Here is a 144,179-nt window from a genome sequence, read left to right as displayed (position 1 = left end):
AGAATGAAGAATTACCGATGGGACCAGAGAAGCAGGTTGCAGCACTCCCTAGAGGACTAAAAATTAGATGTTACCCCTGGGACCAGAGAAGCAGCTGCAGCATTGTCTACAGGACTAAGAGTGAGGAATTACCAATGGGACCTGAGAAGCAGCTAGCAGCCCTGTCTAGAGGACTTAGAATGAGGAATTACCACTGGGACTAGAGAAGCAGATAGCACCACTGTCTAGAGGACTTATAATGAAGAATTACTGATGGGTTCAGAGAAGCAGCTTGCAGCATTGTTTAGAGGACTTAGAATGAGGAATTATTGACAGGACAAGGGAAGCAGTTGGCAGCACTTCCTAGAGGATCAAGAATGAGGAATTACCACTGGGACCAGAGAAGCAGCTGCAGCACTGTGTTGAGGGCTTAGAATGAGGAATTGCCACTGGGACCAGAGAAGCAGCTGCAGCATTGTCCACAGGACTAAGAATGAGGAATTACCACTTGGACCAGAAAAGCAGCTAGCAGCACTGCCTAGAGGAGTTAAAATGTGCAATTACTGACGGGTTCAGAGAAGCAGCTTGCAGCATTGTCTAGTGGAGTTTAAATGAATAATTACCGCCCGGACCAGGGAAGCAGCTTGCAGCACTACCTAGAGGACAAAGAATGAGGAGTTACCACTGGGACCAGAGAAGCAGCTGCAGCATTGTCTAGAGGATTTAGAATAAGGAATTACTGAAGGGACCAGAGAAACAGCTAGCACCACTTCTTACAGGACTAAGAATGAGTAATTACCACTGGCACCAGAGAAGGTGCTAGCAACATTGTCTAGAGGATGTAGAAAGAGGAATTGCCACTGGGACCAAGGAAGCAGCTAGCAGCAGTGCCTAGAGGACTTAACATTTGTAATTACCAATGGGTCCAGAGGAGCAGCTTGTAGTATTGTCTAGAGTACTTAGAATTGGGAATTACCAACAGGACCATAGAAGCAGCTTGCAGCACTTACTAGGTGACAAACATTGAGGAATCACCACTGGGACCAGAGAAGCAGCTGCAGCACTGTCTAGAGCAGTGCTTCCCAACCTGTGGTCTGGGAGCCTCTGGAGATCTGCAAAGCCTCCTCAGGGAGCCCACAACTGCTTAGAAAACTAAATAATATTAACAGATTAGGTTCCCAGCTTTAAGTAATGACACAGTAGGGGGTCCCCAGATTCCAATAATCAGTCAGTGGGGGTCCCGGATTCCAATAATGATAGAGTGGGGGTCCACAGAAGTCAAAAGATTGCATACCACTGGTCTAGAGGACTAAGAATGAGAAATTACCACTGGGACCAGAAAAGTAGACGCAGCACTGTCTAGCAGACTTAGATTGAGGAATTACCACTGGGATCAGTGAAGCAGCATTGTCCATCAATAAGTCAATCAATCAGTGTTTATTAAGCACAGCTACTCACTCGCAAGGGTCTCAAGGCACTGAGGGGGAGGGAGGGAATGGAGCTTCCATCAGTGTGGAGGTTCTTCAAATATCCATGTCTTCAGCTCCTTCGTGAAGTTGAGGAGGGGTGTATTCTGTCTGAGGTGGAGCGGTAGGGCGTTCCAGGCTGTGGAGCAGAGATAGGAGAAAGAAAGTCCCCCTGTGCTTGTTTTCCTGATGCGGGGTACTTCAGTGAGATAGAGCTGGGCTGAGAGTAGGGTCCTGTGTGCTACATGGAAATTGAGTAGCCTGTTCAGGTAGGCTGGTCCGGTGTCGTGGAGGACTTTGTGTGCGTTGGTGAGGATCTTGAAGTTCTTTTCTCTATGGGAAAGCCAGTGTAGTGTGTGCAGGTGCTGAGAGATGTGACAGTCCACAGGACTAGGAATGAGGAATTACCACTGGGACCAGAGGAGCAGATAGCAGCACTATCTAATGTACTTAGAATGAGGATTTACCACTGGGACCAGTGAAGAAGCTAGCAGCACTGCCTAGAGAACTTAGAAAGAGAAATTACCAATGGGACCAGAGAAGCAGCTTGCAGCATTGTCTAGAGGACTTAGTATGAGGAATTACCAACTAGACCAGAGAAGCAGGTTGCAGCACTCCCTAGAGGACCAAAAATGAGGAGTTACCCCTGGAACCAGAGAAGCAGCTGCAGCATTGTTTACAGGACTAAGAATGAGGAATTACCAAAGGGATCAGAGAAGCAGCTAGCAGCACTGTCTAGAGGACTTAGAATGAGGAATTACTGACGGGATCAGAGAAGCAGCTTGCAGCATTGTTTAGAGGACTTCGAATGAGGAATTATTGATGGGACAAGAGATGCAGCTGGCAGCACTTCCTAGAGGATCAAGAATGAGGAATTACCACTGGGACCAGAGAAGTAGCTGCAGCACTGTGTTGAGGGCTTTAATGAGGAATTGCCACTGGGACCAGAGAAGCAGCTGCAGCATTGTCCACAGGACTAAGAATGAGGAATTACCACTTGGACAAGAAAGCAGCTAGCAGCACTGCCTAGAGGACTTAGGATGTGGAAATACCACTGAGACCAAGAAAGCAGATAGCAGCACTGCCTTGAGGACTCAGAATGAATAATTACCGATGGGTCCAGAGAAGCGGCGTGCAGCACTGTCTAGTGGATTTAGGATAGGGAATTACAGACAGGACTAGAGAAGGAGCTTGCAGCACTGCCTATAGGATTAAAAATTAGGATTTACCACTGGACCAGAAAATCAGATAGCGGCATTGTCTAGGCAACATAGAATGAGGAATTACCATTGGGATTTGAGAAGCAGCTAGCAGGACTGCCTAGAGGACTTAGAATGAGGAATTACTACCCAGACCGGAGAAGCAGCTTGCAGCATTGTCTAGAGGACTTAGAATGAGGAATTACCAACAGGACCAGAGAAGCAGCTAGCAGCACGTTCTACAGGACTAAGAATGAGGAATTACCACTGGGACCAAAGAAGCAGCTCCAGTACAGTCTAGAGGACTTAGAAAGTGGAATTACCAGTGGGACCAGAGAAGCAGCTAGCAGCACTGCCTAGAGGATTTAGAATGAGGAATTACCGACCGGATGAGAGAAGCATCTTACAGCATCTCTAGAGGTCTTAAAGTGAGGAATTACCAACAGGACCAAAGAAGCAGCTAGCAGCACTTCCTTCAGGGCTAAGAATGAGAAATTACCACTTGGACCAGAAAAGCAGGTGCAGCACTGTCTAAAGGACTAAGAATGATGAATTACCATTGGGACTAGCGAAGCAGCTATCAGCACTGTCTAGAGGGCTTAGAATGAGGAATTACGACTGGGACCAGAGAAGCAGCTAGCTGCACTGCCCTGAGGATTTAGAATGAGGAATTGCCGACAGGACCAGAGAAGCAGCTGCAGAATTGTCTACAGGACAAAGAATGAGGAATTACCACTGGGACCAGATAAGCAGCTGCAGCATTGTCCACAGGACTAAAAATGAGGAATTACCACTGGGACCAGAGAAGCAGCTAGCAGCACTGCCTATAGGACTAAGAATGAGGATTTACCACTGGGACCAGAGAAGCAGCTGCAGCACGCGTTTAGAGGATTTTAGAATAAGGAAGTCTGAAAGTGGATGAGCAGTGGAGAGAAAAGTGGCTTGGAAAACATCAATTAAGTGTACCCGAGGAGAGGCACAAGAACAAATGAAACCTGAAACCTTCAGTGCCTTTCTAAACACTGTATTTTTGGAGAACCAAAAGAACACTAAGGCTGCAATGTGCAGAAAGGAGGAGGGAGGAGGGGCCATCACACGCTGTAACAGGAGGAAGCGTGAATGTTGTGTGATGTTAAACCAAAATGTTCTCTTAATGAAATAGCCTGGGGGGGAACTAAGCACACTAAGGAGGGACATTTAGAAAAATTCTCCAAGAAAAGTAAGCATTTAAGACAAGTACAACAAAGAATGAATGGCAATATTGGGCATGGTTAAAGCCCATAGACTGAATACAGCATGTCTTGCAGACATCTCATGTGCGCTGACTAAGCTCGACCTAAAAAAATCCTGCCTTAAAATCTGATCACTTATTTTCTGAGCATGATTTATTTCCAGTTTCTTTTTTGCATATATTCACTTTTGTATAGTTTGATACATCAATAACCACTACAGTAATAGGTCTAACCAAGATGTATTAAACTAGCCTCTTTTGAACTTTTTTCAAAGCTTTTTGTGTTGCTGCTCTAAGTATATAAATGATTTTAAATTCCATAAATCTATATATGTCTTCAGACGTTATTTTAATTAGAGCACATGGTAGCTGGTATGACCCCCTCACCTGGCTATGTTGGATGTAGCAGGTTTTTGTAGCCGGGGCCCAATTATTTTTATCTGCGCACCCAGAAGAGGTGCCCACGATCCTCTGGATAAAATGCTTCAAGTGCTATGCAAGCAGAGCTCTTCACTTCTCACTGATTGTAAGATGTAAGTGTATCTTGTGTGTGTGGGAGCCTTGTGTTGCATGCATGGTACCTTCCAGGAGGACACAGTTACTGTAGTACATAAGGAACGTTCGCTAGAGAAGGCCAAAGGCTGTTGACTTTTTTTGTCCTTAGAGCACCAGTTACATTACACAAGGACACATTCGTTTTTTCTTTTAGGCACAGGAAGATTAATTAATTTTCCCAGAATCACAGGATGTTGAGCCAATGCTGCCAGCTCTGCCCTTAAAGCCACATTCTCAAAATTAACTTACTTGTGATAAAGATGGGTCACAAAGGTTATGTGTAAGCACTGCTTTAGGCAAACAAGTGCTGCCTGCAAACTGGGAAGAATGTCTGTGTCACCCCTTCCTGTTATTTTTGGAATTCTTATTTTAAGATTGGGGAGGGCATCCTGAGTCTCATACCAAGGGCAACTGCTGCACTAACACTTTGCACTCATGCATTGCCACCCTCAACAATAGTGTGGGATGGAGACGAACTGACCAAGAAGCATCTGTTAGGTATTTTCCCTAAAGCATGAACAGCTGGTGCCTCTTTAGATGTCATTGTCATTGCTTGAACGGACAATTTGCGCTAGTATACCAACTGCTCCTTTTCTCCATGTCATGACTAATCTATTGCTTCCTGAACTGTAGATCCATATCAGACTGTTTATAGTTCTCTTTACACTAAAAGACCACAGTAAAGAGAACTCCTGCCACGAGGGCATTGTCTAATTCCTGTTTTTTTCCACATCTTCGCCTGCTATTGCTTCTCCCTTTCTTTCTTCCAGCATTCATCCTCCCACTTTACTGTGTGCTTCCTTTGTCACTCACACATCTGTTCTCACCTTTTAAAACATAAAAAGAAAGACCCTGCCATAGCTCATTTTTAGCATACTTTTAGCCATGTTACATCTTACCATTACTACTGTGTAATGTAGCTAAAACACAGTTAAAGACCACAGCTAAGCAGATAAACATCTAATGCTTTTGATAATGTTTTTTGTCTTGTTCCGTAAAGCTCATTCTGTCAAATTTAACAATTGATTAACTCGGAAACAAAATGATCTCTACATAGAGGTTCAACTAACACGTTAGTGCGCTGTGACGCCAGCCTAATGCTTTATTCACAATGGAACTTACCCTATAGACTCCTATCCTAATTTATATATATTTAAAAACACATGCAACCGTTATTTTGCTTCATCCCTGACTTCCCTTTTTCGTGTTCTACCTTGCCCTTTACCTCTTGTTAAAGCTCCATTACTCCTCAACAAGCTCAGATAAATAAATTTTGGCACCATGTCACTTTTAGCGCTACGACATATAAACTAGCAGAACAGCAATAGTTTCAAAATGCAGTGTAATTCCTTCAAGTAGGCAATTGCTATATTTGTTTATTACCAGAAGGCTGGAAGTTCCTAGTGTTGCTTTTGCAAATTATTTTATTGTTTCCTCTTTCCAAATCAACTCATTTTTTCTCTGGCATCAGCTCATTGGCTGATATTTTTCCTTGTGCCATTTTTATATTTAATACTATATGCTTGCTTCAGTTTGATTTTTAAAAATAAATACATGGGGTGCTTTTTTGTCACTGAAACCTCAATCAATCAACGCTTAGACACAAAGGCATCAAAAGTGAAACAACCAACGTCTACACACAGTGGCATCAAAAGTGAAACAAGCATTTGCACTGCAATAGGTCTCACATTTTCTTGAGTTAGAGCTATTGGCATTGTAAATTTATTACTGGGCTTTTCTTGCCACATAAATTGGCCAACCCTGACTCAAAATTTCGGCTTCTGCTGCCATATAATTCCAGTGGCCCTGCAGAGTAAACATGGAGAGGGCATGTGCCTAGTAACGGTGTCATGGGACCTGAAGTAACAAAGGTAAGTGGTTGACAGGAATTTTGGTAGGAAAACGGAGCAGTAATTAGAGTTGAGTGAGGTCCGTAGGTCTCGGGGCCACGGTGGCACTGCACCTGTTGCTCTGTTGATAACTAGGCGTCAGGAGAGAAAGCAGATGGGGCAGAAAAAGAGAAGCAAATGGAATACAACAGACAAAAGGAAGACAGAGAAGGGGTCACAAAGAAATAAAAGAAAGAAGGGAAAGAAAGAACGAGAAAAAGAAAGCACAACTAGGAGAATAGAGCAAACGTGTGAGACAAAAGAAAAAAGAGAAGGAAGCTAGCAAATGAAAGATAAAGAAGTGTGAAAAGAAAGAGAAAAATTAACATTAGGGAATAAAAGAGAGATGGTGAGAGAAACAAGCAGCGAAAGAACCAACCCAAGTATTTACTGACACATTTCCCAGAGACACATAATGGGAAAACCACTTTGATACTTCCTGACAAGTAACTTGTGGCTTCCACATACAGACAGGAAAAAGAGGGATTTATATTAAAACGTGAATTGACAGATAGAGATAATAAAAACACCAGAGAGAGGAAGGAAGAAAGATCTAAAAAAAGTGAAAGGATGCGCAGCAAGTCAAAAGAAACAGAAAATTAAAAAGACAAGGAAAGGAAGAATGCGAAGGGGAAGAAGATTGTGAAAGAATGAACGCCTGATGAAGAAAGAAGAGAGGAACGAAACAAGGAAGGAAATAACCAAATTTTTGCGAGATTGAAAGAGGAGGTAGGAAGAACAAGAAGAGGAAAATAAATTAAAGGGAGAAGAGTAGAAATAAACAGTTGAAAGAAAGAGCAAAACTGTTAACATGTTGATTTTAAGAGCTGGAAAGAGAAAAGTGGGGGAGAAAGAAAATATTGAGAGTAAACAGAGTAAAGGAAAGACCGGGGAGAGATAGGTGAAACAGACCATCCCATTTTGAAGATGGCAACTAAGAATAGATTTAATTTGCTCTCCACGTCCTCAAACAGAAGTCAGAGTGTGAAACAGCACTGCAGAACAGCAGGAGGTGCAATAGCAGAGTTGTATGTGAACCCCAAAATAGCAATATTGGGGCCCTTCAGAGTAGGATTAGAGCTTTAGACAGAGTTGTGCTGAAATAGCAGAAAGGTAGCGGGTGAGGAATGAGAAATGGAGCACTGTGTAATTCCTTGTATTGGAATAATGGGGCACTGCAGATTAGGTTTGGGGTGCACTGACACAAGTTGTATGTGGGCTGCAGTACTGGAATAGTGATGGGCACACAAGGTCAGAAGTGAGGTATGTTAATGGAGCTATGGGTGGAACCTTTTTTGGCATGCCAGTGTTGCCGAGTGTTAGCCTGGAGGTGCCCTGGTGAACCTGCGAGTGGGGCCCAGCATGGGAGTGGAATTGTCTCTAAACCATAGGAGCGAGGAGTCCTGAAGGGCATGTATGTGAGCCTTAGTACTGAGAAAAAATGTGCACTGAATGTTAGAATTGATAGATTCTGGCAGAGCTGTGGTGGTTCCCATCACCAGTAGCGTTGGATGTTAAACTTGAGGTGCACTGGCTGAGCTGTGTTTTGCTCTTTTGGGTCCAGTATTGGCTTGGCAGTGGGACTGAATATTAGAACTGAGCTACTGTAATGGAAATGTATGTGAGCGGTGTCCCAGTATAGGAAAGGAAGTGACTTAGCTGGGGAAGAATTGAGGTGCACTGTTGGAGCTGCACCCGAGGTCCCAGTTCTGGAGCAGCAGAGTGTACTGACTGGAAGAACTAAGGTGTTCTGCCAGACAGCGTGTGTGGTTCCTGGCACTGGCACGGCTGAGGGTCTGGAGTGTGTGAACTGAGGTGCACTGATGGAGCTGCTCCCGAGGTCCCAGTACTGGGGCAGCAGAGTGTACTGACTGGAAGAACTGAGGTGCTCTGGCAGACAGCGTGTGTAGGGTTCCTGCCATTGGCACGGTTGAGGGTTTGGTGTATGTGAACTGAGGTGAACTGATGGAGCTGCGCAGGAGGTCCCACTACTGGAGCAGCAGAGTGTACTGACTGGCAGAATTGAGGTGCTCTGGCGGACAGTGTGTGTGGAGTTCCTGACACTGGCACAACTCATGGCGTGGAGTGCATGAGCTGAGGTGCACTGATAGAGCTGCGCCCGAGGTCCCAGTACTGGGGCAGCAGAGGCTAATGATTGGAAGAAATTAGGTGCTCTGGCAGACAGCGTGTGTGGGGTTCTGGAACTGGTACAGCTAAGGGCTTGGGGTGAGTGAACTGAGGTGCACTGATGGAGCTGCGAGTGGGATCCCAGTATGGAGCAGAAGTGGACACTGTCTCTAAGGTTTTCATAGCTCTGGTAGAGTTGGTAAAGAAACTCCACGCCAAGGAAGGGTGGGATGCAGGCAGCTGAGACACTGTGCAGAGAGCCCACAAAGACCAAATGTGACAAAGATGGCAGTCTGATTTATAGCCTTGTTTACAGCTAAGCTCAGAGCAAGAATGCTCTGCAAATGAAAAGGGAAGCTTCCCTGGACAGGAGCAGGAAACAAAGTAAAAAAAAGTCCCCTACAGACTAGATAAACAGGACAAAGCAGAATTATACCGTAGTTAGTGCCTGCTCCCACACAGAAGAAGGAGGGACAAAGGGGCATGACTGACCACTAGCAAGCAAGGATTTTTAAATGACACTGAAACGAACAAATGAAATAGCTGGAAGCCCACGGAAGAAGTATACTTAAAAGTATACAAGAGGTCGTACGCTTACGCTCAATCTAAAAAGACCCCAGTTGGGAATACTGCAAGCCTATTGTAAAGCAAAATCTATGTAAAAGAAGTGCATTTACTTTTAATTTAGCATGGCTATGCAAATACCAACAACAACTGAAACAAATAGCAGACTATGCACAAAGAAGTGGTAATTACTGGTAGCCTGAACATTTCTTAAATCTACAAATGGGTGCCACTAATGTTCAACTTAGTCCTTTAGTCTTTTGTCATGAAATGTTGGTATAGTTAGTTTGGCCTGTCATTGCGGTATAGCTGATAATGTAGTCTGAGCATTGTTTTTTCGGGGTGGGTGCTACAAGCCAAAGGCTGATCAATGAAGGAGGCTAAGACTGCAGTGGTTGTTACTAGTAGTTGCAAAAAAAATGCTTGCACTGTCAATGACTGCTGGCAGCGCTTTGATTTTGTGGGAATAGCTGCAGTGTCAGCCTATACACTGCTTCGAGAGGGCTGTGCAATCACACACTTGTGGAGCTCCATCTTGATCACCTTCTGGGTGATGCTCTTCTGGATCCTTTTGCAGAAACTGGCATTCCCTGCAGCACAACAGCAACGTCCTTGTCCTTCCTCCTGCAGTCAGCAAAATTGCCCCACTCTGAGACCAGGGAGGGTGGGGTGGATGGGGACCCGCCACAACCATCCCTGTTTCTCTGTTGCCATCCTTAGACAAAGTAAGAGAAAATTAATAGTACATTTTCTCTACAGTAAATAAAATTACATTTTATGTGCACTATTCCATTTATACAGACCCATGACATCTAGATAAAATCCACTCTGTGCCACTCTGCTCTAAGGCACTCCATATTACTCCACTCTATGGCACTCCACTCTCTGCCGCTCCATTATATGCCATGACACTTTATGCCACTCCATTGTATGCAACTCCACTCTATGCCAAGCTACTCCAGTCTACACTTCTGCATTCCACTCTTTGCCACTCTACACCACTCCACTCTATGCCACTCTACGCCACACCCACTCTACCCCACACAACGCTACACTGTGGCTCTCTACTATATGCCACTCTCGTCTACACCTCTCCACATTCTCTATGCCACTACACCACTTTAAGCCACTCCAATCTACAGCATGCCACCCTATGCCACTCTGCCACCTTATACCACTCAATTCCACTCTACATTACTCTACGCCATTCTATGTCACTCCACTATGTACCACTGTAATCTATGCCACTCCACCTCATACTAATTTAATATATGCCACTCTGTGTTAGTCAGCTCTGTGCCACTCCATGCTACTCCATTCTATGCCTCACCACTATATGCCATGCTACGTTATGCCACTCCATTCTGTGCCACTCCACTCTATGCTAAGCTACTCCAGTCTACACCACTGCACTCCACTCTTTGTCACTCTACTCTACACACTCCATTCCACTCTATGCCACTCTACACCACACCCACTCTACCCCAAACAACTCTACACTCACACCATTCCACTCTACACCAGTCAACTCCACTCTATGCGACACCACTCTCTTCTACACCATTCCACTCTATGCCACTCTGCACAATGCCACTATACATCACTGTACACCATGCTACTCTTTCCCACTCTGTGTCACAGCACTCCTCTCTAACCCACTCTGTGCCAATCCACACCCCTCCACACTACACAATGCCACTCTAGGGCATTCTTCACCAATCTACTATACGCCACTCTGCACCACTCTACTGACCACCCCTCTACGCCATACCACTCTATTGCACTATGCACTATGCCACACTACTCTATATCAATCTACTCTATGCCGCTCCACTCTACACCACACCACTGCAGTCAATCCCATGTCACTCTTTACCTCTCACTGTATGCCACACAACTCTACACCACTTAATTTCACTCTACATCTCTGTATGCCATTCCTTTGAATGACACTTCACTCTACACCACTCTACCCTACACCACTCTACTCTAAGACACTGCACTCTACTATACTCTTCTTTATGCCATGCCACTAACCTTTAGCCTTGTTGAACAGTAGCCACGCTGCTGTACAACATGGCTAAAAGACTTTGGCAAGGCCAATAGCTCTCACACAGGTGAGAGCTATTGTCTTTGCCAGTTCTTGTTATTTGATTGTTGTAGTGCCTCCCAAGCCTTAATGTTATTGCTGCCATGAAGTACACATGGGGGAGGGGACGGTCGTTCCCACCTTCCCTAGGATGGTATTAACAGGTCATCGCTCCCTGCACCTTGTGGGGCACTTGGCCTGTCACTGATTTTGTCAAGGGTTTTGCAGGCACAAGTCAATACAGGCTGCCACATTCTATTTTGTCTTTGGGCTTGGGTGGGGCAGGCCAATATTTGTTTTTTTAAAAGGCTTGTCATTGGTAGCGTATCGGCGCTACAACAGATTAACGGCCCTCATCACACAAACACGCAACCTGATCTGAAGTGAGGAAGCAAAGCAATGCTTCTTCCTTCAGTGCGCCAAGCGCGAACAAAACGCATGCGCACAGTACATGGTACGGTGATTGTCTGCCACGCAACATGCCAATGTGTGTATTTGAAAACCGCATTCTTCATTAGGAATGCATTTTTCCTTAAATATAACAGAAAACCATTGGGGGTAGCTGGGGAATTGTTAATTCTGCATGAGCGTACAATGGGAGATAAAATATATCATGTACGGTAAAGTTTAAGTGAGGGTGTGAGTTTAGGCATGTGTTTTTCAGTATGTTGTTTCAACTGTGTGTGGTAGAGGTAGTACTATAAAGCAGAACAGACCGGCACACAAGATAAAAATCTCTGTGGCCATCTTGAATATTTTGGCTACAAAAGACAGACCCAACCAGCTATCCCCTTGATAGGCTATTGTGCTTGAACACTCAGGACACTGTTTGTCCACTCAACACACTCAGGGCCATTATGCCACCGTCGCATCATGTTTATTTTAACACAGCGATGGCACTAGCAGTGCTTTACACTGCTCCAGATTTACAAACTAACTCATTGGGCCTAATGTGTCAGATTGTACCTGCGCCAGGTATAATGTATGCAGGGTAGGAATTCCCATGGGGAAGCCACTCAGAACTGACGCAGTGAAATTTACAACATGTCACTGCGTCATTCTGTGACTTCACTGCGTCAGAATTTTACAGCCTACTCAGAGCATGTGTAAAGTGGACACAGGCTTTTCCCTATGGGGGTCTCCCCACATTGCTGGAGTAGCGTCATTTGTTTTTTAACCTAGTCCAGCAATGCATGAGTTTAGGGCCAACTGATGCATCAGAATTTCTGACTCATCTTTGAAAACATGCTCCATGGAGCTCTGTTTTGTAAATACAGCCCATCCAACACGTTGTTAGGGGATCCTAGGGCAGTGGGAGAAATCTGACGCATCAGGGTCGATGCATCAGTTTCTTGTAAATGAGTCCCTCATTGTCCTGAAAGAAGCAATTACCTTTTCATCTCCAGGCTTCTCTGTGCCTCACTGCATTTGTGAGTCTCATTTCTGGGCCGTATCAAGGAGCAAGAAAAGGAAGGCATGGAAAAGAAGCTTTGGATCACTGGGAGTCTGAAAAGAAGTGTGCATGATAGCTGTAGGGTGTTAGAACTGCTACATAGAAATACGTTATCTCCTTGAATAAGCTTGAAAATAGGGCCTGTTAAGCAACAGACTTAGGGGTATTCGTCACTGTTGTAACCTCTCCACTGAACTCTAAATCAGGCCTCAAGGGTCTGATTAAGATTTCGTCGGAGGGGTAACACCATCACAATAGTGACGGATAGCCCATCAGTGGAAATATCAACCCCATTGTTTCCTACGGGCTTGTATTTCGGCGAAGGGGCTATCCATCACCGTTGTGGCGGAGTAGCCCACTCGCCGAAATTTAAATCAGGCCTTAAGTTATTTTCAACTGCTGAATTTTACCGACCACCTTGTACTTTGACATAACTGTCAGGCCTAGTGTCCTATCCACAGTCAGAGAGTGGATTTCTTTGACAAATTAACAGGCGAGAAAATGATGGAAACAGCATAGCTGACAAAAATTATGAGGTATTTACTAAATGAACATGGTGGAGGGGGGTTTACATGTGCAAATACAGAACCTGAACATTCGCATCAAGAAGATACTGAGCACTGTAGGACAACTGTCTTAACCCCTGGTCCACGTCCCCTCGTGGAGCCACAGCACCTGCTCATGGTGTCGATAACTGTTTAGACTACTAAGCAATATTAACAGAATAATAAAGTTCATATAAAAGAAAAAGTAAAATTGAAACATGCAAAACATTCTGTACATGCCAGGAATTTGAAATTGGAGGCTAAAAATTAGGTTGGTATCCTTTGTTTGCTTTGGAAGAGGGGTGCAAGTACAGCAAATGAAACAGAGAATGCACGATGGATGGCCTCAGTTGAAGGTCAGACAGAGCACATGGATGCATTAGGAGCCTAGCAATAAAGTGATATGTTAGAGCTTGGCCAATCACTTCATCCTTTAGAATTCAAAGCTCCAACCTTCCCATTAAGATTTTGAAATTTCTATATTGATTTATGAAATAAATAAAATATTTAATCATGTGTGTAGAAACTGCATAGTTTGGGGTACCAGGCTTCTAGTACCTATTCAGTGCACAAAAGTGAAAAGGTTAAGAACTTCTGCTGTAGTTCATTTACGACGTGGAGGCCTTGACAGCAACCTCAAAGTACCAGTGTCTCATTCCTCTTTTCATTTCCCCTGTGAATGCTCTGTGCAGAAAACGCCCGCATCCATTTTTGAATAGTACATTTTAGGGGCTGAGGTGGACCAGCATTACTTGCGCTGGACCAGCTCTTAGAATCAATTAGTAACAATTTTTACTCCTGATAATCAAATGTACAAATAGTTCAACATTTATTTTCTTCCAACATGACTGGATTTTAGAAATATTTCTCTGAATTCCAAACTGCCCTGCAGTAGTTAATCAGAACACTAAAGCCCTGATTTAGGAGAAGTGGCACTGCATACAGTGCAGCACCACTTTTCTTGCGCCCCTTAGCACCCCTCTAACGCCACCATGTGTGTGCCGTATGTAAGATTCGGCGCACCATGGCGGTAGTTAGGGGAACTTGCGTCAAACTTTTTGACACTAGTTCAGAGCTTTGCAGGATTAGCGTAAAAAATGTGGATGCTAATCCTGCAAAGCCCATTGAGACCCCTTGAAAACAATGGCATGCCTCCTTTTAACGCCTGCTCTGAGCAGGCGTTAAAGGTGCAGAAAAAAATGATGCAAAAACATTGTTTCAGCCTCCCTAACTGGGGAACTCCCTCTTTGCATACATTATGCCTGACTCAGGCATAATGTAGTGCAAAGGGTAACAAAGTGGTGTAATGCATGCATTGCATCACTTTGTAAATTTGGCGTGGCTATTTTGGCCTTGCTGGGCCACATTAGCGTAAAAGAAAAAATAGGCTGGGGGTGCTAGGGGCTCTTAAATCAGCCCCTAAATTCTCCAAAATGAAATACGAATCCAATCAAGGCCCTGGCAGCAGCAACATTATAGCATGATACAGTGAAATAAAGAAAGTGTCATTCCCAGGACCACTGGAATCATGCAGCAATAGATGAATACATTATGCAGCAAGATGACAAAATTATGCAGCATAATGAAGTATAATCCGTGACAGCATTTTGTGATCGTAACATCTTTATTATATTACTACTGTATGGGGAAAGTTGCGCCTCAGTACAACTTTAACACCTGGCTGCAGCAATCAGCAACTGAAATATCATCAATGAATCTTTGCAAAGTATCTCCTATTGCCCGGATCTGCAATTTGGTGCTTTATAAAGTAACTTTGGACCTGTTTGACCTAGAAACTACTTTTTTGGTGAAATCTGCAAATTCTGCAACAGAAGGTGAAATTTGGGGCAAATATAACAAATCCATATTTATGTGGGAAACACTGCGGACATAGAATCACATAAGCCTTTGAAATTCCCAATAATCCAAGATGGCTGCCATCAACAGAACAAAATGTGAAAGTCCTGGAAAAAATAATTTCATTGTTGGACGCTGTCATGTGCATTCCCACAGGCATGAAGTCTGCAACCTAAGGCATTGCAGGCCTTAACTTATTTTAAATAATTGTGATGCAATGGGGATTGGAGTGTCACATCCTGGTGCCTACTGAGCTCTGATGAGTAAACCAAGCATTGTGACAATAGCATACTGTTGTTCTTGGCCCTTTCTGCAGAGTCATCTCTAAGCTTTTTGCCTCCACCCTCCCGTTTTCAGAACCCGTTTCTGTTGCCTCCTAGGACCCCGTGCACTTTATCACCGCTAAAGCCGTAAAATGTTTGTGCTCGCTCCTTGAAACATGGTGAAATTGGCTAGCATCCAATTGGCACATTTGATTTAGTTGTAAGTCCCTAGTAAAGTGGGACTGGTCATACCCAGGTCCTATAGATTAAATGCTATGAGTGGGCCTGCAGCACTGATTGTGCCTCACTCTTTAGTAGCCTTTTAAGAATGTCTCAGGCCTGCCATTGCAGCCTGTATGTTCAGTTTTACACTGCCATTTTGGCCTGGCAAAATAAATCTTTGCCAGGCCTAAACTTTCCTTGTTAAAGCATATAAGTCACCCCATGGTAGGACCGAAATAGCCAATAGGGCAGGCTGCAGTGTATTTAAAATGTTAGACTTGTACTTCTAAGTTTTACATGTCCCGGCAGTGAAAATCTCTTAAATTCATGTTTCATCACTGCAAGGCGTACCTTTCCCATATGATACATTTTATAAGTGCTAACTATCAAATGGATGTAAGTAGGGATGTTGAGTTTGGAGTTTGAATAATTGTAATTTAAAACCCTCTTCCATGGTAATGTCGGAGTTTAAGTCACACTTCTAAAAATTAAATTTTTAGAAATTTGGCATTTTCTTATCCTAAGTTTTTGGTGCCTGCAGTCTGTATGCTGGGTCACATGACTAGGAGTAGCCAGTGGTTGATCTTTGTGTATTTCTCCCAGACAGTAAGACAAAGGGAGAATCAGTGTTGGCAGGATGTGCTGTCTCTGACTTGATGAGGTGGAGAAGGTGTCAGCTGCCACAGTTGCACATCACAAAAGGCACTGCCTGAGCACACTCAGAAAGGGCCTGACACTAGTCTTTTGTGCCCCCAGACAAGCTGGGGCCAGGCCAAGGAGGCAGGAAAATTCCAAACACGTCTGGGGTGGAAACCTCCAGAACCTTCTCCTACTTCAAAGCTGGCACCAGGTATAAATGTTGGCCCCTCAGACTCAACTCTTCAGTACATCGCTGGCCCTGTGGAAAACTCAGAAAGACTGCTGTGCTGCTGTGCTGCTGTGCTGCTAGAAGGACTGCTACTCTGTGATGCCGCGAAGACCGGCGGCACCTCACTTACGGGCTGCTTTCAGATCGCCGATCCGCATCTCCGACGGTCATTTCTTCTGCGGTCTGCTTTTTGGCTAAACTTTCCCCTTTAGCCGCCCTCGCTCTTTACCCTCTTAAGTTGCTTCCCTATTCTTGCTCTTTTCTTCTTTTTCTTCCTTTTTTTCTTTTCCTTGAGTCTGTGTTCCTTTCCCTGAATGCTTTTCTCTCTACCTTTCTATGATGTGGCTATTTTTCCATTCACCTGAATGCTGTCTATCCCAATCCAAGGTGGTGTCATCAATACTTCCTGCATGTCACTTCCTGCATGTCACTTCCTGTTTGTCAGTATATAAGCACAGTTGGTCTTCTGTTCCTTGCGTTGCAAACACTTCCTTCGTGGTTATGCTCCTCGCTCCCGTATCTTGTGATTTTGGATTTCTCCTGTTCTTTTTCCGCCTGCAGCGTGTTCCAGTTCTTTTTTGTGCTTTTGTTCTTCTTTTTTTCAGGAGTCCTGCTTCTGAAGTTTTTCCCATGTTGGGTTTTTTCCTCTGGGACTCCTTCTGGAAGTTAAGGCCTGCTTGGTGTTTTATTATCAGTAGAACCGTGGCTACTGGAAAGGGTCGCCCCCTACTGTGGATCCAGAACAAGCAAGAAACCAGGTTTCTGGTGCCCAGAGACTGGCTGATTATAGCAGTAAGAAGCACTCAAGTTGTGACATACTCTGCTACCTGAGTGAAAAGGACTGGACCTGCATCTTAAACCCCGGAACGTCTTCTGTTCCTTGCGTTGCAAACACTTCCTTCGTGGTTATGCTCCTCGCTCCCGTATCTTGTGATTTTGGATTTCTCCTGTTCTTTTTCCGCCTGCAGCGTGTTCCAGTTCTTTTTTGTGCTTTTGTTCTTCTTTTTTTCAGGAGTCCTGCTTCTGAAGTTTTTCCCATGTTGGGTTTTTTCCTCTGGGACTCCTTCTGGAAGTTAAGGCCTGCTTGGTGTTTTATTATCAGTAGAACCGTGGCTACTGGAAAGGGTCGCCCCCTACTGTGGATCCAGAACAAGCAAGAAACCAGGTTTCTGGTGCCCAGAGACTGGCTGATTATAGCAGTAAGAAGCACTCAAGTTGTGACATACTCTGCTACCTGAGTGAAAAGGACTGGACCTGCATCTTAAACCCCGGAACATCAAGGGCTAGTTGCCTGGCCTCCTGCTCAGCCTCAGGGACAGAAAAGGCTCTCCAACTACCTTGAACCCAGTGTTTGAAGTCTGTCTGCTGTGAGTCTTGCCCATTAAGGTGTGCCACCCCAGTCCTGGACCCTTGGAGGGGGGCCGGAACGTGCTCTGACAGCCCAGCTGTGGTATTTGGGCAGAACTGATGCAGCACAACGCATCTCCTCGAAGCTCCACATTGGATCCACCCCGTGCGATGTATCCTGACGCAGACCTTCACATTGCAGCTCCTAGAACTCCACATCGCAGCCGCTCAGAACAGCCACTGCGGGACACATCCTCGAAACAGGATCTCACAACTCTCCACAACCAGGATTTAAGGTACTTTGATGCAGGTCTAACTTGTTCCTTGTATCTGGCCTATGCTCCCTCGCGGATAGCCTGAACTTGTGACTTTGTCCCCGGTCCAGTGCGACCAGATGACCACTGTTGCCACTTTGTGCTTTTAGGCACTATTTTTACTTAAATCTTTAAATTTGCCTGCCTCCAGTTTTACTGATTGGATGTTTGTTGTTTTGGTGTCAAATAATGTATTCCATATTATTCTGTTTTTGTAAATTGGTGTGGGAGTTTTCTTGTGTTGCATTTGCAGTTTATTACTGTTTGCCTCTAGGTTAAGCCTGACTGATTTGTACTAAGCAACGAGTGGGTTAAGTACAGGTTAATTTGGGGTTGCTTAAAACATCACTCACTTCACCCACACAGATGGCTATGTCATCAATTCTTGAAACAACAGTACAATAAGAGGTAGTACAGAAAGAGAGAGTGGGCTGGGGGTCTGCCCCCTTCAGTCTTTGGCATTTATATTTTTCATGGCTTGCCAATGCACAAATGAACTGTCCATCAGGGCCTTGGCATTCAGTAAATTGTTACATTGTCCCATGATGAAGATCAAAAAGTTATTTTGTTAAGCTGCAGATGCAACATGATGTGTTGCTTGTAATTCAGAGCCATGTGTGGTATTTGAATTACTTAACTTTCTGACAGAATTATATTTTACTTTTTGGCTTACTGTTATTTAAATGCCTTAGCCAGTTGTAATTCAGAGCCATGTGTGGTATTGAATTACTTAACTTTCTGACAGAATTATATTTTAATTTTTGACTTACTGTTATTTAAATGCCCTAGCCGGTTGTTGGAAATGGGGTTTCTGGTTGGTTAGGGTATACGCTTAAGCTAGGCAGAACCTATCAGTCCAGGCAAGTAAGTTACACACCAAAGATAACCTGTGCTCACCTCCTGGTAGCTTAGCACAGAGCTGTCAGGTTATACCCCAGAGGCAATGTGTAAAGCTTTAGGTCCCCTCTAGACCGGTACTAAATAACCCAAGTACATAGTATCTGAAAGTACGCACGAGGTAGTGCGCAAAGTCAACACTTCTAGTTCTGTCCGAAGTCCATTCATGCAGCTTTGTGCGCTTTACACTCTAGCCAAAATGAATGAGCACAGTGGTGGGTCCGATACCATAATTGCACTCTCCTTCCTTAAAACACCCACACCAGAGCATACAACATTATGAATGCCAACTCCTTTGTGCACGCGAACACCAACAGAGAATGTTTACAGCTCTTCATGACCTGGAACTTCAAGGCAGCACTTGTGGGCACAAGAGTACCTGGGGTCGGAAGTGGTCCTCGGGGCTCCTCCGGGCCGGTCTGCACATGCATTGGTGGGCCTCGGGAGCAGGCCTTCGTCATTAACCAGACACTTCCTGAGGCAGGGTGGTCCTCGTCAAACTATCCCCGTACACAGCAAGGATTGTAGGAAGAAAAGTGGCACTAGGATGGCTGGTGGCTCATAGACTCAGCAAGCCTGACCTGGGCAGCGTGAGTCATGGGTGGCGTCCAGATGTTTCGCTTCAGACACCAGTCCTCAACAAATCACTCTAGGGCCAGGGGCCCTGAAGGGAATCATGTTTTGGAGCTGTCGTGTCAGGATGACCACTTAAGCTGCTCTGGCCTGATTGCTGGGCCCCAATGCTGCAGGCAGACGAGGCGCACTGCTCCTCGGTCAGACAGAGCTCTTCATTGGTAGCCACATCAAGTGTGGGCCAGCTGAATACTGGTTATTCATGGACTCGGAGTCCCACTGCAATTAGGAAGTTACAGAGTCCTTGTCAGCCCTGAGACTGGTAGAACAAGGGCAAGCCAACACACCCTTGGCAAACACTTGGGGTCACAAAGGGCAGGCAGGCCAGCACATACAGGCAAAGGATGACAGTTCCTCCTGGCCATCCAGCAGTGCACAGTGAAACCAAAATCAGGGAGCAGCTGGCAGCTGGGCAACAAGCAGAAAAGCAATCCAATGATCCTTTATGCTACCCAGCAAGTAGGAGGCAGCAGGGCAACAGCAGAAGAACAGTCCAGGTGAATCCTTTGTGCAGCGCAGCGGTCCTTCTGACAGAGTTTCAGTCCCAGTTCCAAATGTGCTCTAAAACATGGGGTCAATGCCCCTGTACTTATACTCCAAAAAGTATTTTATCAAGGGGTAGCTTCAAAGGAACCCTTTCAAGTATAACACAGCCCCTTTTAACCCACCCCTGGCTTCAGACCTCCGCAGGGGGTAGGTCAGCCCTTTGAGTGAGGGCAGGACACAGCCTATTGACATGTAAGGTGTGAGCGATCTCCCCCTCTCCCAGCCTAGGATGCAGATGCCTCTTTTGTCACACCCAGCCCCTCCTGTGTTGTGGCTGTCTGGAAAGTATGCACAAAGTGTAGCTGTCACTCTGCCCTGGACATGGATTGGAGTCAGGCTGAAAAGCACATAGTTATAAGCACAGATACATTTTCACTTTCTAAAAGTGACATTTCTAAAACAGTAACGTAAACTCCAACTATACCAGTAAGCAGGATTTCTCACTACCATTCCCAACATACCAAACATGGCAATACTCCTCCCTTCAGATCAGAAATTACCACTTAAAATATATAAGGGAATTCCAAATGCTAACCTATGAGAAGAGCAGCTCTCACAGTAGAGAAAACCAAAATAAGCTGTTTGTCACTAAAAGGACATGTAAAACATAAAAGTACATGTCCTACCTTTTATATACACAGCACCCTGTCCATAGAACTACCTAAGGCCTATCTTTGGGGTGACGTAGGTGTACTAAAAGGGGTTTAAGCCTTGCCAAGTAGCTTGAAATGGCAAGTCAATGGGGCAGTAAATTGTGCATACAAGCCCTGCAGTGGCAGGCCTGAGACAGGTTTGAAAGGCTACTTCTTTGGGTGGCGCAATCTGCGCTTCACACCCACTGATAGCATTTAATTTACTGGCCCTGGGTATATGGTATACCACTTTTCAAGAGACTTACAGGTAAATTAAGTATGCCAAACAGGTGTAAGCCAAACATACCATGTTTTAGGGAAGAGAGCATATGCACTTTAGCACTGTTTAACAGTGGTAAAGTGCCCAGGGTCCTAAAGCCAACAAAAATAAGGTCAGAAAAATAGAAGAAAGAAGGCAAAATGTTTGAGTATAAGCCTGCAGAAAGGGCTATTTTCAACATCAGTCAAATATACAGTGTTATTCACAGATCACCTTTGCACCTTGATTTCTCTTGCTTTACTGTAATCGGGCGTGTTGTTGGAATTACTACTTTTTTGTTTTTATGTATGTATGTATGCATACTCTATTTCTATAGCACACACCAACCAATTGACGGTGAATCACTGTAGAGGGTCCAAGACCAGCATAAAATCAACAAATGATAGGAGACGTAGCAGGGTCCTGAACTGTGAATGTATTGTGATACAATGCTTTTTAAATAGGTGAGGTTTCAGCTCTTTTCTGAGTTGGAGCTGTGTAGGATATAGGGATATTGTTCCAGATCCTGAATGCATAGAATGAAAGTCCTGCTGCCTTGTTTTTTTCTTTTTTCACACTACTTAGTTTGAAATCTGATAGTATCCTGGCTGCAGGTGTGCCAAGACCCCCGAGAGGTGGTGAACTTGTCTGCAAGATAAGCAGGGAAGAGAGTGGTGATGGCTCTGAAAATGATGCAACTGGTTATGAGATGGTTAAAGAAGAAAAGATTGGGTGGTGCACCACTTTAAGTTGTAGACATATTTTTATATACTACTTGTAGAAGAGTCCCAGATAATTCAACAGGTGATGATACACGGTTTCTTTTTCTTCCAAAAATTCTTTTTATTTGATCAAGAATACTTTTTATAACAGTAAGTTGATGAAAGCAAGCAGCCAACGCGTTTCGCCCTATACACTTGGGCTTCTTCAGGGCTGCAAGAGTAACATATAACCATAAAAAAGTTGAATGATAGTGGTATTCCTGATATCATTCAATATGTAAGACTAAACAAGAAAAGTTTTTTACATAAATTTTATAGTGCAAGGCACAAAACAATATCTATATACAATTGTGATTTATGTCCCAATGGAAAGAAACGATTTTTTATATTTGCCATAATTCCGTGTAAAAGTCAAACTCGAGTTATAAGTATAGAAAAGAACCGACAAGGACCATAAGAACTGTGGTAAGTAGAATAATTCAGTGAACCCTAAACGAAAAAGTACCAGCATTACCATACCAGTGTGTTTAGAAAATATCATTATGCATGCAATAATGAAAAGAGAGCTGAAAAGTAAGATATTTTAAGTTAAACTAAAGTGAGACAGAAGTAGGATAAATGAAAAAATATATAAATTGGTATAACCAACAAACCACCTACCAAATGGTAAGTTCCAAACTGTATTGAAAAGTTGTTTGCAAAATATGACTGAGCACAACCAAGTTTCAGAGTGCTAAAAATAAATAAGAGAAGACAAAAAGAAAAACGATTCATATATCCAAGAAGATGTCACCGATATTGGATAAAAGCGGACTGGGGGGCTTTTGTAAAGGCTCAAGGCGGCATGAAGCCATTACAAAATACATTTAATAAAATGAGGTAAATGATATCCAAATTTAATTAAATACATGGGCCAAGTCGTAATTACGAGTTAAAGGGCCGTATATCAGCCTTACCTGAAAAGGTATGAATATATGCCGTTTGTCGATAGATAGGTGTAGCAGGCCGGTCAGCAGCAAACCGAAAGAGCAGAAAGACGGGCCCTGCCGTGTTGCCACCCGTCAAGTTAAACAAAGTGAATAACGCGTGTTGCGGTAGAAGAGAATACTACGAAAAATGCCGGAAATTTATAAAAGACGCCGTACGCGGAAGGGGAATGTAAACATAGTCGACGGACTATGTCTAACGGGCCGCATTGCCCAAATGAAATAAATAGCGGCCATATTAGAAAAGGCAAAAGTGAGCAGTAATCAATTTGTGGAAATGTTAAATGAAAAAATATGGAGGATACTTAACAAAAATAAATAGTGAAACAGAAAAAACTGGAATATGTACATATATATATACAGTATGTGTGAACAGGGGGGAAAGAAGGAAAGCACAAGAAAAGGAGAAAGGAAAGAGAGCAAACCGTCCATAGTGGAAAGCCAATTAGGGAGAGAATAACAAAACCCCAATGTGAAAGGAGAAAGTATATACACTCAAGATTGATATTACAATGATAGTTATACTAATGGTCAGACCAATAGTCCCTATATTTATACAATCTCCGTTGTAATAAACAGGTAATCCATTAGCATAAAACAAACATTTGTTACAATAGTAATATCATAACAGCAAGGTAATTACCACCTGGTAGTCATGTAACCATAAACAAAATATTGTCAAAAAATAATAAGTCATATATTGCAAAGTGTAGAACAATCTCAATCATTGTATACAAAGTTGTAACATTTTTTTAGTAAGATACTCAAAAGAAAATAACTATATACTGAAAGGGAATATTAATATATACAACAAGCCCATTACAGGAAATAATGAAACCCATGGTCAGTATTATGTCCCAACTCGACTGAACGTAAACAACAGATCCAGGCTGCTTCTCTCTGACGTAATTGCAATTCTCTATTACCCCCCCTGGGATTTGGTGGGATATGGTCAATCCCGTGAATTGAGATTACATCATCATGTTTGTGCATCAATGCCATATGCAATGAAAGCGGATATTGGTTATCATTGTTCTTAATGGCACGTATATGCTACTGTATTCGGTGTTTGAGCAATCTAATGGTACTACCCACATAAATTTTATTACATGTGCATTTGAGAATATAGATCACAAATTTAGTGTTACAGTTGATAAAACTTTTGATGGTAAAGACCCCTGTATTGTTATAACAGAAAGTGCTAGTTTTATCCAGACCAAAAGCACAGACATTGCATTCACGGCATGTATAAAAGCCCAAAGGCTTGGCTGGGAGCCAAGTGGATACATTAGGTACAGATACATAACTCGGACAGAGAAAATTTCTCAATGTTTTGCCTCTTCGATAGGTAATTCGAGGTGTTTCAGAAAGAGACCCTTTAAGTCCCTGTAAGTCAGTGAGTAGATGCCAATGACGTTTGAGGATTTTGTAAATGCCCTGACTATGGGCTGTATATCTAGTTACGAAGGACAAGCGTGCATTGTGTGAAATCCTTTTATTTTTAGGTTTTAATAACAACGTGTTTTGTCTAGATGTGTTCATAATACGCTGTTCTGCAGTTCGAAGAATCTGGTGGTTATAACATCTGTTGATAAATCTTTGTTTAACAAGTCTAATTTGTTCACAAAATTGATCTTCAGTACTGCAATTTCTTCGCACACGTACCATTTCACCAAAAGGGATGTTATTAATGGTAGAAGGCGGATGTGCGCTAGTTGCATGTAGAAGGCTATTGCAAGACGTGGATTTCCTATAGAGGACACTCTGTATAGAATTATTATAAATGAAAAATCTTATATCCAAAAACTCAATGCTTTCTCGACTGTAATGCAGGCTGAGTTTCACATTATAAGGATTGTCATTAAGAAATGTGTGGTAAAGGGTGAGTTGTTCAATAGATCCATTCCAAATCAGGATGATATCATCAATGTACCTGCCCCAGAATACAATAAATTCAGTCCTGGGCGAGGCATTTCTACCCCATGCATGTATTTTTTCAAACCAGCCCATAAAGAGGCAGGCGTATGATGGAGCAAATTTGGAACCCATAGCTGTCCCTTGTATTTGTTGAAACCATCTGGTGTTATGTAGAAAATAATTTTTTGATAAAATGATATCGATCATTTCTAAGAGCATTTGGTTATGCTCGTAATGATCGGCAGAACGAGTATTAAGATATGAAGTAACTGCCAACAGGCCAAAGGGTTTTTGAATACAAGTATACAAGCTATTAACATCCATTGTGACAAATAAAAGGTCATTAGACCATGAGAAATCTTCAAATTTGTTCAAGATGTCCTTACTGTCCTGTATAAAGGAGGGTAGATTACAAACAAACTTTTGTAAAAAAAGGTCCACAAATTCTGATATTCTTTCAGTAGGGGAATCAATCCCAGATATGATCGGTCTGCCTGGAGGAAAGGTACCCTCCTTATGGATTTTTGGGAGAATATAGATACACGGATACCTGGGATATTTGACAAGTAAATATTTAAACTCACTATCAGATAGTAAGCCCTGTTCGTGCCACCCCATAGCTTGTTATTAATATATTCAGTCAGTTCATAAATGGGGTTACTGGTAAGACTTTTGTAGCATGTTGTGTCTGCTAACTGCCTATCAATTTCCTGCATATAATCACTTGTATTCATAATAACTACATTCCCACCTTTGTCCGCCTCACGAATAACAATTGATCGATCAGTCATGAGACTGGTGAGAGCCTTCGGTTCTCCAATGGACAGATTGTCAATTCTCCGCCTGTTAGTATTGGAAACACCTAAGAATTTGAATAGATCCGAAGATACCTTGTTAGCAAATAAATCAATATTGCTATGTACAGTAGTAGGGATAAATTTGGACCGTGATCTGAGACCACTAGTCGTATTTAGGTCCTCCTTAATTCCTAAATCTATCCTAATGTCTTCAATGTCAATCTCACCATCGTTTTGTAAGGACATCAACAGTTGAATATCATGCAGATCCGATATTGATTCAGTCACTGTATGTGTTCCTTCAGTAGTGGTATCAATAGTCATAGAAATGGGAGTTTCACAATTAGGGGTCCCCCCAGTATGTAAGGAGAAATAATTCTTCAGTTTTAATAGACGAGTAAATTTAAATAGGTCAACAAAAATTTCTACCTGATCATTAGTTTGTGTTGGACAAAATCCTAAGCCTTTACTGAGTAGGTTACACTCCGAAACATCTAAATGGCGATTGGATAGATTAACAATAGTCAAGTTACCTCCATGTTCATTACTATTGGGGGCGATGGATGCTAGTCTTTCTTTGAGCGAGTTCGAACCCCCTGTTTTTCTAGACTTTTTTCTCCATTGTTTCCCACCCCTTCTGGTCTTATTTCTCTTCGATTTGTTTTTGTTCCAAGGCGTAGTCGTTCCATTTCGACTAAAAAACTGTTAGCAGAGCTGTGGGAAGCTTGCTTTGAAGGCTCACTCATCTTTGAGGTGCTACTATCTATATAAGACATAGAGCCACCACTGGAAAGATCAGTGTCACTTGTAAATGTGTCCCTATTGGTACCTAGTCCAGAGACCTTAACATTATCATACTTGCGGGCAAAGGTATAAATTCTGCCAAGTTTGTAATCGAGGTCGTCACGCTTGACCTTACGTAGTTTTTCATCGCGAAGATAAATTTGATAGTCCTCAACTATCTTGTGAAGAATCTCATAGTTCTTTTTTATTAAGTCCCTTTGAGGGACTTCGTCAATTTCCTTTTCTAATATTTCAATATCACCCTGCAGTTTAGCGACCTTTTTATCAGTGTGTTTAATTAAAATACGCATCATATTAAATGATGCATTTTGCAAGTTGTCCTCCCAGTCCTTAAGTGCTTCATCATCTAGGTCTTCGTAGGTGGGGAATATCAAAATTCTAAGACCTCTGGGTATCTTGTTATTATCTAAATATTTTTGTAATGTGATCCCATCCCACCATCTTGCTAGTTCTTGTTTTTTTAATTTTTCTAATTTTTGAAATTTAACTTTTAAACTATCAGTCTGTCGTGAAGATGTATTAGTTGTGACTGAACAAGTTGAATATGGCCGCTATTTATTTCATTTGGGCAATGCGGGCCGTTAGACATAGTCCGTTCGGCTATGTTTACATTCCCCTTCCGCGTATGGCGTCTTTTATAAATTTCCGGCATTTTTCGTAGTATTCTCTTCTACCGCAACACGCGTTATTCACTTTGTTTAACTTGACGGGTGGCAACACGGCCGGGCCCGTCTTTCTGCTCTTTCGGTTTGCTGCTGACCGGCCTGCTACACCTATCTATCGACAAACGGCATATATTCATACCTTTTCAGGTAAGGCTGATATACGGCCCTTTAACTCGTAATTACGACTTGGCCCATGTATTTAATTAAATTTGGATATCATTTACCTCATTTTATTAAATGTATTTTGTTATGGCTTCATGCCGCCTTGAGCCTTTACAAAAGCCCCCCAGTCCACTTTTATCCAATATCGGTGACATCGTCTTGGATATATAAATCGTTTTTCTTTTTGTCTTCTCTTATTTATTTTTAGCACTCTGAAACTTGGTTGTGCTCAGTCATATTTTGCAAACAACTTTTCAATACAGTTTAGAACTTACCATTTGGTAGGTGGTTTGTTGGTTATACCAATTTATATATTTTTTCATTTATCCTACTTCTGTCTCACTTTAGTTTCACTTAAAATATCTTACTTTTCAGCTCTCTTTTAGGGCTTTTCATTATTGCATGCATAATGATATTTTCTAAACACACTGGTATGGTAATGCTGGCACTTTTTCGTTTAGGGTTCACTGAATTATTCTACTTACCACAGTTCTTATGGTCCTTGTCGGTTCTTTTCTATACTTATAACTCGAGTTTGACTTTTACACGGAATTATGGCAAATATAAAAAAACGTTTCTTTCCATTGGGACTTAATAACAATTGTATATAAATATTGTTTTGTGCCTTGCACTATAAAATTTATGTAAAAAACTTTTCTTGTTTAGTCTTACATATTGAATGATATCAGGAATACCACTATCATTCAACTTTTTTATGGTTATATGTTACTCTTGCAGCCCTGAAGAAGCCCAAGTGTATAGGGCGAAACGCGTTGGCTGCTTGCTTTCATCAACTTACTGTTATAAAAAGTATTCTTGATCAAATAAAAATAATTTTTGGAAGAAAAAGAACAGAAACCGTGTATCATCACCTGTTTAATTATCTGGGACTCTTCTACAAGTAGTATATAAAAATATGTCTACAACTTAAAGTGGTGCACCACCCAATCTTTTCTTCTTTAACAATTGGGGTGTTGTTTTCACCCCTGTGGTTCCTTAGTGCAGCAGGAATTTTTGTGGAGGTGCACACTACATTCTACTTTTCAATATTATTTGTGTTTATTGTGATTACTTGGAAACTATTAGGGATTGATGCGTCTCTTTATGAGCTTGCTGCACTCTGTTTAATTAAGGTTATGATATGGTGTAGATGGCAAAATGGCGCCAATGGGATTAAATCAGGTTAGAAGTGGTATTATATTTTCTCAGACTTTGGATGAGACTTTTGCAGCATGTACAATAGCTTTAAAGGGTGGTAGTGTGGAGTCTGGAGGCCATGGAGCAGGGTGTTTCCACCATCCAAATGCAAGAATTCAAGGCTTGAACAGTAGTTTTGATGTGGGTTTTCTGGAGGGAAATTGGTTCAGCCTTTTTTTAAAGAAAGAGCTGGTAGCAAGAGTTTGTTTGGCATTGCTTTCTTTGTTGGTGGGGATGGGGTCCAGGTTGGAACCAAAAAACCTGACATTTGGTGAAAGGTGAGGTTCGAACCTGTCAAGGTTGATGTCACTGAACCAGGCTTGTTGTTCTTGACAAATAACAGAAATTCGGTCTTAGTTGGGTTCAGCTTTAAATAGGCACTGAACATGCAGGTCTGGATGATAGGCAGGCAGTGCTAGAGGTCTGGCGCAGAGGAGACTTTCAGGTAGAGTTGTGTATCAACAGCGTATTGGTGTAATGCAAGTATTAATCACCTCCTAACAAGTAGGTACATAGACATTATCTTTAACACTAGATTACAAGGGTAGTAGCAATGTCAGGCCTGTGCTGTATGCAGGGCATCTGTCCTATAACATGTTCGGTTGGCCTATATTTTGAGCTTATAAACACTTTTAAGCTGTATGTCCACAGCAGCCTGGCCCTTGGTGATAAACAGAAATGTTATTGGCTTGTCCTTGAATGGAGGTCTCGGGCTAAAGAAATGCATTTTGAGCTGTTTACATATGCTGAGATGAGTCTCTGCATCAACAGAGTGGGAAGCATAGTGTAAAAGCCTAGTGTGACCACCTCACTTCTTGTAATTTTGGACAATATTTATATTCCTAGGTTTTTGACCTGAAACGTGTTGTTATCAAGTCTTCTACAACACCCAGAATGCAGTATGCTGTCACATGAAAGGCCAGGACTGGAAGCTGGGTCAATTGTAAGATGGATTGAGGTGGTCGCCCAAATACCGACTGAGGACTTTCTGAACTGAAACATTTAATGAAGCAAGTTTTTCTCAAGTTTTAGATTTTAAATAGAACGTAAAGGGCATTCATTCCACCCGGGGCATTTGTGAATTTGTACCATTTATTTGTCCGTTAGTGACCAACATAGCCTTAAATTAATTTCCTTTAAGTACCTATTGTGAGAATTTCAAGAATAGGCCATTGTCAAAAACCTGTGATCCTCACAGTTATCGGTACACCTGTTATATAAAGGTGGAGTTGCTTTGTAAAAAAAGTGTGCAAATATTGTGTAAAAATTATTTTTGAAACTTAAGTAACAAACTTGTGAGCTGCTATACAGTCACACTAGGAGAATTCGAGAGGTGATGCAAACAGTTAAAAAGAAAATGGAGAACTTCACAAGAGCTCGCTTCCTCAAAGGCCTACAAAACCTCACTCAAGAGTTACCACCAGGAACTGAAAGAGACCAAGAAAAAGTTCTGAACCAGAGGACTGAAGCCAGCAGCAACAAATAAAAAATAACTCTTCACATTGTTAAGCCACCTCCAACTCCATCATCTTGTCACAAGGACTTTGCAACCAGATATTTAAAATATACAGGAACTTTGACCTTCAACCACACCCTACCTCACCTCTTACTTCCACCACTAAGGTCATCCACCTCACAGAGTGGACTCCAATGACCAACCAAGACACTGTGGCTATATTGGCATATATCCACTCGGGGGACTCCCACAGACGCATGTCCCCACCCTTTCTGCAACCTAGGGAGACCAACAATAAGTACGGCACTTACAACTATCATCAACACCTCCGTTGCTAAGGCTACTTCCTCAGATGCCTGGAAACACACATAGAAGTCATGCCTTTCCTCAAAAACCCATTTGAGGACCCCAAAGTCCTCAGCAGCTACCAACCCACCTCCCTGCTACCCTACACACATAAAGTCATAGAAAAGGCCATCACCCATCAGCTCTCCCACTATCTTCAACACCACAAACTCCTGGACAGCTCACAATTAGGTTTCCACTGCAACCACAGCATCGAGAGGGCCCTCATTGCAGCTTCAGAGAACATTCACTCCATACTTGATCAAGGTCACACTGCTTCACTCATCATCCTGGACCTCTCCACTGCCTTCAACACAGTCTCCCACAAGACAGTCATCTCGAGACTCCACAAAACCGGAATCCAAGAACCAGCTCTCAAGTGAATAGCTTCCTTCCTGACTGGTGGATCGCAACGAGTCAAGCTCCCTCCATTCACCTCAGAACCCAAGGACCTCATCTGAACATATGCATCTTCACTCAGGTCCACTATCTTCAGCATATAAGTGACTCATCTAACAAGCATCATTTGGACCCATGGACTCAACATCATCTCTTACCCCGATGACATCTGTAGGAAACTGGTTTCTGGTTGCAGAAGCCCCTCACTTTTTGCCTTGCTTCTGATGCAACTTTGACTGAAGTGCACTGGGTTCCTTCTAACCAAGTCCCCAATGCCAGTGTTCCTGCCCCAAAACAACAAGACCACTGGTAATTGATCACCAAGTGACCAGGGCTATAGCATCTTTTGTAAGTCCCTAGTAAATTATACCTCTGGAACCTAGGGCGTAGGTACTAAATAGGGTCCCTAAGAGCTGCAGCATAACTTGTGCCACTCTAAGTGACCCAGCACCAAACTCATACAGACTGCCACTGCAGGCTATGTGACAAGGTGCCTCAAAAAGTGAAAACACAAAATGGCACACAGCCTGTGTGCCATGTCCCCTAACATTGCATGCAATATATGTAAGTCACCTCCACAGTAGGCCTTACAACCTAAGGCAACGTGCATTATATTACATGTGACGATATATCTGCAAGAGCGAATATGCCCCAGATATGTTTGTCGATTCTTAGACATAGTGAGTAAACAGGGATACCATTTAAATACATGTGCTGGACATTGGTCAGTACGAGTTCCCCAGCTACATGACTACTTCACTGGAAATGAGGATATTTGGTATCAAACATCTCATATTAATAAACCCTCCCTGGTGCCAGTGATGGATTTATTAGTACATGCACCCTGAGGGCACTTTAGAGGTGCCCCCTGAAACCTACCCTTTACCCGTGTGCTGGCTGAATAGTTTTAACTAGCCTACCACCAACAGATACGTTTCTGACCCCCAAGGGTGAGAGCCTTTGCTCTCAGGCAGACGGAAACAAAGCCTGCTCTGGCAAGGGTGTTAACCCACCTCTCCCAACAGGATGACCTGCAAATCTGCATTCCAAGGCAGGTGCTTCAAAGAAGCCCACCGCCCTTGGCATGTTGATCTGACTTACCTAAGAAGGGAGATGAGATACCGATCCTTCTACCACAGGACCCATGTGGCATCTGGACGGTCAGGAAATTTAGTATTCAGAGGTGTGTTTATCTCCTCAGGTCAGTCCCACCCCTAAGGTGAGCTGCCTGATGTGGACACAAAATTTAGAAATCCGTTTTCTTGGTGTTGGCAGAATTAGGAACTCTTTGACACGATTAGGCCCAGCTCCCACAGGAAGTGGTCATATTGGGGGTCAGTAGTGACCCCAGGGGTAAGTAGCCTATTGGCTACTATCCTACAGTCCCCTAAACACCTCTCAAATTAAATATTTAGGGGAGCTATATTTTGCTTTCTGTATATCGTAGTGTGAGCCTGCTGCAGGAATTGAAACATGCATTTTGGTGTGTAGTAAATCAAAGCATATCTGAAGTATTCAACTCGTTTATATTTTGCTTCCTGAACATCGTAGTGTGATGCATTTTGGTATACAGTTAATCAAAGCTTATATCTGTCAATGAACTCTTTTGCTCATAAATATGCATAGATGCTCTTCGTAATGTACTCATATATAAATAGATGCTTTTCATTGCTATTCTTATTCTACTATTGTTGATGTGCTAAATACATATATTCACCTGAAATTCTAGTAAAGCTAAATTTTATTAATAATTGGCGTGTGGTTCTTCATTGAGCATCCCTATTGACTTATACTGAACAGGTGTCAACCAGTCACCTGGATAAGACAACATCTCATATCCGAAAACTACACTGGCTCCCCATTCAGAAACATTGCCAGTTCAAGATGCTGACCCATACCTGCATGGCCCCTCAAAACAATGGTCCCACCTACCTCAACCAGCCTCTACACTCGCACGAACCAATGTCTGCTCCGCACCACTTGTGCTCGCCCACACCACCCATGTCCGATGAAGCAAGACAGGAGATAGGGATTTCTCTTACCTGGCAACCAAATCCTGGAATGACCTGCCTGAGCACATCAGGACAGCTGCGTCACTTATGGATCCCTGCACAAAACTGAAGACCTTGCTCATCACTGATCCTACTTGCCGAACTTGCACCTACTTAGTGCCTAGATACCGTCATGGGTGACAAGCTTCGCACTCTTCAAATCCATATTACAATGCATTACTTTAATGGTTTAATGATGTGTGGAGTCATAACCGATGTTTTAATGATTTTGCACTTGAAACAAGGTTGCTGTTTGGAGATATGATTAATACTGTGAAGTAGTTATGACACGTTGTCATGTTAGACACCATTTCTTTTAAGATGCATGCAGTTCTTGGTATTCTCTCATCTTGCTCCGCTATTGCTCTTGCTCTTGGTCTTGTTCTTGCTATTTCCCCCTCCCAGTCAGACACTGGAAGGCAAGACATTTTTCCTCTTTTCCACAGAGCACGAAGTGAATGATGTCAAAGATGTACAATTATGTTAGGAAACCTGTATTGTAAATGACGCTTCTACCATGTACCTAAAGTATAATTTTCTAGGACTTCTGCTGAAAGTTCTGTTTCAGGTTTGTTAGGTCTATGAGCCATTGTTTAAGAAATGTTTCATTTGTGTGGTACATCCTCGGAGTGTAGTTGCAGAGGGAGCAGATGAAAGCTTTCTCATACTTTAGGAAATGGGTTAGTAATAAAGATTTTAAAAATCACATTGCTATTTCTGATTTGCCAATGCTACCCTAACTATGATCATGCCATGCTCAATTTACAGAATCTTTTAATAACTTGTGTGAATTGTATATAACATCTCTTGGGTTTTAGAATTGCAAGGGTCATTTTGTTAGTGTTGCATCAGCTGCTAGTAGGGTGACTTCATTCTGTTTGACTGAGTCTAACTGCATTTTGTCTTAGCTTTTTCTTATGGGATGCTGCCAGTACTCTTTATGAGTTTGACTCTCTGGGTTTTGCTTAGACTTGAATAATTAGGGCTAAGTTTTATGACTCTGTATTTCTGTAGCTGATCCTTTATAGCGATTCATGTATTTACTCTCTGTACTGTATTTATTACAAATTCTGTAATAAATCTATTTTTGGTTAGAATTCAGTTATTAATGCGTCCATATTGTATTCTGTTTTACTCTGCCAAATTATGTATTTCTTAGATGAGGAGAGTGGTAGATCATCTGGAGATTTTGGAGCTGAATTGATTAGATACAAATTGGGGTGTTCAAATTATTGGGGTTCAGGTAATTATTGTGGTTGTGCTCCCACAAAGGCAAATTTATGTTGATTGCTTAGAGATGGTACAATACCAAATGATGGGTGAGTCTGTGTAAATACATTTTTATGCATCACATTTTGTTACATCACTAGAAATACTTGATGTTGTCTTAGCAGCCCAGATTGATCACTGAGAGCAGGCATAAAGTTTGAAGTACGAAAATAAATATAATTGAATACTGTTCTGCAATCTCTGTATTTGGAAATTAGTGTGATAGCCAAAGGTTTGTTTGTTTTTCATTCCTCAAGTAATTAACTTTGCTCTTGCAGGTACTGACCCACGAGGGGCAATTAAGTAATGTAGGGGCACATGTGGATGACTGAAAAACAATTATAGCCACTTGAAATACACCAAGCTACTAACCTGGGTGAAAGAAAAACCCAGTATGATTTAAAGAACGGTTTATAGCAAGATTTTAGGCCCCCTCCCAGGAATAATTCAGGGATTTGTAGAAATGGCGTACTGTAAAGCTCATTGTGGCCCATATTTATACTTTTTGACGCAAAACTGCGCCAATGCAGTTTTGCGTCAAAAAAATTAGCGCCGGCTAACGCCATTCTGAAGCACCATGCGGGCGCCGTATTTATTGAATGACGTTAGCCGGCGTTAGCCGCCGGCGCTGCCTGGTGTGCGTTAAAAAAAATGACGTACACCAGGCAGCGTCGGCGTAGGGGGATATGGGGCTTGGGCGTCAAGAAATGGGGCAAGTCAGGTTGAGGCAATTTTTTCGCCTCAACCCGATTTGCGCCATTTTTTACGACTCCCAACCCCCATAGAAATGACTCCTGTCTTAGCAAAGACAGGAGTCATGACCCCTTCCCAATGGCCATGCCCAGGGGACTTATGTCCCCTGGACATGGTCATTGGGCATAGTGGCATATAGGGGGGGCACAAATCAGGCCCCCCTATGCCACAAAAAAATAAAATAAAAATACTTACCTGAACTTACCTTAATGTCCCTGGGATGGGTCCCTCCAGCCTTGGGTGTCCTCCTGGGGTGGGCAAGGGTGACAGGGGGTGTCCCTGGGGGCATGGGAGGGCACCTCTGGGCTCCTTCAGAGCCCACAGGTCCCTTAACGCCTGCCTTTTGCAGGCGCTAAAAAACAGCGCAAAAGCGGCCGTACGTCATTTTTTTTGACCCGCCCACTCCCGGGCGTGAATTTTGCCCGGGAGTATAAATCCGACGCACATGCCTCGGAGTCGATTTTTTAGACGGGAACGCCTACCTTGCATATAATTAACGCAAAGTAGGTGTCCACGCTAAAAAATGACGCTAACTCCATGGACTTTGGCGCTAGACGCGTCTAACGCCAAAGTATAAATATGGAGTTAGTTTTGCGTTGAAATTGCGTAAAAAAAAACGACGCAATTCCGGCGCAAACGGAGTATGAATATGCCCCTAAGTTTTTCTTCGCCATGCTTTAAGCATACATGAAGTATTCAGGTAGAAAACATAGCCTATAAAAGACATTTTCTAATGAACTTTAAGCACACATCGGGCCCAAGATCCCTATACTCCCTGCAGAGTGCACTAGCAGCCCAGAACAAGTGCAGTAAACCCTGTTTAAGCAATTTCTGTATATACAGTCTCCCCCTAGCATGTGGCCCACTCACGTCATACTGGTTATCGTCTTGACAAAGTCTCAAGACTATGGGGCACATTACGACATTAGCAGTAAGTGCTGCCTACCGCTGCAGCGATGGCCGCCAAAAGACTGTCGCCGCAGCTAACATCCGTCTGCCAAATTATGACCACAGCCGGATTCCCACCACAAGAAGGGCCGAAATCCGGCTTGGTCATACTGGAGGATGGTGTTAAGGTTGGTGCTGCTGCCACCAGCAGTGCCATGTCAATAGAACACCGCCAGCCGTATTATGAAAAATAATATGGCCTGGCGGTGTTCTGCTGGTGGGCGCTGCTGGCTGTAGCAGCGCCCCATCCAGTCCCCTGCCGGAAGACCCCTGGATGCAGGTAAGTTGGGGTACTGACAGGGGAAGGGGGTGGGGGATGTTGTGTGTGTGGGGGTGTGTGCATGAATGTGTGAGTGTGTGCGTGAATGCAAATGTGTGTGTAGTGTTGTTTGTGTGTGTGTGTATGCGTGTGTGAGAATGTGTGTATGAATGGAAATGTGAATGCGTGTCTGCGTGTCAGTGTGAATGTGGTACGGCTGTGTGCGTGAATGAATGGATGCATGCGTGTTTGCCTGTGTGAGTGAGTGTGTGTATGCGAGTTGCGTGTCTGCGTGTGTGCATGTATGGGGGTGGGGGACTGGAAGGGGGGAGCGTGGATGGAGAGGGAGTGGGGGGCGTCTGTGGAGTGTTAGGGAGGGAGGGTGATTTTTCCTCCTATCAGTGACAGGGAAGGAATTCCCTGTCACTGGTAGGGCATACCGCCATGGTGGTAGGCAGGATCAAAATTCAGCCGGCGGTACATTAGCGGCCGCGGGGCTGGAGATTCTTATCTCCGGCGTGGCAGCTGCTACCGCCATGACGGTTGGTATGTATATTGGCGGGTTGGCTGCAGCCAACCAGCCAATGTCATAATGTGATGGTATGTACCGCAAGCCTGTTGGCGGTACTACCGCCACATTATCACCAACTGACGGGGTCATAATGACCCCCTATGTCATTGGGATGCTAGTGAGGACCAAACTGCATGTCAAAGGAAATCTTGCCTGCACCTTTTTGCATCAGGAGGTTTGGCAGACTATCAACAAACATATTTTTCATTTTCCATGCACCTCTCCAAGCTGTACACAACACCCAGACAAAAGAATCCATACCGTAGAGTCTCCAGAGAATACTACTCCCTATCCAAAACACTACCCACCAACACTGTACGCTCTGTGTAGATGTGATTGCACAGGAAAGCAAGGAATTGTCCTGAAATTTAATGTGTTCTGCCTCACTGACAGAACACGCATGTGAGAAAGTAGCCTCTTTCTGCCTTGTTACCCCCACTTTTGGCCTGTTTGTGAATATATGTCAGGGTGTTTTCACTGTCTCACTGGGATCCTGCTAGCCAGGACCCAGTGCTCATAGTGAAAACCCTATGTTGTCAGTATGTTTGTTATGGGTCACTGGGACCCTGCTAGCCAGGACCCCAGTGCTCATACGTTTGTGGCCTATATGTGTTCCCTGCTAACCAGATCCTCAGTGGTTATGCTCTCTCTTTACTTTAAAATGTGTCACTAACAGGCTAGTGACTACATTTACCAATTCACATTGGCATACTGGTACACCCATATAATTCCCTAGTATATGGTACTGTGGTACCCAGGGTATTGGGGTTCCAGGAGATCCCTATGGGCTGCAGCATTTCTTTTGCCACCCATAGGGAGCTCTGACAATTCTTACACAGGCCTGCCAGTGCAGCCTGCGTGAAATAATGTCCACGTTATTTCACAGCCATTTACCACTGCACTTAAATAACTTATAAGTCACCTATATGTCTAACCTTCACCTGGTGAAGGTTGGGTGCAAAGTTACTTAGTGTGTGGGCACCCTGGCACTAGCCAAGGTGCCCCCACATCGTTCAGGGCAAATTCCCCAGACTTTGTGAGTGAGGGGACACCATTACACGCGTGCACTATACATAACTACCTGTGTATAGCGTCACAATGGTAACTCCGAACATGGCCATGTAACATGTCTAAGATCATGGAATTGTCACCCCCAATATCCATTGTGGTATTGGGGTATTGGGGGTGACAATTCCATGATCCCCGGGTCTCTAGCACAGAACCCGGGTACTGCCAAACTGCCTTTCCAGGGTCTCCACTTCAGCTGCCGCTGCTGCCAACCCCTCAGACAGGTTTCTGCCTTCCTGGGGTCCCGGCAGCCCTGGCCCAGGAAGGCAGAACAAAGGATTTCCTCTGAGAGAGGGTGTTACACCCTCTCCCTTTGGAAATAGGTGTGAAGGCTGGGGAGAAGTAGCCTCCCCCAGCCTCTGGAAATGCTTTGATGGGCACAGATGGTGCCCATCTCTGCATAAGCCAGTCTACACCGGTTCAGGGATCCCCCAGCCCTGCTCTGGCGCAAACCTGGACAAAGGAAAGGGGAGTGACCACTCCCCAGACCTGCACCTCCCAGGGGAGGTGCCCAGAGCTCCTCCAGTGTGTCCCAGACCTCTGTCAACTTGGAAACAGAGGTGTTGGGGGCACACTGGACTGCTCTGAGTGGCCAGTGCCAGCAGGTGACTTCAGAGGCTCCTTCTGATAGGCTCTTACCTCTCTTGGTAGCCAATCCTCCTTCCTAGGTAGTCAAACCTCCTTTTCTGGCTATTTAGGGTCTCTGCCTTGGGGAATTCTTTAGATAATGAATGCAAGAGCTCATCAGAGGACGCCTGCAAACCGCAAAAAAGTAGCAAGACGACTACAAGCGACCTTGTATCGCCTCATCCTGCCGGCTTTCTCGACTGTTTCCAGGTGGTGGATGCTCTGGGAGTAGCCTGCCTTCACCCTGCACCAGAAGCTCCTAAGAAATCTCCTGTGGGTCAATGGAATCTTCCCCCTGCTAATGCAGGCACCAAAAGACTGCAACACTGGTCCTCTGGGTACCCTCTCATCCTGACGAGCGTGGTCCCTGGAACTCTGTCCAAGTGACTCCCACAGTCCAGTGACTCTTCAGTCCAAGTTTGGTGGAGGTAAGTCCATGCCTCCCTACGCTAGACTGCATTGCTGGGTACTGCTTGATTTGCAGCTGCTCCGGCTCCTGTGCTCTCTTTCAGGATTTCCTTCATGCACAACCAAGCCTGGGTCCCCGACTCTTCTTCCTGCAGTGCACAACCTTCTGAGTTGTCCTCCGGCGTCGTGGGACTCCCTTTTGTGACTTCGCATGGACTCCGGTTCACTTTCCTTCCAAGTGCCTGTTCAGGTACTTCTGCGGGTGCTGCCTGCTTCTGTGAGGGCTCCCTGAGTTGCTGGGCACCCTTTCTGTCTCCTCCTCCAAGTGGCGACATCCTGGTCACTCCTGGGCTACAGCAGCACCCAAAAACCTCTACGCAACACTTGCAGCTAGCAAGGCTTGTTTGCGGTCCTTCTGCATGGGAACACCTCTGCAAGCTTCATCACGACGTGGGACATCCGTCTTCCAAAGGAAAAATCCCTAGCTCTCTTCTTTCTTGCAGAACTCCAAGCTTCTTCCATCCAGTGGCAGCTTCCTTGCACCCTCAGCTGGCCTTTCCTGGGCTCCTACCCACTCTCGACACTGTCGCGACTATTGGACTTGGTCCCCTTGTCTTACAGGTACTCAGGTCCGGAAATCCACTGTTGTTGCATTGCTGGTGTTTGTTCTTCCTGCAGAATCTCCCTATCACGACTTCTGTGCTCTCTGGGGGTAGTAGGTGCACTTTACACCTACTTTTCAGGGTAATGGGGTGGGCTATTTTTCTAACCCTCACTGTTTTCTTACAGTCCCAGCGACCCTCTACAAGCTCACATAGGTTTGGGGTCCATTCGTGGTTCGCATTCCACTTTTGGAGTATATGGGGCCTGATTACAACTTTGGAGGAAGGTGTTAATCCGTCCCAAATGTGACGGATATACCACCAGCCGTATTACAAGTCCATTATATCCTATGGAACTCGTAATACGGCTGGTGGTATATCCGTCACATTTGGGACGGATTAACGCCTCCTCCAAAGTTGTAATCAGGCCCAAGGTTTGTGTTGCCCCTATACCTATGTGCTCCTATTGCAATCTATTGTAATTCTACACTGTTTGCATTACTTTTCTTGCTATTACTTACCTAATTTTGGTTTGTGTACATATATCTTGTGTATATAACTTATCCTCATACTGAGGGTACTCACTGATATACTTTTGGCATATTGTCATAAAAATAAAGTACCTTTATTTTTAGTAATTCTGTGTATTGTGTTTTCTTATGATATTGTGCATATGACACAGTGGTATAGTAGGAGCTTTACATGTCTCCTAGTTCAGCCTAAGCTGCTTTGCCATAGCTACCTTCTATTAGCCTAAGCTGCTAGAAACACCTCTTCTACACTAATAAGGGATAACTGGACCTGGCAAAAGGTGTAAGTACCTCTGGTACCCACTACAAGCCAGGCCAGCCTCCTACAACGCATGATCTCAGTTTCTTCCTTTTCCTCAGAACTATTCAAATCCAGAGCTGACGTACTCCAATGTAAGAAAATCGCTGCTTGGCCACTATCTGATTTCATCTCAAATGATAATGACACATACATCATCCTGAAATGCAAAAACCTATGTAATCAGGACTACTATACCATCAAGCACTGCCAATAAGAAATTAACCACTTGATGGTAGGCAACCGCTTCAAGATAAATACCTCAAAAACTGAGATGCTAACTTGCAAATGGAGCACCGGGCCTCAGGAACAAAGGTGGTCATTACAACCCTGGCGGTCGGTGTTAAAGCGGCAGTAAGACCGCCAACCGGCCGGCGGTCAACATTTTGCAATTACGGCCATGGCGGAAACCGCCAACATAGACATCCACTTTAACACTCCGACCGCTATGGCGGTACAAACAAACAGCTTGGCGGTCACCGCCAACAGACAGGCGGAGGACAAAGTACCGCCCACAGTATCACAACAGGCCAATCCGCCACCTTTTCCGGGGCGGACTCACCGCGGATAAAAACACGTCAGAAACAGGATTCTGAAGGGAAAACGCTCACCTCTACACACCTCACGAAGAACTAGGACACCATGGAGCCTGAACTCCAAATTCTCCCTGCGATAGTCTTCCTGCTCCTCTACCAGGAGCACGAATGCCAGCGGCGAAGACCACGGTAAGTACTGCACCTACGACACAGGGGAGGGGGAAGGGAAAAAACAGGGACACACACACGCAACACCCCCACCCCCACCCTCACCTACCACAACACACACACTAATCCATATTGATACATCACAGTTACACCCTTCCAAACCCCCCGGAAGAATACAAAGACAAAAGAAAATGAGTGTAACCATTGTAATCTATTAAAATCAAGTAGACAAAAATCTATATATACACAATTAACAAAATATACACCAAGCATAGTAGTCCAGGTAGTGCTCCAATTAGGTCCTTGGAACACTGGGCACACACGGTATGGGCGAGGCCCACACAAGATCCCCGATCATGACGGAGAGAACACTGCAGGGGGCATCAGATAGCAAGAAAACAGGCACCTCAGTGGGAGGGAAAGGGGGGGCACCTCAGCCGGTTGAGTGCACCACGCCAAATCCACGAGGGGGCCACATGCCCACTGTTCAATCCTGGGGAGTGCAAAGCCACAGTCTCTCAAGTCTCTACAGTGGGTGGGTTGCCCACTGTTCAATCCTGGGGAGTGTAAAGCCACAGTCTCTCAAGTCTATACAGTGGGTGGGTTGCCCACCGTTCCATCCTGGGGAGTGTAAAGCCACAGTCTCTCAAGTCTATACAGTGGGTGGGTTGCCCACCGTTCAATCCTGGGGAGTGCAAAGCCACAGTCTCTCAAGTCTACTATACAGTGGGTGGGTTGCCCACTGTTCCATCCTGGGGAGTGCAAAGCCACAGTCTCTCAAGTCTATACAGTGGGTGGGTTGCCCACTGTTCCATTCTGGGGAGTGCAAAGCCACAGTCTCTTTAGCCTATACAGTGGATGGGTTGCCCACTGTTCCATCCTGGGGAGTGCAAAGCCACAGTCTCTCAAGTCTATACAGTGGGTGGGTTGCCCACCGTTCAATCCTGGGGAGTGCAAAGCCACAGTCTCTCAAGTCTATACAGTGGGTGGGTTGCCCACCGTTCCATCCATGGGAGTGCAAAGCCACAGTCTCTCAAGTCTATACAGTGGGTGGGTTGCCCACCGTTCCATCCTGGGGAGTGCAAAGCCACAGTCTCTCAAGTCTATACAGTGGGTGGGTTGCCCACCGTTCCATCATGGGGAGTGCAAAGCCACAGTCTCTCAAGTCTATACAGTGGGTGGGTTGCCCACCGTTCCATCCTGGGGAGTGCAAAGCCACAGTCTCTCAAGTCTATACAGTGGGTGGGTTGCCCACCGTTCCATCCTGGGGAGTGCAACGCCACAGTCTCTCAAGTCTATACAGTGGGTGGGTTGCCCACCGTTCAATCCTGGGGAGTGCAAAGCCACAGTCTCTCAAGTCTATACAGTGGGTTGGTTGCCCACCGTTCCATCCTGGGGAGTGCAAAGCCACAGTCTCTCAAGTCTATACAGTGGGTGGGTTGCCCACCGTTCAATCCTGCGGAGTGCAAAGCCACAGTCTCTCAAGTCTATACAGTGGGTTGGTTGCCCACTGTTCCATTCTGGGGAGTGCAAAGCCACAGTCTCTCAAGTCTCTACAGTGGGTGGGTTGCCCACTGTTCAATCATGGGGAGTGCAAAGCCACAGTCTCTCAAGTCTATACAGTGGGTGGGTTGCCCACTGTTCCATCCTGGGGAGTGCAAAGCCACAGTCTCTCAAGTCTATACAGTGGGTGGGTTGCCCACTGTTCAATCCTGGAGAGTGCAAAGCCACAGTCTCTCAAGTCTCTACAGTGGGTGGGTTGCCCACTGCTATATCCTGGGGAGTGCAAAGCCACAGTCTCTCAAGTGGATGACAGTCTCCACTGGTTCTGGAGGGGGCATGGTGCCCAGAGTGCTTCATCCTGCTAAGGACAGAGGTAGTGGATGGATCTCTCCACTGGTTCTGGAGGGGGCATGGTGCCCAGAGTGCTTCATCCTGCTAAGGACAGAGGTAGTGGATGGATCTCTCCACTGGTTCTGGAGGGGGTATGGTGCCCAGAGTGCTTCATTCTGCCCGTGATGGACTCAGTATCGTCAGTGCCCTTGGCGCTCATGGCCCAGCATTGCTTGAGACGGCGGTGCCCTGTTCAGTGGTGCTTGAGACGGCGGTGCCCTGTTCAGCGGTGCTTGAGCCGGCAGTGCCCTATTCAGCGGTGCTGGAGACGGGGGTGCCCTGTTCAGCGTTGCTTGAGATGGCGGTGCCCTGTTCAGCGGTGCTTGAGACGGCGATGCCCTGTTCAGCGGTGCTTGAGACGGCGGTCTCCTTTGCAGTGACTCAGCTGCTGGCGGTCCTTCATGGCCCAGCAGGGCTTGTGCTGGCGGCCCTCTGTAGCCCAGCGGGGCTTGTGCTGGCGGTCCTTCATGGCCCAGCGGGGCTTGTCCTGGCGGTCCTTTCTAGCCTAGCGGCGCTTGTGCTGGCGGTCCTTCATTGCCCAGCGGGGCTTGTGCTGGCGGTCCTCTCTAGCCCAGCGGGGCTTGTGCTGGCGGTCCTCTCTGTCCCAGCGGGGATGACAGCTGTGGCCTCCTGGGCAGCAGGGCTGGTGCTGGCCTCCTGGGCAGCTGGGCTGGTGCTGGCCGTGGCCTCCTGGGCAGCTGGGCTGGTGCTGGCCGTGGCCTCCTGGGCAGCAGGGCTGGTGCTGGCAGTGGGCTCCTGGGCAGCAGGGCTGGTGGCGGTGGCCTCCTGGGCACCGGGGATGATGGCGGTGGCCTCCTGGGCAGCTGGGCTGGTGCTGGCAGTGGCCTCCTGGGCAGTGGGGATGATGGCGGTCTTCTCCGCCATGCTGCTCTTCCCAGACTTGCTGAGTTTTTTGTGCCCCTTCCCCACCTCGGAAGGTGTCACAGCTGACTCCACACTCCCACCTGTACCCTGGGAGCGGCTTTGGTGGCTGGAGTCTTCCCCCTCTCCCACCGGCACTGGCCAGCTTCTGATGCTTCACAGGTGGGGGACTGTCTGTGCTGTGGCTCTGTGCCACACTGGCTGCCCTGGTGGCCGGTGCACTCCAGATTCCGGTGACTACAGGCACCACTGGTCCCGGAGATGTTGTGGCTGAGGTGCTACTTCGTGACCTAGGAGACGGACGGGGTATGGAGGTGTGGAAAAGAGGTCAAGGTTGGACAGGAAAAGTTTCTTGGAGACACTGGGACGGGTAGCCGGAGGGGGTTTGGGAGTGGAGGAAGAGGTTGTGGTTGTTGGAGGTGTTCGTTTGCTGACTTTGGGTGAAGGTGCATGCGCTGGAGGCTGTTGTGAGGTGGATGGCTGTTGGGTGGGTGTGTGCCTGCGTTTGTGTATCTTGGGAGGGGGCGTCACAGACACACTGGGAGAGGACACAGGGGACGTGTGAATGGTAGTGGGGGTGGTGACTGCACGTGAGCGGGGTGTGGTGGAGGGTGTGCTGGTGATGGTAGTATTGGCTGTAGAGGTAGTGCATGCAGGTGTGAGTGTAGATGAGACTGGGAGGGAGGAGGGAGATGAGGAGGAGGGGGACACAGTGGAGGCAGTGGATGTTGGTGTGTCTGCATGTGTGTGATGCTTGCGTGAGTGCCTGTGGGATGTGTGGTGCTTATGTTTGCCTGAGCTTCCCTTGTGTGTTGACGTTTGTGCATGCTGGTCTAGAGGTGTGCTTGGGATAGGCTGGGGTACAGGGGATTGGGTCTGGGTGGAGGAAGTTGGAGGGGGGAGGCTAGAGACAGGGACAATGGCTGCCATCAGTGCTGAGGCCAGAGTCTGAAAAGCTCGCTGAACGGCCGCCTGACCAGAATGAATGCCCTCCAGGAATGCATTTGTTTGTTGCAACTGCCTTTCTACACCCTGGATTGCATTCAAAATGGTAGACTGCCCAACAGTGAGGGACCTGAGGAGGTCAATGGCCTCCTCACTGGGGCAGCTAGGGTGACTGGGGCAGGGACTGAGGTGCCTGGGGTGAAGGTGATGCCCACCCTCCCGGGTGAGCGGGCACAGGGCAAAGGCTGAGGGGCTGCTGGGAGGGCGGTGCTGGAAGGGTGGGTGGCAGCTGTACCTGTAGATGGGAGGGGCACAGATGTTGCCGCCACCACAAGGGAGCTCCCATCAGAGGACGAGTCCGTGTCACTGGTCTCAGCTCCTGTCCCCGCCGTGGTGCTCCCCTCGCCCCCGTCCCACTGGTGAAGTCCGATTCCATGGTGTGGCCCTCCATGGCCATGTGGGATGCAGCCCCCTCGTGCTTCGGTGCCACTGCTCCTCCGCCTGATGATGCTAATGCCACAAGAACAGGGAGACCACAAAAAGGGGGGGGAACGACAGAAGAAAGACATGTTGAGTGCATGCATTACCGCTACTGTTTGCGGACACGACAGACACAGAAGCCCCCTGCACTACGCCGCGCTCTTGGGCTCCACTGTTCAATTCCTGGGAAATGGCCTACTAGGCTATGGACGACATCTGCACACATCAATGACACAGGGGCATGACTAGGTGTAGTTGGCACGCTACAGAGGTGCAGTAGGGTGCCGCATGGCCTGCCTTATGGAGGGACCTTGCCTACGGAACTCGCCCTGGCCTAAGGAAACCCACAGCCCACCTCCCCCACCCAGACCTCTCCACTGCGCACAAAATCAGCAGAATGAGAGTGTACTCACCCCCTTGTGGCTGCTGTGATGCCCTCAAGCGTGTTCTGGGGGAGGACCCCATCCACGAGTTTCTCCAACTCCTCTGATGTGAAGGCAGGGGCCCTTTCCCCAGACACTCGAGCCATTGTCTCTTCCAGACCGAGGTCACAGCAGCACTTGCAGTGTAGGTCCTCTCCTGTCGAAGATCAGGTATCAAGTGATTGAACAGATAGAAAATGGCGGTCACGTCCGCAGCGGTGTGTACCGTCACCGCCGGCGTACATCGTCATTGGCTCCTGGGACCCATAGGGTCCAATGTTAACCAATACGGCATTGCGCCGCGGTCTTCGACCACCTACTGCAACGGTGTACAACGCCAGCACAGTTACCTCACATCCCATTGTCCCACTTTACAGGTCAGGCAGCCGCCATTTCAGGGGCCCACATGGCTTCATTTTCAACTGCGTCACACATACCTAGGCCTAGACTCAACACACATACAGGCCACTTTTTAGATTATGATTGGTGTTCTATGCAAGCTGGGGGTACGTACCTCTGAGTAGTTTGACTCTGTGCTCGATGTTGTCCTTCATAGGTATCGTCCGCTGGGACATGTGAGGAGATGGTGGCATCCTCTGGTGTACCGACCATTGGTGGACCTGTCGACAATGGAGGAAAGACATGTGATCATCACATAGAGGCTTGACCGTGCCACAATCCAGGAACTGTGTACCCAGTTGGAGCCAGACCTGATGTCAGCTATCCGCCATCCCATAGGAATACCCCCTCAAGTGCAGGTGCTGTCAGTGCTCCATTTCCTTGCAAGTGGGTCATTTCAAACAACAGTGGCCATAGCATCAGGGATGTCCCAGTCTATGTTTTCCAACGTGTTGTCCAGAGTGTTGTCTGCCCTGCTGAAACACATGCAGAGCTACATCGTTTTCCTTCAGGTGGAGGATTTGCCTACAGTAAAAGGTGATTTCTATGCCCTGGGATGTATCCCCAACATCATAGGTGCCATTGATGGGACACATGTGGCTTTGGTCCCCCCCCCCACAGGAGTGAACAGGTGTACAGAAACCGGAAGAGTTATCATTCGATGAATGTACAGATGGTATGTTTGGCCCGGCCAGTACATCTCCCATGTGAATGCCAAGTTCCCTGGCTCAGTGCATGATGCCTACATCCTGTGGAATAGCAGCATCCCTTATGTGATGGGTCAACTCCAGAGGCACCGTGTGTGTCTATTAGGTGAGCACCTGGAAGCTAGTCAGTGGGCATGGTTGTCTGGGTCTGGGGATATCCCTCCAGGTTAGTGTGTGTCTAACAGTTGTCCCTCACCATTTGCAGGTGACTCTGGTTACCCCAACCTGTCATGGCTACTGACCCCAGCGAGGAATCCCAGGACAAGGGCAGAGGAATGCTACAATGAGGCCCATGGGTGAACTCGGCGGATTATAGAACGGACCTTCGGCCTCCTGAAGGCCAGGTTCAGGTGCCTCCATATGACAGGTGGATCCCTATCCTACTCACCAAAGAAGGTGTGCCAGATCATCGTGGCCTGCTGTATGCTGCACAACTTGGCTTTGCGACAACAGGTGCCTTTTCTGCAGGAGGATGGTCCAGATGGCAGTGTTGTTGCAGCTGTGGGGCCTGTGGACAGTGAAGACGAGGAAGCAGAAGAAGAAGACATGGACAACAGGGACTCAGTGATCCAGCAATATTTCCAGTGAAACACAGGTAAGAATACTAACCGGCCTACTACATGTACTTAAACACTACTACCTCTCTACTGTCTGTCATTTTCACCCAGTGTATGTTCACTGAGTTGTCACTTTCCCTTACGATTTCACAGATGTGGGTCCCACTGTGTGACATCTGCTTTGATTCCTCATGGACTAGAGGTCTAGAGCTGTGTGACATAGGTATGTTGACATTACAATTGAAAGAGCATTTTGCCACAGTAATTGCTAATACAGTATTCCGAAATCACAGACTGACTCCAGATTGTTTTGTGCTTTAAGGGTGTTTATTTTAGCGCTCAAAATTGGAGGGGGTAGCAAAATGGTGAGGGGTGATGGCGGAGGAATGTCCATGGCAGAGTCCAGTCTATTAGTCTCACAGGTGCATTGCCCAAATGGGCATTGGAAGTGGAGCTGGGGCAGTTTAAGGATGGACAGGGTGACAAAGTGGGACAGTAGGATGACAATCAGGGTGGTATCATTCTTGGCGGGGGTCTTGGCATCGTTCTCTGTCTTTTTCCTGGATCTCAGGGACCGCTTGTGGGGTGGTTTTCCCTCTGCAGGGGGTGGGGTGCTGGTGTGGTGGTCCTGTGGCGGTGCCTCCAGTCCACTAGCGCCGGCAGAGGTGGTGGGCAGTTCATCGTCCAGACTAGTGTCAGGGGCCCCTTGTAGTACTGCAGTGTCCCTCCTGGTGTTGAGTACTTCCTTCAGCACCCCTACGATGGTGCCCAGGGTGGAATTGATGGATCTGAGTTCCTCCCTGAAGCCCAAATACTGTTCCTCCTGCAGGCGCAGGGTCTCCTGAAACTTGGCCAGTACCGTTGCCATCATCTCCTGGGAGTGGTGGTATGCTCCCATGATGATGGAGAGGGCCTCGTGGAGAGTGGGTTCCCTGGGCCTGTCCTCCCCCTGTCGCACAGCAGCCCTCCCAGTTACCCTGTGTTCCTGGCCCTCCTCCCCTGGACCGTGTGCCCACTTCCACTGCCACCAGGTCCCTGTTGTTGTTGGGGTGGTGGGTTAGCCTGGGTTCCCTGTAGTGGTGGACACACAGCTGATTGACATGTCCTGGGGACGGAGGTATGGGCCCGCTGGGTGGGTGCTGTGCTGGTGTTTCCAGAGGGGGGAAGCTCTGTGGTGGCCTGTGACTGGGTGAGGGGAACAGACTGTCCCGAGGTCCCTGATGGGCCGGGTTGGTCATCTAGATCCAGTTGGACAGAGCTGCTGTGGGCCTCTTCTGTTGGTGGTGTGGACATGTGTGGACCCTCCTGTCTGGTGACGTTGGGTAGGGGTCCTGCAGGGGTATAAAAGGATGTTTATTACATCTGTGTGTGCCATGGTGTGCAATGGGTGGGTGACCGTGTACCCCAGTGCTTGCATTCCTGTGTGGGACCTTGTGTGATGATGGTTTAGCGGGGTGTATGGGTATGTGCAGTGGCCATGCTTTAGTGATGGGTGTCCATGTTTTGTTATTGCATGCAGGGCTTGGGGTTGGGATGTGTGGTTTGTGATATTGGGACATTTGTGGGGAGTTAGAGTGATGGGGTGAGGGTGAGTGTGGGGGTATGTGCTGGCATGCAGGTAGGGTGGGGAATGTAATAGTTAAGATTTGACTTACCAGAATCCATTCCTCCACCTACTCCTGCGAGGCCCTCAGGATGCAGAATCGCCAAGACCTGCTCCTCCCATGTTGTTAGTTGTGGGGGAGGAGGTGGGAGTCCGCCGGCAGTCCGCTGAACTGCAAGGTGGTGTCTTGAGACCACGGAACGCACCTTCCCCGTAGGTCATTCCATCTCTTCCTGATGTCATCCCTATTTCTTGGGTGCTGTCCCACTGTGTTGACCCTGTCCACTATTCTTCGCCATAGATCCATCTTGCTTGCAATTGAGGTGTGCTGCACCTGTGATCCGAATAGCTGTGGCTCTACCCGGACGATTTCCTCCACCATGACCCTGAGCATCTCCTCCGAGAACCTGGGGTGTCTTTGCCGTGCCATGAGGTGGTGTAGGTGATGTGTGGGGTGGTGTGTGGGGTGATAAGTGTGCTGATATGTAGTGGTGTGAAGTGTGAGGTGCGTGGAAGTTATGTGGGTGATGGTGTTGTGTGCCTGTGGATGCTGGTACTGTTGATGGTGGTCTCTCTCTGTCCTTCGTTCGTGATTTTTGGTCGTAGGGGTTGGTGGGTGATGTGGGTGTGTGTTTTATATTGTATTGGGTGTGTGGGAGTGGTGTGTGTATGTGTATCAGGTGTGTGTATTTCGATTTGTCCAATGTGGTAGTGTTTTGTATATGTGTGTGTATTTTGAGAATGGCAGTGTGTACTGCCAATTGAATACCGTGGTTGAAAGACCGCTGCGTGGATTCATGTGTCGTGATAGTGTGCGCGTATTTCAGTTGGCGTGACGGTGGAGGTTTTTTTTTCACCAGTTTATCGCTGACCTTTGGTGTGGCGGACTTGTGTGGGTGTCTGAATTTTGGCGGTTTCCGTGCTGTGGGTCATAATAGCTGTGGCGGTTTTCCACGGCCGCGGCGGTGTGTTGGTGGTCTTCTGCACGGAGGTATGTGGCTTTTACCACCAATGTTGTAATGACCGCCAAAGTGTTTACATGATGAACTGCCTTTGACAAATGTTTCCACATACCTGCTTCCCTCAAAACATTCAAGCTAAGATTGTCTTAGTACTTGGTACTCTCCCAAGTTGCTAATGTCAATGGATTATACTTGGAGCACACATTTTAGTGCTAGAGAATTATAGACAATCCGCAGTCCAGCTGCCAGATAGCTTTCAACAAACCAACATGGACGTGCATTACATCAGGTATCATATGCTGACACACGCTGCCTTTAACCAGATGGATCATTTTTAAAGCAACAACCCTCACTCATTGAGAAATCAATAGGCTTTCTCAAATAGAACTTGCCTCCTTTTGCCAAACTGGAGAACTCCAAGGTGATGTGCAATATCCTTATCATGTGCAGCAGGGGTACTTAGGCCCATATTTATACTTTTTTAGCGCCGCATTTGCGTCATTTTTTGACGCAAAACGGCGCAAACTTACAAAATGCAATTGTATTTTGTAACTTTGCGCCGCTTTTGTGTCAAAAAGCGACGCAAATGAGGTGCTAAAAAAGTATAAATATGGGCCTTAATTCTTTGTAATACATGGTCACATCATCTTTTCTTCCCACAAATCACTAAATCCTTGGTGTGTAGTTTTCTTATGAAAGAGCAAGCATGTTTGCAAACACGATGAATAAAAATTGAATCGCTAGTGCAAAATTAAACACATCAAAAAAGCTGTTAGATAGCTGTTGCAATAAGATATTAGAAGCAGTTCAATATGAATGAATGATGTAATTTTATAAAGCGCTCTGTCTGCAAAAAGCAGACGAAGGCCAGAGAACACAAGAGGATTCCTTGCTTTTAGAATCAAAGAGAAGCATACTTGTAGGAGGCTGGCCTGGTTTGTAGGGGGTACCTAAGGTACTTACACCTTATACCAGGTCCATTTATCCCTTATTAGTGACATGTAGGCAGTGTGTAGAAGCCAGACTCTCTAGGGTAGGTGTGGATGAGCAGCCAAGGCTTATCTAGGAGATGTGCAAAGCTCATGCAATACCACTGTAGTCACACAGCACTCACACACATGAAAGAAAATACTCAGTGTTACAAAAATAAAGGTACTTTATTTTGGTGACAAAAATACCATAGAGACTATACTCCCTTAGGAGGTAAGTAATACACAAATTATATACACTACTATGCAGAAATAGGCATAAAACAGTTAGGAAACAGTGCAATTAGTGAAAATCACAATAGTTAGAAGTGGGCCCAGGGGGAACACAAACCATATTCTAAGAAAGTGGAAAGCGAATGCCGGTTTCCCACCTAGGCAAGTGTAGTGTGTAGAGGGGAGCTCAGGGTACTAGAACACCCCAAAGGTAAGTTCTAGAACCCACCCCAGTGCCCAGGAAAGCAGGAGTAAAACACAGTAACTTTCCCAGAAAACTCATAGAAAAGAAAAGCAGGATTATGCAAGAACCAGAAGAGACTGTGACACGTAGTATTTTCCAATACTTTTATTGTAAGCAGATAACTTCAAAGTGCATCAACATCCACCATAGGTAGCCAGTACATTTCCTCCTCGTCTTCCACCTTCGCTCTCCTCCAACCGTCTCCTCTGGAATCCCCACATCTCCAAGTTCCACCTATTACCTCACCATTTAGAATCTCATCAATACACAGTGCATTACAGTACATGAAACCATAACACATCTCCCCCCTTACAATCCATTAAAATATAGTAGAAACATTACAGAGAAAATAACTATAATACAGCATATATACATTCCCTCTTTGTGAGGAAAAAAACATTGAATAGAACACATTCTCAGGACATCCATCATTTTGGTAAAAATACAACTTCTTACTGTTTCACAAAATCTGAGAGGTGCTTGGGATAAACTCTGTTCCTCATACTTCGCCTCATTTCTTCCCTCACACCTGGATTGGTTTTCACACGCACATCTGGATTGGGAAGTGAGTCCTTCAATTTCCTTCCATTAGGACACTTGGCAAGACGAGACATACTCCACACTTCTCCATTCTCAAGCACCACCACATTTCTTTTTACTTCCACAATTTCCCTAGGTCCCGAAAATTTAGAACCACCTTTATGACACCAAACAGGCTTTTTAATAAACACCAAATCTCCTTTAGACCAATCCCTTCGTTTTACACTCATCTTTGCATCAAACCTTTCCTTGTACTTATTTTGGTTCTCAACTATTCTGGCCCTAACAGATCTAAAATTAGGTACATCTCCTAAACTCTGGGATCCAGAATGCAACCATGAAGGATTCAATTTGGAACCTGCCAATCTCCCCTTCAAAATGCGAAAAGGAGACATTCCCGTAATAACATTAGGCGCATTCCTATGAGCCCATAACTTTTCTCTCAAAACACCCTTCAAAGGCAATCTGTTCTCAAGTGCCACTTGAGTACTAGCTCTCACAAACTGATTCATCTTCTCCACTAATCCATTGGCTTGAGGAGCATATAATGCCGTGCGATGATGAGAAATAGCTAAATCTTTAAGAAAATTTCTCATTTCAAAAGAAGTAAATTGCACCCCATTATCAGTAACAACAATTTTAGGAATACCCTCACACGCAAACACATCAGTCAAAAATTCTATCACATTTTTTGTAGTGATAGAACTTACACAACTAGCAGTAACCCACTTAGAGGTGTAGTCAACAAGAACAATTACAAATCTCTCACTTGGCGGTAGCAACTCAAAAGGTCCAACTAATTCTAAACCTAATTTGACCCATGGCTCATCCGGAACAGGTAGAGGAGACAAAGGAGCAGTTCGTACTACTTTAGATTTATCATTACTAGCACATTGCACACAATCCCTAATGACAGCTTCAACTTGATTGTCCAAACCCGGCCACCAATAGCGCTCTCTAAGACTGGCTTTAGTAAGATTTCTACCCAAGTGTCCATCATGGGCCAAATTTATTAATTTTCCATACAACCCAATGGGGGGAACCAATCTACAACCACTGTACAAATTTCCCTCTATGATGCTAAGTTCATCCTTTACACCCCAGAACGCTCTAACATCAGCCAAGCATTCATTCAAACACGGCCACCCTTGTACAACATAGTTCATCACCGTTCCACGAACAATATCCTTACTACATTCTTCACTCCACTCCTCCACATCAAGAGCAGTCTCCTTAATCCATGATATCGGGGAAGGCTCATCGATACCACAATCCATCACCGACATTCTAGAAAGAAAATCCGCAGGAATATTTGTTTTTCCCGGATAGTATTCCAGTGTAAAATTGAAATCCAGTAAACCTTCAACCCAACGCCTAATCCTGGGTGTGGTGTTCTCATTATTCCTGCATGCAAACAATTGTACTAAAGGTCTATGGTCACTTCTGAGAGTAAATGGTAAACCCCATAGATAAAACTTGAAATGGTGTATAGCCCAGGTGCACGCCAGTGCCTCACGCTCTATCACAGAATAGCGTTCTTCCGCTCCCTTAAGGGAATGTGAGGCAAAAGCAACCACTCTCTCTTCGCCATCAACCAATTGAGAGAGTACAGCACCCAGACCCTTTAGGCTGGCGTCAGTGGATAATATGGTTTTGCGTTTAACATCAAAATAACCTAAAGTGGGCATTTTGCCAATATCTTCCTTTACTGCTTTAAACGCTTCATCACATTCTGGGGACCATTGAAACTGTACCCCTTTCTTTAAAACAAATTTTAAAGGTTGAACCACGCAAGCAAAGTTCTCAACAAACTTCGAGTAGTATTCAGCAAGGCCAAGAAACGACCTAACTTGATCTTTACTAGTGGGTATAGGTGCAGACAAAATTTATCTGGCTAATTCTAATTTAGGCTTGATACCATCTCCAGATATAGGGGGTTATTCTAACCCTGGCGGTCGTCGACCGCCAGGGCTAAAATGACGGGGGCATTCTGACCGCGGTGGTTCGGCCGCGGTCAGAAGTGGAAAACCGGCGGTCTCCCGCCGGTTTTCCGCTGCCCTTCTGAATCCTCCATGGCGGCGCAGCTCGCTGCGCCGCCATGGGGATTCAGACACCCCATAGCGCCATCCTGTTCCTGGCGGTTCGCCCGCCAGGAACAGGATGGCGGTATGGGGTGTCGTAGGGGCCCCCCTTAAGAGGGCCCCACAATGAATTTCACTGTCTGCATTGCAGACAGTGAAATTTGCGACGGGTGCCACTGCACCCGTCGCACCTTCCCACTCCGCCGGCTCCATTCGGAGCCGGCGTCCTCGTGGGAAGGTTGTTTTACACTGGGCTGGCGGGCGGCCGTTTGGCGGTCGCCCGCCAGCCCAGTGTAAAACCCAGAATACCCGCAGCGGTCTAATGACCGCGGTGCGGTATTCTGGAGGGGGGAACTCTGGCGGGCGGCCTCCGCCGCCCGCCAGGGTGAGAATCACCCCCTTAGTGTGACCAAGAAATGAAACTGTACTAACTCTAAACAAACATTTCTCTCTCTTTAAAGTCAAACCATTACTTTTTAGTCTTTTAAGCACAGCTCTTAGAATAACATCATGCTTGATTGTATCTTCTCCATAAACTAATATATCGTCTTGAAAGAACAAAACTGAATCAAAACCTTTGAGTACCTCCTTCATCACTCTCTGGAAACAAGCAGGAGCCGAGGCCAGGCCAAAAGGCATCCTCAGAAATCTGAATGCCCCCAAAGGAGTAACGAAAGAGGTGAGATGTCTTGACTCCTCATGAAGCATGATTTGGTGATATGCCGCTGACAAATCCATGACACTGAACACTTTGGCACCAGTCAGCATAGTCAAGGTTTCGCTAATATTTGGTAATGGTTGACGGTCAACCCATATAGACTGATTAAGACCTCTAAGGTCAACACATAATCTTATTTTTTTTCCCTCATCCTTAGGGACCAAAACTATGGGGGCCAACCATTCAGAAGCCTCAATTTCTTCTATGACTTCTAAATCCAATAATCTATTAAGTTCTTCTTGTAAAAGTTGCAACATCAAATGGGGAACTTTCCTTACTTTGTATACAATAGTTTTAGCACTCGATTTTAAAATGATTTTATGTTTAAAATTCTTTAGTAAGCCTAATTTGTCAAAAAATACTTCAGGAAACTCTGTCGCAAACTCCTCAACATCACTCATACTGGAAACAGAAAGGACCTGGTCAGGAGCATTCGTGTTCAAGATTATTCCCAAATCTCTTTGATGACGCCAACCTAAAAGATTATTACCACGCTTAGCTACATAAACCTTCCCTAGGGTCTCACGCCCTTTAAACTTAATCGACATTAACAAGTAAACAAATAAATCAATTTTCTGTCCACCATACCTAACAGGAGAAATATCAGGTGGAAAGAGGTTGATATTATCATTTCCGAAAATTCTTGCCCAATTCTTGTCACCTATCAATGTAAAAGGGGATCCAGAATCAGCCAGTACTGTAACAGTTCTCTCCCCAATAACAACATCACATTTAGGCATAACCAGTTTATCATCAGTATTTTCCTTAGATTGTAACTCCCAGTGTCTGTGTTATTAATGCACAAAACGATTTGTTGACCATCAACCGGCTCAGCAACCATATTTAACTAAGGACTTCTGCAAACCTTCGCTAAATGTCCCCTCTTCCCACATCTCCTGCAATTAACATTCCTTGCAAAACATTTGGGATTACTTGCTAGATGACCAAAATTCCCACATTTAAAACATCTGAACTTTGAATCTTTTTGTACATCATTTCTGACTTTCATTTTTTCTGCAATTTTATGTACTAACTCATTCTCACAAATACTATCTGAAATTGAAACTGTAGCTGACATAGCTAATTGTCCAGAGTCTATATGAGTGCCAGTGATGGGAACCACATCTTTTATCTCTTTAACCCAAAGAATGGCATGCTCAATACTTTCCGCAATTATAATTGCTTCATTCAACGAAGGGTTCTTAGCTAACAATTTTTCTTGAACTCTGGGATTGTTTGTGCAACGAACCAATTGATCACGTATTAAAGATTCAGTTAAATTTGCGAAGTCACATGTCTGGGCCAGTGTCTAAAGTGACGCAATATAATTTCCAACTCTCTCATCTTTCGCTTACGACCTCATAAAAAATGTGTGTCTTTCCATAACAACGTTGATACGGCCATCAAAATGCTTCTTAAGCATCATGAGAGACATTTCATAAACATCCCTTGGTTCACCTTCTCCAACACCAATGTTTATGAAATCAAGACTATCATAGATATTGCGCCCCTCAATCCCCAGATTGTGCAGTAGAATTCCTTGTTTCCTTGCTGGTGAGAATTTCTCTCCACCAATACCAATCAAGTAAGAGTCAAATAAGTTTATCCATTTCTTCCATGGTAGAATAGGTTTGCCGCGTTCTGACAGAAATTGAGGTGGTTGGGACATGCTGAGAGGAGAATGATGCGACATGTTGATAAGAAAATAAACAATGTGTAGTGAGTAAATAGTAGTTACAAAATCGTAGGTACAATTACTTGTTTGAATTCCACAGTTCAAATCAGGTCAGCAGTCTAGTTGTTGGTTCCTAATAATCTTGCTTGAGTTCTACGATACAGAATAGGTCAGCACTCTAGTTGTTCTCTTTTTTTTTTCCTTCCGTATTTTTTTTTTTTATAACTTCCAGGGAGTAATATCTGGATAAGCAATGCTGAATATTTGTTCACCAGTAAAAACCGAGGTAAAATATTTGTTAACTATATAAATAATATCTGTAGGACGGTCAATATATGTTATTCAAAAGTAGTAGTTCACGCGGAACACAAATCCAAATGCGTTGAAAACACGAGCGTTAGGCGCGTGTACAAAAAATATGTAAATCGAAGGTAGAAGTTCACGCGCACACAAAGCTAGGCACGTTGTGGACACGAGCATCAAGCGCGTGTACCTACCGGTACAAATTAACCTACAGCTTCAAAAACACTTCACTATTATTAAAAGCGTTACCTCAAATCCAAATAGCAAGTTGTCTGCCGGTTGTATTCAGACGAATGCGATGGTCTGAAAATGAAATGAAGTGTAAGAAATTCAAAATCCGCGATAGTTTTTAAAAACGAAATACGTCCTCCAAAACGTCAGAACAACATATCGGATTAAGAAGGCTTCTAAAGTTCATACTTGCAAAATCAGAAATAGGCACTACATTTCTCCTTTGACACAGCGCCCAATATTCCAGCAAACACAAATGTACAAGACGCGTGGATCCTTGGAAAAGGTGGATGTTGCGATGGAAAACTCGTCGCCAATGACACGTAGTATTTTCCAATACTTTTATTGTAAGCAGATAACTTCAAAGTGCATCAACATCCACCATAGGTAGCCAGTACATTTCCTCATCGTCTTCCACCTTCGCTCTCCTCCAACCGTCTCCTCTGGAATCCCCACAAGTTCCACCTATTACCTCACCATTTAGAATCTCATCAATACACAGTGCATTACAGTACATGAAACCATAACAGACTGCATGACACCAACAGTGGATTCCTGGATCTAAGGACCTGTGGAAGAAGGGGACCAAGTCCAAGAAGCACAGAAGAGTCCAGGAAGAACAGCATCCCCTGCTAACCCGGATGAAGTTGCAAAAGAAGAACCACTGGTGAGGAAGAACAGTCAGTACTGCACCCAAGAAGACGGAGTTGGGTTCCTGGTTGGTGCAAATGATGGCCCACGCCGGATGGATGATTGCAGTCTGGTTTGCGTCGCTGGAGTCTACCAACAAGCCTTGGCACACACAAAGCTCGTGGTTAGCAGAAAATGGCACTGCCCGGGACCAGGAAGGACCAGGTGGACTCTACCCAGGAGGGGGAGCCAGAGGGGGCTCTCAGCAACTCAGAAAACCCACAAAAGACCAGGCAGCGTGCACAGGAGTCCCACAGGACGAGGACAGGGAAGGTGCAAAAGAGGCCCATGCAGCTCTACGACAAGGGCTCCCACATCTCCGGAGAACCATTCAGGAAGCTGTGCTTTGCAGGATAGTGTGCTGGAGGCCAGAGATGCAAGATGCATGAAGAAATTTGTGGAATGATGCCAACAAGCCTTGGCAACTGCAAAACATGCGGTGCATAGAAGTACTGTCTTGCGTGGGGAGGCAAGCTCTCACCTCCACCAAATTAGACAGTAGGACATCAGGACCATCAGGACCACTTCAGTCCACCACCCGTGATGCAGGAGTCAGGCAGCTCAGCAGGAGAGGTGATCCATGCAGCCAGTCATCATTGCAGTAGATACCTGCAGAGGCAGGGGAGTGACTCCTTCACCTCAAGTGAGATTCATCGCTCTTCTGGTGCAGGCTGAAGATGGGCTGTCCTTAGAGGATGCACCACCGGAAAATTGTTGCATTTGATGGCAGGAGCTGAAGATACAATGTTGCAGAAGGTGTATTGCTTCTTTGTTGCAGCCCATCTGGAGGGCCCAGATGCAGTTTCTTTGGTGAGAAGTTGAAGTGGGGAATGCAGAGGATTCCTGCTGGAGTCTTGCAATCTGAAACTGAAGAAGCATCCAAAAGAGAGACCCTGAATAGCCCTTAAAAGGGGATTGGTCAGCTAACTAGGTAAGCACCTATCAGGAGATGGCTCTGACATCACCTGCTGGCACTGACCATTCAGATGTTCCCAGAGTTCCCTTTCAACCTTGAATCCAAGATGGCAAAACCCAGCGACCCTCTGGAGGAGCTCTGAGCACCACCCCTGGGGTGGTGATGGACAGGGAAGTGCTCACTCCCCTTTTCTTTGTCCAGTTTTGTGCCAGAGCAGGGACAGGAGGTCCCTGAACCAGTGTAGACTGGATTATGCAAGGAGTGTTCCAAATGTGCCCTTCAAAGCATTTCCAGTGGCTTGGGGAGGCTACCCTTCCCATGCCTGTAACACTTACAGGGAGTGCAGAATTATTAGGCAAATGAGTATTTTGACCACATCATCCTCTTTATGCATGTTGTCTTACTCCAAGCTGTATAGGCTCGAAAGCCTACTACCAATTAAGCATATTAGGTGATGTGCATCTCTGTAATGAGAAGGGGTGTGGTCTAATGACATCAACACCCTATATCAGGTGTGCATAATTATTAGGCAACTTCCTTTCCTTTGGCAAAATGGGTCAAAAGAAGGACTTGACAGGCTCAGAAAAGTCAAAAATAGTGAGATATCTTGCAGAGGGATGCAGCACTCTTAAAATTGCAAAGCTTCTGAAGCGTGATCATCGAACAATCAAGCGTTTCATTCAAAATAGTCAACAGGGTCGCAAGAAGCGTGTGGAAAAACCAAGGCGCAAAATAACTGCCCATGAACTGAGAAAAGTCAAGCGTGCAGCTGCCACGATGCCACTTGCCACCAGTTTGGCCATATTTCAGAGCTGCAACATCACTGGAGTGCCCAAAAGCACAAGGTGTGCAATACTCAGAGACATGGCCAAGGTAAGAAAGGCTGAAAGACGACCACCACTGAACAAGACACACAAGCTGAAACGTCAAGACTGGGCCAAGAAATATCTCAAGACTGATTTTTCTAAGGTTTTATGGACTGATGAAATGAGAGTGAGTCTTGATGAGCCAGATGGATGGGCCCGTGGCTGGATTGGTAAAGGGCAGAGAGCTCCAGTCCGACTCAGACGCCAGCAAGGTGGAGGTGGAGTACTGGTTTGGGCTGGTATCATCAAAGATGAGCTTGTGGGGCCTTTTCGGGTTGAGGATGGAGTCAAGCTCAACTCCCAGTCCTACTGCCAGTTCCTGGAAGACACCTTCTTCAAGCAGTGGTACAGGAAGAAGTCTGCATCCTTCAAGAAAAACATGATTTTCATGCAGGACAATGCTCCATCACACGCGTCCAAGTACTCCACAGCGTGGCTGGCAAGAAAGGGTATAAAAGAAGGAAATCTAATGACATGGCCTCCTTGTTCACCTGATCTGAACCCCATTGAGAACCTGTGGTCCATCATCAAATGTGAGATTTACAAGGAGGGAAAACAGTACACCTCTCTGAACAGTGTCTGGGAGGCTGTGGGTGCTGCTGCACGCAATGTTGATGGTGAACAGATCAAAACACTGACAGAATCCATGGATGGCAGGCTTTTGAGTGTCCTTGCAAAGAAAGGTGGCTATATTGGTCACTGATTTGTTTTTGTTTTGTTTTTGAATGTCAGAAATGTATATTTGTGAATGTTGAGATGTTATATTGGTTTCACTGGTAATAATAAATAATTGAAATGGGTATATATTTGTTTTTTGTTAAGTTGCCTAATAATTATGCACACCTGATATAGGGTGTTGATGTCATTAGACTACACCCCTTCTCATTACAGAGATGCACATCACCTAATATGCTTAATTGGTAGTAGGCTTTCGAGCCTATACAGCTTGGAGTAAGACAACATGCATAAAGAGGATGATGTGGTCAAAATACTCATTTGCCTAATAATTCTGCACTCCCTGTATTTGTAACGGGAGAGGGTGTAACATCCCTCTTCCAAAGGAAATCCTTTGTTCTGCCTTCCTGGGCTCCAGTTTTGCAAGCAACAGGAGAGCAGAAACCTGTCTGTGAGGTGGCAGCAGCTGGGGCTGCCAGAAAACCTCAGAAGGCTGTAATGGCAGTACTGGGGGTCCTCTAAGGAGCCCCCAGAGTGCATGGTATCATACAACCAATGCTTGCAAAAGCATGGGGGTATGATTCCTACATGTTTGATACCCAACATGGCTATGTTCGAAGTTGCCATTATGTAGCTGGACATAGGTAGTGACCTATGTCCAGTACACATGTAAAATGGCATCCCCGCACTCACAAGGTCCTGGTAAATGGTCCTGGAGGTCATGGGGGTACCTCTGCTAGTGCAGGGGTGCCCTCACACACAGGTACTTTGCACCCTGCCCTCAGGGCTGGAGGGCCTGCTATAGGGGTGACTTATAAGTTACCTGGTGGAGTGTAAATGGCAGTGAAAGGGTGCTTGCACCTTTTTCACGCAGTCTGCAATGGCATGGGCTTGCATGGGCTTCCTATGGGTGGCAAAATATATGTTGCAGCCCATAGGTATCCCTTAGAACCCCAATGCCCTGGGTACCTAGGTACCATTTACCTGGGACTTATAAGGGGGCACCAGTATGCCAATTGTGTGTGAAATACTGTGTTAACAGTATCCTACAACCCCAATTTCAGAAGGAGAGAGCATAACTACTGGGGTCCTGATTAGCAGGATAGTAGACACAGTCAAGAGCACTGACATCAGGCAGAAAATGGGGGTAACCCTACCAAGAGAGAGGGTACTTTCCTACAATACGGCGTTTGGAATTCCAAAGATACAAGTTTTCAATTGCTTTCAGAAGATCTCTTCCGAATTGAGAGATCACAGCGCCAAAGCGAGATTATAACCAGGCCTTTGCACCCAGGACTGCAAAAAACATTTCTACCATTGATTTAAGTCTGAAGGTCGGAACCTTAATAAGATCCGCTGATGAAGACCTAAGCGGACTGGAGGTGGTGTAATAAGTAGCCCTTGCAATTAGATATTTTGGCCCCGGGTTTCTGTAGGCTCTAAACATTAATAGGAAGATTTTAAACACAATTCTTGAATAGGCGGCCAATGTAGGGCTCTCACAGCAACAGATGCTGAGGAGCGGCGAAGAAGGTTCAAAACCAATCTAGCTGCTGCATGTTGGACCATCTTTAATTTTAAAATGGATCGCTTGGCACAACCAGCATACAGACTTGCAATAATCTAGTCTAGAAGATATTAATGGCACCACAACTGTTTTCCTAGCCTCAAGAGGAAGAAAACCAAAACACTTTTTAAGGGATTTGATGAAGCTGAAACATGTACCCGCTACTGCGGATACTTGTGGCTGGAAAGACAGAGGGGGTGATTCTCACCCTGGCGGGCGGCGGAGGCCGCCCGCCAGAGTTCCCCCCTCCAGAATACCGCACCGCGGTCATTAGACCGCTGCGGGTATTCTGGGTTTTACACTGGGCTGGCGGGCGACCGCCAAAAGGCCGCCCGCCAGCCCAGTGTAAAACTACCTTCCCACGAGGACGCCGGCTCCGAATGGAGCCGGCGGAGTGGGAAGGTGCGACGGGTGCAGTGGCACCCGTCGCGAATTTCACTGTCTGCAATGCAGACAGTGAAATTCATTGTGGGGCCCTCTTACGGGGGCCCCTGCAGTGCCCATGCCACTGGCATGGGCACTGCAGGGGCCCCCAGGGGCCCCACGTCACCCCATACCGCCATCCTGTTCCTGGCGGGCGAACCGCCAGGAACAGGATGGCGGTATGGGGTGTCTGAATCCCCATGGCGGCGCAGCGAGCTGCGCCGCCATGGAGGATTCAGAAGGGCAGCGGAAAACCGGCGGGAGACCGCCGGTTTTCCACTTCTGACCGCGGCCGAACCGCCGCGGTCAGAATGCCCTGCGGGGCACCGCCAGCCTGTTGGCGGTGCCCCCGTCATTTTAGCCCTGGCGGTCGACGACCGCCAGGGTTAGAATGACCCCCAGAGTGTTATCAAATTTGACTCCAAGGTTTCTTGCCACCTGGATTGCAGGCAGAGGTGGGAATGGGGTGGGAGTGGAGGAAGGCCACCATACCAAGGGGGCAAATATACTTGGCTTCCCAAACAGCATAACTTCCGTTTTATCAGTGCTACACTTGAGGTGACTGGCTTTCATCCACCAAACTTCGGAATTACTTCAGATAGACAGGTTTTAAAGTTGAGTTCTAAGCCAAGAGAGCCTTTCTCCAGGGACAGCATCAATAGCATATTGTCTGCATAAGAGCTAACCTCAATGCCAAAGGAGTATATCAATGTAATCAAAGGAGACATGTAGTATTAAATAGCGCAGGGTGGAATGAGGAGCCCTGCAGAGCTCCTAGGGTGATCGATTTTTCCAGTTAGAAAAAAGATCCTAACATCACTGTGTGCCTGTGGTTGGATAAACATGATTTAATCCATGCCCAGGCTAGATGGGAAAGAAAACTGTGGTGCACCCGTTGCAGCAATGTCTCATGTGAGATGGTGTTGAATGCGGCAGATACATCTAATAAGATCAAAATTGCATTATTCCCTGTGTCTAGTGTCATTTAAATAGTGTCTGAGACCTCTAGCAACATGATTTCTGTTGAATATTTTGGGTGCAACCCTGATTGTCTGGAATGCAATATATTAGACTCTTCCAGAAATGCCATCAATTGAGTGTTTACCAGTTTTTCTATGATTTTGCTTAAGGGTGAAAGTAAGAAGTTAGGGCATAAATTAGATAGCAACATAGGGGGTCATTCTGAACCCCGCCGGCGGCGGATGCCGCCGGCCTGGCGGGAACGGCCAGAAGACCGTACCGTGGTCAAAAGACCGCAGCGGTCATTCTGAGTTTCCCGCTGGGCTGGCGGGCGACCGCCAGAAGGCCGCCCACCCGCCCAGCGGGAAACCTTCTTCCACGAGGATGCCGGCTCCGAATGGAGCCGGCGGAGTGGAAGGGGTGCGACGGGTGCAGTTGCACCCGTCGCGATTTTCAGTGTCTGCCACGCAGACACTGAAAATCTATGTGGGGCCCTGTTAGGGGGCCCCTGCACTGCCCATGCCAGTGGCATGGGCAGTGCAGGGGCCCCCAAGGGCCCCACGACACACGTTCCTGCCAGCCAGGTTCTGGCGGTGAAAACCGCCAGAACCAGGCTGGCGGGAAGGGGGTCGGAATCCCCATGGCGGCGCTGCTTGCAGCGCCGCCGTGGAGGATTCCCTGGGGCAGCGGGAAGCCGGCGGGAAACCGCTGGCTTCCCTTTTCTGACCGCGGCTTTACCGCCGTGGTCAGAATGCCCCCGGAAGCACCGCCAGCCTGTTGACGGTGCTTCCGCGGTCGTTGGCCCTAGCGGTCCATGACCGCCAGGGTCAGAATGACCCCCATAGTGTCCACTGGTTACTTTTTCTGTAGCGGTTTAACTACTGCTATTTTCCAGGCATCAGGAACCGCTGCAGATCCCAAGGAGGTGTTCAAAATCTCATTAACTAATGGGTTGATATACTCAACAAGCTTATCAAGATTATGAGGAGGGCATAGGTCATAGGGAGATCCTGATTTGCAAGCTAAAATGGCTTGGGCAGATTGAGTGAGTGTAACTTCTTGAAATGCCTTCGGGGAGGGACTTAAATTGGAGAATTATTTGATAGGGGAGTCTTCAGATGAGACGAGCTGTCAAACGTACCATGGGGATATTTTATCACATAGCGCTTGCAATGGGGGAATCTGAAAAGGATTTCGAAATCTTAAAAATAGCTTTTTGATCAGATTGGACATTCTCAATTTGCCGGGCAAAAAACTGTCTTTTAGCACTCTTAATTTGGGCATGATAGGATTTCAGAGTGTTTCTAAAGTTCAATAAATCTGCCTCAGCGTATGCCTTCCTGGTCTGTCCTCTCTAAGTGCTTGCAGTTACAATGCTGCTCAGCAAGAGGTGATGGGTACCATGGGGCTGAGGGCTGTAATTTCCGATTCTGTTTGACCAGCTTTAGCGGGGCCAAATTATAAATAGTATTAAAAGTGGTGACCTTTTCAGATACGTCCCCACTCAGTGTGGGAGTATAAGTGACTAATTCAGAGGGAAAATTAGGATTGGAAAGCAGTCTGCTTCATTGGCACACATAGGGACTAGGGACTGATGATTTGGTGAAACACTTAATATTTACATTTAGTCTGAATGGAATTAACATGTGTCAAACCAAGCTTGTCTTACCGGAATATCGACTTCTAAATTGGTGTTGTTAGAGAAAATCCCATCCAGAGTATGCCCGGCACTATGGCTGAGCAGGGTAGTACATTGGTCTAGACCCAGTGTACTTAGAGTGTTAATGAAATTAGTCACCTATTGGTTTTAGATCCTAAATGAAAACTAAAATCTCCTTGAAAGGAACATTTGCATATCTTAATATGGCAGGGGCAATGGCATTGCCCAAAGAGTTTATAAAGTTGGTCCCCTGGCAAGGAGGATGATAGATTAAGCCCCCAGCAAAGGATGTGGAGGGGTTAATTTCGATACAAAAGCTAAGATTTTCACCACCTTCCAGGGTATCCAATTAATTTTTTTAGCATTGGAACAGCTCCCAAATGACAATAGCAAGACCTCCCCCTCGACACTCATGTCTATCCTGCCTGATGTTGGTGTAACCAGGTGGTAGATCCTAGGCAATATCAGGATTGCACCATTCCTTGAGCCACCACTCTGTGATGAATAAAACATCTAGCTCAAGTTCACTAATCAAGACAAATATTTCTTGCATATGTTTTGATACAGATCATGCATTTATAATGCCTCCTGTGAGGTGTATTCCCCTGGTGGTAGGTTTGTGTCAGTGTAAAAGATGGAGGCGGTGCTAAACAGCGTTTATTTAAAAAAAAAAAGGCACAGTAGAGACATGCAGAAGGATTCTAACTGTTCTATGATTACCTAAGGAGTGCAAAAAATAAACATGTTGACATAAATATCTCCTTTTTGCGTGACACTGTACAGCTATAAAAAGAGAGCAAAAGAAAGAACAGAAACATTTTGTTTTCACTCTCACCCTCTGGCAGCAGGCGTTGTGACGTCGGAACTGTAATAAGATATCATCATTGAGTTCTGGCATCATTTCTTTATAATCAGTTTCTGGGTGGATCACAAGTCACCGATTATTTAAGGAATAAGGTGCCCCCTCCTATACATTACAAGGACATTGCAAGTCACTGTGGAGTGTTACATGATCATATAGAAGAACAAGTCTGAAGGCTGAATTCATTTATAAGGTTAGGGAACTCTGAAGTGACTTGCAATATCCTTATAATATATAGCAAGGGGGTGCTTTATTCGTTATAATATACGATCACCTTTTTCACATACCAACTAAACCCGTGATGCATAGCTATTTCATATAAGAGAGCATGTTGGGAAACATGAAGAATAACAATGGAATCATAGAATCTCTAGTGCGAAATCAAACGTAAAGATATGTTAGATAATTGTTGCAAAATGATATTAGAGACAGTTTAGTACAGGTCATTTGAAAAAAAAACTCAAAATAGAAACATACAGAAATAATTTAACTTTTCTACAATTACCGTAGGAGTGTTAAAAATAAACATGTTGCAATAAATCTCCCCTTTTAGATTGTCATTGTACAAGTAGAAAAACATAGCGGAAGAAAGAAGTGTTTTGCTTTCAACAGCCACTTTAATTATGCTCTGTGACCTGACCTGCCTTTCACTTCCGCTGCTGGCTCTGGCAGCAGGCACTGTGACATCAGAACTTGCTGTAATAAGGTATTACAGTTGACTTCTGGCATGATTCGTTTGTGATCAGCGACTCAAGTTGCAGATTATTAAAAAAATAGAGACAAGCTTTCAATATGGAGAATTGCAAAAGAAATTAGAGACTGTTTTTTATAAAGGGATTGCATATATTATTGCGGTATTACAAGTTACTGAACAGGAGCTCATTTAAAAAAACATCAAACTGAGTTGATTTGCAATATCCTTATAATACACCTCGTAGAATAGTTCCTTATACTACACTGTCAGACATTAAAGCTCATCAAAGAAGTGCCGACAGAAGTTATCTTGACACAATGGGGCACCCAGTATAGGTCATAATCAGCATACACAAGCTGGGAGTGCCGCATAAATTTTGAAAAACAAGGATAGGAACTGTGGATTGTTCCCAAAGTTTTCAAGCATAGGATTAGCACTGTTTTATCCACGTCGAGCTAGGAAGGCAACAGTCTTTTGCCATTTTTGCAGCAACATCTTTAAGCATAGGATTAGTCAATGCTATTCACGGCAAGTTGAAATATGACAAAAGTCTTTTACCACTCCACAGAGTATTACAGCTTTATGTTAGTAAAATACTATCCAAGCCAACCTGGAATGAATAAAAGATACTCCTGACGCATGTGATTCACTCTCATTAAACTGCTCATAGAAGTGTCTCTACAGCCCTCCTATTTCCTATCCTGACCCAGTTTCTATCACAAGCCATTGGAAGCAGAAACTTTCCTAATGTTTTTTTCTTTATTTTCCTCATGCAGTGTATTTTTTTGTTTTCTGTAAGTTTTATAAGCATGGGAGACAGAGGCTTCCGATTGGAAATGTAAGGTTGAGATGTAGGGGAATGGAGGATGTTGTTGCTTTTGTTTATTAAATTGGAATGTTTTGATGATGCACAGCAGGTGTGGTTGATCTATGATGTTTTACTGGTACAAATTGATGGTTAGGAAAGACCTTACACCAGTGGTCTTCAACTTTTTAATGCTTCGCCCCCCCAGTTGAAAAATAAAAATCATTGGGCCCCCCTCAGAATTTTTCACAAATATTTTAGAAAGATGGCAATGTTTAAATATGTCTAAACCTATTTAAGCATTGCAGTTAAGTACTGTTACCTTTTTAAAACTTCAATAACATGCTTCTGCTTAAAACAAAGGCATGTTATCTGTATAATATTTCTTTTTGCCAGAGTTTGGCGCCCCCCCTGGGATCACTTGAGGCCCCCCTAGGGGGGCCCGCCCCCCAGTTTGAAGACCTCTGCCTCACACTGACTTTCAATACATATAATGTCATGTTGTGGAACGTTAATGTGCTCAATAGTAATTTAAAAAGAGGTAAAGTGTTCCAGTTTGCCGAACATCATGCCCCTCACAATTTTTTCCTTCAGGAGACTTATTCACTAGGTACTAATTGTAAACTTTTGGGCCACTATCGATCTAACAAGGTTTATCATGCAGGCTTTACATCTGGCTCAAGGGGAGTGGCTATCTTGCTGCAAAGGTTCTTCACTATGATAATTGGCGGGTCTTTGCGGACCCCTTAGGCAGAGAAGTAATGGTACAGGGACATTTGCATGGTCAACAGTGAACAGTCCTCAGGATCTATGCACTTCTGGCTCTTTTGAACACCACAATACAATCCCTGACCGACACTTTTAAATCTGACCCTATAAACTAATAATTGGTGGTGGCTGTAATGCACATTCTCTAGGCTATGGGACTGGGTAGAATTCTTGGTCCTTTGAGACTTCTCGACAGCTGGGCACCCTGTCAAAAGTATACACACATGCTATTCCTCACCACATCTTTTTCCTGATTACATGCAATATTTCTATTGTCCTTACTCAGATCACTCCCCTCGCTTAACGATGCTCTGTAGTGGGGGCCCCAGAGCCAGATGGAACTGCAGGTTGCATCTCATGAATAAAGATTTAGTGGCATCTCTCTGGTTTGATATCGAGAAATACTTTCAGACAATCCGGCGCTTGGTCTCTTCATCTATTGTAATCTGGGAAGCTTTCAAATCAGTAATGAGTAACAAGGCCATGGCCCGTATTAGGACACATAAGCAGGAGCAGGTACTTCAGGTTACTTCACTTGGGATGAAGAATCATACTCTTGAATGCCTTATTAATGGCCCTACTCCAGGCCTCTATATCACCAGCTTGCCAATTCAAAATTTGTCCATCAACAATGTCTGACCTGGATGGCCAGCCAAAGCAGAATGGGGTAATCCTGGGGGACTACTGTACTGGTTGGTCATACAAGAGCAATGCTGTAGGGTAATCCCATGTATAATGAACAACAAAAGTAATATAAACATAGACCCTCAAGACGTAGCCTATACTTTCTCTGACTACTACCAAGCTCTGTATGCTCTTCAAGCCTCTTATGCAGTGGAGGAGTCACTTTCTCCTTTTATTGAGGACCTCCTGGTTAAGTCCATGCTTTTGGCTTGCCGAAATGACTTGGATGAGCCCATAACACTTGCTGATATTGGAGAAGTTAACACTGGTCTGCAATATGGGAAAACACTAGGTAGTTACGTCCATTATTCGTCCCCATCTTCACACTCTAGTAGAAGAGACAATGGCCATAGGTGAGTAGGCATTTGACTTGTGTGCTGCAACAATCGTGGTTATTCAAAAATCCCAGCAATCTGCCAAACATTGTGCTTCCTACCAACCGTTCTCTCTTATAAGCGTAGAGACTAAAATCCTTGCTAAGATACTTGCTAATTGGTTAGTCATGCCATTATGTCAACTTGTGCACCTAGATCACAATAGTTTCATGCCCGGATATAGCACTAATCACTGTTTTTGGAGATTGTATTGAATATCTGCCAGAAGAGAGCTGCTGGGCCCTCATGCTTTATTATTATTAGAGGTTGAGAAAGCCTTTGACTCCATTAGTTGGGAGTTTCGATTGCAAGTCCTTCATGAGATAAATTTCAGCCCCAGGTTATTGGCTTACTTGTCTCTTTGGGCCTGGGCGTGGGTCAGTAGGATTCTCTTGAAACCATTCCCTGATCAAAAGGGACCCAAGCCAGGGCTGTGCACATATAAGCAAATGATGTTCTGTTGTTTCTGTAGAACCCATAAACCACCGGTGACCATATAATGCAAACCTGCACCTCTGTGCTGACGCAGCCCACCTTACTGTGAATTGGACAAAAGGCCTGATTTAGAGTTTGGGAGAGGGGTTACTCCATCACAACGGTAACAAATATTTAATCTGCAGAAATATAAATCCCATATCCAGTGGACGGGAGATCCATCACCATTATGACGGAGTTACCCCTAAGTCTTTGAGAATTCCTCTCGATGAGTCTAGTACATTGACATGGCAGCCTCACCTCCCAATGTGTAGTCAATCCTTTGACATGTGCACCCATCAGATATGGAAGCACAATATCTCTCCCTTGCTGCTGCAAGTTGACTGTAGTATGCAGCAGAAGACTGCTCTACCGTTATCCATTGGAGACAATATTTAAGATTATAGTGCTTCCTAAGTTTCTATATGTACTCAGAAAACTTTCCCTTATGCTATCCCATGATCCGTTTTTGGTAACCTTAATGCTGCTGTAAGAAGATACTTATGGTTGGGTAAGCAGCCTAGAGTGTTCTGGACCAAAATCACATCAGCTGTGTTTGACCAATGGTTGTGCATGGCAGATGTCCAACTGTACTACTGGGCCTCTCATCTTAGGACTGGATGTTTGGATACAGAAATGACTCAGCATAAAGATTGGAACTGCAATACTTTTAGGACACTACCCCACTATGCTTCTTGTATCATTCCAATAATTCCATAATTCCAAACATCTTCCTAAACCACCACATTGATCTTTACCACAGGGCCAAAAGCACTGAAACATTTAGCCTGGTATAAACTAATCACACTAGAAACTCCCTTGTAGCAGGATGACCTACTCCCTACTGCCAAGATGGCCCAGGCCTTTAAAGTATTGGACCTCATTGCTATTTCCTGCCTTAAGGGAAGGAAATTGCATTCATCTGTTTTAAGCCTTTTGCTACCATAAGTAGTACATTTTGTATCCATGAGTCCCACTTCCTGAGATTCCTTCAATTGTGCCAAATGCTTCAACCTATTTGATCTCAATTGGTATGCCCCCTGCAATATAACCCCTAGAGCCTCAACTACTATTAGAACTGCTGGGAAAAGGTAGGATCTCAAGGACTTATCACTCTCTTATTATAAGTTCCCCAGACCTGTTAACTCAGTTGAGCGCTAGTTGGGAAATGGACCTTGCAACACTTGCCAACAACGAGTGGAGATGCCAGTTTCACAGCCTTCACCACACCTACTATACCCCTGAAAGAATGCCTAAAATGAAACCGGTAATACCTCAGAACTGTACTGGATGTCTTTCTGAAAGGGATACCTTCATGCACATGATCTGGGACTGTCCCAACATAAAACCTTATTAGGAGGGAGGCCATTACGATCTTACCAAGGTTACTTTTCAACCTAGGTCCTTGACACCAATGGTGGCCCTTACTAGGGCTCTTGGAGGAGTTTGGTGGTAGTAGAGCTATGTGTATACTCTTGGGCATAAAGTTCTTGATAGCAAAAAGAAACATAGTGAAGAATCAGAGACTGGAAGCCGTGCCCACAAGGGACTGGAAAGTAGGTATGGATAGATGCTCTAACATGGAGTGTATGGTCTACATTGCACAAACATGCCAAAGGAAATTTAAAATGGGTTGGGTAAAGTGGCTGGAATAGATAGGTATGAACTGTGTAATACAGCAGCTCATGTTGAACAAGATATGTTTGTTTATGAGGTCGACTTTAAATGCCAGATTGGTTTACTTGTAACATTCAAAGAATGTTGCAGAGTATGTTGAACTGCCAAAAATTCCTGTATGGATGTTTTGTGTTTATAAAATATAATGAATAGGTTTTGAAAAAAAAGGTGAATGGGACCACTTAGGCGAGGGCTGCCTTTTGTGTTTATCCTGATTACTCTTCAGTGTGGCTGATGATGGCATAGCACAGAAAGCTTACACATCTTTGTGCCTGTGTTGTTAGTGCTCCAGACTGAATACTACTCTGCTTTTAGGGACATCACTTAACATAAAAGATGTGTATGGAGAGCAGCCTGGAAAATACTTTTGATAGGTGAACCAATCTATACCGGTTCTGAAAGTGCAGACTGTGGATTCACATGCCCTCTCTCCATTTACTCTATAAACGTGGGAGCCACTGAACCAGTTGTTGTTCCAGATGCAAGTTCTCAATGACCAAAGAAGGGAGTGCTCCCCAGAGTACTCAGAGGACTGCTGTAAAACCAGAGCTGGTGTCTGACTGACAGCCAGCTTACCAATGTGAGTGAATACCACCTGAAGTCTTTCCTTGTTGGAAGAAGTTGTTCATCTGACTTGATATACCTAGAAGCCATATTGCTTTCGGAGAGAGGTAAGGAGCCTCACAACTATGCACAGGTTGTTACTGTCCAGGGAAAGCCAGAAACAGTAACAGAAACACCTCATTTTTGGTGGGGTAACCCAGAGGAAAAGGAGAGAGGATAGGGATCTGCTATTTCCAGGTGTTGGAGAGCGTCAAACTCCCTGAGTGGGGGTTCCAGTTGGGAACCGCAAAACTGTTTTTGCTGCTATGACCAATAAGTGTGACCGCAGCTCATCCTGTGCCACCATGAAACAGATTGGCGCTATCCACTTTTACTTCTTGTGTCTTCACACTGTGACCAGCATCAAGAAGTGGGCATGAGGGTGACTATGGCCAGATCTGCCTCATGAGGCCACTGCAACACAAGTTTTCAGAAATTGCTGACTGGAGGGCCTTTGACATCTACTTTTGTTGCCGCACCGCTCCACACCCTCACTAGAGCTGAAGGAGGTCACGTCTGATTGGGAAGTGCGCCTTCTTCCAGAAGTAGGAGACAGTCTGCACATGGTTGCTGACTGACTGACGGCCTACACCTTGCGGTTTGAAGACCTGCATCTTGGTGCAATAACAAAGGCTAATAAGACCTGTGACAAACTGAGTACTAAACATTGCTAGAGTGGGATTATCTGCCACTGAACCTTGATTCATGTTAATAGGGACATTCTTACTTGGTGGGCCAAACCGCCTATTTTAGTAGATAAGGGGAACTCAGGGGAGTAGATAGCAGGTCACAGCTTGGTATCCCCAGCATCAAGGTCACTAAAGAGTGCCTGTTCACTAATACTTGTGAATTTCTCGTTTTTGTATGCAAAAAAAAACTTTTCTCTCATACAATTAAAGCACTCGGTTGGACAATCAGCTATAGTGCTGCTGGGTGGTTGCTTACTTCCGAGCTTGATTACCCCCACTTTAGGAAGTATGTGACTGCTTGCTTTCTCTGCCATTGAGAATCAAGTACTGAAGGTGTTGTACTTGTCCCAGTTTGGAGAGCCAAATAAGGAAGGACCCTCGGACATCAAAGACAAACAACTCTAACCCCTACAATTAAGGCAAAGTAGCCCCTGCTTGCTCAATTTCGTCTGACATATACAAATAACAAAAACGTATGTATACAGTTTCCCATGGCTGTGTATGCATGGTAAATGACACATCATGCAAATGATAGTGCCTTATTTGACCTCATGTACAGTATATAGGTTTTCCTCCTACCTCATATGATGTAGGTCAGGTCAGGATTTGGTAGGATTCAAGATTGGCTGGGCGTGAGCCATCTGAATTTACACAGAGAAAACAGCATTCCTCATGTAGACACGCTTAAGAAAAACAGAAATCGAACAGTAGCACCTTAATGTGGGAGGTTGTGAAATCCTTTTAAATATCACTTTAAGACACTAGGGGACATATTTATGGCCTGGTTTGTGTCACTCTTGCACCACGCAACGTGGGTGCAAGAGCGACACAAACCTTAAATAAGATTTATGAAGCCACGCAAGGTCAACTCGCTTGGCCCTGCATGGCTTCATAAATCTTGAGCAATGTAGCACTGGACAAATGGGTGTCATACATTACTCTCCGCCAGGGAGGCATTTCCATAGTTGTTGGGTGGGTGTTCCCATGCAACATCCATGGATTTTGGCACATTCCAAGATTTACAGGAACTTGTAAACCTCGGAATGCGCCAAAAAGATATGCATCCCCAGGTGAGGCATACAGAGGAGAAATATGTTTATTTCTTTTTGTTTATTCCTCTTTCTATTTGTGCTGCATTCTGCGCTGCGCCACACAGGCCATAAATATCGGCCCAGAGGTGATCTTTGATGAGAGGCTGTCACTTTGTGGACATTCAGACGTTGTAGTAGCATCCACTAGTTCAATATCAGCCAGTTACCAAGATCCATCTTGGAGGAAAAGCATAAGGCAGTTATTGTAAGATATGTAGTAGGGGCTAAGTTAGATAAGTGTAATACACTATATGCAGGTGACTCTAAATCTGACCTTTGGAAATTATAGGTTTTTAAAAAAAACACAGTAAGGATTATCAAAGGCCTGTTTATTATGGGGCGATGAATTTGCTGTGTGGCCATCAGGAAATAACTTGTAAGGCCTTGTCACACAAAATGCTCCAAAGGCAACTCTAAATTATTTCAAGGAGAGGCTCACGAGGCATGGTCCCATTAGTGATTTGGACTAGAGGGCATAATATTATTGATACCAGGTAAATTCTAGAAGCCCAGAACTGGTGGCAGAATCTTCCAGGGGATGAGCAACATGCTCATTGAAATCAATACCTCTTAAATGACACTTTTTTACCTGTCTTCTCCCATTCAGAAAAGAACTGCAACTATTCTTTACAAATGCGTGGATACTGACTTACTCCACTGCTGCTATCCTTTCCACCCTTTCCTGACATATGGATGTCTGTGGTTTGTGTGCATGTTACAAATGATGATGAGTTCATCTATCCATTGGGTTTCAATGGCTCCAGAAATATTTACTTTCTTCTGAACCTACCTTCCTTCCACGTTCTGTACATCTGTGAGGTGTCCTTTGATATCTGGTACATCTACATGAAACTTCCTCTGAATCCTACTATGCCTGTATTCCTCAGACCTGTTATACACCCGCAGAACGAGATGGCTCTCTCTGACAATCTATGTGCTTACATGAGGTTTTCCCTTACCTCATTTACAACCTTCAAAAAGCTTTGCTTACCAGCACCATTGTTTTTCCTTTGACATTCTGCAACCTTTTGAGGCTTCCTCTGATTTCCACAACTAGATATAGATAACTGAATTGTTTTAATTCACTTTGTGGAAGTATTTATTCTGTGCATAGAGAGCTAGGTTACAGTAATAGGTTTAGTTCATCCACCAGACACTGTACATTCTTTAAAAGCAATGATTTTTACTAGTACCGCTTTCCAAGGAGATAATGGTTCTGAGTGGAGGTTTGCAGCATGTGTCTTCCGCCAAACGAGTTCTAACCATTAAATTGGCACTTTATGGGGTTGAATTGACACCCTCTACACCTGCTGACCTCTTTTACCCTTACACATAGTTGATCTGACCACCCCTGCAACCACCCTTTCCTTATTGTTAGTTTTTCTGACTTCGTAGGTAAAGTGGCATAACAGTTCCTAACCTTTTGTCTTTTCATCTGTGCAAAGCTTCATTCGACCTCTTGTACACATACCATAAGAACAACAGGAAATGTTGAAACATTTTATTGTGTTAGATTATGCGATGTTTGATGATTTATTTACATGGAGTAGAAGAGTAGCCCAGTTCTGAGTGATGTTGCTTTTTTCATTAAATTCTTTAATCCTCAGTTGTGTGTTTGAGTACCAAGACCAGCTCTTATTGCCTCATCTGCAAGTCTCTTCTCTTTTTCATTCTTTATTTCTCTTGCCCATTCCAGGATTGTCTCTCCAGATGCAGTAAGTTAGTGCAGTTGCCAGGCTCAGCCATCCCAGATAAGGCACCATCAGCACTGTGCTGGTCTTGTTTATGGGGTACCAGGAAGTCATTGTGAGAATCACCACACAGTCAAGACACAGGATTTCAGCTAGTGCCTGGGCAAATAGAAAAGGCAAAGGAATAACATTATGATCCACAGTGAAATATCCAGTCATAAAGACAGACACACCTCCTCCAATATTAGAGCAATTTCATTGTCACTGTATGATCTTGATACCAATTAGATGTTATCTTTCCCTTATACATACAGAACTGTGTACAAACAATTCTTATCATGCTAGAATACATTTGTTCATCTGGGGTGAATGTCCAATCTTTTATATGGTATATATAAATATGTTATCCCTCACTCGACCTCTCCGCTCCTGATTTTGAAGGTGTGAGAAACCTGGGCACAAGTAGATTTGCTCAGAAACACAAATTGCAGTTAAGTGGATAAGCTTAAGACTCGAGGATCAGCCAAATGCAACATCATTATAAAAATACTAGTCCACTCAATTGGAATAAATAGTTTTAATTAAATAAGTAGGTAAAAACTGTGATTCAAACTCAGTATTGACCTAATTTTATCTTCCATAGTATCCTGTCATTGATGGAATGACCCGGATAACAGACCTCTGTGAAAGAACTAGGACAAATGGAAGTAAAAGCACATGTCAAAAGCATGAATGTGTCAGCATCTGAGCCAGATTACCAGTCAAGCGGGAGATCTATGCTACAACAAAGATAAGTCATTAATAAGTCCAGGAATGTCTGGGCTTTGCATAACTGTTGAGATGGAAATGTGTGCTGCATGGTGTACAGTAGTGTTTCCATGAAATGAGTGCCTGACTGCAAGTATCTGGTATCCTGGTTTTTAAGTCGAGTGTAAGTGTACAGCCTCTTGTATACTTTAGTATACTTTTTGTGGGCTTATAGAGATTTCATTTGTTTGTTTCAGTGTCCTTTAAAAAATCCTTGCTTGCTAGTGGTCAGTTCTGGCTCTTTGTCCCTCCCTTTTCTCTTTCAGAGCAGGGACGAACTACTGTATAATTCCATGTCTTCACAGCAGAGCAGAGAAACCACGAGTGCTCGTAAACACCGTAAACACAGTTGTAAATATTGTTCTTGTTTACTTTGTGTGCATCCTATGCATCTCCACCTGCTTAGACCTGAAATGGAATATGCAGCTTTACATTAGTCATTACTCATGTGAAAACACTCATTAAGATGCCAGCCCTGTTAGCATGTCTTCTGGAGCATTGTCAGCCCATCCTGTGTCATACAGACGAACACAAAGCATCATACACGGCAAAAAACACAAAACGTCTTTACAGTTCGGGCGCATCGAAGCGATCATATAATTAGCACACATTGAGCGCAGCATTTATAAATATCCTAAGAAACACAGAAGCAACACAACAAATTGCTGTCAAAAGTGCAGAAGCATTTTAATTATATCAGCAGGATCCCATTCTCAGCTGCATCACTTCTATGACCACACAAAGAAACTGACAAGAGGATTTGGTTCTGTGTGTGGTGGGGCCAATGGGGTCTGCAGAAACTCCACAGCTAACAATTCCAATACAATACACATAATTCCACTCCAAACCACATACATCCTCTTCACTCCAAACCAAAATTCATAGGTAAAAGACATTGTCATTTACAACTCGAATAGCTCTAACTCTCCCAAATGTGTGACCTACTGAATTGCAAATGCTTGTTGATTTTGGCCCCAGCCTCAAACTAAGCTCTGTTTTGTGTGGGGGGAGGGACCTGTGGGGCCTACAGAAACTTCACATAAAGGGATTCTCAGTTTGTTTTTAAAGTCACCATTGGAAATTCTGCCACGCTTGTCTGTTCATGTTCCACTCTGCAAGTGACAGCTGAAGGCATCTGGAATGTTGGAAAGCAGTCAACAGAATTCATGAATGGCTACATGTTCCTCCTCATCCTCTGCCCCTTTAACGATGTGCTCTGCTTTTGGAAACCATTATTCTGCAATGCTAGCACATTGCACAAGTTCTAGGATGTAACTATCTTTACTGCCACCAGTTCAGAACACCTGGGCCCATAAGTGTGAAAAGCTTACCCCAGTTACAGCTGTCTTTTACTCAAGAGTTACAAATGTTATTAGTATTGTAATAGTGACTGCATCAGGCGAGATTACATTAGTGGTCATCATATTCCAGGTTACTACCAGCACTGATCACCACAGTGCATCAGGCATCTTTGCCAACAGTAATTTAATAACGGCTTTGTCAATATGGGATGATTCATCTTGGGTAAAACATAACAGCAGCACTGCAATGCCTTGGGTACAAAGATAGCACCATCAGTAAAAGGTCTCCCCAGTGCTACATGATTTATCACTTAAATATCACCTTTACATATATTTTGGAAAAGCAGCCACACTGCTCTACAGCATAGCTTCTGTCTCAAGTTTATTCACCACTTCCTAGACAAACTACCTATCCCTCTCTATCTTAGTTTCTATCTTTTCTGTGCAGCGTTCACTCCTATCTATTCACCATGCCACATAATTCCACTACACAAATACACTCCACACCACACAATTCCACAGCTAAAAATTCCAATACAATGCACATAATTCCTCTCCACACCACATACATCCTCTGCACTCCAAACCAAAATTCATAGGTAAAAGACATTGTCATGTACAACGCCAAAAGCACTAACTCTCACAAATGTCCGACCTATTGCACTGCAAATGCTTGTTAACCTCAGGCTAAGTTAGTGTGCACATGTTGGAGTGTAAACATTAATAATAAAATTGTGCCACTAAAACATAATGTGAAACAACGTATATTGAAAGGCCTAACTGAAAACGTGTTTTTTGGGAAATATGATCGCTCTGGTGTTAGCCACAGTGAAATTCGAGGTGAAAATAAATAATAACTAATGAAAATGTATTTTGCTTAATAATATTTAAATATACTGACAAAGTTGATTATTAATGTGTACTAAAAGATTTATGGCTTAAACGTATTATGAAATGTTTTATTTTTCATGCCTAGCACTAGTTCATGCCTAGCACTAGCAAAATAATGTTGCTTCAAAGATCCTGTGTGACTTGCACAGTGGAAATTTCTGTATTGCTCTGACGGTTCGTGCTGCATATTTTCATTGAGATAAAAACTGTTAGTTAAACAAAGGAGCTCAATGCTCAATGTCGTGTTTTTCACATAAGGTATTTTGTTTTGTTTGAGTTTCATTTTTCGGCAGGAAGCTCATGTAATGCTTTCTCATAGTTTAAATGTAATTTTTGTACGGAAGCTAATGTCAGGAGAGGAGAGAGGAGTGACAGCGTTAATCTAATCATGGCTGCAGAACAGGTAGAGAGATACATATGTTGCACAGAAGTCGATCATCGTCTGCAAACTAAAACCACCCCATAGTCTGTCTAATAGGGGCTTAGTTAGTAACTTTTGGGACTTTAATATAGCACTGTTTTAGGTGATGCAAGTCAGAATCCATTTAGCTTCAGTTGTCTTCAATTCTTCATTTTCTGGGTTTTTGTTTGGTTGCTGCTACTTAGCTCCTTGCCTACAATTCAGATATATTAGGCCCAACATTACTGAACTGTTTCCCTCTAAATGTCCTGATGCTGTTTTTTCAAGACCTGATGTTCCTGTGCTCTGCTGAAGAAGATTCTGCTGTTTGTTGATCCATTTAGGAGAGGTATAACCAATGTGCATTTGTGTTTTCTTGCAGGTTTTCTCCTTAGAAAATCCAACCACTTATTTTGGTTAGTACCATAGATAGATTTTTTCCGAATTAATATTTGTCTTATTTTCTTTTTGAATGAAGCCCGCACATGCTTTTCTAATTAGAGTGTTAGTTAGGGATGCCTGACCTACTGTCTAAATGTGACTGTTTATTAATTGTTTTTATTTGTTTCAACTGCACAAACTAAACGGATGCTGTTTCTCTATTTCACTTGATTCTGTTGCTACTCTGCATTGCTCTTTTGGAGTGTTTAACTTTCCTTAATTAGATTGAGATTTTTCAGGCGTTTTGGACAGCCTGTGATGTTTCTATATTTCTATCATTTGGTCTTGCGCATGGTTTTTGTGATCTTAGCATTGTTAATCTAAAGGGCAATAAATGTTTAAACTTTACTAAACTGGTATGGTGATTCATGGCCACATAGGTCATGGTGTGTTTAGGTTACTGACTCCAATTGATTGTGTTGATTATTTGATGTCATATTTGATGATTATTGATTCACATTGTCTGGTTGTATGATTGCACACACCTGTCTGAGTCAAAAGGTCCGAGCTGACCTCTGAGGGTCATAGATGACTTACCCTATACGTGTCACCTTATCATAATAATATAAAAGCAAATTAGGTCTGATGCCCACTCAAGCAAAGACCTACGACTGTCCCTTGACCTGAATGTGGTCATGGGCCTGTCCAGTGACCGGAAGGGGCACACCAAGCATACCCTAATTTGTTTGAAGGTGGACTTCTGTCCATGTTGCAAGTTTAGTGTGTTGAGTAATGGTGGTAGCACGCCATGTTTTGTGAATCAGTAATTGTGGCCAGACCTTTTAAATTGTTTCACTAGAGTTGAGCTCTATTGGCCCAACTGTGTTATGTTCTGCTTATGTGTGCTAATCCAGACCGTAGCGCTAACATCCCAAGTGTATGTTATGTGTGTGTGTGTGTGTGTGTGTGTGTGTGTGCGCATATTTGTGGTGCATGCATTGTCTATGTCATTGAACAATAATAATGGATTCTTACACGGAAGCCTCTGGCTTGCTCCTCTGCACAAGATGATGGTGAGAGGCTGTTTTGCCCGACAGTTAAAGTGTATTGCTGCTGACATTCCTAAGGCTGCATCTAGCCACTGAAGAGAAGAAAGAGGAGACAGGGCTTGATTATGAATGGATGGGTCTGCAGTCTGTTGTTCATTGTGACAAAGGTTGTTTAGGTGAGGCCAGCCGTGGGTCTCTTTCCTGATCACTGTTCAGGTGCAGAAAGCTCACATCACTTTATGGTCCTGCTGTGAGTACTCTAGGTTGGAATCTACCTTGCTGTGAGGAGCATTACTCTACCCAAAAGCTTATCTTGTGAGCAGCCCATAGAACACACTTGCAAGAAGAACCACCCCGAACTGGTTCTGAAAGTACAGACAAAGAATGCACCTCTTTTTTCTGCTTTTTCAGTATAAAAGTGAAAGCCATTGATATACTTGTTCCAGCTTCAAGTTCTCTTTGACCAAGAAAGGGAGTACTCCACAAAGAACTCAGACAGTTGCCGTGCAACCATAGCGGGTGTCTGCCTGACAACCTGCTTCCTAGAGGTGAGGGGACATCACTTAAAGTATTGCCTGGAAAGAAGAAGCTGTTCAACTGGCCTAGAGAAGGAAGGAGCTTGTCAAACTTCTAGGAGATGTAACTGTCCTGCGAGAACTCTAAGCGTCTTGGTCCTGGTAGAGTGTGAGTCTGTCTGAACAGGAAGACTGAGGAAAGCAATATGCGTGCAGCCTCTCCAGATGAGAGGTTCTAGTCAGGAAGCACATTAGCAACAAAATGTGCCCAAGCGAGCTGTGCAACTTCATCAACAAATTATGCCAGAATGGACACTGACGCTTCAACAGCAAACTGCTCCATATCGGACTGTGCTGCTGTATCAATGAATTGTGCCAGTGGTGGAGGTGCACCCCCCTAGAGACTGCATGGAAGTGGATAATGATCTTTAACTCCACAGCTCATACTTTCATCTCCCTGGAAACCCAGAAGTGGGCTCATCATCAGCCAGAAATCTGCGCTTATACTAGAGCCCAGCACAGACTCTGGGCAGACGCCTTTACTGCTTCCTGGTGTTGTCAAGGTCTGAATGCTGGTCCCTCCCAGAAGAGAGAGCAAGCAGATGTGTGCTGCAGATCCTCACCAACAACACAAGAAGGACTTAGTGACTCTGCTGTGGTAAGAAATATTACTTGGGGTCTCCTAAGTGAACTGAGTGCACAAACTATAAAAAAGGGTGATCAACATTTGTGCCTTGATAACGGCCCAGAAAGAACTCAAACCCAGAGGGTTGTTTGGAGGGGGGGGGTCCTACCTAGCTTACGCAAGAGGGAAGAGAGAATAGGGACCCTGAAGCCCAGACACAGTAGCCCTAGTGTCAGTTAAGTCTTTGTATCAGTAGTCTAGGCTGTGAAATACTGAGTTTTATATGTGTATTAAAGTACTTTTCTTGATGAATATAAAGCACTGAGTTGGGCAATCTGTTATTGCACCACTGGGTGATTGTTGAGTTTTGAGCTCCAGCACCCTCTCACTTACTTTCCTTAGAAGCCTGTGACTGCGGGACATTGCTACCACTGAGAGTCAAGTGTTGAATGGGTTGAACTTGGCCCAGTTTTGCAGAGCTATAGTAGGACGGACCCTGGGACATCAGGGGCAAAAGAAAACTCACCTCCTCCACCCCCCCCCCCCATGTCAGAGGTCCAGTAGCTGCTGTGTACATGCAGGATCTCGCATTAACTGTTTCAGTTTATTGGACATCTACACAGTGATCTAAGTCAATAATGGAGAATTAGATTGTTTTCTACTTTAACTAGAGCTGTGGGACACCCTATGCACACTGCTGATGACCTTAAATGTTGGGGGCCACAACAGCATTAGAGACCCCACCTTTAATAAACTGCATGGAAAATGATTTCTGACTTTTTTAGTGTGTATGTTGCAGGATGTGGACTGCAACGTGCCCTTTTTTTGTTCCTTATTTTGACCTGGATGCAAATACTATCTTTGCATTTATGCCTTTGAAGGTCTTTTTTGACCTTACTATCAGTCCTGTCCCTATGCTTGCGATTCCGCTTCCCTCTTGTCTACGGTGGTGGCAGACACAAGTTTTGAGTCTATCTTCCTGCCCTATGTTATGGTTTGTCTTGTATAGAAATCTACAAGAGGCATAAAAGTGGCTGTAGTGTTCTCTTGCACTCGTTAGGCAGAGTAACCAAATCAACCACGGCTAGGTCTTCCGCTACCAAGCTCTGCTTTCTCCTCACAAGAGACAGCCTAGCTCCTCCTGAGCTGATTTACTGTTTTCCGTATTCCAAATGACTCTGCTTCACTGTCAGTAGAAAGATACAGAGTTGTAGATCTTGATGGATCAGCCATCTCAGTGAAGGAGTCCCAGGGAGGACTCCTTCGGGGATACCACACCAGCGAATGTGCCAGATGGAGCAGCGTTCTGGAAATAGTATTTTATAGACAAACATGTTCTTTCTTCTATTTTTCTGGTTGTGAGAATGCAGTCTGTGTTGTGTCCGCCAGATAGGTAATAGGTGGCCATGTAGGCACATACTAAAGCCATTAAGTAAAAGTACAACGCAACAATCTCGTAGGGTGGAGTGAAAGCGGTGCCAGGTTGTTCTACACTATGTTGCTTGTGCCTAGCACTATAACACCTTGGGCGCAGGGCAACACGGGAAATGAAGAGTAATGACGGTGTTTTGAAGGATTACGTGCACATCTTTGAACACTCAGGGCCTCATTTATGAGGGCCTAGGGGCACACTGCGCCACCAGGGCGTCATTATTTTCTACACTCCGGTGGCGCAGTGTGCCAGCCCATATTTACAAGGTCACACAAAGCCACCTTGCGTGGCTTTTCATGGCCTTGTAAATATTGACCCTTTTCACTCATAACACTGCGTAAAAGGGGTGTTCCAGGGGTGTTGCTTGGGGTGTTGCCACGCAACACCAATGGAACCGGGAGGAAATCTGACACATTCCCAGATTTACAAGTCTTGGAATTTGTCAGATTCCTACGCCAACTAAGAGGTGGCATAAGAATGGTGCAACAGGGAGAAATATCTTTATTTCTCCCAGTTTTTTTTCCTCTTTCTATGTGTGCTGCATTTTGTATTCTGCAGCACACATAGAAAGAGAAAAACACCTCTTGTGATTGTTTTTGTGCAGGAAGGTGTCCCATGGTGCAAGGGTGCCTGCGTTGGCGCTAGGCAGCCATTGGTGCACCAGCACAAGGGTAAAGGACAGAAATGTGCTGTATCTTGTAGATATGGCACATTTCTGCCCTTTTCCAGTGCCCCCCTGCACCACTGGCTTCATAAATGGGGTCTTGATAGCTGAAAGTAAGCTTCAGCCCTCAGCAACTATAATATTGTACGTGTGGTGGTATGTCAGGACCAAATATCAGTACTACAATATCCTGGAATTTTTGTGTAGTCTTTTTATTAAACCAGATGTACCATTCAGTTTACCACAGGCGGTCCAGCTGTACATGTGTTGTCACTGGACGCTAGGCAATGTCCCTGTAACTATTCAAACACCCAGATGCCTTACCAGTTTCAACCGGTGGGCACCAAAGAAAATGGGCATCCATGTCCAGTTCAGGATCATCTGAGCTGCGTAGAGGCCGAGGGGCACCATTGCTCGGTTGTTGAATCCACCAAGGTCTTTCCATACCAGGTATGAGGCGTAGCTTTGGAAGAAAATAGACAATTGAGACATTGAAAGTGAGCCAGAGTTCTTTGAAACACTATGACTTGATATGTTGACTAAGGATAACAGACATATGAACAATATACCACAAGACAATTTTTGGGAATAGCTAGTTTTAGAAAGGTCGTCCTTACTTTGTATGGCAAGAACTAAACAGCCTGGAATGATGGGGTCATGATATAGTTGACTAAAAATAAAATTCTTCTCTTGCAGCTGCACACCATATTCCCCTTTTGTACTGAAGAAAGTTTGCACTACTACTGTACACTATTTGTCTTTTGGTAAGTGGAGAGCAAAGCTGCTGTTTCAAATGTGTTACTTAATAGGACTCTTCAGAGCATTATGGGTTTGTCCCACCAAAGAGAACAACAATCCTTCACTTACCCCATTGTTGTGTACAGAGTCGACCAGGCAATAGGGAACATCTTGTTGGGTGGACGCCAAGAGGGTTTCTTTAGACTCTCGTACCAGGTGGGAACATTCTTTCTTGTAAAGAACCAGCCAAAGAAGCCCCCAACATGTGGGAAGGCAATGAAGCCAGCAACTGCAGCCCACATCCTTACTGCTTCCAATGAGACTTAGGGTTCCTCTAATGGGAAAAAAACAAAGATAGAAGAAAGGCTACTCATGAATAACCTTGTGGAATTCTTTGTAGTATAATGTAAATTGAGACTGATTTACCATTTGAGTTACTACAAGAATAGGCTTCCCTTGTTTCTTGAACACCTGGACTCAAACTCACTGTCACAGGTGGTGTGGGATCTGTGCTTTTTTGACCTGTTGCAGTTGTCTCCATCCCGCTGTCTCCTTTTATTTTCCCTCAGATTGAGAGTTCAAGCTGCAATCAGAGTGTAATACTTCTGGGGGTTTCTCTTACTTTGCCCAACCGGGGTAGCTTCTTGTTCTCTTTCAGCAGACTTTAGAGGATGTGACCTGTGAAACCAGTTCCAGTGTATAAGTGTGATTTGTTCTAAACTTGGCCGATTCCCAATCCCAATCCCAATGTCCATCTAATTCCAGTTGTGCTTTGTTGCCAAACCACTGACTACAGAGAAAGGTAACCCCTATCTCCTACTTAATTGTATATATGTACCTACAAACAACAGAGATGGTGAGAGAGTTTAAAAAGAGGTGAGCTAGAGGATGGAAGCCTTCCCTGTTTCCTAGGTGGTTAGAATTTCTGGGGTATGGAGACATCTGGGTTCAAGGAAGAGTCTCTCACCAGGGTGCAAACGAGAGGTTGTGGCACTGCTGGATTACAGAACTGAATACTGTGGTTTACACCAATCTATACCTCACCTTAGGTTGTTCCTGTGACAGCTCTAGTGAGGTGGCAGTAGTCTAGGCGTAACAAGGTTTTTATATACTTAGGGGACGCAACAAAGGGCATGGAGCAGACAGTTGCTGATTCATGATTTATGGAGGAACAGAAGACAGTATCCACAAGGCTTCAGACTCTATAGAGATTCACACCTCCTATCAGGGCCTCCCCACCGTGGCTCACAATAAGCAATTCACATGAACAGAGTGCTGAAAGGGTGTTTTAAGGCTTTATTAGTTTTCAATACTTCTTGTTTGCCACTCTTTATTACTGCAAAACGAGAAGTGGCTAATATGCTTGCCCGCCTTGTTTTTAACTTCATCTTAGTTATTACACAATTGACTATTGTTCGCAGTATTCTAACGGAAGTCAAACAGCCAATGAAACCTACAAAATAATAGCCAATAAGCAACCATCACTTGCCTACAGTACACTTGCGTAGTACCACTTTTCTAACCATTTGCAATTGGCTTAAGTACTCCACATTTACTCTCCATTGTTCATAGTTGTAAATTTTGTATGTACATATTACAGAGTGGTTGATTTCGTCTAGTGATCTATTTGATATTTGCCCATTGTTTACTTTAGTTAAATTGCAGTTATATAGTGCTTGCTACCCCTGATGAGGCGTTGAAGCACATTACGACGAGTAGCACGCTGCCAGGGATTCCAAATTAGTGGTCAGTCCATTGGTTATTGGGGTTAGTTTTGCACGCTTATTCCATTCATTCACTCCAGTTTCCTAGAGGTACCTTCTGCATGCTCATTCCATGCATTCACTCCAGTTTCCTTGTGGTATATTATCAACATAGATGTGACCAGAGGGGGCTATGTGAGAAGCAATTGCATGCTGAAATGAATAGGTATTTGTTATGGTTTTGAAAAAAACATGAGATTTAGAGTAATTTAGAGTAGATTACTTTATATATAGAAGAGGGAGGCAAAAGGAAAAAGGGAATCAGAAATGCATTTACAAAAATAAGGGATGGAAGTAAGTTAAAGTTTTATTGAAGGTCAGTTATTCATGCAGGGTTTTAGGGAAAATAGCAGGATGAGAATTTTTGCATGCAAATATGGATGTAAATCTGTTGTAGGTATACAGTTTCAAATTCTGCTCCTAAGGAATATAGCATACACAATCTTTCTCGAGGCCCTTGAAAGTTTACCAATACTTCCCACAGGGAAAAAGGAAGCACAGTGCTTTTTGAGACCCACACCCCCCCTTACAAGCGATTGTCAAGCACATTCCATTACCCGTAATTACAATTTGAGACCACCCCAGAGTGATCTCTTTTATATGTATTGATACCATGTTACGCAAATCATATGCACCATGCATAAACTATACATATAATATAAACCATAAGTTATGTGAACACCCACCAACTTAAAAATAGAACAAGTCAATTGATAAACACATTGCAGCAATCATTAGTATACTCAATGCATGTTTGTGACCCACACATCAATACCTGGTTCGGAAGTTGCTGTCCCCTGCGTCCACCTGGAGACCACCCCCAAAGAAATAATACCACGTCCAGTAGAATGGATCTGTCTGAGTCCACCTTTACCTTCAAACATCCACTTTTTGCCTCCCAGCCTTCGCCTTGTGTACTCCTGGCTGACTGTGTGTGCGCTCTTTATGACTCGTTACTAGTAATGTTTAGTTTTGTTGCTGCTAAAATATGAGAATAAGTATTTTGTTACATGTCATACATGTTGAAATGATCTCCCAATCTTGTGTAAAATGTCTGGACTTTAGGATTATTTGGACATAGATCAACTTTCTCCGGAATTGTCCCAGAATAGATGGGAGGTGATATTTGACGGGATCAAGAGGTGTTTCTTTAACAGGTTTTTCTTTAACACTTCTCCGTTTCCCGGCAGAAGGCCATGCCTGCCCTCAGTGTCCTTGATAAAGAGGCTGAGTCCTCGGTGCAAAGGCTGTAGCACACTGAGGCGTGTTGCCTTCTGCTAGCAGTAGCAGTTCAAGTAGCTAGTATTCAATTTACTGACATGGTCAGGGTATTGTCACCAGTAAACACAGCATTATTTTGCATTACCTTCTTTTAACCAAGAAAAGGTTTCATTGACAAAGATGAAGGAAGAGGCTATTTCTATTAGGAGTTTCAAATGTTTTCCAGTGCTTCTTTGCGACCCATTCGATCTTGCATGTCCTCTAATAGGCAGGAGATTCGGGAATCGCTTCTATTAGGATAATTATTACAAAATAATACCCTGTAAGGAGCAAGGTTTAACCATAGTTCTTTATGAATGACCATATATTAACTATGGACCATCATGATTTAGGACAGATCATAAAAACAGTAGCTGAAGAACAGCCTCTTCTATTTGGAGGGTGTTCCTCACTCTCGTGAGATTAGGGGAAGAATTAGATCTTTTTTCAAAAAGTGAAATTACATTTTCTCCATTCTATGTGTTCTTCAAACTGTTCAAATATACTGTGTAGATCTCTATCTGCCTATTTTTCAGTATGTTTTATCTCCCGGAAGAAATGACATTCTTGGCTCTCCCCCAAATCTAATCATTGCATCAGATGTAATTTGGGCTGGTTGTGGTGATTTTTGGCAGATTTCCACTGGTGTAAAATGGCCACAGAAGGAGTTAAGTTTTGTACATCAAGTGTGCAAGCTAATTTGCTGAAGTGCCAATAAAAAGCATTGAGAACCTCAGTTTGCAATACATTCGCTTAACTGAAAAAGAAAGAGCTGCTGAACCTCTTTTTATATCATCTTGTCGAAGTCATAGCAAAACACCTTCCAAACATTCAAAACATAGTTATGGAATAGTATTTCAGACAGTTTTGCGATTACATGAGCATGTCTTTTTACTCATTGGGTTTCACTGAGTTGAATTGCATTTGGGGTCTCTATTCAAAGGATGTTTTAATTTCCTGGTTAAGTTCTTATCTCCCTATTTTATTCACCTGCAGAAAGGATCCGGAGTTCCTGGCTACAGACTGAGGGCCACATTTATGAGCAAGTGACGCAGTGCAGCAAGTCTTCTTGGTATGCTGCGTCACAGGGAGAGGGCAGGCATGTGCCAAATTTATCCCAATACAGCGCATTCCTGTCCTTTACCCTGCGCACAGTGGGCTGCCCAGTGCCAACACAGGCACCCTTGCACCGTGGTGCCTGGGTGCCTCTATTGTATGCAGGGTTTTTTTGTGGACGAAGTGGCACCTTCCTACACAAAAACAATCCTCTGAGGCTTTTTCCTCTTTCTACGTGTGCTGCAGAATGCACCACAGGTAGAAAGATGAAACAATGAAGAGAAATAATGATATTCCTCCTCGTTATGACTCACCTGGGGAGGTGTAGATTTGTGGTGCACTCCAAGGTCTACCACTTCTGGTAAATCTAGGAATCCATAAAAATCCATGGAATATGTGTGGGAACACCTATGCAATACCCGTAGAAACACCTCCCTGGTGCTGAGTAATGCACCTCAGCGATTTGCGCTGCTTTGTATTACTCCAGATTTAAGAAGCCACCCAGGCCCACCCAAGGTGGCCTTGCATGGCTTCATAGATCTAATTTTTGAGTTGCATCGACCTACACAAAGGGGCTAATAAATATGCCCCTGAGTTCAGGTAGTGCATTTGTTTCCTTCTTGTTTGGCTCAGGAGCACAGAGGGAGCCTCTTTGGTCATAATTACACACTTCGAGATCCCAAATGTTGGCTACTACTGGTATTATTAGTTCACCTTATTCTTTAGCACCCAGTCACTCTTGTGATTGCAGCTTAGAGGGTTTGGATCGGCCTGAAGACTTTCTTTCATTTTGGACACAGCTGCAGGGATCATCTCCTCCTGCGTGAGCATGAATAGCTTAGTGCTACTAGTGAATGACTTACATGCTCTGCTTTCGTTAAAAAAAAAGTTTAGAAAATATCACCACCTTCCATGGTGGCATCAATGCATGTTATAACCAGCGTTGACAAAGCCAATATGTCTGGATATACTGTCTCAATGTATGATAACACACTGGCTGTCAAAAATGCTGTTTTCAAGCGTTGAGTGCACAATATGCTTTATCCTAGTACAGCCTGCCCTACTGGTTAGGAGCTGCGAAACAAATAGCAATAAAGGTTTTTTTTGCATTCCAATAAAAGCTCTTTCTGAAAGGTGGGAAATTACTCCAAAAACAGCATGAGGTGAGAGAGAAATACCCCTTTTGGTGGAGACAAACCTCACTCTGACCAGGTAACAATACATCTTGCATACAGCTGTGCTGTCAAGCCGATCTTAAAAGGTAAACATTGAAGTACAATGAAAGTGAGATGACCACTGAGGAGAAGATAACTCAGAGGTAGGTGTGCACAGACTATGGAGCACATAACCAGGAGATGTGCAGGTGACTGGAAGTGATGAATTGCATACCAGGACTCAAAATTCACAGTCTCCCAATGTCCTGTGTAAAATTCTTGGCCTAAAGAGTTGAATTAATGTTGCACAGTGCAAGGAATGTATACAAGAACATTGGCAGGTTAACACGTATAGCAAAGAGGCAGACACGAAGTTGTGCAAAGATTTTGTTAAACAACCAAGGCTGCTCTATACAAGACCCTCACAGGAAGCCATTGCAGGTTTTGTAGACTGGGAAGCATCATTCTTGAAATAAACAACATTCTTCAGCATTCGGGTGGACTAGAACTGTATCTCTTCACCCGCACACATGGAGCTCTGGTGCTAACCTTTTCTGTATAGCAGAGATGGAGATCAGTGATTGCTCGTCAGAAGCAGCAAGTAAGCTTATGTTGTCTAAATGCATAATGTTATGTGTTCAAGCTACTGTTTTGAAAGTTGTTAGTGAATATTTAGCCTCAGGATTTCACAGATCTGGTACAAGTGTTGGCCTCACATCCTTGATTTATTGATTTGGATATGACCAACCCTCTCTAGCATCTCCTGCACCTGTTTCAAACCTGCTATGATTACTTCATATTTGTTTGGTTTCAACTTCGTCAGTGTTTTTTCACGTGTCTGCCTTATTAAGCAGGTCAAAAGGTTACAGACTACATACAGGCTATGGATACAGATTGTATCTCTGATACGGTTTCCCTATCTGTTGAATCAACAGCTGTGTCCAGTTCATCCATTTTTGGAGCCCTTGACCTCTCCAAGACACCTACTACCAGGACCTTTGTATCTAAGGGTCCTGTGAGAAAGGACTGTTGATCTACACTTGACCATAGCTACAAAAAATCTATGTTGGGTTCTAATAATACAGCAAGTCATCAGTAGATGAAATCACAACAACCTTTCAGCACATTGTAAGATTAATATCAATCTGAGTATCATAGCTGTTTTTCAAGCCCCTTAAGAAGACCAACCTTAGCGCAGGAGGAGTTGGCTGATTTGTTCTCATTGCAAGCAGGGGTTCAAATGTCTCCAACTGGAGTGACACAAACCCATGTCGCAGTGTTTTGATTAATCCTGGATTGTCGGATGTTATTGAAAGGCTTAGGACCAGAGCTATTGCGGGGTCCTCTGGATGCTTGTTTCATTGATAGTTTCTAAGTATTAAAAATAAATATTTCATGGAAAACATGGCGCCATCTAGTTGATTGACCAAACAAGCTGCCTGTCTAATAATAATGTACACGACAGGCTTCCTTGCAGATAATAAGTTATAAATGTGTCTGGAGGAACGCGTGGCCTTCAAAAGCACGGGGACTGATAAATAATGCCCCCTCTGCCCTCCTTGTGAGGGTCCTGGATTCCTCCTAACTAATATCCTAGACGTTTGAAAGGAGATTTATATCAAATTACTGCAGGGAAGAGCTTCTTTCTAGAATGAGGAATGAGCATGGAATAACAGTAGCTGCAATTGAGGAAATTACATGATCGATCGTAGTGACAAAATTCTCAGTATCACACCTCGATAAACAACCTTTATGGGGCAGGGTGCCTGTCCTTGCAATGTGAGAAGGAGCCTTTTTGGTTCCACGCCGATCTTAGCAACGGGAGTTATTCACGGCAAAGGCTTCTCTGTGTCTGTGATGTCTAGTCATTAAAATGCCAGCAGTAGCTAAATGGCATTAGACAGTCTTTGAACCCCTCATGACATCGCATGAAACCTAAACAAGAGCACACTGTATTAAAGATTCTGGAAGGCAGATGAGCTCATTTCTCCGATCCATTATAATGTATCAGTATGGATTTAATTTAAAGAGGCGGAAAACAATTTGTTGGTAGATGGGATGTTTAGCATTTCCATTGTCTCTCTAAACGTGTGGAATCTCCCAAAGTGATGTTATTAAGGTGCATTTCAAGCACTAGTATCCACAATTCAGTCTTCTCCTGGTACCGGTCAATGCATTAAAGTACAAAGGCTAGGAGACATTTCTAGGTATGGGTAGAGACAGCTTGAAATTGTTGCAGGGGGGATGTAATCAGAAAATAAGAATTGCAAGCAGTGTAAAGAGAGGGAATATATCTCCACCTCTTTGTTGATCTTCTTTGCAGAGATTTGATTGGGCAGCAGCTGCTTTATCTCGCCTAAGGAGCAGTACAATTGATCATACCATGACATATAAAACACACAATTACATGTCCTGCCTTTTGCATACATAGCATCCTGCCCTATGGGTTACCTAGGGCCTACCTTAGGGGTGACTTATATGTAGAAATAGGGGAGTTTAAGGCTTGGCAAGTACTTTTAAATGCCAACTCGAAGTGGCAGCGAAACTGCACACACAGGCCTTTCAATGCAGGCCTTAGACATGGTTAAGGAGCTACTTATGTGGGTAGCACAACCAGTGCTACAGGCCCACTAGTAGTATTCAATTTACAGGCCCTAGGCACATATAGTGCACTTTACTAGAGACTTAAAAGTAAATCAAATATGCCAATTGGGCATGAACCAATGTTACCATGTTTAAGGGAGAGAGCAAATGCACTTTAGCACTGGTTAGCAGTGGTAAAGTGCACAGAGTCCTAAAACCAGCAAAAATAGGTCAGAAAAAGAAGAGGAGGAAAGCAAAAAGTTTGGGGGTGACCCTGCAGAAGGTCCATTTCCAACAGATCAACATTATGATGTGTTAGCATTGCAGGAGATGCACATAGATGACCATAGACTGAAGCACAAAACATATTCACACCTTTTTAAATCCTCCAACAAATCTAAACTCAATGAGGTGGTACTTATGTTCCACACGTCACTGAAATTTCAACCCCTGGGGCACAAAACTGATAAAGAAGGGAGGGTTGTCAGGGTTAAGGGATTTGCTAAGGGGTCGAACCACCACTTTCGCTTCTATTTATGCCCCCAATGCCAACCAGGAACAGTTTTTACATTCCTTCCTAACAATTATGGGGGAATTTGCAGAAGCAGATATACTCCTGATGGGAGATTTCAATCTCACTTAGCATGCTGGTATTGATAGTACCCACCCCTACCGATCACCTACACGCACCTTTTCCAAAATATTGAAACATGAGATACAAGAATTGGGTCTGGTAGACGCCTGGAGAACACTTCATCCAGACATCCAAGATTATACCTTCTTCTCGCATTCCCATTGTACATACTCCAGATCAACTATGTTTTTGTTAGCTAGGTGAGGGTTCAAGACCTGCAAATGCGACAGTCCACCCAATAACGTTTTTCTGATCATGCTCTAGTGGCAGTTACCCTGCAATGGAAGGTGGCTCCGCCGAGACACCCCCGCTGGTTCTTTCCCCACTCTCTAATTAGAGATCGACTTTCCTGTGGTGATCTGTGCCAAACCTTTAGGGAATACTTCTAATTCAATGTCCCTGCTGACAGTAACCCGTGTGTCGACTGGGACGCGTTCAAAGCAGTGTTCCGGGGAAAGTGTAGCTCCCTGATGGCAACACTGAATAAATAAAGGGCCAAAGATCTCCTTGAACTGGAATCGGCAACTGCAAACCTTGAAACAGGCACAGAAGGAACACACTGCATTACCTCTACAGCATAAGGTTACAGCATTGAGAGGAAAACTAAATGCTCGCTCTCTCTCTACATATATATATATATATATATATATATATATATATATATATATATATATATATATATACAGATATATATATATATACGTATAAATATATATATATATATATATATATATATATATATATAGATATGTATATAGATCTATAGATAGATATATCTATATATCTATATATAAACAGAGTGGAACTTAACCTACTATGCCTCAAACGGACATTTTATGAACAGGGGAACAAAGTAGGTACCTATTTGGCAAGTCAACTCAGAGTTAAAAGAGAGAGGGAGTACATAGGAGATGTAAGATGATCCACAACTGAACTCACCAGTTCGAACACGGAGGAGGCAAATATATTTGGGGACTTCTATTGGATATTATATATGGCAGAACCTACAGTCAACCACTCCCAGCTTGACTTTTTGGAGGACTTTGACCTTCCCCAGGTGTCCCCCACACCTAACGAACTATTAAGTCCACCCATTGATGAAGAAGAGGTGCGGTTGACGATTTCTAACCTAAAACTTCACAAATCCCCAGGGCCAGATGGCCTCACAGCCCAATTTTACAAAATGTTTAGCTCTGACCTGATTCCACTCCTGACCTCTCTATTTATTTATCTTAGCACCCAAGGGGCGGTCACTATATCCATGAGTGAGGCACTCATGACTATAACCCCCAAAACGGGGAAAGATCTGCAGCCTGCGGCTCCAATCAGCCCATATCTCTCTAACCTAGATGTAAAGCTTTATTCGAAGATACTAACGGCCAGGTTACAACACCTGATTCTAGACTTGGTCCAGCTGGACCAGTTGGGGTCTATTAAAGGTCATCAGACAGATGACAATCTATGGAGGGTAATCCACCTGGTTGAGAAGGCCAACAAGAAAAAGATACTGGCTATTCTATTAAGTTTAGATGTTGAAAAGGCTTTCAACCGGTCTGATTGGTCCTTCTTATCCCACAGCTGCAGGCGCTACGGATTTCGTGATCAATTCATCACTATGATACAAGCGAACTACGCCGCACCCCAGTCTAGGCTTTTAGTAAATGGAGTAAACTCCAAACCCTTCTGATTAACAAGAGGGACGCAACAGAGCTGCCCCCGTGCCCTTCTATTTGCACAGTATAGAGTCCCTAGCTGAATGAATTAGATCCTCCTCCACTAGTCACTGAATCCCGTTTGGCTTGATGGAACATAAGATTTCCCTATTCGTTGACAACATGCTTTTGACTCTCTTCAACCCTGGCCCCCCACTCGCCTCCCTTCTGGAGGAGCTACGCCTCTTTGAAAAGATAGCAGGCTTTAAAATCAATCTGACCAAATCCTACATGTTAAACCTGACACTGTCTACAACTGAGATGGAGGTTCTGGCCGCTCTTACATCATTCCTGTGGGCAAAATGGGAAATAATATATCTCAGCATTAAAATTACACCACAAGTAGAAGATCTCTAAAGAGCGGACTTCTCCTCCCACTGGCTTGACTAAAAGTATAGCTGAAAAAGATGGGGACACTCTTTATTTCCTGGCTAGGAAGGATAAACGCAGTGAAAATGTCAATTCTCCCCAAGGTACTTCATCTTTTCCAAAGTCTTCACATAGATGTTGATCGTGAATTCTTTTCGACATTGCATACCCTTACCATAGGATTCATGTGGCAGAACAGCCATGCTCACCTGCCCTTTAAAACACTGTGCCTGTCGAAGGAATCAAGAGGTCTTATGCTCCCAGACTTCCAGCTGTACTACAAAACGGCCCAACAAAGGGTTGTCTCTGAATGGTAACTCTGAGCATCTGACAAACACTGGTTACATATGGACAGAGCCATTGTAGGGAGAGTGATATGGGATCTCCTTTTGAATCCAAGAGCAGATTGCCCCCACAGCATCTATCTAAGTATGCCAATGAAAACAACCCTCAAAATATGGGATGGGGTGACTAAAACACTGGGTTGGATGACCTTTCCCCTCTCCTCATACACCAATTGTAGGAAAGTACCATCTTGCCTGGCATGTTACCCCCATTTTTCACTGTATATATGTTGTTTTAGTTGTATGTGTCACTGGGACCCTGGTAACCCAGGGCCCCAGTGCTCATAAGTATGCCTGAAAGTGTTACCTGTGTAGTGACTAACTGTCTCACTGAGGCTCTGCTAATCAGAACCTCAGTGGTTATGCTCTCTCATTTCTTTCCAAATTGTCACTAACAGGCTAGTGACCATTTTTACCAATTTACATTGGCTTACTGGAACACCCTTATAATTCCCTAGTATATGGTACTGAGGCACCCAGGGTATTGGGGTTCCAGGAGATCCCTATGGGCTGCAGCATTTCTTTTGCCACCCATAGGGAGCTCTGACAATTCTTACACAGGCCTGCCACTGCAGCCTGAGTGAAATAACGTCCACGTTATTTCACAGCCACTTTACACTGCACTTAAGTAACTTATAAGTCACCTATATGTCTAACCTTTACCTGGTAAAGGTTAGGTGCAAAGTTACTTAGTGTGAGGGCACCCTGGCACTAGCCAAGGTGCCCCCACATTGTTCAGAGCCAATTCCCTGAACTTTGTGAGTGCGGGGACACCATTACACGCGTGCACTACATATAGGTCACTACCTATATGTAGCTTCACAATGGTAACTCCGAATATGGCCATGTAACATGTCTATGATCATGGAATTGCCCCCTCTATGCCATCCTGGCATAGTTGGCACAATCCCATGATCCCAGTGGTCTGTAGCACAGACCCTGGTACTGCCAAACTGCCCTTCCTGGGGTTTCACTGCAGCTGCTGCTGCTGCCAACCCCTCAGACAGGCATCTGCCCTCCTGGGGTCCAGCCAGGCCTGGCCCAGGATGGCAGAACAAAGAACTTCCTCTGAGAGAGGGTGTGACACCCTCTCCCTTTGGAAAATGGTGTGAAGGCAGGGGAGGAGTAGCCTCCCCTAGCCTCTGGAAATGCTTTGTTGGGCACAGATGTGCCCAATTCTGCATAAGCCAGTCTACACCGGTTCAGGGGACCCCTTAGCCCTGCTCTGGCGTGAAACTGGACAAAGGAAAGGGGAGTGACCACTCCCCTGACCTGCACCTCCCCTGGGAGGTGTCCAGAGCTCCTCCAGTGTGCTCCAGACCTCTGCCATCTTGGAAACAGAGGTGCTGCTGGCACACTGGACTGCTCTGAGTGGCCAGTGCCACCAGGTGACGTCAGAGACTCCTGCTGATAGGCTCCTTCAGGTGTTAGTAGCCTATCCTCTCTCCTAGGTAGCCAAACCCTCTTTTCTGGCTATTTAGGGTCTCTGTCTCTGGGGAAACTTTAGATAATGAATGCAAGAGCTCATCCGAGTTCCTCTGCATCTCTCTCTTCACCTTCTGCCAAGGAATCGACTGCTGACCGCGCTGGAAGCCTGCAAACCTGCAACATAGTAGCAAAGACGACTACTGCAACTCTGTAACGCTGATCCTGCCGCCTTCTCGACTGTTTTCCTGCTTGTGCATGCTGTGGGGGTAGTCTGCCTCCTCTCTGCACCAGAAGCTCCGAAGAAATCTCCCGTGGGTCGACGGAATCTTCCCCCTGCAACCGCAGGCACCAAAAAGCTGCATTACCGGTCCCTTGGGTCTCCTCTCAGCACGACGAGCGAGGTCCCTCGAATCCAGCGACTCTGTCCAAGTGACCCCCACAGTCCAGTGACTCTTCAGTCCAAGTTTGGTGGAGGTAAGTCCTTGCCTCACCTCACTGGGCTGCATTGCTGGGAACCGCGACTTTTGCAGCTACTCCGGCCCCTGTGCACTTCCGGCGGAAATCCTTTGTGCACAGCCAAGCCGGGGTCCACGGCACTCTAACTTGCATTGCACGACTTTCTAAGTTGGTCTCCGGCGACGTGGGACTCCTTTGTGCAACTTCGGCAAGCACCGTTTCACGCATCCTCGTAGTGCCTGTTTCTGGCACTTCTCCAGGTGCTACCGGCTTCAGAGAGGGCTCCTTGTCTTGCTCGACATCCCCTCTCTCTGCTGGTCCAATTTGCGACCTCCTGGTCCCTCCTGGGCCTCAGCAGCGTCCAAAAACACTAAACGCACGATTTGCAGCTAGCAAGGCTTGTTGGCGTTCTTTCGGCGGGAAAACACTTCTGCACGACTCTCCACGGCGAGAGGGATCCGTCCACCAAAGGGGAAGTCTCTAGCCCTTTTCGTTCCTGCAGAAACCTCAGCTTCTTCTGTCCAGTAGAAGCTTCTTTGCACCCGCAGCTGGCATTTCCTGGGCATTTGCCCATCTCCGACTTGCTTGTGACTTTTGGACTTGGTCCCCTTGTTCCACAGGTACCCTAGATTGGAAATCCACAGTTGTTGCATTGCTGGTTTGTGTCTTTCCTGCATTATTCCTCTAACATGACTTCTTTGTCCTTAGGGGAACTTTAGTGCACTTTGCACTCACTTTTCAGGGTCTTGGGGAGGGTTATTTCTCTAACTCTCACTATTTTCTAATAGTCCCAGCGACCCTCTACAAGGTCACATAGGTTTGGGGTCCATTCGTGGTTCGCATTCCACTTTTGGAGTATATGGTTTGTGTTGCCCCTATCCCTATGTTTCCCCATTGCATCCTATTGTAACTATACATTGTTTGCACTGTTTTCTAAGACTATACTGCATATTTTTGCTATTGTGTATATATATCTTGTGTATATTTCCTATCCTCTCACTGAGGGTACACTCTAAGATACTTTGGCATATTGTCATAAAAATAAAGTACCTTTATTTTTAGTATAACTGTGTATTGTGTTTTCTGGTACTGTAGTAGCTTCACACGTCTCCTAGTTCAGCCTAAGCTGCTCTGCTAAGCTACCATTATCTATCAGCTTAAGCTGCTAGACACCCTATACACTAATAAGGGATAACTGGGCCTGGTGCAAGGTGCAAGTACCCCTTGGTACTCACTACAAGCCAGTCCAGCCTCCTACATTGGTTGTGCAGCGGTGGGATAAGTGCTTTGAGACTACTTACCACTCTTGTCATTGTACTTTTCATAAGAGAAAAATATACAAAACAGGGTCAGTGTATATACACATAGCCAAAAAGTTTTGCATTTCCTCTTTTCACTCTTTTCTAAGTGCTGAAAAGTACTTCTAACTTTCTAAAAAGTTCTAAAAAGTTGTAAAAGTTTTTTTTTCTCTGTCTTTCTAAAAGCTCTGACAAACTTTTTATCTTTTACTATCACTTTAACTCTCTCTAAAAATGTCTGGCACAGGCCAAAATGTTGATCTGTCCAAACTTGCATATGATCACCTTAGCTGGAAAGGAGCAAGGAATCTCTGCATAGAGAGAGGTTTGAGTGTAGGGAAGAATCCTTCCTTAGAACTGTTAATTAACATGCTTAGAGTACAGGATAAGGCCATAAGTGCCCAATCTGTTGAAAAAGTAGCTAATGGTTCTCAATCAGATCCAGGGACTCCCCCAGGAAAAGATTCAGGAAAGAAACTTCCTAGCCTGCCCATTGCTAGACAGTCTAGCATAGTTGGTAATGATGATGAGCCACACCATATAAATAGTGTTGTCTCACATCATAGCAAAAGCATTTATTCTCACCATACTGGTAGTGATGTTTCTGTTAGCCAAGCTGTTAGGGTGGCTTCTGTAAGGGACAGGTCTCCTTCTGTCCATTCTCACCATACTTCTGTTTCAAGGCATGTCCCTCCCACCCACCCTGATGACAGATTGTTAGAAAGGGAGCTCAATAGATTGAGAGTGGAACAAACCAGACTGAAGCTCAAGAAGCAACAGCTGGATTTGGATAGACAGACTTTAGAAGTAGAGAAGGAGAGTCAGAAACTGGGTTTAGAAACCCATGGTGGCAGCAGCAGTATTCCCCATAGTCATCCTGCAAAAGAGCATGATTCCAGGAATCTGCACAAGATAGTTCCCCCTTACAAGGAGGGGGATGACATTAACAAGTGGTTTGCTGCACTTGAGAGGGCCTGTGTTGTACAGGATGTCCCTCAAAGGCAGTGGGCTGCTATCCTATGGCTATCATTTAGTGGAAAAGGTAGGGATAGGCTCCTTACTGTGAAAGAAAGTGATGCCAATAATTTCCAAGTTCTTAAGAATGCACTCCTGGATGGTTATGACTTAACCACTGAACAATACAGGATAAAGTTCAGAGAGACCAAAAAGGAGTCTTCACAAGACTGGGTTGATTTCATTGACCATTCAGTGAAGGCCTTGGAGGGGTGGTTACATGGCAGTAAAGTTACTGATTATGACAGCCTGTATAACTTGATCCTGAGAGAGCATATTCTTAATAATTGTGTGTCTGATTTGTTGCACCAGTACTTGGTGGACTCTGATCTGACCTCTCCCCAAGAATTGGGAAAGAAGGCAGACAAATGGGTCAGAACAAGGGCGAACAGAAAAGTTCATACAGGGGGTGACAAAGATGGCAACAAAAAGAAGGATGGTAAGTCTTCTGACAAGGGTGGGGACAAATCTAAAAATGAGTCTTCATCAGGCCCACAAAAACACTCTGGTGGGGGTGGTGGGCCCAAATCCTCTTTTAATCAGAACAAGGAAAAGAAACCATGGTGCTATTTATGTAAAATAAAAGGCCATTGGACAACAGATCCCAGTTGTCCAAAGAAAAGCACCAATGCTCCTACCACTACAACCCCTACTGCTACCCCTAGTGTCCCTACTAATAGCAGTGGTGGTGGGAGCAAACCTACTAATAGCCAATCCAAGGGAGTAGCTGGGCTCACTATTGGTAACTTAGTTGGGGTTGGCCTTGTTAGGGAGGCCACAGAGGCTGTGTTAGTCTCTGAGGGGGCTATTGATTTAGCCACCTTAGTTGCTTGTCCCCGTAATATGGATAAGTACAAGCAGCTACCCCTAATAAATGGTGTTGAGGTTCAGGCCTACAGGGACACTGGTGCCAGTGTGACTATGGTCATAGAGAAACTGGACCACCCTGAACAACACCTACTTGGTCACCAGTACCAAGTAACCGATGCTCACAACAACACACTTAGCCACCCCATGGCTGTTGTAAATCTCAACTGGGGGGGGGTTACTGGTCCAAAGAAAGTTGTGGTAGCTTCAGATTTACCTGTAGACTGTCTATTAGGGAATGATTTGGAGACATCAGCTTGGTCAGATGTGGAGTTGGAGGCCCATGCAGCAATGCTGGGCATCCCAGGGCATATTTTTGCTTTGACAAGGGCTCAGGCCAAAAAGCAAAAAGGACAGGGAAGCTTGGATCCTGGAACAATGGACCAAGTGCTCCCTAAAGCTAGGGCTAGTAGAAGCAAACCACTTCCTACTATCCCTCCCTCTACAGTGGATTCTACTTCTGAGGAAGAAGAATTCCCTCCCTGTGCAGAACCTACACAAGACGAGCTGGAAGCAGACACTGCTGAGCTTTTGGGTGAAGGGGGGCCTGCCAGAGAGGAGCTCAGTGTGGCACAGCAAACCTGTCCCACATTAGAGGGTCTCAGACAGCAAGCTGTCAAACAGGCTAATGGGGATGTCAGTGACTCTCACAGAGTTTACTGGGAGGACAACCTCTTGTACACTGAGCATAGGGATCCTAAACCTGGAGCTGCCAGGAGATTAGTGATTCCTCAGGAGTACAGAAAGTTCCTCCTAACACTGGCACATGACATTCCCTTAGCTGGGCATCTAGGACAAATGAAAACTTGGGACAGGCTTGTTCCCCTGTTTCATTGGCCTAGAATGTCTGAGGACACAAAGGAATTTTGTAAGTCCTGTGAAACCTGTCAAGCCAGTGGCAAGACAGGTGGCACCCCAAAGGCACCCCTTATCCCACTGCCTGTGGTTGGGGTTCCCTTTGAAAGGGTAGGGGTTGACATAGTTGGCCCCCTTGACCCTCCTACTGCTTCAGGCAATAGATTTATCTTGGTGGTAGTGGACCATGCCACAAGATATCCTGAAGCTATTCCTTTAAGGACCACTACAGCACCTGCAGTGGCAAAGGCCCTCCTGGGAATATTTTCCAGGGTGGGCTTCCCAAAGGAAGTAGTATCAGACAGGGGAAGCATTTTCATGTCTGCATACTTAAAGGCCATGTGGAAGGAGTGTGGTGTAACGTACAAGTTCACAACACCCTATCATCCACAAACAAATGGACTGGTGGAGAGATTTAATAAAACTCTCAAAGGCATGATTATGGGTCTCCCTGAAAAACTCCGCAGGAGATGGGATATCCTTCTACCATGCCTCCTTTTTGCCTACAGGGAGGTACCCCAGAAAGGAGTGGACTTCAGCCCCTTTGAACTTCTTTTTGGACACCCTGTTAGGGGTCCACTCACACTTGTAAAGGAGGGTTGGGAACAACCTTTAAAAGCTCCTAAGCCGGATATTGTGGATTATGTACTTGGCCTCAGATCAAGAATGGCTGAGTACATGAAAAAGGCCAGTAAAAACCTTCAGGCCAGCCAAGAGCTCCAGAAGCAATGGCATGATCAGAAGGCTGTTTTGGTTCAGTACCAACCAGGGCAGAAAGTGTGGGTCTTGGAGCCTGTGGCCCCAAGAGCACTCCAAGATAAATGGAGTGGACCCCACACAATTGTTGAAAAGAAGGGAGAAGTCACCTATTTAGTTGACTTAGGCACTGCCAGGAGTCCCCTTAGGGTGCTCCATGTCAACCGCCTGAAACCCTACTATGACAGGGCTGATCTCACCCTGCTCATGGCAACTGATGAGGGACAGGAAGAAGACAGTGATCCTCTACCTGATCTCTTCTCTTCCACAGAACAAGATGCTCTTGTGGAAGGTGTAGTTTTGGCTGATTGTCTTACTGCTGAGCAGAAAGATAATTGCATAAATCTCCTAGATCAATTCTCTGAACTCTTCTCTACTGTGCCAGGTACCACTTCTTGGTGTGAGCACACTATAGATACTGGAGACAGTTTACCTGTCAAAAGTAAGATCTATAGGCAGCCTGACCATGTCAGGGACTGCATAAAGCAAGAGGTCCAGAAAATGTTAGAACTAGGAGTGGTTGAGCACTCTGACAGTCCATGGGCTTCTCCTGTGGTACTGGTACCAAAACCCCATTCCAAAGATGGAAAGAAGGAAATGCGGTTTTGTGTAGACTATAGAGGTCTCAACTTGGTAACCAAAACTGATGCTCACCCTATACCCAGGGCAGATGAGCTCATAGATACACTGGCATCTGCCAAGTATCTAAGCACTTTTGATTTGACTGCAGGGTATTGGCAGATCAAATTGTCAGAAGATGCTAAACCTAAGACTGCATTTTCTACCATTGGAGGACATTACCAGTTTACTGTAATGCCTTTTGGTTTGAAAAATGCACCTGCCACTTTTCAGAGGTTGGTGAACACAGTCCTGCAAGGGCTGGAAGCTTTCAGTGCAGCATATTTGGACGATATAGCTGTCTTTAGCTCCAGCTGGGATGATCACCTGGTCCACCTATGGAAAGTTTTGGAGGCCCTGCAAAAGGCAGGCCTCACTATCAAGGCTTCAAAGTGCCAGATAGGGCAGGGTAAGGTGGTTTATCTGGGACACCTTGTTGGTGGGGAACAGATTGCACCACTTCAGGGGAAAATCCAAACAATTATTGATTGGGTTCCCCCTACCACTCAGACTCAGGTGAGAGCCTTCCTAGGCCTCACTGGGTATTACAGGAGGTTCATTAAGAACTATGGCTCCATTGCAGCCCCTCTTAATGACCTCACATCCAAGAAAATGCCTAAAAAGGTATTATGGACAGCAAACTGTCAGAAAGCTTTTGAGGAGCTGAAGCAGGCCATGTGCTCTGCACCTGTCCTGAAAAGCCCTTGTTACTCTAAAAAATTCTATGTCCAAACTGATGCATCTGAATTAGGAGTAGGGGCAGTCCTATCACAACTTAATTCTGAGGGCCAGGATCAACCTGTTGCTTTTATTAGTAGAAGGTTGACCCCTAGAGAAAAGCGTTGGTCTGCCATTGAGAGGGAGGCCTTTGCTGTGGTCTGGGCTCTGAAGAAGTTGAGGCCATACCTGTTTGGCACTCACTTCATTGTTCAGACAGACCACAAACCTCTACTTTGGCTAAAACAAATGAAAGGTGAAAATCCTAAATTGTTGAGGTGGTCCATATCCCTACAGGGAATGGACTATACAGTGGAACATAGACCTGGGAGTAGCCACTCCAATGCAGATGGACTCTCCAGATATTTCCACTTAGACAATGAAGACTCATCAGGTCATGGCTAGTCTTATTGTCCTTCGTTTGGGGGGGGGTTGTGTAGGAAAGTACCATCTTGCCTGGCATGTTACCCCCATTTTTCACTGTATATATGTTGTTTTAGTTGTATGTGTCACTGGGACCCTGGTAACCCAGGGCCCCAGTGCTCATAAGTATGCCTGAATGTGTTACCTGTGTAGTGACTAACTGTCTCACTGAGGCTCTGCTAATCAGAACCTCAGTGGTTATGCTCTCTCATTTCTTTCCAAATTGTCACTAACAGGCTAGTGACCATTTTTACCAATTTACATTGGCTTACTGGAACACCCTTATAATTCCCTAGTATATGGTACTGAGGCACCCATGGTATTGGGGTTCCAGGAGATCCCTATGGGCTGCAGCATTTCTTTTGCCACCCATAGGGAGCTCTGACAATTCTTACACAGGCCTGCCACTGCAGCCTGAGTGAAATAACGTCCACGTTATTTCACAGCCACTTTACACTGCACTTAAGTAACTTATAAGTCACCTATATGTCTAACCTTTACCTGGTAAAGGTTAGGTGCAAAGTTACTTAGTGTGAGGGCACCCTGGCACTAGCCAAGGTGCCCCCACATTGTTCAGAGACAATTCCCTGAACTTTGTGAGTGCGGGGACACCATTACACGCGTGCACTACATATAGGTCACTACCTATATGTAGCTTCACAATGGTAACTCCGAATATGGCCATGTAACATGTCTATGATCATGGAATTGCCCCCTCTATGCCATCCTGGCATAGTTGGCACAATCCCATGATCCCAGTGGCCTGTAGCACAGACCCTGGTACTGCCAAACTGCCCTTCCTGGGGTTTCACTGCAGCTGCTGCTGCTGCCAACCCCTCAGACAGGCATCTGCCCTCCTGGGGTCCAGCCAGGCCTGGCCCAGGATGGCAGAACAAAGAACTTCCTCTGAGAGAGGGTGTGACACCCTCTCCCTTTGGAAAATGGTGTGAAGGCAGGGGAGGAGTAGCCTCCCCCAGCCTCTGGAAATGCTTTGTTGGGCACAGATGTGCCCAATTCTGCATAAGCCAGTCTACATCGGTTCAGGGGACCCCTTAGCCCTGCTCTGGCGCGAAACTGGACAAAGGAAAGGGGAGTGACCACTCCCCTGACCTGCACCTCCCCTGGGAGGTGTCCAGAGCTCCTCCAGTGTGCTCCAGACCTCTGCCATCTTGGAAACAGAGGTGCTGCTGGCACACTGGACTGCTCTGAGTGGCCAGTGCCACCAGGTGACGTCAGAGACTCCTTCTGATAGGCTCCTTCAGGTGTTAGTAGCCTATCCTCTCTCCTAGGTAGCCAAACCCTCTTTTCTGGCTATTTAGGGTCTCTGTCTCTGGGGAAACTTTAGATAACGAATGCAAGAGCTCATCCGAGTTCCTCTGCATCTCTCTCTTCACCTTCTGCCAAGGAATCGACTGCTGACCGCGCTGGAAGCCTGCAAACCTGCAACATAGTAGCAAAGACGACTACTGCAACTCTGTAACGCTGATCCTGCCGCCTTCTCGACTGTTTTCCTGCTTGTGCATGCTGTGGGGGTAGTCTGCCTCCTCTCTGCACCAGAAGCTCCGAAGAAATCTCCCGTGGGTCGACGGAATCTTCCCCCTGCAACCGCAGGCACCAAAAAGCTGCATTACCGGTCCCTTGGGTCTCCTCTCAGCACGACGAGCGAGGTCCCTCGAATCCAGCGACTCTGTCCAAGTGACCCCCACAGTCCAGTGACTCTTCAGTCCAAGTTTGGTGGAGGTAAGTCCTTGCCTCACCTCACTGGGCTGCATTGCTGGGAACCGCGACTTTTGCAGCTACTCCGGCCCCTGTGCACTTCCGGTGGAAATCCTTTGTGCACGGCCAAGCCGGGGTCCACGGCACTCTAACCTGCATTGCACGACTTTCTAAGTTGGTCTCCGGCGACGTGGGACTACTTTGTGCAACTTCGGCGAGCACCGTTTCACGCATTCCTTGTAGTGCCTGTTTCTGGCACTTCTCCGGGAGCTACCGGCTTCAGAGAGGGCTCCTTGTCTTGCTCGACGTCCCCTCTCTCTGCTGGTCCAATTTGCGACCTCCTGGTCCCTCCTGGGCCTCAGCAGCGTCCAAAAACGCTAACCGCACGATTTGCAGCTAGCAAGGCTTGTTGGCGTTCTTTCGGCGGGAAAACACTTCTGCACGACTCTCCATGGCGAGAGGGATCCGTCCACCAAAGGGGAAGTCTCTAGCCCTTTTCGTTCCTGCAGAAACCTCAGCTTCTTCTGTCCAGTAGAAGCTTCTTTGCACCCACAGCTGGCATTTCCTGGGCATTTGCCCATCTCCGACTTGCTTGTGACTTTTGGACTTGGTCCCCTTGTTCCACAGGTACCCTAGATTGGAAATCCACAGTTGTTGCATTGCTGGTTTGTGTCTTTCCTGCATTATTCCTCTAACACGACTTCTTTGTCCTTAGGGGAACTTTAGTGCACTTTGCACTCACTTTTCAGGGTCTTGGGGAGGGTTATTTCTCTAACTCTCACTATTTTCTAATAGTCCCAGCGACCCTCTACAAGGTCACATAGGTTTGGGGTCCATTTGTGGTTCGCATTCCACTTTTGGAGTATATGGTTTGTGTTGCCCCTATCCCTATGTTTCCCCATTGCATCCTATTGTAACTATACATTGTTTGCACTGTTTTCTAAGACTATACTGCATATTTTTGCTATTGTGTATATATATCTTGTGTATATTTCCTATCCTCTCACTGAGGGTACACTCTAAGATACTTTGGCATATTGTCATAAAAATAAAGTACCTTTATTTTTAGTATAACTGTGTATTGTTGTAGGAAAGTACCATCTTGCCTGGCATGTTACCCCCATTTTTCACTGTATATATGTTGTTTTAGTTGTATGTGTCACTGGGACCCTGGTAACCCAGGGCCCCAGTGCTCATAAGTGTGCCTGAATGTGTTACCTGTGTAGTGACTAACTGTCTCACTGAGGTTCTGCTAACCAGAACCTCAGTGGTTATGCTCTCTCATTTCTTTCCAAATTGTCACTGACAGGCTAGTGACCATTTTTACCAATTTACATTGGCTTACTGGAACACCCTTATAATTCCCTAGTATATGGTACTGAGGTACCCAGGGTATTGGGGTTCCAGGAGATCCCTATGGGCTGCAGCATTTCTTTTGCCACCCATAGGGAGCTCTGACAATTCTTACACAGGCCTGCCACTGCAGCCTGAGTGAAATAACGTCCACGTTATTTCACAGCCATTTTACACTGCACTTAAGTAACTTATAAGTCACCTATATGTCTAACCTTTACCTGGTAAAGGTTAGGTGCAAAGTTACTTAGTGTGAGGGCACCCTGGCACTAGCCAAGGTGCCCCCACATTGTTCAGAGCCAATTCCCTGAACTTTGTGAGTGCGCGGACACCATTACACGCGTGCACTACATATAGGTCACTACCTATATGTAGCTTCACAATGGTAACTCCGAATATGGCCATGTAACATGTCTATGATCATGGAATTGCCCCCTCTATGACATCCTGGCATAGTTGGCACAATCCCATGATCCCAGTGGTCTGTAGCACAGACCCTGGTACTGCCAAACTGCCCTTCCTGGGGTTTCACTGCAGCTGCTGCTGCTGCCAACCCCTCAGACAGGCATCTGCCCTCCTGGGGTCCAGCCAGGCCTGGCCCAGGATGGCAGAACAAAGAACTTCCTCTGAGAGAGGGTGTGACACCCTCTCCCTTTGGAAAATGGTGTGAAGGCAGGGGAGGAGTAGACTCCCCCAGCCTCTGGAAATGCTTTCTTGGGCACAGATGTGCCCAATTCTGCATAAGCCAGTCTACACCGGTTCAGGGACCCCTTAGCCCCTGCTCTGGCGCGAAACTGGACAAAGGAAAGGGGAGTGACCACTCCCCTGACCTGCACCTCCCCTGGGAGGTGTCCAGAGCTCCTCCAGTGTGCTCCAGACCTCTGCCATCTTGGAAACAGAGGTGCTGCTGGCACACTGGACTGCTCTGAGTGGCCAGTGCCACCAGGTGACGTCAGAGACTCCTGCTGATAGGCTCCTTCAGGTGTTAGTAGCCTATCCTCTCTCCTAGGTAGCCAAACCCTCTTTTCTGGCTATTTAGGGTCTCTGTCTCTGGGGAAACTTTAGATAACGAATGCAAGAGCTCATCCGAGTTCCTCTGCATCTCTCTCTTCACCTTCTGATAAGGAACCGACTGCTGACCGCGCTGGAAGCCTGCAAACCTGCAACATAGTAGCAAAGACGACTACTGCAACTCTGTAACGCTGATCCTGCCGCCTTCTCGACTGTTTTCCTGCTTGTGCATGCTGTGGGGGTAGTCTGCCTCCTCTCTGCACCAGCAGCTCCGAAGAAATCTCCCGTGGGTCGACGGAATCTTCCCCCTGCAACCGCAGGCACCAAAAAGCTGCATTACCGGTCCCTTGGGTCTCCTCTCAGCACGACGAGTGAGGTCCCTCGAATCCAGCGACTCTGTCCAAGTGACCCCCACAGTCCAGTGACTCTTCAGCCCAAGTTTGGTGGAGGTAAGTCCTTGCCTCACCTCGCTGGGCTGCATTGCTGGGAACCGCGACTTTGCAGCTACTCCGGCCCCTGTGCACTTCCGGCGGAAATCCTTTGTGCACAGCCAAGCCTGGGTCCACGGCACTCTAACCTGCATTGCACGACTTTCTAAGTTGGTCTCCGGCGACGTGGGACTCCTTTGTGCAACTTCGGCGAACACCGTTTCACGCATCCTTGTAGTGCCTGTTTCTTGCACTTCTCCGGGTGCTACCGGCTTCAGAGAGGGCTCCTTGTCTTGCTCGACGTCCCCTCTCTCTTCAGGTCCAATTTGCGACCTCCTGGTCCGTCCTGGGCCCCGGCAGCGTCCAAACACGCCAAACGCACGATTTGCGACTAGCAAGGCTTGTTGGCGTCCTTTCGGCGGGAAAACACTTCTGCACGACTCTCCAAGGCGAGAGGGATCCGTCCACCAAAGGGGAAGTCTCTAGCCCTTTTCGTTCCTGCAGAAACCTCAGCTTCTTCTGTCCAGTAGAAGCTTCTTTGCACCCGCAGCTGGCATTTCCTGGGCATCTGCCCATCTCCGACTTGCTTGTGACTTTTGGACTTGGTCCCCTTGTTCCACAGGTACCCTAGATTGGAAATCCACAGTTGTTGCATTGCTGGTTTGTGTCTTTCCTGCATTATTCCTCTAACACGACTACTTTGTCCTTAGGGGAACTTTAGTGCACTTTGCACTCACTTTTCAGGGTCTTGGGGAGGGTTATTTTTCTAACTCTCACTATTTTCTAATAGTCCCAGCGACCCTCTACAAGGTCACATAGGTTTGGGGTCCATTCATGGTTCGCATTCCACTTTTGGACTATATGGTTTGTGTTGCCCCTATCCCTATGTTTCCCCATTGCATCCTATTGTAACTATACATTGTTTGCACTGTTTTCTAAGACTATACTGCATATTTTTGCTATTGTGTATATATATCTTGTGTATATTTCCTATCCTCTCACTGAGGGTACACTCTGAGATACTTTGGCATATTGTCATAAAAATAAAGTACCTTTATTTTTAGTATAACTGTGTATTGTGTTTTCTTATGATATTGTGCATATGATACTAAGTGGTACTGTAGTAGCTTCACACGTCTCCTAGTTCAGCCTAAGCTGCTCTGCTAAGCTACCATTATCTATCAGCCTAAGCTGCTAGACACCCTATACACTAATAAGGGATAACTGGGCCTGGTGCAAGGTGCAAGTACCCCTTGGTACTCACTACAAGCCAGTCCAGCCTCCTACATTGGTTGTGCAGTGGTGGGATAAGTGCTTGAGACTACTTACCACTCTTGTCATTGTACTTTTCATAAGAGAAAAATATACAAAACAAGGTCAGTGTATATACACATAGCCAAAAAGTTTTGCATTTCCTCTTTTCACTCTTTTCTAAGTGCTGAAAAGTACCTCTAAACTTTCAAAAAGTCCTTAAAAGTTTAAAAAGTTTTTTCTGTCTTTCCAAAAAAGTTCTGAAAACTTTTTTCTCTTTTTCTATCACTTTAACTCTCTCTAAAAAATGTCTGGCACAGGCCAAAGTGTTGATCTGTCCAAACTTGCATATGACAACCTTAGCTGGAAAAGAGCAAGGAGTCTCTGTATAGAGAGAGGTTTGAGTGCAGGGAAGAATCCTTCCTTGGAACTGTTACTTAACATGCTTAGAGAACAGGATAAGGCCATAGGTGCCTCATCTGTTGAAAAAGTACCTAATAGTTCTCAATCTGATTCAGGGACTCCCCCAGGAAAAGATTCAGGAAAGAAACTTCCTAGCCTGCCCATTACTAAACAATCTAGCATAGATGGTAATGATGATGAGCCACACCATATAAATAGTGTTGTCTCACATCATAGCAAAAGCATTTATTCTCACCATACTGGTAGTAATGTTTCTGTAAACCAAGCTGTTAGAGTGGCTTCTGTAAGGGACAGGTCTCCTTCTGTTCATTCCCATCATAGCTCTGTTTCTAGAAATGTCCCTCCCACCAACCCTGATGACAGAATGTTAGAGAGGGAACTCAATAAGTTGAGGGTGGAACAAACCAGACTGAAGCTTAAAAAGCAACAGCTGGATTTGGATAGACAGTCTTTTGAATTAGAGAAGGAAAGACAGAAGTTGGGTTTAGATACCCATGGTGGCAGCAGCAGTATTCCCCATAGTCATCCTGCAAAAGAGCATGATTCCAGGAATCTGCACAAGGTAGTTCCCCCTTATAAGGAGGGGGATGACATTAACAAGTGGTTTGCTGCACTTGAGAGGGCCTGTGTTGTACAGGGTGTCCCTCAAAGGCAGTGGGCTGCTATCCTATGGCTATCATTTAGTGGAAAAGGTAGGGATAGGCTCCTTACTGTGAAAGAAAATGATGCTAATAATTTCCAAGTTCTTAAGAATGCACTCCTGGATGGTTATGGCTTAACCACTGAACAGTACAGGATAAAGTTCAGAGAGACCAAAAAGGAGTCTTCACAAGACTGGGTTGATTTCATTGACCATTCAGTGAAGGCCTTGGAGGGGTGGTTACATGGCAGTAAAGTTACTGATTATGACAGCCTGTATAACTTGATCCTGAGAGAGCATATTCTTAATAATTGTGTGTCTGATTTGTTGCACCAGTACTTGGTGGACTCTGATCTGACCTCTCCCCAAGAATTGGGAAAGAAGGCAGACAAATGGGTCAGAACAAGAGTGAACAGAAAAGTTCATACAGGGGGTGACAAAGATGGCAACACAAAGAAGGATGGTAAGTCTTCTGACAAGGGTGGGGACAAATCTAAAAATGAGTCTTCATCAGGCCCACAAAAACACTCTGGTGGGGGTGGTGGGTCCAAATCCTCCTTTAATCAGAACAAGGAAAAGAAACCATGGTGCTATTTATGTAAAATAAAAGGCCATTGGACAACAGATCCCAGTTGTCCAAAGAAAGGCACCACAGCTCCTACCACTACAACCCCTACTGCTACACCTAGTGTCCCTACTAATAGCAGTGGTGGTGGGAGCAAACCTACTAATAGCCAATCCAAGCGAGTAGCTGGGCTCACTTTTGGTAATTTAGTTGGGGTTGGTCTGATTAGGGAGACCACAGAGGCTACTTTAGTCTCTGAAGGGGCTATTGATTTAGCCACTTTGGTTGCTTGCCCCCATAACTTGGAGAAGTACAAGCAACTAACCCTAATAAATGGTGTTGAGGTCCAGGCCTACAGGGACACAGGTGCCAGTGTCACAATGGTGATTGAGAAACTGGTGCACCCTGAACAACACATACTTGGACACCAGTACCAAGTAACCGATGCTCACAACATAACACAAAGCCACCCCATGGCTGTTGTAAATCTCAACTGGGGGGGGGTAACTGGTCCAAAGAAAGTTGTGGTAGCTTCAGATTTACCTGTAGACTGTCTATTAGGGAATGATTTGGAGACATCAGCTTGGTCAGATGTGGAGTTGGAGGCCCATGCAGCAATGCTGGGCATCCCAGGGCATATTTTTGCTTTGACAAGGGCTCAGGCCAAAAAGCAAAAAGGACAGGGAAGCTTGGATCCTGGAACAATGGACCAAGTGCTCCCTAAAGCTAGGGCTAGTAGAAGCAAACCACTTCCTACTATCCCTCCCTCTACAGTGGATTCTACTTCTGAGGAAGAAGAATTCCCTCCCTGTGCAGAACCTACACCAGAGGAGCTGGAAGCAGACACTGCTGAGCTTTTGGGTGAAGGAGGGCCTGCCAGAGAGGAGCTGAGTGTGGCACAGCAAACCTGTCCCACATTAGAGGGTCTCAGACAGCAAGCTGTCAAACAGGCTAATGGGGATGTCAGTGACTCTCACAGAGTTTACTGGGAGGACAACCTCTTGTACACTGAGCATAGGGATCCTAAACCTGGAGCTGCCAGGAGATTAGTGATTCGTCAGGAGTACAGAAAGTTCCTCCTAACACTGGCACATGACATTCCCTTAGCTGGGCATCTAGGACAAATGAAAACTTGGGACAGGCTTGTTCCCCTGTTTCATTGGCCTAGGATGTCTGAGGACACAAAAGAATTTTGCAAGTCCTGTGAAACCTGTCAAGCCAGTGGCAAAACAGGTGGCACCCCAAAGGCACCCCTTATCCCACTGCCTGTGGTTGGGGTTCCCTTTGAAAGGGTAGGGGTTGACATAGTTGGCCCCCTTGACCCTCCTACTGCTTCAGGCAATAGGTTTATCTTAGTGGTAGTGGACCATGCCACAAGATATCCTGAAGCTATTCCTTTAAGGACCACTACAGCACCTGCAGTGGCAAAGGCCCTCCTGGGAATATTTTCCAGGGTGGGCTTCCCAAAGGAAGTAGTATCAGACAGAGGAAGCAATTTCATGTCTGCATACTTAAAGGCCATGTGGAAGGAGTGTGGTGTAACGTACAAGTTCACAACACCCTATCATCCACAAACAAATGGACTGGTGGAGAGATTTAATAAAACTCTCAAAGGCATGATTATGGGTCTCCCTGAAAAACTCCGCAGGAGATGGGATATCCTTCTACCATGCCTCCTTTTTGCCTACAGGGAGGTACCCCAGAAAGGAGTGGGCTTCAGCCCCTTTGAACTTCTTTTTGGACACCCTGTTAGGGGTCCACTCACACTTGTAAAGGAGGGTTGGGAACAACCTTTAAAAGCTCCTAAGCAGGATATTGTGGATTATGTACTTGGCCTCAGATCAAGGATGGCTGAGTACATGAAAAAGGCCAGTAAAAACCTTCAGGCCAGCCAAGAGCTCCAGAAGCAATGGCATGATCAGAAGGCTGTTTTGGTTCAGTACCAACCAGGGCAGAAAGTGTGGGTCTTGGAGCCTGTGGCCCCAAGAGCACTCCAAGATAAATGGAGTGGTCCCCACACAATTGTTGAAAAGAAGGGAGAAGTCACCTATTTAGTTGACTTAGGCACTGCCAGGAGTCCCCTTAGGGTGCTCCATGTCAACCGCCTGAAACCCTACTATGACAGGGCTGATCTCACCCTGCTCATGGCAACTGATGAGGGACAGGAAGAAGACAGTGATCCTCTACCTGATCTCTTCTCTTCCACAGAACAAGATGCTCTTGTGGAAGGTGTAGTTTTGGCTGATTGTCTTACTGCTGAGCAGAAAGATAATTGCATAAATCTCCTAGGACAATTTTCAGAACTCTTCTCTACTGTGCCAGGCACCACTTCCTGGTGTGAGCACACTATAGATACTGGAGACAGTTTACCTGTCAAAAGTAAGATCTATAGGCAGCCTGACCATGTCAGGGACTGCATAAAGCAAGAAGTTCAGAAAATGTTGGAACTAGGAGTGGTTGAGCACTCTGACAGTCCATGGGCTTCTCCTGTGGTACTGGTACCAAAACCCAATTCTAAAGATGGAAAGAAGGAAATGCGGTTTTGTGTAGACTATAGAGGTCTCAACTTGGTAACCAAAACTGATGCTCACCCTATACCCAGGGCAGATGAGCTCATAGATACACTGGCATCTGCCAAGTATCTAAGCACTTTTGATTTGACTGCAGGGTATTGGCAGATCAAATTGTCAGAAGATGCTAAACCTAAGACTGCATTTTCTACCATTGGAGGACATTACCAGTTTACTGTAATGCCTTTTGGTTTGAAAAATGCACCTGCCACTTTTCAGAGGTTGGTGAACACAGTCCTGCAAGGGCTGGAAGCTTTCAGTGCAGCATATTTGGACGATATAGCTGTCTTTAGCTCCAGCTGGGATGATCACCTGGTCCACCTATGGAAAGTTTTGGAGGCCCTGCAAAAGGCAGGCCTCACCATCAAGGCTTCAAAGTGCCAGATAGGGCAGGGTAAGGTGGTTTATCTGGGACACCTTGTTGGTGGGGAACAGATTGCACCACTTCAGGGGAAAATCCAAACTATTATTGATTGGGTTCCCCCTACCACTCAGACTCAGGTGAGAGCCTTCCTAGGCCTCACTGGGTATTACAGGAGGTTCATTAAGAACTATGGCTCCATTGCAGCCCCTCTTAATGACCTCACATCCAAGAAAATGCCTAAAAAGGTATTATGGACAGCAAGCTGTCAGAAAGCTTTTGAGGAGCTGAAGCAGGCCATGTGCTCTGCACCTGTCCTGAAAAGCCCTTGTTACTCTAAAAAATTCTATGTCCAAACTGATGCATCTGAATTAGGAGTAGGGGCAGTCCTATCACAACTTAATTCTGAGGGCCAGGATCAACCTGTTGCTTTTATTAGTAGAAGGTTGACCCCTAGAGAAAAGCGTTGGTCTGCCATTGAGAGGGAGGCCTTTGCTGTGGTCTGGGCTCTGAAGAAGTTGAGGCCATACCTGTTTGGCACTCACTTCATTGTTCAGACAGACCACAAACCTCTACTTTGGCTAAAACAAATGAAAGGTGAAAATCCTAAATTGTTGAGGTGGTCCATATCCCTACAGGGAATGGACTATACAGTGGAACATAGACCTGGGAGTAGCCACTCCAATGCAGATGGACTCTCCAGATATTTCCACTTAGACAATGAAGACTCATCAGGTCATGGCTAGTCTTATTGTCCTTCGTTTGCGGGGGGGTTGTGAAGGAAAGTACCATCTTGCCTGGCATGTTACCCCCATTTTTCACTGTATATATGTTGTTTTAGTTGTATGTGTCACTGGGACCCTGGTAACCCAGGGCCCCAGTGCTCATAAGTGTGCCTGAATGTGTTACCTGTGTAGTGACTAACTGTCTCACTGAGGCTCTGCTAACCAGAACCTCAGTGGTTATGCTCTCTCATTTCTTTCCAAATTGTCACTGACAGGCTAGTGACCATTTTTACCAATTTACATTGGCTTACTGGAACACCCTTATAATTCCCTAGTATATGGTACTGAGGTACCCAGGGTATTGGGGTTCCAGGAGATCCCTATGGGCTGCAGTATTTCTTTTGCCACCCATAGGGAGCTCTGACAATTCTTACACAGGCCTGCCACTGCAGCCTGAGTGAAATAACGTCCACGTTATTTCACAGCCATTTTACACTGCACTTAAGTAACTTATAAGTCACCTATATGTCTAACCTTTACCTGGTAAAGGTTAGGTGCAAAGTTACTTAGTGTGAGGGCACCCTGGCACTAGCCAAGGTGCCCCCACATTGTTCAGAGCCAATTCCCTGAACTTTGTGAGTGCGGGGACACCATTACACGCGTGCACTACATATAGGTCACTACCTATATGTAGCTTCACAATGGTAACTCCGAATATGGCCATGTAACATGTCTATGATCATGGAATTGCCCCCTCTATGCCATCCTGGCATAGTTGGCACAATCCCATGATCCCAGTGGTCTGTAGCACAGACCCTGGTACTGCCAAACTGCCCTTCCTGGGGTTTCACTGCAGCTGCTGCTGCTGCCAACCCCTCAGACAGGCATCTGCCCTCCTGGGGTCCAGCCAGGCCTGGCCCAGGATGGCAGAACATAGAACTTCCTCTGAGAGAGGGTGTGACACCCTCTCCCTTTGGAAAATGGTGTGAAGGCAGGGGAGGAGTAGACTCCCCCAGCCTCTGGAAATGCTTTCTTGGGCACAGATGTGCCCAATTCTGCATAAGCCAGTCTACACCGGTTCAGGGACCCCTTAGCCCCTGCTCTGGCGCGAAACTGGACAAAGGAAAGGGGAGTGACCACTCCCCTGACCTGCACCTCCCCTGGGAGGTGTCCAGAGCTCCTCCAGTGTGCTCCAGACCTCTGCCATCTTGGAAACAGAGGTGCTGCTGGCACACTGGACTGCTCTGAGTGGCCAGTGCCACCAGGTGACGTCAGAGACTCCTGCTGATAGGCTCCTTCAGGTGTTAGTAGCCTATCCTCTCTCCTAGGTAGCCAAACCCTCTTTTCTGGCTATTTAGGGTCTCTGTCTCTGGGGAAACTTTAGATAACGAATGCAAGAGCTCATCCGAGTTCCTCTGCATCTCTCTCTTCACCTTCTGATAAGGAACCGACTGCTGACCGCGCTGGAAGCCTGCAAACCTGCAACATAGTAGCAAAGACGACTACTGCAACTCTGTAACGCTGATCCTGCCGCCTTCTCGACTGTTTTCCTGCTTGTGCATGCTGTGGGGGTAGTCTGCCTCCTCTCTGCACCAGAAGCTCCGAAGAAATCTCCCGTGGGTCGACGGAATCTTCCCCCTGCAACCGCAGGCACCAAAAAGCTGCATTACCGGTCCCTTGGGTCTCCTCTCAGCACGATGAGCGAGGTCCCTCGAATCCAGCGACTCTGTCCAAGTGACCCCCACAGTCCAGTGACTCTTCAGCCCAAGTTTGGTGGAGGTAAGTCCTTGCCTCACCTCGCTGGGCTGCATTGCTGGGAACCGCGACTTTGCAGCTACTCCGGCCCCTGTGCACTTCCGGCGGAAATCCTTTGTGCACAGCCAAGCCTGGGTCCACGGCACTCTAACCTGCATTGCACGACTTTCTAAGTTGGTCTCCGGCGACGTGGGACTCCTTTGTGCAACTTCGGCGAGCACCGTTTCACGCATCCTCGTAGTGCCTGTTTCTGGCACTTCTCCGGGTGCTACCTGCTTCAGTGAGGGCTCTTTGTCTTGCTCGACGTCCCCTCTCTCTTCAGGTCCAATTTGCGACCTCCTGGTCTCTCCTGGGCCCCGGCAGCGTCCAAAAACGCCAAACACACGATTTGCGACTAGCAAGGCTTGTTGGCGTCCTTTCGGCGGGAAAACACTTCTGCACGACTCTCCAAGGCGAGTGGGATCCGTCCACCAAAGGGGAAGTCTCTAGCCCTTTTCGTTCCTGCAGAAACCTCAGCTTCTTCTGTCCAGTAGAAGCTTCTTTGCACCCGCAGCTGGCATTTCCTGGGCATCTGCCCATCTCCGACTTGCTTGTGACTTTTGGACTTGGTCCCCTTGTTCCACATGTACCCTAGATTGGAAATCCACAGTTGTTGCATTGCTGGTTTGTGTCTTTCCTGCATTATTCCTCTAACACGACTACTTTGTCCTTAGGGGAACTTTAGTGCACTTTGCACTCACTTTTCAGGGTCTTGGGGAGGGTTATTTTTCTAACTCTCACTATTTTCTAATAGTCCCAGCGACCCTCTACAAGGTCACATAGGTTTGGGGTCCATTCGTGGTTCGCATTCCACTTTTGGAGTATATGGTTTGTGTTGCCCCTATCCCTATGTTTCCCCATTGCCTCCTATTGTAACTATACATTGTTTGCACTGTTTTCTAAGACTATACTGCATATTTTTGCTATTGTGTATATATATCTTGTGTATATTTCCTATCCTCTCACTGAGGGTACACTCTGAGATACTTTGGCATATTGTCATAAAAATAAAGTACCTTTATTTTTAGTATAACTGTGTATTGTGTTTTCTTATGATATTGTGCATATGACACTAAGTGGTACTGTAGTAGCTTCACACGTCTCCTAGTTCAGCCTAAGCTGCTCTGCTAAGCTACCATTATCTATCAGCCTAAGCTGCTAGACACCCTATACACTAATAAGGGATAACTGGGCCTGGTGCAAGGTGCCAGTACCCCTTGGTACTCACTACAAGCCAGTCCAGCCTCCTACAATTGTGTTTTCTTATGATATTGTGCATATGACACTAAGTGGTACTGTAGTAGCTTCACACGTCTCCTAGTTCAGCCTAAGCTGCTCTGCTAAGCTACCATTATCTATCAGCCTAAGCTGCTAGACACCCTATACACTAATAAGGGATAACTGGGCCTGGTGCAAGGTGCAAGTACCCCTTGGTACTCACTACAAGCCAGTCCAGCCTCCTACACCAATACACTACAATCCGGCTTTCCTCCGTGACCTTTGACCCAGACCCTTTGATGCCTGGAGATATGGGGGATGCCTCACATTAGATGATCTTTTTCATAACTGGGACATATTGACTTTTGAGAATTGCAAACTGAATTTGAATCTTTCTCACACAAACCTCCCAACCATGTCTCAACAAACTACTTACAAATAAAGAACCACAAATAAACTGAGGGAACAAAAAAAACATATTTTTCTAAACAAAATAAGGACATGGTCCCTAATAGAATAAGGGCATTATAAATTATATATAGGTTGATAATGCGGCCAGAAAAACCATCAATAAAACATCACATCCTTATCTGAGTTTCCAAGGTAAGCGTTTAACCCTTGTGCTTCTGCGAGGATGAGCTTCACCCTCTTGACACACTCTGTTTTCCTACTTATTCTCAACTTCATAAGACACATGGAATGCTTCACCACTCTTTCAACATTCCACCAACTCTTGCTTGTGATCCTCACAGCATTACAACACACCTTGTCAATCATCACTGGTCTACCAAACTTTTCTTCAACTTTTTTCAGAAACCCAGTTTTTTTAATCCGCACAACATCAGAAAGTTAAACTCACCTGACTTAACTCTTTTCCTCATGTCAAAATACATGTTTTTATTTGGCCTGTGACTGGATAACATTTTTCCTGAGCTTACAATCTACCTCCTCAAGAATCAAACCCAACTTTGCCCACCTTGCCATCTAGCCTGGACACACCTTTGTGCAAGGTTTATGACCTCTCAGCAATTCAAAACGAGATATCTTTGTCGATGAATGATGGCTAGTGCGCTAAAACCATATCACAGCCCATACAGTGTTGCTCACAACACATTTGTTGGACAACACCCACTGCACACAGTGAACAACCACCCTATTCATGTGTTCAACAAGTCTGTTGGTTTTTGGGTGATGCAACAAACTCTTCAAATGTTTCTCATCACCAGACTTAAGAAATTGTTGCACCTTATCACTCACAAGAGCACCCCGCTTTCCAAAATTAAATTTGGGGAAAGTCTTTGTGTAGAAATGCGTCCTTTATTAATTCCACTACATTTTTGGCACTGGGTTCCAATACAAATCTGATCTCTGGCCATTTAGAGTAGAAATCAACCAACACCCATGCTAATTTGGAATGACTAGGCAAATGATGAAAAGGCCCCACTAAATCAATACCGATTCTCTCTCAAGGTCTAGATGAGTACACAATAGTAACCAAAGGTGGGACATTGCCCTTCACAACCTTTTCTGCATTTGCACATAAAACATACTGACTGATGACCAAATCAACCTCTTTGTCCATGGATGGCCACCAGAACGTTTGACCTAGTCAGTGCTTTGTAAATGTGCACTCCAAATGCCCTTCATGGGCAGTCTTAATCAGTCTACATCATAAAACAACTGGGGGAACTAATTTGTGTCCCTGAACCACCATGCCACCCTCCACAGATAACCAAGCATTAACCAGCCATTTTCCAGACTCCTCTTGCTGGGCCAACCCTGCACAGCAAAACTTAAAACCTTTTCATTACCGTATCATCATTCACTACCTTTCTCCACTATTCCTCCATCACTGCACACATCTCTTCTAGATCAATAGATGCAGTCAAACTACTTTTATTACCCTTGTCTTCCTCACCACACAACTCACTATCCATAACCTTACTTTAACCTCCAACAGCTGGAAATCTAGACAAATAATCTGTTCTCACATTTTTCACACCCTGATTATGAATCAATGTGATATTGCATCAACCTGGTAGATAACCTTGCAATTCTTGGTGTGTGCTCTTTAATTTTGTCTCCATTCAAAATAGCTAACAACGGTTTATGATCAGTTTTGATACTGAATGTTGTACTCCAAATAAACAGGCAAAATGTTTAGATGGCTCACCAGCACTCAAGTAGTTACTTTTCAATCGTGGACAAATTACATTCATTGTCTTTGAGTAGTCTAGAGGCATGTTCCACTGTAAAATCACATTCCCCACTGTTTTTAGTGAGAACTGACCCCAGTCCAATGTTACTGTCATCATTTGTTATACAACACTTCAAACTTGGATCATAATGTCTAAAAGCTTTTAATCCTACCAGCTGTCTCTTGATCCACTCAAAACTCTTTCCACCCTCATCACCCCATAGAAAAATTTAATATTCTTTAGTAAGACAGACAATGTTTTGCTGTGAGTAGCATAATCAGAAATGAACTTAAGGTAAAATTCACACTACCCCAAACAATTACTTCAATTCTGACTTACAGGAGCAACAACATTGATAATAGCATCAACTAGACCAGGTCTGGGTTCGATGCTGTCTCCAGATACAACATGACTCAAATATTCCACTCTTGTCTTTCCAAACTAATTTTTTTATGCCACCCATTTTCCTCCATGATAGATAACACCAGCTTCAAAATCTGATTTTGTTCTTCTTTAGAACAGGCAAAAAATTAACACATCATCCTGGCAAACAGCCACCCTTTCCAGATCTTTACAAAAGTTGAACAGTATCCTCTGGAATATGGATGTGGCAGATGGCAGACCAAAAGGCAACCAACAATATTGAAATGTACCCACAGGGGAAATAAAAGCAGTGTAATGCCTTGACTCAGGCTCCAACACAACCTCATGGTAGGCTGAAGCTAAGTCCAATTTCAAAAATAATTTAGCATTTCTGATGATAGTCAGCAGCTCTGAAATTTTGGGAAGAGGATATGAATCAACCCAGATAGCCTTCTTAAGACTCCTGAGATCCACACAAATCCTCAAATCTCCATTGAGGTTCCATGCAACTACTAATGGAGATAGCCACAAGGAAGACTCAGTCGGCTCAATGATGCCCTTGTCACACAACACAGCCAACTCTTTCTCAAGATCTTTCCTAACACAAAATGGAACATTACACAACTTATTCTTAACCAGGACTGCACCCTCCTTAGCTCTTATTTTGTGTTGAAAGCCTTCTATCTTACCAAAGTGTTATTAAAAAATATGCAAATTGTGTACCCACTCCATCACTAGCCTGGTCTGACACTAATGAAACTTGATCCTTCATTCCTTTCGTCAAAACCATATGGAAAAAACCCTGATGGAACCATTCCAAAATGCAAAGACCTATCACTGCAACATAAACATTACCACAAATGTTCCTTCCTCTGAAAATCAAAATGTCTTAAAACAAGCAGACAACTTAATCATCCTCCCTTCATAAGAGACAGGAGCATGATCAGGTGGCTTTAACTCTTTCCCTGGCCATGTCTTATTAAACAACTCTCATGTGATCATGGTGATTCTTGCACCCGAATCAACCAATAATTGCACAACTGTGGGTTCAACTTGGGTTTACACATTCGCCAGGATCTCCTATCATAACATCGTCTACTTTTACTACAAGAACAATGTTTTGCAGATCTTCTTGTACTTTTAACATTCCTGACTCACTACTACCAGGAGCATCAACAATAACGTTATTTGTCTGGTTTGTTGAATTTCTTGTTGGTTTGACATTGGCACACCCTAATTAAATGCTCCAGCTTATTGCAGTTCCAAGAGATAACACATTTTGGTGGGCATCCATTTTCTCCCTTTATATGTGCAGAATACTCAAAACCTGAAGCAAGTATTTGTTTGGTTAAAAAACAACTTTCAGTGGTTTAACATCTTCATTAGACCCTTTTTGATCCTTAATTCTCTTGTCATTAACATTACATATACTATTAAAAGCCTCTTCATGTGTGTCTTCCAACTCTTTGAAAGAGATATGAGCAACTTCAATGCTCTTTGCTGTCTTTGAATTCCCCTCCAAAGAATGATTCCCCATGCACAACAGTTTTTGTAGGGTCTGTTTGTTGAAACATCGACAAATGAATTGGTCATGCACCAACTGACAGTCAGATATGAGATGCCTCAATGCAGGGATTCAGTAGTCAATATTCTCACAATTTAATTGATGTCTCTTAAAGAATTTGTGACGCAGCATTATGAGTCTAGGCTGCACATCAAACTTTAAACTTATCTTCTTGACGACCTCCTTATCCTCATCAAGATTCTCACCCTCCTCCAAAACTATTTCAGGAAAGTGCTTATGTATGGATTTCCTTTCAAACCCTAGGGAGTGTAGTAGGATAATTGTTTTCATCTCAGGTCCAAATCTCTTGGCCTCAATGTCCCCCAAGTACATTCTGAACAAATCAAACCACTTTCTCCAACCTATAGGTGGTTGTCCAGGCATCTCAAGAAATGGTGGAGGAGATTTCACTGACTACATTATGCTATACTTATTATGGACAACTGTCTCGACTTTCCACCATCAAATGAACAAGTGTACGTAACACCGAACAAGTCAACGAGAATATGTGTTTATCACAGATGCAATAGATGCTCTGCTAATACACAAAGTTCAAAAGCTGCATGTGACAATTGGCACACAACCCTTTTTTCAACTCTAGCAAATATAAGTCACACTGGGTAGCCAGCATATGAAAGTGCCTTCGAAAAAATAGTTCTGTACAAAATGTCATAAAAACAGGCCACCTAGATTTGGTTCCCAAAATAAAATAGCCACCATTATTGTCACTACTGTGATTTCAATCTGAAATGGCCACCGATATTGAAAATGGCCACCGCTGTTGTCAAACTAATGGTTCCGACCCAAGATAGCCATCCATAAGCACGGCAATCTCAATTCAAAATGGACATGAATACTAGCAATGAGCCTACCACAGAGGATCCAAATTCAAAATGGCCACTATTATTTTTCTTCTTTGATGAAGGCATGAAACTCTCCCCAATGAAATGTTTGATGGGCTATGTCCTCGCTACTGATGTCCTCTCTGTTTTATTTTCTAGCTCTGCAGTGGCAATATTGTTACTCTCCCTATCCCAACACACATCACTTTATTAGTGATCCAACATGTGGTATGCATCTGAGACACCTCTCCTCAACTTCCACTCATCACCAAAACGGTGATGTAATGATTCACCACAAGCAGTTCAAACGTATTTAATGTAATATAGACACAGGGAGCCATCGCAGAGTGCTCCTTACCGCACTTAACACCTTGCTGCTATTGTTCAACTGCCCCCTCCTCCCACCAATATTCCTTGGCCACATTGACATCCATCATGACAGAATGTTATGAACCCCAATATTAGAGACTCCTTCAGAACACAATCCACTTTCACTTGAAGGATCTCTTGAGTAAGCCGTTGGAAGGATTCTCTCCCAGGTTGCATCATCTTTACTAATAGCACATTAATTTCTAGATCAGTGCTCAAATATCTATACCTGATGTATAAAGCACCATACACTAAGCACTTACCTTTTAGTGAAGCTCACCATAAAACAATATGTTCTGTTCTACAAAGTAACATGCTCCCTCTCTATCTCTAAATTATGCAGTAGCAGTTCAAATGGTTATTTATGTTTGGGCCTCATTGTACTTAATCCTGTCCCTTTATTCCTCCACATACTGAAAACCATGTTACAATGCCAATTTCCTAGCCGAGGTTTACCAATGCTCCAAACCTGCCTATTTATACTACCCAAATGCAGTTTTTCCTCTCTGTGCCCATCACATTGTCCAACCACCACCTCCAGAGAGGAGAGATTTAATGTACAATATTGGGTTGCCTGGACTGAGTGTCTGCCTGACCACATTCTGCCTGACCTTCTTCAGCACCAGTTATTTATGTACAGATGCTATTGTCTTAATTTGATTGGAACCAGACTATTGTATAATGTTTTGGCACCAAACAGCACTGTGCTATAGGAAACTTGTAAATGCTTTTCCCTGCTGAACAATTTGTTATGCACATTTGCACTGTGCTTTACCACCATTTGTATGATCATGTAGCACTTTCTGGTCACCCACGGCAATCCTAGGGTATTCAGTGCCTGGAGACACAGGTCTGTTGATGTTATTGGTTGTGTTCTGTATTGTTTAGAGGGGAGTCCTGTTTGAAGGAGTCCAATGATGGTAGAATTGTCTAGTCTTAGTAATTCGATAGTGGGTGGCTGGCTAAATCATGCTGGGTTTGAGGAGAGTTAGGTGTTTGGCTGTGTATGCCAACATAGACTTATGTTTGTGATGCCTGAGTTTATGGTTACCCGTTGCGTCACTTCAAACCGCTGTTATGTTTTTCAGCATTTATCCATTATGAGGCTTTGAACAAACTCATGCAGAAGCGGTAAGGTGGAATTAACTTCTTCTGAATGGTTCATATGTATTTTGAACCAAGGATACTTATATGTAGTTGAGAAGGTAAACGCTGTATGCAATATTGTATGCATGAAGGGCACTGGAGGTATCTACTATGTATTAACTACTGTTTTATAAGCTGATATAGCGGTGCTGTTAAGGTGGACAATTATATGAGTGAGAGCTATGTAGATTGCAAGATGGAGAAAGCGTTTTTGTTTAATGTGTACTCGTGGTGTAGTGTGAAGTGTGGGTATAATTTACTATGGAGGTTTTTTTGAGATGGCCAATACTTTGCCAACTAGGGGCCTGACTTACACTTTTTTAGTGCCGCATTTGCGTAATTTTTTGACACAAAAACGGCACAAACGTACGAAATATAATTGAATTTAGTAAGTTTGTGCCACTTTTGCATCAAAAAATTACTCAAATGCGGCACCAAAAAAGTATAAATCAGGCCCTAGGTGGCTGTGAGTTCAATGTGTAAAGTTGTATCTGACAGTACAAATATCCCATGCTCTAGATGTGCCCATTGAAATGGAAACACTTAGCCAACTATTTTGTTTGGAGCGGTGTTGCCCATGAGAGTTTGTCAAAGGCTGCGTCAAAGTTGTACTGTTGAGGAGGAGTCATATGTAGGCTGAGGAAACATTCATTGACTGAGGGTTAGGTTTATTGGTGTAATTGTAAAATCTATTATAAATCTACCGCATTCTCATGTTTCTTGCAGAAGGGCATAAATAAGCAAAAAGCATTAGTCAAGACTCAAATTATTGGTACATGGGTCTAATAGCAGGACATTGACAAGCATTAAATGAATCAATTGGCTTTTAGACTTTTTATTTATTTATTTCTTTTCTTTCTTTTCTGTGACAGCTCCTGTGTGAATGGAAGTTAATTGTTTTTGTTTAGCGCACCCTGTTCACTCAATAGGTGGATAGGTTTATGATGTGGATTAAGCAATGCTGAAAGTTCACAAATTGGGGCAAAACAGCATGACATCTCAGATTCAGTTGAAGCATCTCACTGACAACCAGTCTGATCGGTTTTCAGTAAATAGGCGAAAAGATTCTTCAGGGTCAATGCTGTTACTGTTCTTCACCTCTGCTTGGAAAGTGGACAGTTGCTATAATGGTTTGACTAAGGATACAGGCACAGGGTGTTCATAAGAATTAAAAAAGGAAAATAGAGCAAAATAGGACAGAATTGCATGGGTTGCAATCTCACTATATGATTGTGTTACGTATCCCTCAAAGTTTTCCCTAAAACCTTAGCACTTGCACCCTTGTCTTGCAGAACACGTCAGTCTTTTGTCGCCACATTGCATCAAACACTATGAAAAACAAACTTAACGTGGAGACGTATTCTCCTTGCACTGTTTTGAAGAGTTACTATATGGAGGTCGTTTGATTTACCTTGAAAGTTAAGTTGGGAGTAGCTATGAAAAGTGCATTCTTTTCTGCTGCCCTAGGTGAAGTAATGTTTTACCCCTTTTCTACTCCTGGCAATGGGTTTGTGCTGGCTCCTTGTTGGCCAGGGTGGTACTACATACTTGGCATCCGACGGGCTATTGAACATTTCTGGTCATAGAATCGTTCCTCATTTTACAGCCCTCAGGCCCCTTTTCTATCCTTGTTTGCAACTTGTCACCATCAATGGGTTCTCCCTGTGCCGTCCTATTGTTTCCTGCCCTCTGAGTACCTCGCCTAAAACTGCAACTAATATTATTGATATCATCCAGGTATTGCTCCTCTATCAGCTTTAGATGTTTTGCGCCCAAGAATCTAGTGAAGGCAACAAACATAATCCTGATGAGATGGACAGATAATTTTTTCACCCTTTTGACTATCCTTGACCTATATAGATTTAAAGCTGTTAGGTCCCAAGATACATATTCCTCTTCAATTTAGGGCGTGTTAAATATTCCAGAAGCTCTAAAAGAGCTGAGCACAAGGATCGTCAAAGATTCAATCTTATTGACTCCATGATATTGAAGCAGACCTTGTAGTTAACAAGTCTCTGACTAAGTATCTGCTGCAGTACTCTTAACCTCCACCTAAAGCTCCAAGCAAGGCAGTGTGAGTGCTGTTGGTGTGTTATCCTTTCTACAACAGCAATTTTAGGTAGATATGCTCTGCCTATACAGCTTTGTATCATGAGCATCAGAGTATGCAATATATTCAACTGAGAAAAAAGAAACGAATACAGTAATAAACAGTGACCGATTTTTGTTTAAAAAACACTTAGATCCTTTAAACTGATATACCCCTTAGGCTCCATGGGCCTCATTTACAACAAACTGGAGCATCGACCATGATGCACCAGTTTGCTTGCGCCACCCTGCGCCCCTCTAACGACACCATGTTAGTTCTGTATTTACAATACAGCACACCATGGCACTCGTTAGCACAGCTGCATCAGAATTTCTGACGCAGTTGTGTCACTTTGCTGGACTTGCATCAAAAATGTTGACACAAGTCCAGCAAAGCTCGGGGAGGCCCATTTAAGAGAGCCTAGCGTCACTTTAATGCCTTCCCTTGAGCAGGCGTTAAAAAATGATGCTAGAATGATATAGTGAAATCTTGTAGATCTCAGTGCATCATTTATGTGGGCCTTTTTGCGGGGAATGCCTCCCTTGTTCACATTATACCTGGCGCAGGTATAATGTGGCACAAGGCTTCACAAATGGGTGCAATGGTCCACTGCACCGTTTGTAAATGCAGCACTGCGTGGGGGATTGTTTGTGCCGCTTTAGCGTAAAACAAATGACGCTATGGCAGTGCAAGGGGCTTGTAATGAGCCCCCATATGTTTGAGTTGACGAGAAAATAAGAGGTGCTTTAGGTAGAGTAAATGAGCTGAGATACCAAGTTATTCTTGGAAGTGCCCTCCTCCAAGGAAGATTATATTTTTAATACTTTGAAGTGCAGAGTTTACATACTGTATAAAAGTTTTAAAATGTTCCTTTCTCTAAACGTAGGGGTACAAAGAAGTTAGACTTTTAACGATGATTCCGGTGATATTCCTCTATTCCCCTGATACTCTGCTTTGGATGAATACATTTAGGCCCTCATTCTGACCTTGGCGGTCTTTTCGCAAGACCGCTGAGTTACCGCCGCGGTGAAGACCGCCGACCGCGGCGGTGTGCCGCTGTGCGCATTCTGACCGCTGGGAGCGTTCCGCCGGGAAACCGCCAGCAGCCACACTGGCGGTCGGCGGGAAAGTGGAGACTGGTCAACCTCCACCGCCACGCCAGCAGAACACCGCCCACAGAATTACGACCCACATTTCTGTGTGGCGGTCTTCTGTTGGCGGTCTTCTGTTGGCGGTCACGTCCCTATGGCTCCCGTCGCCTCCCAGAGGACCAACGCACAAGGTAAGTTGATCGTCCGTGAGGGGAGGGGGTGGGGGGGTGTTGTGTGATGTGGGCGTGCATGGGGGTGTGCGTGTGAGTGTGTAGAGGGGGTGTGTGAGTGCGTGTATGCGGGCGGGGGGTGCTGCTGTGTCTATGGGTAATGTGTGCTGTTCGGCAGGTGCGCATGTCGGCATGTATGTGTGCGGGTATGTGTCCCCGTTGTGTATGTGTGTGTAGGGGGTGTGTGCATGTCGGGGTGCGTGTATGTGCATGCCGGGGTGGGGGTGGGGAGGGGGTTCGTACCACCTCTGGGGGGTGGCAGGGGGGTGGAGGGTGTGGGGGGAGGACTCGGGTGGGTAGTGGGGGGTGGGGGAGACCCCTATCAGTGCCAGGGAAGGAATTCCCTGGCCCCGATAGTGCTTACCGCCATGGTTCGCACGGCGGTTCCCGCCCGCAAGAAACCGCGGCGGTAGGCAGGGTCATAATACCCTTGGCGGTCTTGGGACGACCGCCGGGCCGGAGTGCGCAAACTCCAGCCCCGCGGTCATGACCGCCGTGGCGGTCGGAGTGGAGAAGTAGCGGTCGGTCGCGGCGGGGACCGCCGCGGTCAGAATGCCATTTTTAATACCGCCGGTCTGTTCGCGGTCCGACCGCCGTCTCTCCGCCGACCGCCAGGGTCAGAATGAGGGCCTTAGTTACTTATTCGACTCCATATAGTTAATTTGGCTTTGGTTATTAGCTCATGAGTTCATAACTCTTTTAATTTTACAAATACAAATTAACTTTCTGATTCACGATTAAGGTTTTCTGGATCTAATATTTTAAATACATAAGTTATGCTGATGATAATTCAAGGAGCTTGTGTAGTATGTCCTGCGTCTGAATGAAATGTTATGCATTAATGGATGTGTGGGACATTTTAGAATGGGAGAGAAGAGTGGATGGGGTGTGAACATTCATGAGCAGTTGCTTGTTGGGGGACATTGGTGGTCGGAGTGCCAGTTTGAGTCTATGCAACTTTCCACAATAAACTACAGTTCATATGGCTAGTGTTTTACTTGATTTCTTCCTCACAACAGTTGGTGAACTGCATAGTGTTATTGCTCTGAATTCTGAAAAGAACTACTTTTACTCACCAGGACAATTGGAAGGGAAGGTAGCTGAGACCACATCTTTGGATCGCTTACTACATTTTTGCTTGAATTTGCAGCAGTAGGAGAGGTCGATACATGTTGACTGTATGCAGGAACATGGGTATCTTTTAATTATCCTCAAAGCATTATCTGTAAATTCATGGTACCAAACTAGAGTGCTGGAATACAGGTGAGTTCCAATAGATAAATTTACATTACACCTGCGTGATGCCATTATAAATAACACACAACATTACATTTTGAATGTATGTGCGCACTGCACTTTTTCGTTCAGGAAGTCTTTTGAGTTACAGCTTTCAGTTCAGTCCAAGATTTCTGCTGTTATCAGAAACTGACATTTTATTTGAGAACATGTATGAATGCCTATTCCTTGTGGTTTTGACTTGTGTCAATCATGCATGCCTCATGCACAGACTCTGGAATTCTTTCATGCCTAGAAGATTAAGTGGCTCTTGCTGTTGTTTCAGTAACAAGTGCTTTTAATGGGTCAAGGTTTTTAGCCTTGTGTCCAACCTGGAGGACCAGTGGATAGCACTTTATCTAGTCTCTACCGTTTGACCTATCTGGCTTTGGCGACCCTGCCAGGACACTCAGCTCCTGGCAGCATAGCTCTCCAGGCCACTAAGACATGCAAGCCCCTCGACCACTTAAAGGTGGCGAACCTCCGAGGAGCAAGGAAACTACTGACAGGATGACATAAGTTCTGATTGCCAAGTGCAAGGTTCTGTAACATACAGACTATGTATGACAAAGGAATGCTGGCTCAATGAACATCTAAGACAAGGCACTACAACCTACACATCCTTGGGTCAGCAAAAGTAGGTAGACCGGATCTGGCAAAATCAATATCACTACAGGGGAGACAGGACTGTTCTTGGGAAATGACTATGGCAACCATCACGAAGGAGTAGCAATCATCCGCAGCAAGGGGGGTAGAGAAGTGCCTAACTGAGTGGAAGCCAGTCAACAGCAGACTCATGGCAGATAGCCAGATTAAATGGCAGACACATCAACACCACCATTATTCTGTGCTATGTGCCATCAAATGATGCAAAGGAAACAATCAAAGACATAACCTACCAACAGATGCAAGCTGAGCTTGAAGTTGTGCCGAACCACGATTTGAGGATTGTGATAAGAAACGTGAATGCTAAAGTTTGGAATGACAACGCATAGCAGAGCCTTGTAAACAAAGACTTTGGAAAATGAAGACTATGGAGAAAGACTATTGGAATTGTCTGCTACAAATGATCTGGGCATAGGAGGGACCCTCTTTACCACTCTGTGATTTTAACAAACTAACCTGGTGCTCTCCCGAAAGCAGAGACAGAAATTAGATTGACCACCGGATGATAAGCAGCAACTGGAGATGCTTACTGCAAGATGTCACAGTGAGGAGGAAGTTGACGCCGGCAGTGACTCACAAACTAGTGACCGCTCCTGTAGCCAAAGCACAGAAAAATAGAACACAAAACATAAAGATGATAGCACTTTGATGTAGCAAGATTACAGGACTGCAAGACCAAGAAGGCATTTGTCTTGCAAATTAAAAACATGTTCCAAATCCTTCCAGACAGAGAAGATCTGTCTGAGCCAGCTGCAGAGGTCAATAATAAATGAGAACAAGTCTCTTCAGTAAATGCAAAGAGCAGTGAAATGTGCCTTGGGACCAAGACAAGGAAGAGGACAGAATAGATAAGACAAGACACATGGCAAGCTATTAAAGACAGGTCAGCAAAAAAGAAACTCACGGAGGCCAGGCTGCAGGATATTTACATGCAACAGTACATAAAAGCAAACAAATCAGTCAAAATGATGAAAAGAGTAGACAAGCAGGTGTACGTGGATAACAGTGCCAGCCAAGCAGAGAAGGTCTTCGAGACGACGAATATAGTCAGTGGTCTAATCTTGTGTCACATTCAACACCCCTATCTTGGACAAGCAAAGCAGACAACTCATAACAGAGAAAGCCGAAAGCATGCTAGGCCGAGCACTTCAAAGAATATTGAACACGCCAGTACCAACAAGCAAAGTGGGCATCCAAGATGCAGAGACTGACTTGGATGTGAACACTGTCTCACCACAGAAGCAAAAAATCATCACTTCTATTCGCTCCTGGCCACGACAACCTGAATGCGGAAATGTTCAGTGCAGACCCTGAAACATCAATCAAGATCCTCCAACCATTGTTTGCGTCAACTTGGGAGGGGAAGAAAGTACCAGATGACTGGACCCATCCAAAAAGGGAGCATTAACCAACTGTAACAACTTGTGTGGGATCACCCTTCTTTTAATCCTGAGTAAAATGTTGGCAAAAATCATTATACTAAGCATTTCTGATGCTATGGACAAGCAGTTAAAAAAAGAACAGGCTGGGTTCCACGAGAGCAGAGAGAAAGTTGAACAGATCCTTACTCTACACATCATCACAGAGCAGTGCATGGCATGGCAAAGACAACTATTCATCAGCTTAATTGATTTTGAGAAAGCCTTTGATAGTCATCTCCTCATCAAGAACTTTAATGATAATTTTACCTGAAAGGTGGGAGATAGTAAGTATAGCTTAGAAGTCAAGGTCTGTGTAAGACAGGGATGCGTAATATCAGCACAGCTCTTTAACATAGTCATTGACTGGGTGATGTGACGCACAACTAAAAATCAAGCCAGATGCATCAGATGCCTTATTATCAACACTGGAGGACCTTGACTACGCATAAGATCTAGCCTCGCTCTCTCAAAAACACACCCCAGCAAATGCAGGAAAAAACGATATTGAGAAAAAGATGGAGAACGATAGGACACACCATCAGAAAAGAACACGATTCCATCCCAAGAACAGCTTGCCAGTGGACCCCAGAAAGCAAATGAAAGAGAGGCAAGCCAAAGAAAACCTGGAAGCAAACTGTGGAAACAAGAATGAAGGCCCTGAACCACAGCTGGGGCACCATACAGAAACCTACCCAAGACAGTCAGGAGTAGAGATCCTTTGTTCCTGCCCTACATGCAGGTCTGCACAATGGGAAGTAAGTACGTAAGCTGTATGTCTATGCATACATCTGGGAAAAAACAGCAAGTGTATGGAAGTTGATGTCAATTGTTTTCAATTATCTTTTCAATGTTTGCTCTCTTTTCACTTGCATGTGAGTAAAGAACATATTACTATTAGCTTAGACTATGTGATATATATGTGGGATAGAAACAATTTACCTGCACCTCATTGTATACTGCTTTAATTGTTTTGACTCTAATTAAAAAAAAAATACATAAGCACCATTGCGCCACCATTCTTCAAAGACCAGGAGAACCTCTGATGGATTTGGAGACTTAGGGTTATATTTATGAGCCCCTTGTGCTGCCAGTGCATCACTTTTTATGATGCAGTGGTAGCACAGACCTCCAAATCATATCTATGAGGCCATGCAAAGCCACTTTGTGTGGCTTTGAATGGCCTCAGAGATTTGGAGTAAGGCAAGGCAGTGCAAATCGTTGCACTGTCTTAATCTGCATTAGGGAGGCATTCCACGGGCGCTGCAGTTGGTGTTCCCACGCAAAACCAACAGATTTTGATACATACCCAGATTTACAAGGACTTGAAAACCTGGAAATGCACCAAAACCTTACACCTCCCCAGGGGAGGCGCAATGATGAGAAATACCTTTATTCCTGCTTGTTTTTTCTTTCTGGAAAGAGGAAAAAGCCTCCCATGATTGTTTTTGTGCATGAAGGTAGCATTGTTTTTGTGCAGGAAAGTGTCCCTACCTGCACAAAAACAATCCTGCATGCAACGCAGACACATGCACCATGGTGCAAGTGTGCCTGCGTTGGTGCTAGGCAGACAATTGTGCACCAGCGCAGGGGGAAAGGACAGGAACGCACCATATGCTATAGATACAGCACATTCCCGCTCTTTCACTTTGACGCAGGGCTGCCCAGGCCCCTTAGCATTCCAGTTTCTTGGCTTAGGTCAAATTTTGGACATTAGTGATTGTCCACCACAGTGTAATCTTTCCTTGCTTAGATGTGGTTTGAGGGACACGGGACTACGTTTTCATCAATTTTTATTGAGTTTTCATGTTACAGAACTTTTAGTGGGCATACTCACCATGACCGTGAACATGTCCATAGTATATTCATAATTGTACCCAAATTGCCTCCAGCAGGTCATAGGTCTGAAATTGCCAAATTTATTCACTCTGTTGTTGGGGGCATGTAGAGCTAGACAAGATCTTGTAAAGCGTTTCTCGCTCCTGTGTGTGGTGCACTAAGTGGTTTGCCCATGTGTCAATTCCACTTCTTATGCTCTACCGTGTTATTGGGGTATTTTTTCCATTGTCTCTGATATGCAAACATTTCTGGGGGCATGTGCGTTAAGACTGCATATATTCTGGAGACCGGGTGTTGTGTAGTTGTTAAGGTTTGTGAAAATGTATCTAAGATTGCAAGGGGTCTTGTGACACCCTCCTTTATGGAGGGTTGCATGGCCCGATGTCAAAGGTGCAGACAGTAATATCTTTTCTTCTTCCGAATGGTGTGACAAAGAGCACATTTTTTGTGGTAAAGATTGCAAATCTAAAACAGCCGTGTGTCTTTCATGTCTGACAGTGTAAAGTCCGAGTTCGCTACATTGGGTGACATTGGAGATGGGTAGTTAGTTCTATGTCTCTTATGTCTAATCAGACAGTCCCACATATTGAGATGAACACTGAGAAAGGCGATTCTCCCTAACCATGACACAGCATGACTATGCCAAGATTTCCAGAGTACTTCTGTCTCCCTAAGGAGTTTAAAGTTGCTTCTGGCACATTCATAGAGGCCAGGAGTTAAGAAGATCCTTAAGTAAGTAGCCTGTTTAGTGTCCATTTGAATGGTGTCTTAGCCTGCAGATGTGAGGCCTAGTTTCCCCACATACCTCCTTGCCAGCATTGATCCTTTGGATTTGTAAAACTTGATTTCGAGGCCTGTTAACGAGTGAAACTCCTCCAATAAGTGTCTGTGGCCAGAACAGAATATCATCTGCAAAGACTGACATCGTAAATGTATCTCAGAAATCAAATATCCTAATTAGCTCCTGCTCTCTAATGTTCTGCAACAATGGTTCAAGTAGAGTGAGAGAATTCTGGGGGTGAGAGGGATGTTTTGCCGATTACCCGTTTTCTGCCCAAGCGTGAAGCATAAAGCGCATCAACCCAGCTCCTGAATCCGTCTCTGATCCCCAAATTTAGACAGTGCTGCCTTCAACATGCTTCCCTGCTGAATCATTCTCCGCATCCGAGGACAACACTACCTATTCCTTGTGATGTTTCGTTACCAAGTCTATTAGATAAAGAACATTTTTATTGTATTGTTGCTAGTTACTCTGTTCGGGATAAAGCTGTTCTGGTTGGTGTGTCTCAGGAGCAGTAAAGCCCCTATCATGGTTTCCATTACATTGGCGAAAATCTTAGCAGCCGCATACAACAGGGGCATCAGAGATACCATAAGCACAAAGCAGGATTAATGGCTGGTTTTGCTTTCAAGCCAAGTCAAGGTAAGTGTGGCCTCAGCTACTGCTGAAGGCGATCTCCAGGAGCTATCAAGTCTATTAAATACCTCTGCAAGGATCTGGGCTAATAAAGGAGCAAATTGCTTATAAAATGCTGGTGTGTAGCCATCTTCGCCATGGAGTTTACTGACTTTCATGTTCTTTGCTGCAGCTAGTACTTCAGTGACCATTATGGGTTCATCGAATTGCCTGTCGCTTATGTATGACTGGAAGGAAGTGTGATGGAGCTCAAATAAATGTTTGTTGCTGCAGAGTCTGACGGAGAGGCGATATACAGGTTCTGATAGTACGCATGAAAACCTCACAGATTGCTCCCATGACGTGCTTGAACTTCTTCCTTTGCACTCCTAAATTCCCCCAGTGTACCGCCACGCTGAGTTTGCTCAGAGCTTGTTTGCTTGCAGGGCACTTGCTTTGTGAGGAACGGATTTGGTCTCTCACTGAGGTGAGCTGTCTCCCAATCTTCTTGGATAGGATTAATTTGTGCATTTGTCCCAGGATTACCAATTCCATAAGAAGACGTTTGCATGCAGTTTTCCTTATGAGTCGGATGCAGCTTGCCTCCTTCACAAATACCACTTTCACAACTACTTTAAGGTTGTCCCACATCACTCCCAGACTAAGCTCTCCAGTCTTTTAAGAGCGAAACACTTCTGTATTAATAAATTTAAAAAAAATAAAATTGGAACAGATTCTTTAATGTCCTATGGTAATGATAAGATAGGTTTACTTAGCCTGCTGCTTATAGTGTTCGTATATGAAATAACAAATCAGATGTCTATTGTCATTAATTGTAATCCCAGCAGGTTGGTTGAACTTTTTATCTGCCTGTAACTGTCCATTTAATGTTTTTCTAAACTGCAACTGTTGCTGCAAGCACCGCAAAAAAAAAAGAAAACCTTTTCGTGTATTATATAACTGAACATAATTATGGCTATTGGGGCAGTTTGAGTAAACGTGCAGAAGGGTCATGGTCAGTGATTTGGTCATGATAAAAACCTGGTGTACATTTGTGTATCGAATAAAAAACATGTACAAGACACAATCAGATGCATTGTCTTCATGGGCGATGTAATGACATCTTCCAAGAAATATAATAATAAAATGCTACCTTTCCTTAAGTCAAATACCTGGCTTTAAATGGTCCAGTGGAGGAGACCACATGAAAGTTAAATATTTTTTAACAATGTTTCCTTATTATGGTGTCATTGTTTAGGGACATCTAGCTGGCATTTAATGCACAGCTGTAATTGATTTGTACAAGTCTTAAGACAGCTACACAGATGGTATAAAGTATTAAACCTAATAATTTGTATGCCGCAAACATGATAGGTTGAATTTATCAGTGAAATGGGGACATGTTTCTGCCATCCACTGAAAGTAATTTTGATCTGAGGGGAAGTATTAATAGTGGAACAGCCGAAATAGGTGTATCCATGGTTTAGTCTAGTGTAAATGAAAATACAGTGGGACCATTTGTGACTAAATAATGATAAGAGATAACCATTTGACTAATTTGGACTCAATCCTCAAACCCCTTTTTGTGGCTTTAGAGGAGAAATTAACATTACTAATCAATTCTAAATTTGAGCAGCTACAAGAATCTGTTTTCAAATTTTTGTCTCAAGAGTCTACTATAAAAACTGGTACAAATTCCACTTCTTCTACTCGGAAATTGGCGTCTGATCCCAAACCCTCAGAGCAGGCTAATTGCTCAACGAATCATAATCAACTCTCGTCTTACGCCATACCCACTTGTGGCTCTCATGATGATCCATTAATCGATCCCTTGCCCGCTTTGACTGGTGGTGTGACTGCCTTATTGAAGCCTGATACAGTTTTCAAGCCTAGATCTTTTTCCAGCACAAAGGAGGTTCTACAGCTTCCACCGGATAGCTTGCCTTATGTTTTAGTTCTAGCTAACGTGCCCCCTCTTGACCGTACCCAGAAGGAAGATACTCATGCTCTAATAAGGAAGTGTGCACACTGGACGAGCCGAAAACTTAGATACCAAGATGATCTAAATAATAGAATAATTATGGCAAGAAGGGTGAAGTGGGTAGGTTTGTCCAAAAAAGTACATGAAGGTGATTGTATAGTGATCAATTTTGCAAATTCTCACCTTGTTAACTATTTGCTGGAGACTCTACCATTGTGTGTGAAAGGGGATGGTGGGATCAAAATGTATTCATTAAACTTTTTTTATGGGCCAACCACTCTATCACTTCCTTTTATGAAGGTTTCCCACGGCCAAAATATAGTTCTGCCAAAGGTACCTTCATGGAACCCCACCGTCGATCCTGAGGGCAACCAAAATCATTCCTCCCTTGATGCAATTGATTGACAAATGGAGGGGTTGGGGCTTCTAAATGATACTATACAGGAAAACGAGTTGGTTGGAGGGCATACACTTTTGGAATTGCCTACAGGGTCTGATGAGCCAGTTAGCTTATCACAGAATATAACAGATACGGCCATAATTAAGGGGCCTGGGATAATGTCCCAGCAAAGTAATGAACTTTTATCCTTAATTAGTTGGAACATTGCTGGGCTACGTTCTAAAGCTGAAAACTTAGAATGGTTGGAGTTTGTATCCACATTTGATATCATTTGTCTTCAAGAAACTTGGCATACGGCACCCTTTTATTTAGATGGCTACTATTCTGTGTCCCAGCCAGCTCTTCCATCTAGAGCGGGCAGAGCAAGTGGCGGGCTCCTGGTACTTGTGTCATTATTACTTCCAAAAATCAAGGTTTCCTTGATTTGGTCCTCTGCTTTTTTCTTGGTGGTTTTATTATCAATGACCGGGCGGAAAGACATCTTACTCTTAAATTTTTATAATAATATTCCTAGTACCACCCTGCCAGGAAGCCTCGAAGAGCTTACAGATTTGTTAGACTCTGCTGGAAAACTCCAGGACAGGGAATTTTATATGATTTGGGTTGGAGATTTTAATGTTCAATTGTGTAATCATGAATTACCTCATCTGTGTGGCGTCTCCTCAGAAGGCAGAGTCACTCACTCATTTTATCCACTCTAATTCAGGTAATGCCTTGAATACCCTTATTTATAAATTTGATCTCGCTTTTGCAAGGGATATGACAAACAGTCGGACAAGGGAAATACCCACCTATACAGGGAGCACGAATGGCAGTATTATTGATTTTATCCTTATCTGTCCTTTACTTTCACGTTCAATGGTGGATTTTAAAATTATATCTCACTGTGCCAGTGACCATAATCCCTTGAGCATAAAATTAGCTTTTAAAACTAGGGATATTTTACCTAGGATAGTACATAAAGTCAAAGAGGTATCTAAAAGAAATTCTGGCCCCCGTATGAGATGGGAGAGAGTAAATCCAAACACCTTTCATGAGGTCCTCATAATTCAAAATAAGGACCACATTAATACTTGTTTGGCCCTGCAATCCACTTGCGACCATTTTATAACTGCTTTTGAGTCGTTAAACTGTGCTATTTCTGAGGCACTGAAGTGTGCCCAACATCCTAAAGGCGTAAAACCTCAACTGTGGTTTAATTCGGCCTGTACGGCTGCCCATAGAGATCTAAAGACAGCTATTAAAACTATTCCATTCAGCCGCGATTTAGTTAAACTGGCTAGGGGCCGATACAAGTCATTTCTTGAGGAAATAAAGAATGAAATACGCACTAGCGCTTGGGAAGTTCTCATGGCAGCCACAGAACTGCAGGACCCTTCTCAATTTTGGAAGGTGGTTAATCATCCATATTACTCAGGGCAGGCAAATAGGGAGGACGACTGTCTGATACCAGAGGGGGTCTGGGTAGAACATTTTTCAACTGTATTTCAGTCCGTAAATAATCCTAATTATGGGGAGGTGGCATGTGCCCTCCCACGTTTGGCCACTCCCATTCCAATCAAGAGTGGTATTTTACTTGAGGCATATGAGATCAGTGCAGCAATAAATAAAATGAAAATAAGGAAAGCCCCCGGTCCCGATGGGGTTCCAGTGGACTTATTTAAATCTCTACCTGATTTGTGGGTCCCACTAATCACAAATGTTTTGAATAGTGCTATTCAAAGTTCTATTCCTTCCTCATGGTTAACGGCAATACTTGTCCCGACATTTAAAAAGGGTAATAGGCTTGACCCCTTTTGCTATAGACCTATCTCGCTCATTGACTCCACGGCAAAGATTCTGGGGAGTGTCATTTTGACCTGGCTTGAGGAGTGGGTTGCAAGGACAAACATTCTATCCCCAATTCAATATGGGTTTAGGCCTGGATTAGGCACAGTGGATCAGGCCCTAAATTTACATCCTATTCTTAGCAAATATGTTATTGCAAAAAGGTAATCTATCCACTTAGCCTTTATAGATCTGTCCAGTGCTTTTGATATGGTGAACAGAGCAAAATTGTGGGAAATAATGGACACAATGGGGAACGAGCAAGATCTGTTGGATTTGATTAAACGCTTGAACTCTGACCTTACTATTATAATTCAGTTTGGACAACATGGCGAAAGATCCCATCCCCTTGCATCCAATCGGGGTGTTAGACAGGGCTGCACTTTGGCACCTTTTTCATTTCTGTTGTACATAAATGGCTTGTATAGTTATTTAGCCCAAATGGTAAGGATTTCCCAAGGATGAGTTTTAGACAATTGCCGATTTTATTATATGCCGACGCCGCCGTTTTAATTGCTCGCACGGCCAATGGCCTACAGACTCTTTTGGATCTTTTTCTAACGCATACACAAGAGCTTGATTTGAAAGTTAATTTTAAAAAGTCACATGTTATGGTTCGCGGCCCTAAAAACACACACACTAAGGGGGTCATTCTGACCCTGGCGGTAAAATCCGCTAGGGCCAACGACCGCGGGAGCACCGCCAACAGGCTGGCGGTGCTCCCATGGGCATTCTGACCGCGGAGGTACAGCCGCGGTCAGAAACAGAAAACCGGCGGTGTACCGCCGGTTTCCCGCTGCCCTGGGGAATCCTCCATGGCGGCGCAGCTTGCTGCGCCGCCATGGGGATTCCGGCCCCCATACCGCCATCCTGTTCCTGGCGGTTTTGGCCGCCAGGAACAGAATGGCGGTATGGGGTGTTGTGGGGCCCCTGGGGGCCCCTGCAGTGCCCATGCCAATGGCATGGGCACTGCAGGGGCCCCCATAACAGAGCCCCACAAAGATTTTCAGTGTCTGCGATGCAGACACTGAAAATCGCGACGGGTGCAACTGCACCCGTCGCACCCCTTCCACTCCGCCGGCTCCATTCGGAGCTGGCATCCTCATGGAAGGGTGTTTCCCGCTGGGCTGGGCTGGGGGGGCGGCCTTCTGGCGGTCGCCCGCCAGCCCAGCGGGAAACCCAGAATACCCGCGGCGGTCTTTTGACCGCGCAGCGGTATTCTGGCGGTTCCAGCCAGGCCGGCGGCTTCCGCCGCCGGCCGGGGTCAGAATGACCCCCTAAATGGGAGAAAATGCTTTAACAAAGGTAAAAGATTTTTGTTATCTAGGTCTGTACTTAAGTACCACTCTGTCATGGAAATTTCATTTGAATTTTAAGCTCCAACAACTGGAAAAAAATGTTGAAGCTATTTTTCGCTTTGCCCGTAGATTAGGGCATAGACCGGTTCATCAAATCATCACGCTCTATAAACCCAAATGTGTTTCGGCTGCAACTTATGGGAGTGGCCTCTGGGGATATACCAGTTCAAGTGTACTACAACTGGCAGAGAATACATTTCTCCATCGGCTACTCATGGTGCCCAAGAATGTTGCAAATATTATATGCCATGAGGAGTTGGGAATCCGTTACATTACAGACTTGATAGATATTGCCCCACTTCTGTTATGGATAAATGTATGGTTAAATCCGGCGGCTATTCTAACACATGACTGTATAAAAGACTGTATTTCGTTAGCAAACTCTAACAAAATTCCATGGTTAAATTCTGTTCACAATGGCTTTCGAAACTTGGATTTGGAGTTTATGTATTTTAAACCAGAGCTCTTGCCCTCCAATGCGAAAGAAATTGTTAAACTTCGACACAAAGAACACGTTATGAACCTTAGATATCAAGTGGCAGAGAAATTGAGTTATTTTAATTCATATGTACAAATTTCATTTTCAGATTCATTAGAACCTTATTTTGTATGGTTCCCGATCCCTTCTTCATATTCTTTACTTGCACTTTTTAGATTTAACTTGATCCATTTTAGGGTGGCGTTTCGGACAAAATGCGTGTGGGAAAAAATATTACCGCCATGCCCTTGTGATAATTTTTCAAAACAAAGTACTTGTCATTTTATCTTATTTTGTACACTCTACTCAGCTTCTAGGGAAACTTTTTTATTACCTATTTTGCGTAATTTGCACACCCTTTCTTATAAAGAAGGATTGATCGGCATCCAAAGCCTTTCATCCAAACATATGTGCAGCTCTATTTTAAGTTTTATTAAATCCGCTATCACCATTAGGAACAGATATGAATCAGTAACGTGACTATTTATTAAGGGAATTTAGATATTGTTTACTGTCGTATATGATTTTATAAGTATTTATTATTTTATATTGATTAGCAGGCTTAAGTGGTAAACTTAGATTTTATAGACTTGCAGATCAAAGAGACTTGCCTTTGAACTATGTAATAAGTACTGTATTTTATGATGATTTATATGTATGTATGTGTACTTTTATGGCAATATGCCGAATAAAGTTATTTTGACTACTGACTGACTGACTAAATAATTAGCTGTTTTACAGACATTGACGTTTTCTTCTTCACATTACTTTTCTTTCATTGGAAAATGCATCTTTCAGTATATCATATTTGTGGCACTATATTCCCAGCACTGGTTTTAAAATTTGGTAATTGAACTGTGTGTCACTTTAGGCATGTGTGTACACTTTTGCCAAACTACGTTCAAAGGCAATGTGGTCACTGAAATAGAGTACAGATACAAAGCAGGCAAAAAAAGTCCCTGTTGGGAATAGACGTAGGCACGTGCACCAGAGGAGCAACTCATGAATACACCTGTAGGATTAACCCCCTACAAATATGTCTTTAAGTGTATTAGTCAGTTAAGACTGCAAGTAGGTGCTTTGTGCTAGGAGGCATGGAAAGAACATACAAATTACTTTCTCTAGGAAAGTAGGCTGATGTAATGCATTTCTGCCTGTCTAGAGGGGGCTAATGCTGCCTATATGTATAGGCATGTGTTAGACTGGAACATACAATGAGTGTCATAGTAGGCTTGAAGTCGGTCAGGTCATGCATCCATGCACATCAGCATTGCCAGCAGGAACCCTCCATCCTTCCATACTCACATTGGTGGCAGGAATGTGATACCGCTGTTAGCCCAATGCTCTTTTGTTAGACCAAAAGGATAGGTCGCATCTCAGTTTCTTATTAAAACCAAACACACCTTCAAATGCATGTCTTCTTAGTGGATCACAATTAAAACAAGAAGTACTCTGGGTTAGAACGAAACAAAACTGACTCATTCAAAATTCCTATGGTTACAAATAGGATACCAGCCCAAACCCTCCACCACAGATTAAAATACCAACTTTTTCCAGGGCTCCCTTCCACACAGAAAGAACTGGTACCTTTGCAGAGCCAAGGGCTGGAGGAACAGACACCAGAGCCAAGAGCTGTACAGCCATGAGCCAAGCAACATTCAGCAGAGTCCCCAAGGCTATCCTCCTTTCTATTGAGTCTTCACAAGGCATGGACTGAGATAGATTGCCAGATCCAAAACGCAAACTCCTTGGTAGACCGTAAGGGAACAAAGTGCCGCAGGACACCACTGTGAGCAACTAACCCCCAGGGGAGTTACAGGGCACTGGGAAAACACTTACTTCCCAGTGTGTGGGGCCCAGTCGCAGCCAAACAGTTTGCACCCTTAGATGGAGATCACTAGTATCAGCCCTACACAAAGGTGGACTCGATAAGAGCATTAGGATACATTTATCCCACAATTGCATGCAACAAGGCAAGTTGTGTGTTTCACTGTTTAGAGTAGGTGGAGGGAATTTTTGGGAGAAGTAAGAACACTACCACTCATGGAGGTTTGAGGTGCTTCACTAGTATATGTTTTGGAGGAGGCATTAGGATATGGGACAGCAGTACTACGATTAAGTAAATGTTTACTTATGGTTTTCTTGAGAGTCAAGGTCATTATTTCGTCCGGCTGCAATCGGAGAAACTGTTAATAAATGATGAGTGTGGCACAATGCCAGCTACATCTCTTAATGCTGCATTTGGACATTTTTGAAGAGTGGCTTTATGTGCCCACAATTCAACATTGAGGCATGTAATCATCACGTACAGCAACTGTCTATGGTATGTGAACACTCATGCCAAGCAGTGTGCCCGTTCCTGTGTAGGTGATGGCAAGCAGTATTTAGTTTCACACGGAGGAGTGCCTCCTGATGTGATAGTGTAGTGCACTTAGTGGGATACATTGGTTACGCATGTGCGATTGGAAAGATATTGTAATAAATACTAAACCCAAGACTTGGATCACGCGTATTCATTTAAGCAGCAGGAGAGCTCCTGAAAATCTCATAATCTAGTCATCAAGTTTCTTTAAACTTTTCCAGGCCAGCTAAGGGTTCCCATCCCTAATATTTGTTGTATACGTTTGATTTGATTAAGGGGACACCCAGTGACCGATGCTACAATATGCCTCAAATCCAAAACTGACATCATGATACAAAGCAACATTCTAGAATGACTGTCCACAATGCAGGTCTTGACAAAAGTAACCTTTTTTCTCTACAGTACATATCTTCTTTAATTCAGCAGTAATGCCAGAGGAACTTGTTTTGTATTTTGTAGTAGCAAATTATGAATTTCTTAGTAGTTTGTGTTAGTATGACCTCATGTCAGATGTGACTGTTTTATTCAATTCTGGCTTTTGATCCATCATCAGTTTGTATTTTGAGCTTTGTAATTTACAGTCTGCAGTGCCAGTGTGCCTGTGTATTGCTGTTGGGTAAAATACAATGGCGATCCGAGGATGTGGAGCAAATACAGGCTTGTCCCCTAGACAGCTGTATTACAGGTTAGTTGGTGTGCCGGCTTCAGGGGCTTCTAGTTGAGGGGGTGTGAGGTACCATGCACAGAAGCTTCACTAACCTAATCAGTATGTTCCTGGTTTCTAAGATATCCCTGTACAATTTGGGGGTGCCTGTCTCAATCAATATCTGTACTTTTGGCCATTTGAGATTCAGTGAGTCATAAGGACAAAGCCCAATAAAGTTCTACCACAAGTAGATCACTATTAAAGAAAATGTACATCGGTGCTTGAGATTGAAGGTGGATAAAAGAATGAAGCATCAGGGCCACAGTAATGCCAGGACAGCAAGCAGCTAAATGGAGAACTTCTGTCCCTGGTGTTTCTACACGTGCCATCAGGTAAGCACCATAGGACAAAAGATTCAATCACTCCAAATGAGGGTAGTCTGAATTTATAATAGCCTGTGCGGCTTTCAGCACTGTGAACGAAAACCGAAACAATGGCAAAGTAAACAACAACAGGCTAGATCATTAACAGAAACCATGGAAGGCCTTAACCACCTTGACGAAGTAGCCCCCTGGCTTTGCTTTCTAGGTTGTAACAGATTTGGTGGTTATTTTACGACATTACACCCACAGTCAAACAGAATTTATAGCAATTACGAGGCAGACCTAGTAATAGCCCCATTAAGTCTGGAAAGATACCAGTTTCTTCCAGCACAATGAGAACAGATGCGCTGTGACTCGTGGGATGTGGGATAAGCTCCTTTCAGAGCTCGCTCATGCCGGTGTGTTAAGTTTTTGAAAGCAACGTCAGAAGGGATGCAACAAAGCCTCATCGGGACCCGATCCTTCAAAGGGGTCCATTCAGCCTAAGGCTTCTGAATGTTTATGAGAGACGGGATTCTCTGGGGGCCCTCAGCACATTCTACAGGTGGCCCCCTCAATTAGTGTTACACTTCCGCATGTCGGGTGCGTTCTTCGAGTTGCTCGGTGGTGGAGCCCCGCAAAAAGCTCTGATTCGCCATTGCATTGATCGTGTTTTGTGGCTAGCTGTATATCGAATGTGTAGTTTTTCCCTTGAAACCAACTTGAAACTGCGAGTTGGTGCGGGAGGGTACTCGTTGCGCGCGGCGGCCCCTGTTAACCTAAGCCTAAGGACGAGCCCTGGTCTTCTGTGCGATCGAAGACGCAAGCGGCGGTTGTTGGCTGAGGTAGGTAGGGCTGTTGTGCGCGAGAGAGGCCCAGTCCATATCGCATGAGGGGTGCTGGGTTTCCTGTCTCGTATTGCAACTTCTGCTTTCCCGTACGGTTATTTGTGCTAAACTGCTGTCCACCCCCATACAATGAATAAACCCCAGACCTACCTCTGCCGGTGCTGTTATGTTGCTGCCTTTGCTGAGTGAGCCTTGTAAGAAGTAGCACGCGAGCCTTGTGTGATATATCGTAGGCGCGGCGGCGTGAGCGGGACAGGGGAGGGTAGAGGTGTTATCGGACTGTACCGCAGCGAGCGTTCTGGGGCAATAAGCACACCCTGGTGTGCCCCCCTCCTGTGTGCGGCAGGATATGAAGGGTGTTCCCATACGGGCGCCAACCACAGGCCAGTGCGCCTTTATCTCTGAAACCAGACAGAGCGGGAATCTCTAAACCCACGCCCTGTAGCTAGCAGTAAGTGCGATATACAAAACCATCTAGATGGTTCCTTGGTTTCTCGCACATTCAATTAACGGAGCAAAGTGACATAACGAGTGCTGCGTTACCACATTTCATTGCCGCATACTTAGTTAATAGTATCTTGCATTCTCATCTCTGATGGGTAGCGTGGCAGGTGAGTGTACCAGCGTGCTTTGTGACTTGTCCCGCCGAGGTTCGCATTCCGTTTGACCCGCCTGCGCATTTTCTCGTATTGGCCCAGACAAAGCTTGTACTTTTTGGATTGCGCAACAGCAAAACCACGCATTAGGGAACTGCACTTCCAACTGTGTTATATAAAAAGA

General features: G+C 44.7%; 1 protein-coding gene across 3 annotated transcripts; it reads right to left on the bottom strand.

The window, feature by feature from the left end:
- Window positions 1-74,282: 74,282 nt before the first annotated feature.
- Window positions 74,283-143,731, bottom strand: LOC138300034 (translocator protein-like). 3 transcript variants are annotated; one of them, XM_069238862.1, is made up of 5 exons: window positions 143,550-143,731; window positions 128,941-129,077; window positions 83,419-83,623; window positions 82,876-83,014; window positions 74,283-74,645 (listed from the first exon to the last, which is right to left on the bottom strand). In XM_069238862.1, exons 3-5 carry the CDS (start codon window positions 83,589-83,591, stop codon window positions 74,463-74,465), a joined length of 495 nt encoding a protein of 164 aa, XP_069094963.1. In that variant the 5' UTR covers window positions 83,592-83,623; window positions 128,941-129,077; window positions 143,550-143,731; the 3' UTR covers window positions 74,283-74,462. The 3 variants fall into 3 exon arrangements, with proteins under 3 accessions (XP_069094963.1, XP_069094964.1, XP_069094962.1); XM_069238863.1 differs by lacking the exon at window positions 128,941-129,077 and adding an exon at window positions 83,716-83,967; XM_069238861.1 differs by lacking the exon at window positions 128,941-129,077 and having other exon boundaries at window positions 143,550-143,730.
- Between the last annotated feature and the right edge of the window lie 448 nt (window positions 143,732-144,179).

Source organism: Pleurodeles waltl, chromosome 6 (assembly GCF_031143425.1).
Source record: "Pleurodeles waltl isolate 20211129_DDA chromosome 6, aPleWal1.hap1.20221129, whole genome shotgun sequence".
Taxonomy (NCBI): domain Eukaryota; kingdom Metazoa; phylum Chordata; class Amphibia; order Caudata; family Salamandridae; genus Pleurodeles; species Pleurodeles waltl.
Note: the sequence above shows the minus strand (reverse complement) of the source record. Positions and strands in the feature narration are given on the sequence as shown.

Coding starts and splice junctions, on each gene's coding strand:
- LOC138300034 (XM_069238862.1), bottom strand. CDS start 83,591: ATGTGGGCTGCAGTTGCTGGCTTCATTGCCTTCCCACATGTTGGGGGC. Junction 83,015..83,418: donor ACTCTGTACACAACAATGGG/GTAAGTGAAGGA, acceptor TTTCTTCCAAAG/CTACGCCTCATACCTGGTAT. Junction 74,646..82,875: donor GTGCCCACCGGTTGAAACTG/GTAAGGCATCTG, acceptor CTATTTGCCCAG/GCACTAGCTGAAATCCTGTG.